Genomic DNA, 144,179 nt, shown 5'->3' on the forward strand with positions numbered 1-144,179 from the left:
ATTTGGTATGTATGATACTAGTATGGATCCCAGGAAGCCTCTTGAGTTTGAGGTCAAAAGGTCAAAGGTGAGGGTCACAGTGACATATTTTCATCTTACCCTTCTGCATTCCTTGTAAACACAATAACTTTAGTTTAACTTAACCTAGGCTCATACATGTATACCGTAATTTGGTGTGTATGATACTAGCCTGGATCCTAGCAATTCTATTAATTTTGAGGTCAGAAGGTCAAAGGTGTAGTCGCCACCTGCCACTTTTCTTGCTTGACCAATAACTCTATTTTCTGTGTTACAGACGGGTGTATCATGTACTTGCCTTAGCGATACAATTTAGAAATTAACTTCAGTTTGGAGAAAGAATGTAGTACTTTAAAAGTAGATAGCTCACCTGGGAAGAAGACTATTAATGCATTTCACTCTATAATACCTAAAGAAAAGAAAATGAAGAAAGAAAGCATAAAAAATAGAATTAAAAAAGAAAAGGAATAAAACAAAAGAAGAAAATAACGTGAAAACTAAAATGAATAAAAAGAGGAAAGTAAAGGGAAAAATAAATGAGAGAGAAAATGAGAACTGAAAAATATTAAAGAAGCTATGAAATTCTTTTTAAAGCTGCACGGCAAAATCAATTCTGACTTGTTGCCATCAAAGCCAAAGGAAGAAGAAGAAGAACATCCTTAGGGTTGTTACTTGCAAGATTTCAATGTTATGTGTATTCCAGGCATAAAATTTTTGATATTTTTAGGGTACATTGTAAGTCAATTTTTCAAAAGGGCAATTTAAAAAAAAACAGTTTAAATTAGGAAAGAAAAAATATAAGCCAACATTAATATCCAAGGCCAGTGAAAGTGGCATTGAGGCCATCCAGTAGGGCATTGAATGACATTGCATGGCCTTGTTTTAATTTAAGCCCTAGTATTCAATAAATTTTAATTGTATAATCAGTGTTTGTTCATTGTTCTTGTTCCTTTCAGGTGGAGATGACAGACGTATACTCCTATGGAATGTGAACGAAGCTCTCAATGCAAAATATGAACCACGTAGCATGAAGGGAGAGCACCACTCAAACATATTCTGTTTGGCTTTTGACAATGAGAATGGAAAGATTTACTCTGGAGGGAATGATGATCAAGTTATAGTCCATGATACCAGAAGGTAGGTACATGTAGATCAGATGTGCTTCTAAACTAAAAAGTTTTTTTTTCTTAGAAGGGGGAGGATCTTCTTGGGGTTGGAAAATGTGTGTTTCTGGTCATAAGGAAAATGGCCTGTCATGGCCTATCATAGGCAAGGCTCCACACTAACTTTTTATCTTGGTGGCCCGAAAAGCAAATTTGGTGGCACTAAAACAATAGAAAATATTACAATTTATCAAAACTTTGGTAGCCTGACGGGGCCACTGATTGCAGGCTTTTAAAGAATTTTGGTGGCCCGACTCTCATTTTTGGTTGCCCCGGGCCACTGCTAATGTCAAGCCCTGGGATAGGTAATAAAAGCCTGTCCTGATAATATTATTATGTACTGAATTCTTATGTCCTTGAGCAATCTATAGAGTGAATTTAGTGCTTCAAAAGTCACATTAACATTATTTTTATTATTACCTACTATTATTATTATTATTTTTGTTGTTATTGTAATTATTATTTGATTACCTACTATTATTATCATTGTTGTTATTATCATTATCATTATTATTAAATATTGTCATTATTATTATCATCAATATTATTAAAGTTATTATTGTTGTTATTTATATCAATATTGTTTATTATTATTCTATTTATTTCTTTTGTATCCCAGAGGTGATGCGATAGATTTGTTCTTACATGAGGATGCTGTGTATGGCTTAGCAGTAGATCCCAGGAATGATAATATCTATGCCAGTGCCTGTGCAGATGGAAGGGTTCTTCTTTGGGACATCCGAGCCCCAAGTCATCAAGGTAATGTTGAGCAGTGGTCTATCAATAATTCAATATCTAGTAACTATTTTAGAAAGGGTTAGATATTTATGACATTGAATATGTATCCGTCTGGGGAGTGATTCATGGCATGGCTTGTTGGATGTTTTATAAAAAATGTTGAGGAATCATAGATGTACATGAATGTCGTAATGCAAGACTTGAAATATTGTTATTTTAAAAAATTTCATTTCATCTGATCTTTATTTGCCTAATTTAAAAGTAATAACCAATTAAACTTCATCATTGTCCTTAATATTGTTTGTTTTCTCCACCATTTTTTATTACAACAGAACCATTTGTATTAGCCAACTATGTGACAGCATTCCATGCTGTTGTATACCATCCTCAAGAACCTAGGTTTCTAGCCACTGCCAATGCTAAAGAAGGTATTGCCCTGTGGGACGTCAGAGCACCCAAAAGGTAATCTATTTCTTGAATTTTCAGTTCAAACCACATCCCCCCCGACAAAAATAGAGTTTAAAATAAATTGTCTGTTGTGCTGTTTGACTATTGAAGCGTGTGTTTGATCACTAATTAATATCTTAATTTTGTATTGATGAATTTGGCAATGGAATTTAGTTTCCAATGATATAATCGCACATACAGTATATCTTTATTCATAGGCCAATATATGTACTGTTAATAGTCAAAGCAAACTATATTTACCTTTAATGTACATTTATATTATTTGTCATAATCAATTTAAATTATATTCCACAGAATATTAGTAGTTTTTAAGAGTTTTATTTATGGTTGGATTTTACACTTCCTTATTGGAACTGGGCAAAGCTGTTTTCTTCACGCATAGACATGATAGAGTTTTTAAAACCAACATGTACCTCTTCATTTATTTCATTTATCTCAGTTGCCTTTTACGATACGGAAGTGCCTACACCCAGATGAATGCAATGAGTGTGCGTTTTAACCAGAGCGGTAGCCAGCTGCTTGCGTTGCGGAGAAGGCTACCGGCGGTGCTCTACGATATCCACAGTTCAGTGCCGTCTGTGGAGTTCAACCATGATGGCTATTATAACTCTTGTACCATGAAGAGCTGCTGCTTTGGAGGTGACAGAGATCAGGTTTGTGGTCCTTTTAAAGTCAGTAGACCTTATCTATGCACATTACATCATAATCTCATAATGACCTCCCTCAGAAGATACAGGATTTGTAAACAGAGTTGTCAGTGATGCGCCAACTGCAGATCACCATCGCATTCAAGGCATTGGCTTCAGTCTTCAAGATTGTAGCACGATGATGTCATTGAGTAAGGTCCATGTTCACTTTGAACCTTGACTACTCACACAGTTCTGGCTTCCTTACACAGGATGCAGATTTTGATCATGTTTTTTGTTTAATACCTCTAGAATATTGAATCATTTTCTATACAACATTCTTACCACAATGTTTTTACCGAGAAATAAAATATTTATACTAGTATGCTTTCAACCATATGCTTTTTTTCAATGAAAACTTATAATCATTACAATTCTTTATCTCTTGTTTTATGAATTGTTATACATGTATGTACTTTTAGAGATGTTGTGGCTTAGTGGAAAAGTCTCTGGATTTTGAATTATGAGGCACAGAGTTCGAATCCCACCACAACACCTGGGTCCTTTGGCAAGGCGTTTATCTACATTTACTACTCTCTACCCAGGTGTAATAAATGGGTGTCTAGTTGGAATAAATTTTGTGAATGCTCAAGCGCCAGCATCAGATCAGGGTTACAGTACTAAAGCCAGGGAGCGTTTCATGAAAGAAATTTTTGGACGTTTTATCCACAGTCCATTTTATCCGACAGTTACCATACTAACATTGCTCCTCAGCCAATCATGATCAAGGAATGTTGTCGGATCAAAAAACTTATCGGACGGAAATGTTGATGAAACACTCCCCAGAATAATAGTATACAGAGTGTTTTGAAACATTATATGCATGTTATCATCATCAAGACTATTCCAATGCACATGAGCCTATGAAAGGATATTCTATGTGTGCTAGAAAAGCTCCGCGGAATTTGGTATTCTTTTAAAAAGCGAAGTTTCATAGCCACATTGAATTCCACCAGCTCTTGTCCTGCAATATTCATACAGTCATACTCCCAACTCAATTCCTTACCTAGATGGCAATATTTTGATAGCACATTTTGTCTTGTTATATAGAAACAACAATAATGGTAGCAATGATGAAAACAAATTTTATTACTTTTTCCAATATCTGCAGAGCAAATATGTTACAGAACCCCCAACATACAATTAGAGTTCTTTATCAGAGGATTATAGAACTCTAAAATTAATTTTACACCAAGCTTAAAACTGAATTACAGTACAAGAGTATATTAAAGCCCCCCCCCCCCCTTGCATATTACTCCCAGGGTTTCCAGCCCATCCAGGTAATCGGGGAAAATTATTTTTCTTTTTTTCCAGTCAGGGAAAAATCAGAGTTTCATTTTTAAAAATACCTCAAATCGGGGAAAAATGCCCGAAATGAGAGAAAAATCAGGTAATTTTGATCACTCTTAAAGACAAAAGCACGGTATTCAGTCAGACTATGTTATATTTTTGTTGCATATATATCCAAACAACATCCATTACATGACTGGTTATGGTAGTTTGTTTTAGTGTAGCCGCTCTGACTGCAGTACAGTTTTTAAAATACTGAAAATACATGTGATTCACTGCAACAACTTGGAAAACATGCGAAACTTGGAATTTGTTTAAATAATTACAAGGGAATTGTTATACTTCATCAGGGAAAAAATCAGGGAATTTTGTTTTCTTGAAAACCATAGACTCCTTTGGAAAAGAGTGTAATTTATCTCCATTGTTTGTTACATCTAAATATTAGGAGATGTGTATCAGATGACAATCTTATGTTATTGATGTCAATTTTGGCATTTCTTTGTAATTTAGGTATATTGCTGATTGGTTTACGCCTGTATTATCTGCATTCCAGTTCGTCTCATCCCATATGGTCTAATCCCAGTTTGTCTACAACTAGTTGTCTATTAATCATTTGGTCTAATTGCATTTAGCTCATTTGCCATTTTGTCTAATTTCCAGTGAGACTCTCATTAATATCCACTTGGTCCAACACCACTCTGTCTATATAGTTGAAGTGGAAATTAGACCAACTGGTCTTTGGACTAACTGAGCATTAGACCAAGTGTAGTTTTTAGACCAAAATGGCAATTAGACCAAATGGTATTGTCCATGTGGTATTAGACTATCCGAGAATTCGCCCAAACACTTGTAAACAAAGTGAATATAAACTGTGTTTCATAATGCTCTTCTGTTTCTTGTTCCTTAGTTTGTCTTATCCGGTTCTGATGATTTCAACCTCTATATATGGAGAGTTCCAGATCCATGTGAAGGAAGTAAGTCATATGTACAAGATACCTAAGATGTTTTCTTTCACTTTTATCCATCTGGGTCCCATTTGAGGGGGTGTTGATAGAAAATATTGCAAAATGCAAATAAATCAAAAACTTCTCAAGCAATTTTGTTATTGATACATAAATTTTAGCTATGGGAAATTACATTACTCTCCTTGTTGCAAGAAGCAATTCAGCAAGCAATTGCAAGGCATTTGATTGGTTTAGGACCCCAAACCAATTTGCTCATTATTGTGCAGTTATCTCTTTTTGTATTATGTTAGACAATTTTTTCTGAATATTTACCTCAATTTGAACTCCAATAAATTTCAAACTGGAATAGCTTCTGCACTTGTTCTTTCATGATAATGAACAGGATGTGCCTAACTAGATTTGGAGATTGATTCATGACTTCTATGAAGACCAAATTGAGTGCTAATCCACTGGTCAGCTCTGAACAATAGTTAAAGAACAAGTGTGTATCAATAGACAAGCCAACTTTAATCCCTTGATTACCAAAAGTAATTGTAGTGAATTTCTTCTCTTTATAAATTGGAGTTGGATAATCCTATGGTAGCACATTTGGCATCATTTTAAAAGATGAGAATCTATTCTATCAGATGGGATCTTTAACTAAAAAATCATTACTGTGACCTGTTCCTGGTTATATTTGTATGATTTGAAATGGAAAAAATGGTGGGAAAGACGAGAATCTTTTCTTTTAGATGGCCTTGGATCTTGAATTGAAAATTCATTACTGATAAACTTTTGTGAATTTTGTGGTGCGTTGTTACATTTATATGATTTAAATACAAAGAAAAAAGTGGGGAAAGTGTCCAAAATAGTAATACGGATTAATGAGAAAGGTAAATTGAGAACTTTGAAAATTCTGTAGAGCAGAACAACTGTATGGCTTGATTGACCAATTTGTAGATAGTATTATGTGGAGTTTTTAGCCACCGTTTACAGTTGGTCCTAACAAGGTCAAGTTTATTAATAGGGGTCAAAACTCTTGTGGAGCTAGCAACTCTCACTTTGGATTGATAAGTAACCAGACTTGTGGGATAGATGTGCAGTTGGGACCAATGTTATCATGGGGTAAAGATTATGGAAGACGGTCAAGTGATGTCAAGTGTTCATAAGAATGATAGTGTGCAAATAGTCGAGAAATATATTATGGCTGTTACTTTGTACTGAGTTTCCACTGTTACAATTTTAACAATTTTGGTCTTTTGATTTGCTAACTTAGTTCAACAAGTGAATGAAGCATCCCATGTGTTGAAAGGACATCGTCAGATTGTCAATCAAGTCAGGTTTAGCTCAAGAAGTTTCCTCATTGCATCATCTGGTGTGGAGAAAGTCATCAAGGTAAGATTTTATCAAAACTTGATCGTAAAATATGGATATCTTCAAAAGAGTCTGTAATTTGAGTTCACAGGGTTTGAACTGGGCTTACTTTGGATCATAAAACTATGATCGCATGTGTCAGTACATGATATCCTTGCCACTGAATGAGTAAGAAAAACAACTTGACACATCAAATATTTAATAAAAAACTTGTCATGAATAAAAAACTATTATTTATCTCCTGAAAGAGTATCTTTTCCCATTTAGTTTGATAACATTCTGTGTATTACGTTTGCGCTTGGATAATAAGGAGGTATTTTTGGCTTTGATATAAAATGAATCTTGTGCCAAAGTCATGTATGACTGCAACTCTTGTAGGATACTGGTTTCATGGATACATTCCTTGCAGTCATGCCTTTCTTTGGCACAAATCAAATTTTATATCAAAATAAAAAGAAAACCTCTTGAGTATCCAAGCAGAAACATATACCACTCAGAAATGGTAACCAATTATTTAGGATAAAATACTCTTTCAGGAAATGTTTCAGTTTCAGTTTGATTTATTTCACATCTCTCATAAAAACATTCAAATAACAGATACAATATAAAAACATATTCATACATTCATACAAATAAACACAATAGAAAACAAAGAAAAAAAATACACGATAAATCAATTGTAAAAAAGTGGACAGATAGGAATGAATAATATAAAGTAGCAGTGGATGTGGGGGATCAGCAATAAGCCATTGGCCTGTCTAGGCTGATCCCTTGTATACTGCAAAAAAGAAACCAGTTATCGATTTAGTAGAAATAGAAAAGAAAGACCCTACATTAAAAAAAAAGTTGGATTTACCTATTAATGTAACAATTCAATAAAAGTATCTTATATTTTCTTTTAAAATTACTTAAGGTTGGGCATTGCTTCATATCTTACTATGTATAATAGTAATGTTAATGACAAAGATTTTCATGATTGGCAATTGTTGTGATGTAACTTTCATAACTCATTGTATAATCCATGCTCTTTAGACAACAATTGTAAATGTCCAAGGAAATGATTTGAAAATCTAGATCAGTACAATATATATAAAAAAAATGAAGTATAGCTGTGCATAGTGTGTCTATACATGTTTTAGGTTGAACATATTAATGAATTATACAGATCATTGGTCTGGTGATGAATATACATTTCCAGATGTTTTGTTTCTAATTAAGTTTGACTGTACTTATGAAAAGAGTGGTTTGCTTAATTAGTGTATGCTATATGTGGTGTTAATACCTTGTTATCTCTGAATATTGGCAGCTTTGGAGTGCAATGAAATTGCCAGGGATGTCTGATGGCAATGAATCCCCAAGGAAGATGTTCACCCGTCAGCAATACTTCAACTTGATGATAAGCTCAGGATCAGCTCTCTCCCATGACTACTCTGACAAATCCAAAGAAGAGGACCCAAGGATGCTTGCCTTCTTTGATTCATTTATCCAGCGAGAGGTTGACCACAGCTTCAGCAGCGATTCCTCAGATAATAGTGCCTTGAGCCCAGATAGCTTGTACCTCCACTTTGTACGTGATCACAGTGATGATGGAAACAGTTCTGACAGGGATGGTCCTGTCATGCCATCACTCTTGCCTCCGGAACTTGGAATGATCAGTGATAGTGACAGTAATCATGATGCTAATCCAACAAATTGTGAATTGAGTAATACTGAGGTGAAGCCGAAGGCTCGTGAAGAGAGGAATGTGAGCACCAGCAGTGATACTCCTGGATTGAGTGTTGGTGGGCCATCGTTGCAGAAGAGAGGTCAGGAAGACAGGAGTAGGACAAGTGCATCGGATGCTGTTGATAGAGGCAGCACAAGTCAGGCCAGTCATGAATCAAGTGACAGCAGGCGGAGAGGAAGACAACAGAGCAGGAGCTCTAGCGATTCCTCTAGTAGTAGTGATGAATCAGAGGACTTCTTGGTGATGAGGTATCGCAGTCGTCTATTACGCCGCATCATGCGTCAGAAGAGTAAGAAAGGGAAGGATGGGTCTGTGGTTGGAAAATCTATGGGGAATTCCCCATCACAGGTGGAAAAGGATAGACTTTCAAGCTTACAGCAGCGTTTGGCCTTCAGCCGGGTGATGAAGGAACGGATTACGACAGTGAGTGAGAGCGATTCTAGCATGTCTGATGACAATGAACAGTTTCTTGCAATTGTTGGCCAGCTCAGGCAAAGGACAGACTCTGCCCGTCAGCGAGCTGCCTCACTACGCCGCCATAGGATGCGAGCTTTAGAGGAGATATCTAGTTTAACAGGTGGATTTAGTAGATCTGCAACATCCTCATCTTTGCCTTCGTCAAGGAGTCCGCAGAGGGAGCCTCCTGCAGCTGCATTAATGAATAGACTAGCACCGTCCAACCTTTCCTCACCTTCAAACTCACCCAAAAGAGTCCCGAAACTTACTGCCACAGGTTCTGAAGCATCCTGCAGTTCCAAAAGCAGTGCTAAACCATCTACTAGTTCCAAGAAAATGAAAAGTAAGCCACCAAAATCAAAGTCAAGTCAAAGCATTTCAAATTCAAACCTGGCCAGCACATCGAAGGGAAGTAATCATGCTTGTTCAAATAATGTAGAAGGGGCTGGGTGTAGCAAGGACACTGAAGCATCAAGTCAATCCAAGGATAGCAGTAAGAATGGCTTTAAGAAGTTTAAATTGAACAGTTCAGGTAAAAAGAGACATTATCGCAGCACAAACTGTTACTCAAGACAAAAAGACAGTGACTCTGATTAGAAACTTTGCAAAGTGTTTTTGCTTTGCTGTTTATGGGACAAGATCTTTTCCAAAAACCTTTTTATTTACTTCTTTATGCTCCTGGAGTGCCAACATAGTGGATTGGCACTTTGTAAGTCACATTATTATTATTACTACCAATCGTTATTCATCAGAAAATATGGATTTAACAAATGAAACACTTGCATGTGAATCATGAATCTGCCTGAGTCAAATCTCTTTCTATCACAGAAATCTAGGTCCTTTTAAAAAAAGACTTGTTCTAATAACAATTGCACTATTTCTATAACAGGTTTATTATCGGCCAATCAAATTGGATGATTTCAGTAGCGTTAACGCTGATACTCCCGGGGGGGGGGCCATAATGGCCCCCCTCAACGATTTTCGCGATATATCTGCTGCGCGAAATTTTTTCACCTCGCAGCTCACTGACTTTTTACATTCAAGTCTCGCGCAAATTTTGAGACCAAATTTGTGACGCCCGGGTACGCGGTTACGACATTACGCAACATTATGCAAGTGCATGTCAGACCCAAAATTGCTCATAAACGTGATTTCATGTACAAATCCAATGCAAATTGTGTATTTAGCCAAAATTCATAAATGTTTCATAATTTCTACTTTTACTGATTAAACTTAATTAATTTTGCCTTGTTTATGATCAGAATATGTCTGGAACAATTTCCATTGAAAAAACAATAAAAAACAAAAAGTAAAAAAACAAAGAAATACATAAGAAATTCATAAAACAATAAAATACATAAGAAATTTATTTCCAAACCAAAGTTTTTTTGGATTACGATTGTTAAGAATGCTACAAAGAAAATTTTTACCAAAAATTAGCATTCTAGGAGCTTTATTTAGTGAATTAGAGCAAAAAGTATGATTTATGCATAAATTAGCATAATTAATTCATATAAAATAAAATCTCATTATTTTGGAAAATTTTACCATACAGCCTTGTAGATTACATCGCACACTACCAGCGTGCAAATTTTTGCGTCGCTCGCGCGATCGGCGGCCGAGATCTTAAGGGGGGCCATAATGGCCCCCCCCCCCGGGAATGACAAGAATCAAAATACCCCGGGAGATTTAGGGTTAAACTGTTACTGAAAATTTGTTATTGTTGTAAGCTTTGTGAAACTAGACCTTGTGCATTTCAAGTGATATTCACCCTTGAAGATGATTATGTAAACAGTACATGCTTTGTACGTTGTCTGAAAAATTTCGTCCACACAGCCAGTTATTTGACTTGTAGAAGGTCAACTGAGCCATACTGAACTTCACATTCCAAAATCAGTCAATGTAAATGTTGAAAAAAATTGAATACTGATCTGGAGATATTTTTTTTGACAGTTTATAGATTCCTCCCTCTTGAGTTGTCAACTATGTGATGTCAGTAGAATCCCTATTCTCCATCAGCTTTATGATTTTTTTTTGTGCTCTTCCATATTGGGAATTTTTAGGAGAGCAGTCATTCTAGATCCCTTTGAAAACATGCAAAAGAGAATCACCCTGAAGGTAATCAAGTTTATTTGAGAAATTGAAATAAAAAATTCATGTGATTTTCACTATACAAGAACTATTAGTATTATTTGTGTTGAAATAGTATATGTATTCCACAATGTCACATAGTTGACAAATCATCATTATGTCATGAAAACTTTGAAAAGGAATTCATCTTGAATAGATGTTTCATTTTGTTCAAAATTGCAATGATGTGGTCATTTTCATATTTTTTCATTAACCTTTACTCCGAGTATAAGAAGATAGATACTGATGAAGCAGTGAAGCTTCCAGGGAGGCAGTTCTTCAACATTTTTTGTCTGGCAAGTTGTCAAATCTGACAAATATACTTAGTTCATATTTAAGCGCATGTGTCTGACTGTTACTATGGTAATTGTCCGAAATATGGCAACTTGTCTGCACTGACAGCTTTCATTAAACTGTCCCCCAGGCTACCTTCTTGTCAGCTACTCTACAGGTATCTACTTTTTAGTGACTTGTGCTTAAACAAAAATGTTAAGCAGTAATCCTGATTTTCCTGGAGATTTTTTTCCAAGATGATTTTTGAAAGTCATTTTCAGAGAGCAGATGAATCTTTAGTCCATTGAATAATTTGTTTTGTTGGCGTAACCAACAAATATACATGTACATATATATTTTATCATATACAGACGATACATATTTGTAGCAGTATATAATTTCAGGCAAATTTTGAGCAATTCTGAGAATGAGTATTGAAAGTTAAGTGTTTCAGTTATCATTTTAGCAAAGCTAAAATTTGCAACTCATCATTCAAAGCCTGGGGATTCAAAGTAACATCTCATTTGCTCAGTACTGAAAAAACCACATGCCCACATAGAATGCACTACTAGTAATTCATCTTGATTTCAATCATTCATGTTCCTTACATGATTATGATATTTGAAAATGTATTTTTTACTCATACCCCATTCCTTCATGGGTTGATTTTTTAAAAACTAGAATAAGGAATATAAACTATGAAATTTTATATATAGGGTGCAGTTTGAAGGTGAACTATGTTGCCATTTTTTTTAATAATAACTTTCAAATTCATCACTTCTTTCAATGAAATCTTGTTAAAGGTAACCCGGATCGGCTATTCACTTTTTTTCTGCTTCTGTTTAAATTTAATCATTTGTGGCTTGACTTTCACTTAGATGGCATTGAATATTTCATTTATTATTTTATGGTTGGTGATTCATTGACTGCTGGTCATTCCTTTTTATTAAAGAAAAATATTCATGTGCCTTCATGTTCTTGTAATGCAAACTATTTCAATTCAATTGGACGTCTTTAAAGCTATCTTGTTACATTCATACAGAATTGAGTGAATTTAAACCCCTTCCATTTTCAATGAGGTTGTGATGGAGGGAGTGAATTTTTTTATACACCCGTCAAAGTGGACGTATTATGGTATCACGCTCGGTGTTCGTTCGTCCACTTGTTCTCTTTTCCTTGTAAACAGGATAATTTCAGTTTGATTTCACCTAGGCTCATATAATTTGGTGTGTATGATACTAGAATGGATCCCAGGGAGCTTAAAGGTGAAGTAACCACCTCCCACTTTTCTTGCTTGACCAATAACTCCATTTTCTGCGTTACAGGCGGGCGTATTATGTGCTCACCTGAGTGACACTTGTTAAATCACTGGTCATTTTCAAGCTTTGCAAAAAAAAATTGTTGAGAATTTTAATAAAAAAAAAATCAGACATCCAAAGTTCCAAACTAAATAATGTCAACGAAACTTTCTTTCTTGTTGAGGTTATCCATGACACATAACAATAGAATAAATGTAGATTAATTCCGCTGAATTGTAAAGTTTGATGATAACATGTAGAATCAATGAATAAAGAAAAGGCATCTTACCATAGTGAATTATTCCCCATTTTCTCAAGTTACTTTGATCAAGAGGGATTCATCTTTCTCATGCTGATAAACATTCTTGCTTGTAAACTTTAACCATAATTTTGTGGGAGTGTATATACACGTATATACGTTAATGCTCTCAAAGTAACATGCTTTGTATCATTATATCATTCTGAAGAATCATTTTGGGCGAAATATTGATAATAAAGTTTATTTAACACAGTTTTTGTCAAGCTTTAGTCATTGTTTTTATCTTCTTAACCTGTTGCAGTTTTTCAATCTAAGTTTGAATTTATTTTCTTATCATTATTAATGTCATTTTGTCTCGCCTGCATAGCAGAGCGAGACTATATAGGCGCCGCCTTCCCGATGGCGGCGGCGGTGGCGTCAACATCAAATCTTACCGAAGGTTAAGTTTTTGAATAGACTCAGAAAGTATATGGACCTAGTTCATGAAACTTGGACATAAGATTGATCCAAGCATTAACATCCTGTCTGAGTTCCATGTCACATAACCAAGGGGTAAGGTCATTTAGGGTCAATGAAGGGTGAATAAAGAAAATCAAGAATTGTTTACAGTTTACCACCAAGCCCTGAAAACTTGACTAATTAGGAAATCTTTTATTTAAAAAAACCCCAGCTGATTTTTCGCAGATTTAGAAGTAAAAAGGACATCCGAAGAAAAGAAAATCATGAAGAGGGTGGATATATTCACCAAACATTTTGATGCGAGCTGATTTTGTTTTTCATTTCCAACTAGAAAAGTGAAAATATGCGTACATAACAATGCATGCGAGTGCGAGCTGAAACTTGTAATTGATTGTTCTGAAAAAGGACATGTTAATTATCATTTGCCGTTACTCATAAATAGAATACATTTCTCACTAATCAAATAGAGCAAGTGCAAAGCGCGAGCCGAAAAAAAAAGATATCCGAGCTGAAACTTGGACTTAATACTTTTTGCAATAATGAACACGGTGGGTATCTAATTAAATTTAGACTTAAAATCGGACATTCCATGCAGTTTTGTTATGAAAAGGAAGGGTATCACTGAATGATGCGAGCTGAAAATTTTGGGATATTTCAACTTGAAGAAAACTGTAACATTTTTATACGTGTTTACATTTAAACAAAATTAGCTTCTGCATGTAATTGAACAAGCTGTGTGTGTATATATATATATATATATGTGTGTGTGTGTGTGTGTGTGTGTGAAGCTATACATGTACAACAGCTTTGGCAACTCTTTTATTTTATTTTATTTTAAATATTGTGTAAAGATGGATGAAGAGAACAATTAATATATATATATATATATATATATATATAAATATAAATATATATATATATATATATTAATGAGGTAAAGTGGTAATGCATATTTAGTTCCAACAGTTTATTTTGTGGTCCAAATTTTCGACGTTAAACATACGTCTTCTTCTAAAATGTTATAGTTTTTCAGTTCTTGTCATTGTGAGCATTCTATGGATCCCTGAAGAAGACTTTAATGTCGAAAATTTGGATTACAAAATAAACTGTTGGAACTAAATATGCATTACCACTTTGCCTCATTAATATCATCTATGTCCAACACGCAGAGTGTGATATCGTACTGATCCCAAAGGGAAATTTTAAGCACTGCCTGACATGCAGGAAATTGTTGAGAGAATATTGATCTCACTAAATGTAATTATGCGAGCGTGAAGCTCGAGCTGATATTTTTTTCTTTTTTTACATTAAGCCAGTACATTCTTGTAACTGTCGATACAAAAGCGCAAGCTGACAACTTATGATATTTTTACTTAAAAGCTTAACATTTTGATTTAAAAACTGAACATCATCACACGTTTTTATATAAGAAAAAAAGTGGCATGTGCAATTTAATAAACTGTGTATCTTAATGCGAAGCACGAACTGAAATTTTTTATAGGCCTATTCTGAGGGAAATTTATGAGAGGGTATGGATCTTAATAAGTATATATGATGCGAGCGCGAAGCGCTAGCTGATTTTTTTTTCTTTTGAGATTTAGAACTTAAACCAGGATCATTATCGGTGCAGAGAGCTCCCACGTTCGCATTGCGAAAAATATCACAATTTAACGATAGCAGTATGCAATTTGGCAGACATTCTAACGACAAAGATAATGGCACTGGTATAACACCAAGCAAAAACAAGGTAGCCTACATGGAACAGTTGAACAGACCTGCGCTTGTCATTTTCCCGACAGGTCCATCAATCCTGCGCTTGCGTAACAGACATTATTATTCAACATCTCAGACTCCGCATCTTTTTTCTACAACGACACACAGGTTTGTCTAATTAAAACCTTGTCTACCCCGTTCTCTTCTCTCTTTGATTTTTCTCCTTCCTTTTATTGCATGCCCTCTTTTTGTCCCTTATTTGTTCCTTCCATCCTTCCTCTCTTTTTCCCCCTTTTTCCCTTTCTCTTCTTTTCCCTTTTCTTTCCTCTTTTTCCCTTCTTTTTTCCTCTCCCCACCCGTACCCCACCCCCTCCCTTATAGACTCCCCTGGCTGGTGAGCTGATGGGCGATCTTTCTCAAGTAACTCTCTTTCCGAAGCGTGTATAGCAGCTTGACGAGGAAGTGATGTTTGTATATAATAGAAGATGGCAGTATAATTTTAGTATTAAATCAGGTTTCCCCTCAAGAAAATGCGCTCGAGTCGATACGGGTCTGTCCAAAGAGTACACATATAGTTTGTATGAAAATGCAGCCTTACGGCATGAAAAAGTGTTCGGGTGATTTGTGTCCAAGTTTATTTCTTGACCGAAAATAACAAATCAGTAAAGGGACAGCATGGCCCTGTGAAGCAGGGGTGCTGAGGGTGCTGAAGGACCCCGAAAATTTCCATAGGCAGCCACTCCAGGTATTCTGGAAGATGTGTAAAAATGTAAAAATGTAACCAAAAGGACTTTATTTTGTAATGAATCCCCCCCCCCGTTTTCCTCTTCAAGTTTATCGGGACCAATATTTTGACCCCCCCCCCTTTTTTCAAATTTACATCAGTAACCCCACTTAAAAATTTCCATGCAGACCCGGCACCATCCATCCTATCACCCCCATGAATACTCCCCGGATCCCCCCCCCCCGATTGCATTGGGAGTCGACATAGTTTAATGAATGTTATTCTAATATAGGTCTATAACTATTGAGTAGTATATTTCAAATTTCTTGGGTATAAACAACGCACGAAAGAAAAAAAAAAGAAATTTCGTAATGGGTTAATGCATGGGGACATTTCCCTTAACCCGGAAGTCGCGTCTCGCATAATTTTGTGGAAGATGACAAATATAGCGGGCGGTGAATTCAGCAAACAGTTGATGTATCAAATTACCCCCAAAGTACAAATGAAGGGATTTCCTTAATCTTTTAATACCGAACAAGAAAAGCAAAAACAAAAACAAACTAACAACGTGTTTGACATGTACTGTATTATATATAGTCAGAAAGTTTACGGAAGGACATGTTCAGGGGCCGCGAGCCCCCCCCCCCCACTTTTTTCCAAAAACATGTACAAAAACGGAAAAATTACCATACGATTGTGATTTTTTGCATGGTCATGCAGCCCCCCCCCCCCCACTTTGAAAACCGTTCCACGGCCCCTGATGCGTGCCACTGCTCCCCGCCCTCCCAAGTTCTTGCACACTCAAACTTGAGCTTGGTTTTATGGTTTTATTTTCCTTGTTCCTTGACTCCGCGGGGCTCGGGTCTAGCTGGAAGGGCGCATATCGTCGGCCCCGCAGTCGGTGCAAAATCGTGATTCACGGGGGCTTTTTTCTGATTTTTTGGGTGCATGTTTTGTATTCATGTTCCCCGTCGAGGTCTACAACCAACGAAAAACACCCCCTTTTCCGCGTTTTCACCTCATTCGAACTCCCGTACCATCACGCTCTTGCCTATTATTATTCTATTCGCTATTTATAAAGAGCGTCATTCATTGAGCATTCGGGATTTTGATTGGCTTTCCTGACACGAGCAGGGGTGCGGTTAATAATGATTTTGTACTCCGCCGTGCCATAATTAGCGCATACCACCACCATTGCATCCGTGACCACCTGTTGACTTTACGATACTGCAACTGCAACTACCGTACATTCGAATGCAAAGAGAACCGCCGTTTGCGCGCGCGCAATCCGTGCATAATCAAATCGAGTGGGAGTTTTCTACCGTACTATACTGTGTATGTTATCTGTGAATTCTGGAATTATTTGCTCGCCTGGAATTTATATAAATTGTTATACGTTTTGGATTAACCAGTCAACATCCTCGAACTTTGTCATTTTGTTTGGAAATAATAACTCAGAAGTCATTTAGGGCGAAATGGCGGATGAATATATGAAGCAAGAAGAAGAATGGGATCATAAAGGTCTTTTGGATCCGGATTGGGAAAGACAGCAAAAAAAGGTACGGTAGGCGTTTTCTTATTTAGCCATGTTATCGGGCAGAGCCTCGCTGACAAAGTGAGACGGTCGGCGCCAGCTCGAGATCAAGGACACCTAACGTTAAACGTTGTTTATACCGGCTTTTCTACTTCCCGGTGAATCCATCACTCAGGTGGTTAACAATTAAGAGTCGGTCCATATGCATGTAATGATGTACAAATTTCTTGATTGAGGAAAAAGGACAGTCTCGTCATTAAACCTGATAATCATGATGGCTTCTCACTCACAGTTCACAATTATTTTTACTAATCGCTTAACCATGCGAAGTAACTACATGTACGGTAGGCTGGTAGCAGGACTAGACTCTATATCCTACATGATCTAGACTAGATCTAGAGCCTAGTACTAGATGGCCCTTGCCCTGCTGGGGACCTCGACACATGTTTAGACAGTGTCCACTGTGTTCGGGCTGCCGCAGTAAAGATGGCCCATGATTATTTGACTTTGAGGTAGTCTACTCTTACTGACAGTGCCATTAAAAAGGAAAAATAACTTGGCCAGCATTTATAGATCTACCTGTCAGTCTCACTTTACTACCGACTAACCTACATTGTAATGATGCTGGGTGCTTTATAAATACGCATCATCCTTCCAAGTCAAAATTAACTAGAAAGATGATGAAAAGGGGTACCGGATGTCCGGATCTACTGCCAGTACTGGAAAAAAGCAATTAATTATGCAGTCAAGTTTTCAGGTCTGTCACTGTTATCTCCATCTAAAATAATTTTTGCCAGTGTGCCAATTTTCTGTCATTTACTAATTTTCCCTAAATATGGTAAATATAGCAGCTATGTTATTTTAATTTTCCAACTTGTCTCACAGAAGACGCATGTTTGGTATAATCTGGTACAATTCTCAAACTTGTGACCAAAACATTTCACATACAAAGAGTGGTACATTTGGAAGCCGATATCTCAGTTTTGATCCTCCGCTCTTAGGAGCGATAGTCTCACTGTCAATAGCATTGATGTGTTGATCATGTATTGGGATGAAATCTAATTATAATAACTAAGTATCCTTAAGTATAGATCTAGTTAAAGAAAATTGTTTTAGGCAAAAAAATCCGTCTTTATATTTTGTTTATTGTGTTTGAATGATGTGATTGAAAATTCATGAAATGTGTTTGGTAATATGATCCACTACTATGTACAAGAAATGAATATACAGTAGTCCTTTTCTAGCGATTTATTTAAAAAATTGTTTATTTTACTACTGAATTACAAAGTGATTATTCATGCCCAGGCCCATCCATCATCAAATCTTTATTTTTTTTAGTTTTAGTTAATCCCTCATAAAGTGAATGGCACTGTTCCAGTTCATTACTACATTGTATGCACTAGGTTATGGAGTGAAAATGTGTTGGATGAATTTGCAATTTGGCATGAAAATTTGTAAAAAATTGTTATTTTTTTCTTATCAAGTGCCTGATCAAATATTTCTTTTCTATTTTTACATAATTCCTCTTTTCAAACTTGAATTGGGTTGAAAATGTCAAATTGTACATGTAGGCCTTATCTGTTTTTGTATTAAAAAATCATTGAAAAACTTATAATGAGATACATTAAATGCTCAAAAGGTAATTTTTTAAGAAAAAAAACTTAACCAAGAATGGGCACTAGATATGTATATCAAATTCCAAACTTTCACATGTGTTTTTACTTTTTATGGCTTAATCAGGAATCCCAAATCCCTGGTTTAATGTATATTTCATCTATTCTGCTATTTTTTCAATACTAATCATTCTTATATCCTGATCCTTTAGAAATTCATTTTTTGTTGAATTTGATATGTCTTAGCTTGTTTTGCTGGTAGTATCAATTATAAAGAGATGTATGTCTATGTAGAAAGGCTCTTTGTGAAAAGGGTTTAGGAATGAAGATGCCGGATATGTTAGGAACTCAGTATTTGTTGTACATGTAGCTTGCAGTGTGTGTGACTTGGCAGACTAGACAATTTTGTTTTCTTATAGGACTAATTGTTTCCAATAATTTACAGCATGCACTACATCTAAGGACGGTGTATCATTATTATCAATATTAACACTCTGATCACTTTGAGGCTCTCTCTTCCATAATCCTAATCTCATGGGAGACAGAAATTTTTATCTATTATCTATATATGACATGAATGTGGTCTAGACAAAGGAAGATAAAGCACATGTATTCAAGCATAGTTGCATACTGCAATTTCGTTAAATTCATTGCATGAGTTTTTTTTATCATTATGCTATGTAGATGTAAAGAGTTGCCAATGTCCATTTGTTTGACTAAAGTACAGGTTTTATGATTTTATCCTTGCTTATCAAATCATAAAGACATTGCATTGTTGTTCGAACAAATGTACTGTAATACACAAAGATTGTGATGATAAAAGGCAGTTTGATTGGAATTCTACTTTTATTTACACACAACATACATGTGTTACATTGAGGAGATAGAAATAGTTTTTATAGCAAGATCATAAACAAACCAGCATACAACATACTAAGGAATGGGCGATGATCAGACAATCCACTGTTTGCACACTACTGGTATGTTGACACATCAAGCTTGTGTTCACTACCGTACAATAGTCCACTGATAACCCCAAGATGCAAATGGGGAGGTTACAGAATGTGAACTTTAATAGATCGAAGCTATTCATTTCTGTGAATTCTTGTATTGTTGGTTCATTGTATTACATGTACCTTTGTAGACTATCATTGAAATGATTACTGGCAATGCAAAACTATTAGGAAACAGACCAAGTCAAATTAGTTCCATGTCTTTAATCTGTGTTTAGTTGCATGTGGTCCCACAATTCATGTTAGACTTTGAAGCATATTCCCTTTCCCAGTATGGAAAGATCTAAACATTTTCTTATTGTGGAAACTACAGGTAATTGTATAAGTATACATGTACTATTGTAGACAGATTGACTGACAGCACACTGATGGTGTTACTACACGGTTACTACACAGTCTACATACATGTAGGCTCACTTGAAAAGTGATCTTTGTATGAATTTCCATTTCAAAGTGACAGACAATGTACATGTACATGTACAGTACAACAGGGTAGGCCTAAATAATAAAAAAATACCCCCATAAACAAGAAGTAAAATGTAATTGTTTTGAAAATTTTTGGTAAAAAAAAAAGATTTAATTCATTGAATTGGTACTATTGAGACTGCTCTAATGAGAAGTCAAAGTACTTGAAGTTTCACATACATTTGCAAAGGATATCATGGAAATAAAATTAATTGATATGGTGTTTATTTCTATATCTACACGCTGGTTATTATTCACATTATCTTGCATGGAAAATAAATGTATGAGTGCTTTTCTCTTTGAATGGGGATCAATTGTTCACTGTTAATGGTTTTATTTCCATTTGCAATAATCAACACCTCCTGTAGCAATGGATCTAGTCCTTTCCTTGGTCATATCATCCAACATGTGGGTATTATTGTGCAAGACTTAGTATCTTTTAAAAAATGTACATAAGTAAGTTTATCCAAAAGAATACCTTAAAACTGTAAAGTTTAAGGGTTAGTTTCATGGAGACTAGTACAAAAATGGAACTTCAGATTACTTGATGAATTTCTAAATTGCCTTTTCTGTATTGTGAAGGAACCAATATAAAGTGTACTCCCTTTTTATATGAAATCCTGCAGTGTGATCAAGTTTTGTATTTTATCATGGTTCTGCTCTGCTTCATAAATACCGTTATATTTTGCTCCTTGTCTTCCTTCTTCATATGAGATGCATTTGATCAATTTAGCTGCAAACTTGTATGCTTAAATTTTTATTCAATGATTCTCCATAAGAAATGGAAGTATATTTTTCAGGGTTGTGTGTATACAAATCCTAGCAAATCCCACCAAATGTTCAAATTTATTCAAATATATACATGTATATATGAATGGACATCATGTATAGCATGACATTTGCTCCGGCGGCAATTGCTCCGATGGAAAATCTGCTCATTTTTACATTACTCTGAACCAAAAACTCTATGACAATCCTAACCCTAAGCATTCTGAGATATTAAGATCGGAGCAAATGTCACAGGAGTAAATGTCGTGTCACCCATATGCCCTAAATCAGTTATTGAAATGAAATTATGTTTTCAAGTGTAAAATTTTGAGTCGTGTGAAAGTTGAAGAATATGATGTGTGTTTCTATCTTTTTGATATCCAATAAAAAATAGCTTGTAAGATTAATGCTAAGATGGCCATTCGAAAAATAAAATCATTACCAATTCTGGGATGGTGTGATAGACCCCCCATAATAAATCAAATTTTCACAAAGTGATAACAGTTCAAAAGAGGCCATTATGCTGTATATTGTGCTAAACCCCCTGTCACCTGTGTACCTTGAGGCTAATGGACGTAAAGATGGAAATATAATATGTTGATCTCTGTCATTACTCATGTCCATTATTTTGTTAAAATAAAAATGTAAGAATAATGTATACATGTACATAATGTTGAGGAAATTTGCATGTGGGATACAGAAGAGAAAATAAGTGTAAGCAAGGAGATTTAACTAATATTGTTGAAAACCTTATTTTGTAAAACACTTTTGATCAGTATATAAACCTCCCAAGAGGTTTATTTGTCAATAGTGTCCTACCACCAGAAAAGGAACTATGGTCGTTGAACAGGCAAACGTGCCGATAGCATCGTGGATTTAAAGTAAACAGAAAAAATAATTATTCTTTCTATACAGTGCGCAGGCCTGCAGTGCGTCCCAAATAAAACGAAACCGAGAATTATCGATGGTTTTATTGGTTTATCATAAATTTATCACAAAACAATAGACAAATGACCTATTCTTGTACAGCTTAGAGTCTTGTCTTTCATCTGGTATAACATCCAAATCAGCTACATATATGAGTTTCCTTCTTCACGTACACGTATGAGTCGGAGTAAACACGATTTGAAAAAGGATACAAAAAAGTCACTTGATTAAAACTTTCAATATCTGGTCTTTAATCTGGTACTTCAATTACAGAAAAATGGTATAAAAATTATGTTTCTTTGAATTGATGCTAATTGTATTTCCATAATTTCATTATAACCTAACGTGTAAATTACGGATTCCCCATCGGAGTCATGTCTTATGGTTAACAATAAACTTCATGCATGACTGACTTATATCAACAAAACGCAGGGTAAATCTGACGGCTATATAATAGCTTGTAAAACCTCTTCATTTCATAAAATACACTGTAACTGGAATTCAAGCGTATTTGAAATAAACTGAACTTTGTTATTTTATAACAATGTCTGTGATTGAGGTATTAATTTAAAGAACAGCTTTGAAACATAGGCGTGCTTTTCTTTTTGAAACTCGAAAACTGTCCGCCAAAAAGGCCCCAAGTTATTTTTTGTATCCTTTCTTCAACTTGTTTCTTCTCACCTACATGTATGCGTGAATTGGGAATCATTATGAATTATATCAGGCGAACGATGAAACTTTACAAATTTCCCATAATCAATCATGCGATTCGGATTGATTTGACAACAATGTGTAGGCTTTGAACTTTAGCTGGCGCTGTAAAGACCAGTCAGAACGAATCGAGAGAACGGTACGCACATTAGCGCGCGATAGGTCGAAGCCACACACCAGTACCAACTTCCGGCAACGAAACTTCAACTCTACAGTGCATGTATATGAGCTCTATTGACTGAGCTGAAGCCATGTGGAGTGACGACCCCGCCCACTTTTCCAGACTTGGGCTCTGTTCAGTATATTGTCTTACAATGGCAACAGTTCCATCATAGAGCTATATGGTTCCATGGTATTCAAATGAACATACGTTAATTGAATAGGTATGCAATGTGTCAAATCGTTAATTTTCCAATGAAATCAAGACACCCGTGAATTGTGATTTTCTCCTGGAGAAATGAAGTGAACTTCCTTATGTTTCTGTATCTGGTTTATGTCACTACTGACTGTAAAGTGTAAACAAATATCAATTCAACCCCAAAGCCTAAAGACTTTAAAGTATATGAGATAAAGATTTATCAGTTTCTCTAGAATAATAGTTTGTGAAATATGTATATTTCTAATTGAACTGTTCGTGTTTTACTGTACTTTCGCGCTGGAAGTTAAATATTTTATGATTCAAAGGATCCGGTACATATACTTGACTGAACTGGGTATACACACGGCCGGCGAGGCAATCGCTGTACCTATAGCCTAACGTGCTATTCGCATTCCTCCCGGGGTGTACTATGAAAGGTTCGGAATGCGAAGCCAGTGCAGTTCTAATACACACACTTGGCTAACGCGATAGAGCGGGCTTGCCAAATATGGCTCTTGAATTACATATTACGGAGTTCGGAGAGGTTGGGAGAATATATTTGAGTATCGGTTTGTTTACATGGCTCGGAGTTCGAGTCTGACCTGCAATTCGGGCGCGGGGCTTTCGATTTTTTTTTACCGTAGATTTTGCTATTTAATCCCGCAGTGTGTAGGCTAATACGGGGAAGAAAATCAATTCTTTACTCGTAATACCCTCGTTAATCGGGTGAATGGCTTTAGGTATTATGATACGATTGACTCGTTCAATAACAAAAGATTCTATAGGAATTTGAGCTCTTTTTGTTACCGCATCCGCCTAGTTCTTTTTCTTTTTACAACCGACAATTTTGGGGTTCGAGCGTGATTTTTTTTTGTTATTTAATAGAGTAAACTAGTTGATCATTAAAAAAAAAAACAATATCAGGTGTTTAAAATCAAACAAAGTTCATAGCTGGATTTGAATTCTTTTTGTGCCTGATGGTCGTTGGTTCAAATTTATTTCTTCATTTAGACATCAATCATGTCACCCGACGTCAATATTTTGGAGATGTTGTTTTTCCCCCTTCCGATTTATGTTCAAGAACACTAAACGTGATCATTTCTAAATTCTCCATACTCACTTCCGGGTCACATGGTACATGTAGTGGGGCCGGGTCGAGTTGAATACTTATTGTGTGACCTTTGAAAGTCGGAATCGACGATCGTCGACCGCCGGGGTCCGCGCTCGTAGACGTCGGACGATCACCGATTTTTGTATAAACTTTTAGTTCTGTAGAGGGAAAATCTTGTAACCAACGGCAAAATGGCGTACTATGGCAACCAAGACCATTATGCCTACGATGACGACGAAGATGATTATATGAAACAGGAGGAAGAATGGGATCGTGAAGAAGTTTTGGATCCAGCTTGGGAAAAACAACAGCGAAAGGTAGGTGTACACCCCGGGGACCTGTCCCCGTGCATGTACCGTCATCAGCCCGCTAGTTTTACGTTCCTCAACCTTACCACAAAAAATACGTTAAGAGGTTTGTCATTAAAAGTCGTGTCTTCGCTTGCCTGACATGGTAGCCCATTGAAATATGTGCATCCAGATCTCTCCTTTTCTCATCTTAATTAAGTCTATATAGGAATAGGGTCTACACTACAGTGTGTATCAATTATAAAAAGTTTACAATACACTTTGATGAAAAAGACCCCCAAATTGAAAAATAAATGACAATGGGATATTTATTTTCATATATATTCTTTGGCTTTGATCTCATCTACAGTATCAGATGAAAGTATAATTTTTGACAGTGTTTGAATGAGCACTGTCTATTTCTGTTCTTGCAAAAATAAAGTACTCGTAACTGTGCTGTAAATTTCTCTCGTCCCTACCTGAATAAATGCTTTACCCAGGGCCAAGGGCCATGCTTCAAGGTAAACATTATTGCGTTTACGTTGTTTGTGTCAGCTGGATCTGGGGACATAAAAAAAAAATACATGTAGGCCAAATTTTATACAAAAGTTCATTTCAGACATCTCCAGCATTTGTCTTTAGTTACATGTAAGTTTGTTATTAAAAGGTGTTAACATTCATTTTTTTGTTGTCCATACTTACATGTACACAAGGTATAATAAGGAATATATGGAATAACAAGAACAATCAAGCATATTATTTCATATAGATCAGTGCTACATGTACACATATCAGTATATTTTTAAAAAGTAAATTGTGCTCACTATAGTGGAAAGATTTGTTGAATTCCTATCATATGTACAGTATATATAAACCTGGAAAAAGCTTCAGGATATTAGAAACATTTAATATTTCAAAGTGTAAACTTTTTTATATGCACTGTAGTATACCCTGCACAAAGTACATACACATACATGTAAATGTTGTCCAAGATGGAGGCCTTACATCATGTACAATGTACATTGTATATCCTCACAACAGAAAGTTATTGGTAATGTGCAATCTTCTTGAACTTTTGGGGTATAATAGAGATTATACATGTATATGAGGTTAACTTACAATTTCATAAATTCTTGATGGGTCCAGCAAAATGTAAACAAATAGTTTAAATGACTGTGAATGTGTTTGGTTCATAAAGTTCTTGTACACAATGTGCACTCGAAGTTGTCTTTGATGATGATGTTGAATAACTATATGCCTATTGATTAACTTAGAAGATTCAATTAAATGATGCACAAATGTCCGGAGTATGACCAATGACATTGCTGATAAACAGATTTTCCTGTGTCCTCGATGTTCTCCAAAATATGAGGAAAACTCTAGTGAGAGAATTATACACAAAGTTAACTAGCTTGCCTAGATTTTTTATGAAATTATGATGAATGATCCAAAAATAAATGTTGCATCCATCAATCCTGGCATCTAGATTCTGGCAGCACTTTGGTCTTTTTTTCGAAAATCCAAGTTCATTTACCAAACAAAAAGGCCTACTGTGTCTCATGAAGTCCAGATTAACCAAATGGGCCTTCTCCAAATGTCTTTAAAGTGTACTCTCTTCACAAGCCAATTGACATACTGGACATTACATGTACATAATCCTGTTACTGTCAGGTTCTGGCTCAGTGCTGAATTTAAGGTCGAGTATGAATGGAGATGTAGTTTCATTCAAAAATATAAAAAAAGCACACTAAAAAATTGTTTGTAGCTGTCATCTCATTTATTGGTAACAAAATTGCTCAGTGAATCTATAGGCAAATTTGGTTTGATGCTGTTTTTGTCTTGCCTGAATAGCACAGCTATACTATAGATATTACTAAGTATTACTGATCATCCTGCCTTAGTCACTTTCAGGTCACATGAAAAAGGTCAAAGGTCATTTAGGGTCAATGAACTTTGGCCATGTTGGGGGCATTTGTTGAATTGCCATCATAACTTTAAAAGTTTATGGATCTTCTTCATGAAACTTAGACATACAGTAAGAGCAATCACTTATCACTGAACATCCTGTACAAGTTTCAGGACATATGAACAAGGTCAAAGGTCATTTAAGTTCAACAAACTTTGGTCATGTTAGGGATACATTGCTGAATTGGCATCATAACATTGAAAGTTTATTGATCTAGTTCATTAAACGTGGGCATGAGAGTACTCAAGTAGCACTGATCATTTTGCACAAGTATTAATTCACATGATCAAGGTCAAAGGTCATTTAGGCCTTTTATGGTCAATGAACTGTATTTTATTATCATGCATGTGTGTTTTTTGTGAATAATTGATTTCAAAATCAGCAAATTGTTATATTAAATTGTGTAATGCAGGCGAGATTGCCAGAGGCCTTCCACTTGTTAATGGTTATGTTCACCTGGGGGCTTCAAGTATGCCTAACAGAAGTTAGTTCATTCACTGACATAGAAACACACCCTGGATGATTGCATGAGCCATTAAAAATGCTTTTATTCTTCTAAGGAAGCCCCCAATTATTGCTGCCATGAGTTATACATTTAGTGCTCTAAAGACATTTTAAAGTTTTTTGTCTAGAGCTACATGTACACTGGGTTAGAAATATGTCTCTAATATCTTTCAAATTGCATCTTGCCTCCTTCTGAGCACAACATATGTCATGGGAAAATATAATTCACACCACATATGTCAAGGTCAGGAGGAGATAATGTGAAATAGGTAAAATAAAGGGGAAAATCAGAAAAATTGTGTACAAAACAAATGGAGAGTTTTCCACAATATCAGCCATTTTGAAGCATGTTTGCCAATTTTAGGATCCCCATAGAAAATACAATAAGACTTTTTAAACACATAACTTGCTTATATTTTAACCAATTTTGATGAAACTTTTTAAAAATTGTTCCTCTAATTTTACCCTTTCCAATAATGTGTTTTGGTTTCCTGTAAGTTTTTGTAATGTCATCATAAAGTATATGGATCTAGTTCATGAAACCTGGACACAAGGGAAATCAAGTATTACTGCACATCCTGTCTGAGTTTCAGGTCACATTACCAAGGTCAAAGGTCATTCAGGGTCAATGAACTTTTTTGACCATGTTGGGGGAATCATTATCAAAATCTTAACCAAGGTTATGTTTTTGAAATGTCATAACTTCGAAAGTACAAGCACCTAGTTCTTGAAACTTAAGAGACATTACGGTGATAGTGTATCGCTGGAGATCCTACCAGGTCACATGACCAAGGTCAAAGGTAACTTGGGGTCAACAAACTTAGACCATGTTGGGGGTATTTGTGGAATTGTCATAACTTTGAATTTTTTTGGATCTATTTCATGAAACATAGACATATGAGCAATGTCATCATAACTTTAAAAGTATCCCTCAACATCCTGTGCAAGCTTCAGGTCACATGATCAAGGTCAAAGGTCATTTAGGGTCAGCAAACTTTGATAATGTTTTGGGGTATTTATGGAAATGTTATAACTTTAAAAGTTTATAGATCTAGTTCATGAACCATCTATCCCTGAATATCTTGTGGTGTTTCAGGTCACATGACCAAAATCAAAGGTCATTTACTTGTATGGTCATATGGTCAATGAACTTTGGCCATTTTGGGGGTATTTGTTGAGTTGGCATCATAACTTAGTGTATGGATCTAGTACATGTATCTACACATGTAGTTCATGAAACATAGACATAGGGTAATCGAGTATGAATGATTCTTTTGCACATGTCTTAGGTCACTTGATTATGGTCAAAGGTCATATTGGGTCAATGGACATACATGTATTTTATTATCATATGAGAGTTTTCTTCTCTGAATGCTGCAATATAGAATCGTGTAATGCAGGTGAGATTGCCAGAGGCGTTCCACGTGTAAAATAACTAGATTTTACTCCAAAGCAATTTGATACATGTACATTAAATTCAATCTTGTGAATTTGTCTACTACTATAGTCATTTGTGGAAAGGTCACAGAGGTCATTTTGAAGATGATCTTGCTCTTTGAAAAAATCTTTGGAACCTCGTGCATGTATCTATTTTTCTGTAGGGCCTACATACGTGTACTACAGACATACAGGAATTCAATTTTTTCTCATCTTTTTAGGTAGCTTATCACTTTCAAGGACAATATACAATAGTTTTCAATAACCAGTATTTTTTAGAGTGATATTGAATTCTTCAATAAATTTGTAATCCATGTTTCTTATTGTAAACAAAAAGTTTGTATTAAAGCAATATCAGATCTGACATTGTAGGAGGCTTTGTACAAGTTTTGAATGTAGGCCTTCAGTATGTGGTTGAGAATTCATCTTGCCAATTTTGAGACATTGATGTCGTCTCTAATGAATTACATGTAGATCGAAAACTTCAAGTTGGGCAGACGCCTTCTACAAGTTTGCTTCCCCTCATGGATTGACTGATGGTTCAGATAAATATGAGAGCTGTTGCATGCTCGAGCTTTACCAAGATATACATTCTTAACCTGCAGATAAGGATCTTCCTCAAACTACATGTACATGCAGTGGATAGATTTTAGGAGCTGGTAGATTCCCTTGATACATGTATGTGCCTTGGGTGTGTTAATCTAAAAAATGCACTAATATCAGAATACAAACACCAAGTTGTTATGCCAACAAATGTAATAAAGAATAGTTCATATCCCTCTTAAAATGGCCTACATGCATCATGGAAAGTCAAGGACTAGAATAGTCTGGACTATAACACTGCTATACATGTAAGGAGGAATCGGTCCACACAGTACTACTGTATTTCATTCATGAACAGGATTATCAAGTAGTGTACTTGGCTGTCAATTATCCACGTGGTGTGACAAAACAGCAACATGAATAGTTGTACACATACATGTAAGCGATTTGTAGTCTTACACTTTGACAAAAGCTCTGTTTTATGGCAATATTTTGCTATTTAACTTTTTGATCAATTAGCCCACATGTGTACTAATTTTCTGCCCAAGTCACTTGGGTGTGTATGTACATCCATTCATCAGTTTGTTTGATTCTCATAGAAATTCATAACCATAAATCATGTAGGCCTAAATGGCCATGATATTTCACTCATTCATTAATTTCTGCCATTTGTTTCTACATACATGTAATATGTATATTTAAAAAAATATATATAATTACAAGCAAAGCAATGAACAAAATAGTATTTTCTACATATGTGTAAAAAATGTTTCAGGGGTTGTCACTAAAAACTTAGTTTGACTGCATTGAAAGGCAACCCTGGGCAACTATTCAAAAATTATATCATATTATCAACTGCTTTGATGAAATGCTCTTGATAAAATTTTAAGATGGGGGCATTTATTAGGGGAATTTTGCGGAAATTTTTGCCCATTGTTCTCATTTTGTACATGTATATATAGGGCCTATACTGTGAGAGTCAATGCCACTGTGTACAATGTATATCTATTTCCATGATGTTCCCTAACAGATGGGAGTGATATCACTGTGCTTTAGCAATGGTAAAACTGTCAAAGGACCTCCGGGCTAAGGCTTGGAAATGCATTCATCCAGCTATAAGGAAAAATCACAAATTAATGAATCATATTGGCCATTTGGGAACAGAGACAGAGAGCACGGTAAATGCATTAGTCGCAGGGATCCTGCACAGATTACTGCAGGCCTTGAGCATTGTCTGTGACTCTATACAGTGTATGTTCTTGTTTCAAGATCCAATTTTTTGTTAAGTTCTAGTCTTATTAAATGCTGCAATCAAATTCCCAATGTGAAATTGGATGAAGTCTCCAATTGACTGTAGGGTCCATCTCTTTCTTTGTGTGCAATCCTAGAAAAAAAAGCCATTTACTTGTATATGTAGGTTTCAGAGTATTTTTTTAAATTTTTCTCTAAATCAGAATTGACTTGAAATTGTGGTTTGATTCATACAGGCCCTGGCCTTTGTTTACTTTAAGCCAGGGGGGGGGGCACTCACATATATTGGTGTTATGGGGATGTGCCGCCTTGGTGACCCCCTTTTTCAGAGCTAATTTTCAAATTTTCAGTTCTGTGGATACTCCCAATCAGCGACAAAAGTTAGGTTCAGAAGCCGCCCTGCTTGCAAGACCCTGTTACGAAATGTCTCCGTTCCCAAGCCCCTGCCAAATTTGTCCAGCGCGAGCTGCGCATGCGAGAAGTGCACGCACAGCTTCACAACTCTTGGCTAACACAGCTCCATGCACAGCCAGCACCCACATAATATGCACAGTGTAAGCATACTGTACCACGATCCCGTTCTTTAGACCCTGTTTTTCACAGCGCCCAGTATATTTTAGTTCCCAAGACCCCATATTTTGCCCATCTGGTCAATTCCTTAGACCCCCATTTCAGGGTTTCTTGAGGCACACCCCCATCAAAGTCTGGTCCAAAAGTCCATGTACAATGTATGTAGGCCTAAATATCTTATAGGGTTATACTGTCCAGGAATCAAATTTATGAATGGATGGCTGATTATGAATGAAAGTAGGCCATAGTGTCATGCATATTTGTATGATTCAGTATACTAATGTGCATGTGTGTTTGGACAGGAGAACTTTATATTGGTGAAGTCATACTACACAGGTCATGACCCCAGACAGGAATCTGAGGAAGTGAAATGTCATAAGGGCATTGCAGCCGCCACCCCCCCCCCCTCTAACCACACCACACTTCCCCCTGTTCCCCTGGCTGGATGGCTTGAGCTTATGCCATCCTATTCTTCAAGATGTTTCAGTTTCCTTCTTCCTTTCTGATATGCAGCCTGTATTCGTGTTTAAATAAAATCACGGTTGAAATAAATGAAATACAAATAGAGTGAACAAGCTGCCCATCAGAAAGGAAGAGGGCTATTAAAACTGTTAGTATGAGCATGTAGGTCCATGGTATGAGGTTTGCATTATTACAAATCTACACATACAAATGACTGGAAATTGGCAACTCAAATGTGTGTCATTAATCACATACATGTAAGGTCAAGTTGAATGAATTTTTTAACCACCTATAAATTAAGATTTGATTATGATTAATTATTACGTTATCAATGAAACATGTTTTCAGGGCAACATATTTGAATTAAATTGTGTGAAAACTGACCGATTTTTTTAATAAGAGTATTTCAAACACTTTTTTAGCACAAATTTTGGTACCGTGCTTCAATGTTTTGCAAAGTCAGCTTTGATATGAAGAACTACATGTAGACCTACATGTACATGTAAAGTTGAAATAACCCGACTTTGGGTTGTACCATTTCCTGTGTACAAGTGGTAATTTTCACTAATTGATAAAAGAATAAAGGACTGCAGAATGGTGGTCACTGACCTAAAAAGGTATCCGCTCAGTTGGTCGTCGAGGCATCTCAGATATTTTGTCTCGACTGGGCCCGTGTATATGCACTTGGCATGTTCTTTTGATGTACTTGTGTGTTGTTGGATGGGGCAACCAGAGAAGGCTTCTGGAATGCCCCTGCTGAGCTAGCTAGTAGAAACTCGGCATGAGGAGGTATGGGATAGAATAATATGAGAATGGGTTTGTGTGGGCCCATATGGATCTAATTTTAAAGGTACTTGTCAAGTTCACTTTACAATTTTGTAAGCTTAAAGTTTAAAGAGCATATATGAAGTGCAGCTGTAAATTAGCCCTACATGTACATGTACCTCACGTCATCAACTATACATGAAAATTATGCAACATTCTAAGCAGTGTAGGCTTATACATACAGGAGGCCCCTGGAATGATAACACACTAATTGGGTGCAACGTGGTCAGATTCTGACTCTTGCTCTTCAAACAGAGGGTCGTGGGTTCGAATCCTAGCCATGGCATGTTTTCATTCAGCAAGAAATTTATCCACACTGTGCTGCACTTGACCCAGGTGAGGTAAATGGGTACCGGCAGGAAGTAATTCCTCAAAAAGCTGTGTGCACCAGAATCGGTAGACTAGCTTAGCCGGGGTAATATAGCAGCGCCTTGAGCACCTACAAATGTAGCTAGGTGGATACTGACGCTATACAAATCCTATATTATTTGTTTTTATTTTATGCATTATTGGCAATAACTACATACATGTACATGTATGTTACGCAGGGTGTGTTCAATGTTGGTTTCCAAATTTAAACGGCAACATGGATCATGATTGAAAACGTGATTACAAAACGCAGATTTAATGAGAAACAAAGGGTGTGTTCAATGTCCACTATTCCTGGTCGTAAAAGTAAACGTCTTGCAAATCATGATTCGGAGGAAAATTTAAATGTTCAGAACGTGATCGGCTCCAATTTACAACCTTGAGCATCGCAAATGCGACATTGAACACAATTGCGTTATGAAACGTCTCGCTTTCACAGTGGAAGCCTACACAAGCAGGTCCCAGAACTGACCTTTGTGCTAACGAAAGTAGGAAATTTAAAGATGATCAACCTATGAATGGCTTTATATTTTCAACATTGAACGGTGCACCGCTGTTGTGTTCAGTGTTTTGGAATTGAGTTTTCAATCATGATTCATAATCATATAGCTGTTTAAAGAGAAATGCCAGTAGTTGCAGTAAACACTGATTTCATGAGAAAGTCTGTAAAACCAGGCTTAATTGTCAGTATATCATCAAGGATCTAGATCTGGTATAGTTACATAAACTGAACTTTGTGCAATCTTGAAATCTACATGTACGCTGAAACATGTTCACACTGAAGATCACCAACACAGATAGGCACGTGTGGGACAGTGTATTATTATTGCTGGAATAAAGACCCGACGGAAGTGATAGAATCCGTGCTTATTTTGCTTATTTCTCAGCAATTACACAATTTCTTCCAGAATCCTTTGGCACATATTTTTTATTCATAAAAACAGACACTTGGGTTGTCATTTTATTAGATTCTGTAAAAAGTCATTTTGAGATCGTTACCAGAACTGGAATTTATCTTTAAATTTGAAATTCGACATTGAACACACCCCAAGCAGGAACACATGTACTTTCCTTTAACACAGATAAAATTATAGTTTATAATTTAGTCTCTGCATTACTAATAGTTATCTCAAAAGGTATACTCATATACATAGGCCTATAATCAATGAGATAGGCCTACTTGTGTTGGTCAGTACGTTCTCCTTTGATAGTGTTTGAGCACTTTGATTTGTACATTGTAGGCCTACACTGTAGCACATGATCCAGTTTTCAGGCAAAATCTAGAATTTAGGACATTTAATTGAAAACTTAATTAACTTGCAAAATCATACGCAAGTCCCAACTACATGTATGCACATATTTTATTGGCCGGATATAAAGTTGAGTCTGATTTCTTTTAAAGATGTGGTAAAGGTAGTATGTAACGGTGTAAACCTGCATGTAGATCAAGCTATCATTTCCTCATTAGATAAGTGTTGGGATCCTACATTTCCATGATGTAATTGCAAGAGAGTTATTTGTAGAAACAGCAAGGTAAAACACCCGAAACAGGTGCTTATTGCCTGCTATTCAGTACTAATCAACAATCAAATCATGGATTTCCTACACCTGCCTTTAGGGTTGCCATGACAACTGCAATTACTGCGATGGCAGAAGAGGGCATTGGTATTGCAGTGCAGTCGTGCAAACTATTCAAAAGTTGTTTTTCATCAATCATTTGTGACTCAATCCAACAAACCTCAGTATAATAACAGTTTACACTATAATACCAGTCTGTATAATGCAGTCTCTTTTGTGTCTCAACTCTTACACAAAACATTCAAGGCTTATAGTTTCACCAACTGTTTACAGTTTACACTATTTGTATAGTGGGTAAAATAGGACATATACCTGTAAGACCCTTACGCAAATCAAGTTTGCATAACATTTTTTTAAAATAGGGATTGAGCAAGATTTCATATTCCTGCTGTACATTTACAATTACACATTTAAACTTGTGTAAAATGGTTCATGCATTAAAGAGCACAGACAGATCGGAACAGAATTGTCACATTTAGAAATTCTCAAGTCATCTTGGAATTTGTTTTCGCAAATTCTTTTTTCTGGTGTATTTTCAAGTTTTGTTGTCTATTATTAATTGCCCATTCAAGTTGTACAGTATGTTGTGTGATGTCTATCCCAACATTTATCAAGCTTTAAATACTACATGTATGAGCAAAGTTTCAGGGAAAATTTGCGCTATTCAACCTAACTCTGTTTTAATAATTACACGATTTGAAATACATTCAGATTATTGCAAAATCTGTGTTAATTTCAGACAGAAACTCTGGGTCAAATGAACAAGTTTCCTAAAATCTATTTGTTAGAAGGCTCTGCAATTCTTCAATAATAGAGTGAACTTACATTTTGTTTTATTTTTTTCACTTTGATTTATGCTCGTGCTACACACGTACAAAGTACAGACACAGCATCATGTACATTGTAGTTTGGACTTTGGAGGGATGATAATCTGTACACGTAGCCTACAATACACAATTGTGCATCATTGCAAAAGCTCTTTAGAATTGCAAGTTATTAAGTTTTGAACATGCCTTACTTCAGTACAAAAACAAAAAAATCTGCCTCACTAGAACTTCATGTTAACTGTAAGGAAATCAAAAGCTTGAAAATTTTTTGTAATTTTGTGATGAGCTCATCTTTAAGGAAACGTTCATCGATTACTTCCTGACTCATACACGTTTTATTAGGGAATCTCAAGTGAGTCACTGTGTATGTTATGAACCTAAGATTGTCTTAATGTACATGCACTAGCATACTGATATCAGATGTGAATCATACAAGAAGATGTAATACATGTATATCATGTTTTATTTATTATTTTTTGTATTTGGTTATTTTGTTATTAATTGGTTATCAGAGGAAGACCATGGCAGATAGTATGATCTTCATCGTGCATGTATTCTCTCATACCCCTTTTATAAACCCAATTATGCGGCTAATAGCAGCATAATTTGGTCGTAAAATCGGAGGAGGACCAGAGTTATCCGCATTATTTTGATGCTGCTATTATCCGCATAATAGCAGCATTGGGACCAGATTTTGACTTTATGAACGCATTTCCAAATAATACGGATAATTGCCATGGTGCGGTCACAAGGTCACCCTTTTCCAACACCACGGCATCGGAGGGGGCGTGTCCAGTTGTCATAACGATTATCTGCCTTTTTCATGACGGGCGCTCGTAAAAATAGTGCGGATTATTTTCGGAGTTTGTGAACGCAATTTTTATTGAATTATCCGCATTACTCTTAGGCGGCTAATTAGAGGATGGGTTTATGAAAAGGGTATCATACAGGTACATGTAGGAACCTGATGAATCAGTCACCATGACCCTGGATTAAATCATGTATTTTCTTTGTGTACATGTTGGTTGATTCGAGGTTCATATAATGTAATTATCTTAGACCCTGTTCTCACTGCAATGTACTTTCCTATAACTAGTTTATAACTAGTTCCAAACTGGTTTCCTGAATCGGTTTCCAGTAAACGAGTTGTAGAAAGCGTAATGAGAACGTCATTATCATGCTTTCTAACCTGTTCTCATTATGCTTTCTAAAACTAGTTTACAGGAAACCGGTTCAGAAAATTGCTTTGCTAGCTTTCCCATTGATCACCCGAAAGTGGTTTTCAAAATCACTTCACGTAAAGCAATCTTCCTGCTTTGGGAATGCTCTCAGTGGGGTGCCACCTTTTCCGCGAAATTCTAATCATAGGCATTCTGCACAGAGTTTGTAGAGTAGTGCACTCAAAATGTGCAAAGATCGCTTCCCGAAGAAATCTCGCACCATTGCACTCATGCCTATTCGCTATTTGTATACTGTATATAACATGCTCTTCTTTGAAAGATGGCCAATGGAAAAGTTGCTTTATAAAATAATGGCAAATTCTGTATGCACTTTTGAAACTAAAGCAAAATTTGATAGGTCTCCTCAAATCATCTGGCATCCACCAGAATTTAGAAAACCGATCTACTTCTAAATTAATATATTTGTTTATATTTTGATGATGATCAACTCTAAGTACAAAAGAAAAATCAATAAAAGCTCTGTTTATGTTTTAATTGTAATGTGATTTAAGTGATAACTCACAAAATTATAATGAGAGTAGATTATAGTTTTGGTTTCTGTTTGAATGTATACTCTGCACGTACTCAAGGTTCAAAGAAAGATACAACTAGCAAATCAAAAAATATTCTGTATGTACATGTATCTCTGTATAAAGGATGGACGCAAGCATACTCTACAATTTAGTTTTATTTTAAAATTGATTTTTGATGATACAGTATGTGTAGTGAAGGCCTGTTACATGCTGATCACAGTTAATATTATTTTCTGATTGGGAATTTTGCTCAAAATTATTTTGCCAGTGTGAACACAAAGCACTTGTCAATTATTTACAGGTGAGAACTTAAAATTCCCAATTAGTTCGCTTCCGTTGCTAGCTCATATCTACATCTATGGTTTCTTTTTGACCTGCGAAATGTTTTTACTCTGACCCAGTTTCAAAAATGTAATGTTAAAAGTTGTCATTGCAACTCTGGCATTTATAATTATATCGTGTAGCCTACACATGCTGTAGACCTGTCATTAGTAAAATGATAAAATCTAGATTGATTTGCTTTATGTAGTAATATGGGCAAATGACATTTGCTCTGGCAACAAATCGTTCCTTTGTAAATTCTACACACTTAAAGATGGAATGGCCAACTTCAACCTTGTATTTAACACTGATAACCTGTCCTACACCTAAACCCTAAACCTACATAATAAACATAATACCAATTTTGATAATATATACTTGTAGACCAAGAGAATGTCTAACCCAATATCATTTAGCCCAATGTATAAAATTTTTGGCCCTGGTGGGTGCTTCATAAAGCTGTTTGTAAGTTAAGAGCGATTTTAAGAACGACTGGTGATCCTTTCTTGTGGTAAATGATTTATTCATTGGCGATGGTTAAGCATGTAAGAAAGGTTCACCAGTCGGTCTAACTTACGAACAGCTTTATGAAACGGCCCACAGGGCTCCTTAGTAAAATTTTTGATTACCCAATTTAGATAAATTTCATTACCAGCTCATCAGTAATTGAAATGACCTCATTTTTAAAACAATTTAAAAAATGTCCTTCCCAACTTAGTACGCCATTCTCAAGCTCCTATGATCCATTAGCTCGGGTAAAAGCAAAATAACTCCCCCCCCCCCCTGTGGTATCACTTGCATTTGCCTGCCCCATGCCCGGAACCATTTTTTTTTGGGGGGACAGATGGGACAGACCAACCCCCTCCATATATAAATCATAAGAGCATGATTATGAACTTATACCTATGCCAATACATGTAAGGCTTAATCGGCCATTATGAATTTGTTATCATGGTCCCATTCATACTGAATGGTGTATAGGATGGGAGTGGGATTGCCCATCAGTAAACTATCCTTCATTTCAAACTCTCATTCTTTGTTTGCATTGGATTTGGAATGAAAGGAATGCAAGGCTATGATGCCAGAGCCTATTGTAAGCATAGCATGATTCAAAGGAATTATACTTCACTACAGTAGATCCCAAGGTGTGGTTTATTCATCTGTAACAAAACCACAATGGGATGACACACCTTCATCAAGCAATTGACGAACTTTTGAATATTGTGCCTTGATGCCTTCAGACCAGCAGTATTATACAAAAAAGTAGGGCCGATACACGTAGGCCTATAGTTCAATGCTTTCCAAGTATCTATTATCACAAGTTATTATCATCAAGTAAATGAGATGTGATTGAAAGATACAAATTTGATTAAATAGAAATTTTACCAGCAGTATGGACCTTTTAACGGATGAATGAGAACAAACTGAAGGAAGACAGGTAACATATAACTTTACTTTGCTCCTGTCCAGTGTTCTTTCTCATCACTTTTGCTGCAATTCCCAATGATAATGCAATTTAATTAAAATCTTTTAAATGATGACCACCATCACTCCTTCTGCCATCTGTATGTGTATGTGAATCAGATGTAGTTTGACCCAGCATACATTCCAGACAATATTTTAACAAAGGCAAAAGTTCAAATGTACACTGTCATTTCATTATAAAATCAGTAGTACTACTTTTTTTTCTTCAAAATATTGATTTCAACATCATCTATTTTCAAAGTAGCACTAGAGCTCTGTCAAGTTTGAATCTGTTGTGTGCATTTGCATTTTCTATCAATTTATTGATAAATTAATTTCCAAATGTGTCAGCTACATGTAAATGTCCACACCTTCAATTTATTTTTTTAAAACTAGACTTAAAATATGCTCTGTACATGTACATACAGCCCCTGTTTTCATCATGTAATTAGATGCCTCTGATGACCAGCACATGAACAGAACTTCTGAAACTCTGGCAGAGAATATTTTGGGAAAGATATTTAAAATTATTAGATTTTACATGATATACATGATCAGGCCATGCTAATGTGATTCAGATCAAGTTGTCACAACATTTATAATTCCCCTTTTTTTGTAAAAAGCACTATACAGAATGGATCAATCTTGTGACATGTAAGTCGTTGCTTTGTCTGACCATGGACCTACTAGTCTGACAAGCCAGAGTTGGGGTAGATGTACATGTATTCATTGACAACCTGGTGGGTGTTTCATAAAGCTGTTCGTAAAGTTACGAACAGCTTTACGCATGACTGGAACATGTTCTTAGGTCATAACTCAATTACATGTACATAGGGATAACACATAGCAAAAGAAAGGATCACCAGTCTTGCGTAAAGTCATTCGTAACTTACAAACAGCTTTATGAAACGGGCCCCAGTTTGCAAAGAGATAAAATGAAAAGTCAGTGATCTTACATGTACATGTAGATCAAAGGGCCTGTTCATGCTCAGTTCACTATTCGTAGGGTCCAACCATGGTTACATAATACATGTACATGTAGCAAGCTTTTGATTTGCACATCCATGCACTCTAGTGGACAGCAACAAAGTTTGCCATTTTTGAAGCAGGGTTGACATTTGACAAGTCAGAGTTGTTTGGTTACACTCATAGAAAATATGCAATTGCCTAAAGTCTGCATGTAAATGAAACATAAGACCTACAGTAACAAAAATCATTGAAGTATTGTGGATTAAATTTGCTCTTTGTAAAATCTTTTACTGCACATAGACAGTTACAGTATTATAGGCTGCTTATAGTTTTATAGACTTTTGTGCATGGGCTTTAGGCCTAAACAAGGCCTATAGGTAAATACTAGATTTCCTACTAAACAGTGATGAATAAAGGTCTTATCTTGCCATCTTGTTTATTTTGTACACCTGGGCTGGTGACAAAATTCAAGCAGATAGCAATCATGTTTCATGTTTGAAGATAATCCTTCTAGTCTTGAACTGAATCCAGTCTGTTTTTACACGTAGGCCGATGCCCATGGAGTAGGAGGCTACATACTTTGTATTGAAGCGATAGTGCATTATCATCTGCATTTTGACAAGCAATATGATTTTCTCATCACGTAATAAGAGAGGGCGACACAGACTTGGTGCTAATTCAATAATGGGGCATCTAATAAGTGAAGTTGAAGAACATGATGAAAGCTTGGTTGAGAAACACACTGACTGTGTACAGGCCTCTGTGGAGTTGGGCCTGCACAGTAAAAAAAAAAGAGTAGGGACAACTGTCTGAAAAGCAGACTACATGTTTTACAACAAGCTGTGTTTGGCTTCAGAGAATGGTGTACCAAAGAGATATCGCTGTCTATAATATAAGGCTTTATCGAATGTTGAAAACTTGTGGAGAAAATGCAGTATTGTAATACTTGCAGTTCCTATACAAATAGAGAGTAGTATAATGACATCGACACTATCAGACAAAATGGATCATTGATGTTTGTGACAATACCCATGATACCTTGAGACAAGTGTGTGCTTTAGGTGTTTTTTTTTCAAGATTCAAAATATGATTTCAGCTGAAAAATATTTATTTCAAAAGACCTGTTGGTGAAAAACAAAGTTTCAAAATTTGTTTTTTATTACATGTACATCCCTCCCTGAAATTCACATGACACAGGTATGTATGGGTATGCTTCCAGTTTAGGAGATGGTTTTCTGAAGTAGGCTGGTATGTTTTACCCACAGTCACAGTCTCACAGAGCAATAATCAAGCTTTTGTACTTCCTTCAAAATGAACATTTTCTCTGTGTGTGGCATGGATTGAATAGTTGTTACTGAAAAGATATTAGATTGAAAATAAATACATGAAGCATGGTGGGCTTGTATTATTTTGGGGCTTTATGAGCAAAACAAAATAAACAGTTGTGGGATGCCTTGTTTACTTTAATGGCTGATATGTTCTACACTGTAGCTTGAATTCGAGGAAATATGCTCACTACAGCAAAGTGCTATAATTATAAAATGATGCGGAAGTATAATAGTGGTGTATTGTATTACCCCCCCCCCCCCTCCACATGCAGTTATGGTACTGAGAAAGGGGATTATTATAGATTATTACTTGTAATTTTGGAAAAGTTTCTTAGTTTGATGAGGGTCTTTCTGAAAATGCTAAAAAGGGAAATTTGGAGCACAAGAAAGGGTCACCGGTTGCGAGTAAATTTACGCATAAGGTTGTGCGTAACTAACTTAGAAAGCTTTATGAAACAGCTCCTCTGTACCTTCTCAGCTTTGGCAATAGTTACCTTCTTGTAAGTTATCATTAAACGGTGCTAAAAAGTTTGAGAACCCCACCAGAAAATGCACTCATTCATGCTGAGCTTTGAATGGAGACAACAACACTACAGTGTTTGGCAAGTCTATAGAGACAAACTCTATTGAATGTACATGTATATTTATTTAATTAAATATCTAAAACATTGCCGAACTTTAAAAACTTGAAATATGTTCATTTTTTGGTGGGGTTCAACTTTAAATACCACTGTAGCATGTATTTCTTTTTTTTAAATAGACCTTTTTTAATTACCAAACATGATTATAGATGTGAAAGTGGGATAGGTTTCGCACTAGTGTGTATGGTATCATGCTATAAATAAAACCATGGTGTGATTCATGTGAACAGATACATGTACACGATAGAGAAGAGATTGACTGCCATTAGAGAAGTTAACCTGTGATCACCATGCTCTCTCTCCTATTTGCTCTGCAGATAGAAGGAATTCTTTGTGATGCTCAAAGGTTATTTGCTGTGTGACATCCCTGGTATTCACCTGCCCTTCATTCACACCATCAATATTTCATAGTATATCATAGTGTACACGTTACGTGTTTGACAATATTTCATTTCTAGTGTGTGAACTCTCCATGATAAATCGTATTTAACATCATTTTTTTACGGAACAAAAATGTTCTCTAACCATGGGCATGTACAGTATTTGTAATGCGTTAATGAACAAAAAAAAAACATGAACAGCTGATTTATAGTCAGCAGTAATGATGATAATGCATACATGCATATCAAGCAATCCCTGCCTTTCATTGCAATGCTACCTAATGAACTGATGGTTAGATAAACAATTTTGTATAGTGTAAATGTTCAGGCTATTCATGCTACTTTCTCTATGTACATGACGTTTCATTTTTCAACAAACTTTTACTTGTCTGAACAGGTAGATGGATTATGATCCATCGCTTATCACCATTGCTACACACTATACCATTTGTTCATGCGCACAATTTTACCCTTGTTTAGCATGTAGGGATATTCATGGTGAAGCATTGTACATACACATGGAAACCATCACAAATATTGATTCAAAATGTATCATAATGAGAATTACTGCACCAAATGATATTTCAGATACTGGTAATACATGTAGCCGTAGGCCTACAACTACACTGTACGCATTGATGTCATTAATATCCTAAATCACACAATACTATTCTTTGGTTGATCTTCTTTATCAGAACATATTCTTGCTTTTAAAACTTTACAGGTGTAGGTTGGTTGTTAATTATTTTCCTTATTCAAATTTAGAAATAAGTTTACATCTGAATCAAATCCTTGGAAATGGGAAAAACAGAAGTACAGATGCATGTCAGGCCTACAAGTTAGAGAAAAATCAGAATAGGCTACTGTAGACTAGAGGCCCTTATTTCCAGGTCAAAATTTTGTGATCTTTGTGATCATGAATAATATGTACACAATTGCAATGCTCTACATTTGCTAGAAGTGACTGTGCATACATGTCTGAATTTGTACAGTGTATACTATAATTGAAATCGGATTAATTAACTTCAAATTATTACATGTAGGTCTAGTCATAAGACCTAGTCATTGGGCCTTCACATTAGCATAAAAATCACAATCCAATGTGTACATTACCCTTTCCTGTTCAGGCTTGTTTTATAGGTGTACATGTAGACCAAAATGATTGTGGAGTCAAATGAAGGCCTAATTGTAGAGTGTAAAATGGTTGTTTGTACATTCCAATGTCTTCACACATTCAATATTGCAATCCATATTGAATTAGCCATGGTGAGAGCTAGAAAAATTTTAAGAAAAATATCTCTTTTGTTGACAGTATAATGGAATTTCTTCCTGGAGTATTGAGCTTTTGAGGGACTGCCCCATCATGTTGTTTGATGTTCATATGTTTGCATTAATAATCTGGGTCATAATCTTTAGACTGCTATATTGATATTATGATCCTTTGATGGATATCAATTTACTTTGCTGATCAGTTGTTTCTTCAGAAGGTGTATTCAGACCACCTTGATCAGCAGAGTACATGTACCTGTTTTTGAGGTGGTCTGAATATGCCTATGAAAGAGAATGAAATATTCTCTGAATTTCAGTTTACACAGTACCAAATATATTTTGGAGATCGCTTACAAATATTTTATTTGAATGGTTTCTGGGTGTGCATATTCTTTTATGCAGGACATGCACTTTAATTTCTTTTTCATTCATTTTGAAGGAGTGGCTACATAGGCATATGAATGAATAGAAATACAGAATGTCACACAATTACATGTAGCTCTATGGAGACAGTTGTTTCAGGCATTTTTTGTTTGCATCCAGGTCCCAAAGTTTTTGGGTGGGACACAGGTTCCCAGGACTCGTCCACAGCACTACAGTATGCATTAGCCTACTTCATTATATGTAGGTCTGTAATGTGCACAGTCAAAAGAGACATGAAGTCCGTCATTGTGATCCAGTACAAGGTAGAATGTTGTCAATTCTCATCACTTGTAGACGGTGGTAGCACACTGCAGTCTAACCGAGTTATAGGATTACCCACCATCAACAGGAAGTGAAAGGTTTCCTCATCATGTGCCATCTATTTCAAGCTTGACAATGTGCAGGATGAGTCATGGAATGTCGTCAAGATCTACTGTCAGGCTATACGCACTTCTTCAAATAAAGGGAGGGGGGATATAAATCATACCTTCCCCATATGACACAGGCTACATGGACATAGGAATAGATGTAGCCTACAGGTGTATATATGAAACTTATGAAAGTGACTCCATTGTAAAATAGTTGCCCTCATTCAAACTTTGCACAATTGCTTGTAAAACTTGCTGTAAGACTTGCAAGTTGATAATCAATCATAACATTGATTGTCTCTAGTCATTTATGCTTGTTTAAAGTCAAAATATGTTTATTGTCAAAGTCGGAGAGATTTAGCATGACAAAGATACCTGTGGGCCATATCTTATTAAAGTGGTTGGTAAACAAATCCAAGAATGTGCCCCTCCCACTTTAAATGAGATGAGGATATACATATTCTCTGGATATATGGCTGCATGATAAATACCAGTGGGGACATGTGTGGACATGTGAAGACTACTATCATTACCGGTACTTGATTCTTAAATTTACTTTTTATTTGAGACTAGATTATCATTGGTAAGAGTGAGCCTTGATTTTATTGATGCAACAGGGGCCTGTAATAGGCCTGTCAATAAAGAGCACCAACTAAAGGTTGAAAAACGACATTGATTCTGTAGTCTGTACATGCACTCAAGAACAACAGCCAGCAACCTCAACTCAGACTCTCTATTCTACAGTTATGGTTTCCCACCAGACGCTGTTTTTAATTCAGGGATAATGACAATAGTTATATTCTGCTTTCAATACTGATAGAATTCAGCATTCATGCTGTCTGCTCGAGCATAGTCTGATGTACAACTCAGGGTTCCATTTTGGGACGAATGAATCAGAATGAATGAAAATATTATTCATGCCTGACTCGATTCTACAGGGTTAGATACCCTTTGGAAGTTATAGAATTATATCAATTACGTGTCTAACGTATGTTTCATTCATGCGTAAGAACTTGATTGCATCCCTCCAATAATCTTGCATTATTTTTTTTTCTTTATTTGGTCGCCTTCAAAATTCAAGGGAAGGTTGGTTGACATATCCAGATGATAATTAGTGTAGTTAACTTTGACTCAAAATCGCTGTTTCTTAAAAACATGATTATGCGATTTTAAGACAACCCAAGGGACATTATATTTTGTAAAGGAATCGGCTTGGGTTATGGAAAAATAGTAAACAATATTTATGTATTTCATGATTTCCAGTATATATATCAAGTACCTTAGGATCCGGTACCAAAGTACCATCAAGTGTGGTATTATGATAGGTGTGTCAATTTTTATGGGTCATATGTATAGTCACATAGGTGTTTACGAAACCATTCTCTTGACAAGTCCTTCACACACTGCTCATCCGTGAATGAATCCTTTGTGCCCTTATATGGTCCTGTTTAGGCAACCTCATTAGCATAATAAACAATGATTAATGACTAAGGACAAACTGAAAATTAACATACTCAACATGTCTCATTACTCTGGTAGTATCATGAGTACTTTTGAAGAGTTCATTAAGCCTTTTTTTATATTTAACTTGGGATCAGTTTCTGGCCTATTTATGGATAATTATAATCTACAAGGGATCATTGAATTAATCTCAATCAGCATTAAACTTTCGGTTTTTGTTTTTGTTTATAACATGTATATTTCATATACACAAGACAAAGAATATTTGATAAAGAATATGTGATAGTTGAATATACATGTACCATAGTGTCAAATTACAAAACTGTAATTGTCTTGAGTAGATAGGTCATGAAGATCATCTGAACTCATTCCCTGTCAATTTCAGTTAATTGTTGAAATTGGGGCAATGACCTGGGCCTTTGGGATTTTGCCCCTGGTCAATCAGTGTTAGAAATCATGATTTCATTTGTTTCAAACTCAAGAACGACACAACCATGATTGGTGACGGCCATGCGTGCAGAGTCCATGAAAATTAGGTCAAGAATTAAATGACTATTCATTTGTTTTGAGGCCCTTTTTAGGTCTAAAAGGATAAGGTTTAATCTACTCTATGTGAGTTTGAAAATTTATGGTAACTTTACCTCTAAAAATTGCCAATTTAATGGAAGACCTCATTATTAACACAACAATATTACATAATGTTCTGAAACGAACATGTACATCTTATTCCAAATGATATAATTGAATTTATTTTACTTTTTGGTATTCAGGAGGCATTCTTGCACCAATGAAAATTCGATTCATGCCAAAGTATGGTACATTCCAGATGTACATGAATTTATGATGCTATACATGTAATAGTTATAAGTTGATTAAAATTCACCACAAAATAGTACCTTTTGATAACTTTTAAATGAATACTTTAAAGCATCATTTCTTAGATTCATTCATTGAAGAGATATTTTGCTATGAAGTTTACTGCAACTCATGTTGGATTTAATTCAATAGCATCAAGATTCATTCATTGCAGTCATAGTTTACTTCAGCACAAATCTTAATTTTACGTCAAAAAAAAAAAATCCCTCCTGATTAAAGCATAATACATGTACCACATTTAAAATCATATAAAGTAATTCTGGTGAAAATGCTCTTACAGAACATGAAAAATAGTTGTGTTTATGATAAGGACCCTTTGTTAAATCAGAAAATTATGAAGTGTAAAGGTTTTTTTTAAACTCACTTGATAGTAATCAAATGAAATTTTCTTATCCTATAAGATATATTCATTATCCCATACAACCCATTTAACCCGTCTGTCAGTCCTAGTGTACATAATCAATTGGATTTTCTACTTTGCTTTATTTCCAAGTTTAAAAGCTTTTATGCCATTGAAGTATAACAGGATTTCCTTCTCTCTCTGTATGCCACAGTCACACTATCATTATTAGGAGTGTTCAGACCACCTCAAATTTTAAGAATACCAGGTATTTTGCCAGTGTGAAAGAAAACAATTTCCAAAAGAAAATACATATATGTGCAAAATAGATTGTATTTTATTGCAAGAACAACCCAGTGAGCACTATGGCCACGCCTGCTAATCAGACCATACTGCACATGCCTGTTGCTTTTAGAACTTATACCGAAATGTCTGCTTCTGCTTGGTGTGAATGCACAAAATAATTATCATATATTTCAGGGCCTGGACATATTCTCGTAATATAATTAAAGAACAAGTCCACCCCAACAAAAAGTTCGTTTGAATAAAAAGAGAAAAATCCAACAAGCATAACACTGAAAAATTCATCAAAATTGGATGTAAAATAAGAAAGTTATGGCATTTTAAAGTTTCACTTAATTTCACAAAAGTTATATGCACATCATGGTCAGTATGCAAATGAGGAGACTGATGACGCCATCCACTCACTATTTCTTTTTATTTTATTATATGAAATATTCTAGTTTTCTCCTCATTGTCAAGTGAAATAACAATGTTTTCCTCCATGAACATGTGGAATTAACATCGTTTGATACTATATGGTTCAGTCAAGTTGGTCCTTGTTTTCAAATCTGTAAAAAATGAATATTGTATAATTCAAACAATAGGAAACTAAAGAAATAGTGAGTGAGGGACATCTGCGACTGTCTCATGTGCATGTCACTGACTTGTGCAATATCACTGTTCTTTGAAAAATAAGCAAATCTTTAGAATGTCACAACTTTTTTATTTTACATCCGATTTTGATGAAAAATGTATTTATTCACATCATGGACCTACAAGGTCCATGTTCACATCAACATTTTTCTGGGGTGGACTTGACATTTAACGGATACTCTGGTGATGAGTCAGTCTGAAAATGTGTACTGATTCTGTACCAACCAAATCTTTTGCATTATTTTCAATTACTATCGATCAGTTTGGTGTTGGTCAAGTTGATGGGACTGTAGTAGCATAAACCTTGGAATGAGTGCCTGTTTATGTCTTTTCTCATTGCCCAATAAATGCGTAAATGTGTGTACAGCTTACAGTCAAATGTTTTTCTCCTAAGCTCTGGAGTATATCCAAGATGCAGAAACAGGCAGATGAAAAAACAGATAAAATCTTCAAGACTCTTCCTTTCTTTGGATGCAATATGAACATAGTGATAGTATCATCGATCCCAAAATTCAGTTACTACCTCCCCTTTAAAATATGGTATGAGAAAACAGGCAAGTTAAACTGGTTGTTGAAACCTCCTGCTGCTACAAATAGCCATATGACTCCGTTGTTTGTGGATGCACTTCAGTGATAACCTTCTAAGGCGTTTGGTTTTGGTTGCATCTCCTTGCCACTCCCCCTCCCTTCCACCCCTCTTCCCTGCCCCGCCCCTCCCATTTATGTGATGAACCAGAAAAAAATAAATTGAAATGGAAGTGTATTCATCTACATAAAACTGCCTAATATTTCATGTACATGTAGATATGCATACATTGTATGTATGTATCATTTGATATTCCTACTGTTCTGATTTGGATATTGCTATTACGGTAACCTTGTTTCCTTTGGAATTTGGCAGAAGTGGTAGAATGACATTGTGCTAAACATTTGTATTACTTTACATTGTGCCAAGGCTAAAGGGAAGGATGTTTATGGAAAAAAAGTATCTTACCAGCATATCTATTCAACAAGGCAAAATGTCAATTTACCTAGCCTTTTTTCCCCAAAAAACTACAGAATGCTTGTAAAATGCAGGCGTAGTAAACCTTTTCTCACAGGCAAAATTTTATTTAACCCTGTAGTAAAGGCAGGGCTAATTGGCAAGATAGCCCCACCTATAGTCCGGGGCTAGTATAGTCCAGGGTTTGGAAAACGTCATGAGATAAGGGTATTGAAGGCAGTGTGGACTAAATGAAAACACTCTAATATTCATAAATTGTATGATTGGTGTTTATTCAATAAGTTTTTTATGCCACAGCATAATTGAATGAGATGTGAATCATTAAAAAAAAAACTGACATGGCAGGGAGTATGAATAACAATAACCAATGCCCAGTGGTATAGGTAAAATATGTGTGAAAGAATACATCAAAGATGTTAATCATTTTGCAGTTATTTTCTTAGAATCAGAAAATCTAGGTAATGGAGAAAAAATGTAATATGATCATTTGGTGGCTTGGTGCATGCAATTCATAATTAGCCCATCCGGAATGAATTGGCAGTTGAGCTTGTTTGTTTATTGTAATCATTACAATCAAATCAATTCGAGAGAAACAAAGGCAACCTGATGTTCAAGCTTCAACCAATCATAGACACCGCTCTCATCTACTTTCTTGAACTGGTTTCGGTTTAAACCACTTTAGGAAACCCAGTTGAGAAGATCGGTTTGCTAACTAGCGTTCTCATCGCCAGCTCCTGAACTGCTTCTAGAACCACTTCATGTAAAGCGATCTTGTTGCTATGGGAACGCTCTAAGTGGGAACATGATGTTTAGTGCGAAATTTGAAACCAAAGCGTAGGCATGTTCCACACAGTGTGTACCGAGTAGCGTGTCCAACATGCACACACGCTCTAATACTTCAGTACAAAGATCGCTTCCCATATAACGTTTGTGTCCTCACCTACAATTTCAATTGTCTTGAAAACCATATCCTGAGGTGGTTTTCCAAACTGGTTTGGAAAACCACATAAGATTGATTCCAAGAATGCCTCGAGTGTTCCCATTACACATTAAAATGGTTTCCAATAAGCTTTTTTCCACTAAACTAGTTTAAGCAAGTAGATGGGAACACAAATGCTGTACATGTATGTTTGCATTTGGGACTTGCAAATGATTTTATAAAGTTGCATTTGCAAAAGCAATTATTTCTGTAGGGTTTCCAGATTGCAGTAGCCTGTCTGTGTTTGCTTCTAATCAAAGCGGGCTGTGAATGATTGGTATCACTTTAATGACCATTAATCACAGATGGCAGTAGTAGATCAGTGTTTAAGCTGCTTACAAAATTCAATATTAATAGGAACACATTTGCATAGTATACATACTGTATAGGCCTACTATTGAAGGCTGATGATTAGGTATTCATTTATTCAGCTAATATCCTTTCCAGTCTTGATTGAATAATGAATGAGATTTTTGGAAAGAGGAATTAGTTGATTTCCCAGCCATATTGTATTATTGATTTTTATTAAATACATGTAGAGGCCTATTACTAGTAGGCATAAATGTAGCATATACCTAGGCCTATATTTTATCTTTAGAAAAGCTAAACACAAACATTATAGTAATGCGATGATGCACTTTGTTCATGTACAATGTATGTGTCTCAAAAATGCTATTGAATCTTTCTCTTATGCCCCTGATGAGCACGCGTCGTTGAGTGTGAAGCCGGCTCCATTACGATGCTGGCTTTGAAGCTGCCTCAAGATCATTACACAGGTCCTAGACCTACAATTGTGTGTCTACACTCGCCTATTCACGTGACACAAGTCACCTGACTTTGTAAACATTTTTATTGTTCCTGCACAGTTCGTTAGCTATACTATATATAGTTGGCTAATTCTAGGTCAGTGGTCAAGCTGGCCAGAGTTTACTTGGGGGTTTTAATTGCAGGACTGAAGTCTGCATCATGCGGGCTTCAAACCACATCCAGAAGTGGTCTCAGTCTTAGCCAGTGTTCAACTGACCTTAATCTGTTGATTACTAATAGAGTTTTCACAGGGATCACCCGGTTCCAGTAGGCAATGGGTTAATAAAGGGGGTGTTACACATAAGTGGAGCCGCTTCCGACACTGGCCTTAGTACGTGTATCACCACCAAGAGAAAGCTAAATATGTCCAATCCTTCAATCAAGACAGAAGAATTTTTGAACCAACCTTGTGTAAAAATTCTTGGAGAAGACAATGAATGACATTCCTCACCCTTGTGTTGTGTGGTATCAAAGAACAATACTTGCTAACAATGCATGAAGTCACTATATTGTGACCGGATGTCAGTGACAGTGAAGCTAAGCCAATACTTTCTGCACTTTGTAAGTCAGAAGAGAAGACAGTGAAGTGTGCCATGATAATGATTATCAGGATCGATAACCTTGTCATTGACCAGGAGTGACATAGATTATCATTTGGCTTTCTTACAGTGATGTCAGGTGTGTTCATCCTCTAATAGAGGGGGAGGGGGGGGGGGGCGGATACGTGTTTTGAATCACATTCATCACGAAATGCTAGCATTCATTACGTGTTTGTATAAACATTGACTGTAAGCGGAAAGGTGTGTTATTTAAAAAAAAAAGAAAGCTTTCATGATTGTGGAGCCAAAATTTGAATCGAATGTGGTAGAAAGACATTAAAGTATGTAAGATAATATTCAGAACAGGATGGCTCACATACATGTACTACACATGTATTGTGCATAGTACATATATTTGATATCCAATAGTTTACTTTTAGCCTTGAGTTTCATTATGGAAATGAATATATATGGAAAATAAGTAGGAAAGAAGATCCTTGATTATTATAATGTTTAATTTCATTTAAAAGAACAAACAATTCATTTGTTTCCGCATTCTCTTTTTCTGGGGGGGGGGGTTAGAGCATGAATCACTACCTCTTTGTTTTTTTCCAGTTCAATTTCAGAAACTGCTGAGGGTTAAAAGCCATTTCTATATTTGTAAAGTATGGAATGTCAAGGTCTGACACTGTTGGGTGATACACAGTGTGAAATGGGAGTGAAATATGAAAAGCGAGTGAAGTGTACATGTACATATGCTTCTATTGGCTTCATGCAGGAAGAGATCATTCCATGTCAGTGTATTAAGCCCATAGTGAAAGCAGTAGCATACATGTAAATCAGTGGTCTTAACGGTGTATAACTAAATGAGATGCATATAATATGTACATGTGACTGTAAAAAATAGATGTACAATTTATCATATTGGTACTAGAACAATTAAAACTATTTGAAGTGATGAAACCGGATGGCCCGGAATTAAAAAAAAAGTGGTTTTAAAACTGGTTTTAAACCATGGTTTCTGTAGATTTTGTGTATCTTGAGCAAGTATACTGAGAAAATGTCCAATGATGAATGTGCACTTTCATAAGTAATGGCACTAAATTCATACCTGTAATTGAGGTTACTATAATAATGAGCCAGCTGTTTAGGGCCTATGTTAATTAAATAACATTAACAGTATAGACTCATAAATTCAAAATGGTCAGCCAATGCAACTAAGTAGACTCACTTAATTGGCAGTTGTGTAGCTTGTATTAATATAAAATATATGATTAAATGTAAATGTTCAACTTTTGATCATCGTGATCATATTCAATCTGATGTGATATCTAACAGGGCATTTCTTATATCTCTTTGAATACAGACATTTACAGCATGGTGCAACTCCCACTTGAGGAAGGCCAACGCCGAGATCAAAGAGATCTCGGAAGACTTTTGCAATGGTCTCAAACTTCTGACCCTCCTTGAAGTGATTTCAAGTGAAAAACTTCCAAAACCAGACCGCGGAAAGATGCGCGTCCACAAGATTGCAAACGTGAACAAGGCTCTTGACTTCATCAGTTCAAAAGGAGTGAAGCTTGTATCCATTGGTGCAGAAGGTATGATTCTTAACTTTGATATATCTTCCAGTATTAGTATAGAATAACAGAAAGTTACAAAGATTTATTTACAGAAATATTCAGTTCATTCTATGCTGGAGAAGTGGTTTTACTTAAAAAAAGACAACAATATGCAGTCATTATATTTTGATTGAGGCATTGGGCACCCAATCATATTTGATTTTTGTATTAAATCACCAAATTTATCAAGTAAAACAATTTTTAGATTTTATATCCTTCGCATCATCTAAAGCGTGTATATTCATCTATTAATGAATTGGAACAATGACATACAGGTATTGGGGAATTTATGAAAACTAAAGTGAAGCTTTGATGACCCATTACCAAAGCTTTGGATGAATGAAGCAGATAATGAAAAATTATAACAGTATGAATGATAGAGGGCGCTATACCACATACTCTTTATAACTGACTCATTTCTAAACTTAGCATCATCAGTCCAATAATTGATTAAATTATCAATTAATAACCAAAATATACATTTGCAAAGTTGTAAGCTCAGGTTTCGGGGTATGTTTATTTGATTTGGAATAAATAAATGGCATCTTAAGCACCTGGGATCAGAGAAGCAATTCACCCCCGAGGTAAAATACAAAGATAAAGATTTAGGCCTGTACATTTATCTATGCTATGGAGACGGAAATGGTAATGTTGTGGTACTTTTTTTTCTATTCAGAGAAATTATAGACCGTTCACACCCTTATAAATGCCATTTTATGCTGTATTATTGTGCTAGTTTGTAAATCTTTGTGTGTATATCAAATATTTTTTTTTTCTTCCCACTACCAGAAATTGTGGATCAGAATCTAAAGATGATCTTGGGTATGATCTGGACCATCATCCTACGATTTGCTATCCAGGACATCTCAATAGAAGGTGGGGGAGTTGCATCTATGTATGCACATTAAACATTGGGGTCAAAGGTCAAAGAAGCTTATAGATAGCAAACAATGGTTTTTATGAAATATCACAGGGTGGCAACAATATGTGACATTCATTACATGCCAATTCCAAATCAGGGCCACATTGCATCAAAATTACTGTTGTGGTAACTTTGTCTTCCAGTGGTAACTTATTTGAAATCCTTGCTTCTGATTGGCTGCTTGGCATTGTTACCATGGTAGTTTAATAGCAAAGTTCCCATAAAAGTTACTTAGTTCCGTGCAATTGGGGCCCAGTATGGATGGAAGCATCCGTTTCATAACCATGAGATTGGGAATCAGTCAAAGAAGTTTATTATGATGAAGAAAATTTTTCTACTGACAATATTTAGTACCTTTACCTGGATTGCAGGGTCGTGAACATGAATTTATTTAAATTAAATGTTTGTATTGTACTCACCCTGCTTGGAAGTGCTGTATTTCCATTACTTTGATAATGGAAATAAGCTCTATCCTCGCACAGTGTTCAATTTATCCCAAAGACCCAATTTAATCATTGGGAAGAAAAGTTGGATCATTTATATTTGACTTTAACTATTGCTTAAAAAAATTGTCTCTTAACTACCCTTTGGTTTTATGAGATGAAGGAGAAATCAATTTGTCTTAATGCATGTCATTGCATGGTTTCTTCCAAATTAAGCATGATTTATGTACTGCAAAATTGCTTGCATGTCATAAATTATACAATTAATAACAAATTGAAACTTTTTGAAGATGACAATGAGTTTCAGTTTCCATTAAACATTATCTTATGTAAAAAACAAGGCTTGAAAAATACATACAATGATTGCATACTTAAAACCACAGATTATTTCAGAACACGTTTTCAAAAGGAAGTTCATATTGTAGCTCCTCTATGACATACATTACCTTTTAGTTTCATTGAAGCAACATAAAGGAAACTCTTTTGTCAGCCGTCTGAGCTGAACTTGGTTTCACAATATAAAAGAAAAGAAAAATTTTCTTTGATTTTTTTTATTTTGCACTTTCATGTCTTTAACCGGTAATTAGAAAGAATAAAGATATGTCAATCAGTTGCATGGTGATTGTCATAACGCTGTGATGTATATTTTTAATGTATTTTCGTGATTGTGTTAATAATTTACTCTTGCTCCTTTCCTTGCTTTGTAGAAATATCTGAAAGGTCAATCAACTTCGAGAAGCACTAATTGACCTTTGACCTTGATATCTTCCTTTTCAAAAGCCAAAACCATTATCAAATGAACGAGACTGACACCCAACCGCCTTTCACAAAAGTGACAAAACCTTATACATGCCATTGATAACCCATGCATTTCAATATGAGTTCAAGGATAATTCTTAACCCCCCTCACCCTCCAGAGAATGCCCGTCGAGTTCCATGACATTTCCTTTGGGGGACAATTGCTCTGTTATAAATTCCACATACTATTCAAATTATTAACTTCAAAACTTAGACTAAATGCTACCCTGCCTTAAAGGGCAAGTTCACCCCCACAAAAACTTGATTTGAATAAAAAGAGAAAAATTCAACAAGCATAACACTGAAAATTTCATCAAAATCGGATGTAAGATAAGAAAGTTATGGCATTTTAAAGTTTCACTTCAGTTCACAAAACAGTTATATGCACATCTCGGTCGATATGCAAATGAGGAACTGATGACATCACTCACTATTTCTTTTGTATCTTATTATATGACGTATGAAATATTGTTATTTTCTCGTCATTGTCATGTGAAATGAAGTTTCATTCCTCCCTGAACATGTGGAATTCCATTATTTTAAAATTTTGTGCTTCAGGCAAGGAGGTCCTAATCGTCAAATTCGTAAAAATTGAAATATTGTATAATTCAAACAATAAAAAACTAAAGAAATAGTGAGTGAGTGACATCATCGACTCTCTCATTGGGATGTAACTGGCTCGTTCATATAAATATTTTGTTAAAAATAAGCGAAACTTTGAAATGTCATAACTTTCTTATTTTACATCCGATTTTGATGAAATTTTCAGCATTGTGCTTGTCTGATTTTTCTCTATTGATTGAAATCAACAATTTTCTGAGGTGGACTTGACCTTTAAACGTAACCCTTAGCCTAACTTAACCTATTGCAACCCAACCCTAACCCTACAGCTTAGACAAAATGAAGCCTGGAGCAATCGTCATGCCCCCACCCCCTGGTGACTTACAGTTTGTCTTCAGATGATTTGCATTTTTGGGTGAGGTAATCTCTGAGGATGTGTGATATGTCAGGATGTGGGGCCCATTGTCCTGGAGGAGTTGCCCTGTTACAATCACAATGACTTTGTGACTCCTATTAGTTTCACATAACAAAGGATAGACCAACAGAAAAGTTTTTAGCCAAGTATGAAATGGCACATTTTTTCAATTCTATGTTGTTTTTTTTGCAGTTTTGTTGTTATTTGGACTGTATGAAAGGAAGAACTTACATGGATCAACACATTTTGAAATTTAAAATACAGCTACTTGAATATTTCAGGTCGTTTAGGAGTTTATTTGGATTTTATATGAATTGCAGCTAGGGTGTCACTCTTGTCGGGGGCGGTGTGGGTAATTTGTCAGTTATTGTTTTTGCATTCTTCTCATTATCTGTCTTATGTGTATTGATTTCATTTTGTATCATTTTATGTCATTTTCACCATTATCTGTAGCCCACGTCCTATAATTATTTAATGTTTTACATGAAACATTGAGGAGAGCTAATAATTGAAAGAACCACATGATTGGGTTGATTTTTTTCATAATATGATTGTGCAATACTGTACATATTGTAGATATGAGTATGTATGCAAAGAATGTACACAAAGCATACAACATGGAAATACAATGCGGAGATTTTAGATTTCAACCCTATATCAAATTACCAGTAAAACTGATGAGGAATTGTGTGATACTAATCTCTATGTTCTCACTTTTTTTGACTAACCTATGTAGTGACTAATGCCTCAGTCACATTTGCTCTACGGCGGCCGTACAGCGAGTCGAAAACGGACATTTTAACATTTTTTTGCAATAGCTACATATAGGCCGCCGTAGAGCAAATGTGACTGAGGTATAACCTGTAAAGTCACTCCTTGATAACCTGTCTATGTCTCTTAATGTCAGCCTAACACAAGTTGATTTCTCCTACAAATGGTCACCTTCCATCTTTGATTATAGTGGCTTGTGTAACCATTTTTCTCGAGGATACATTTCACCTGTCAAGACCTTCTATCTGACCAACTTTCTACTTTTCTTATTTAGTCACTTTGTTCAGATTCTTTTTCTGCCAAAAAGCAGATGATTTTGAGAGTGTCAATGCCTCTCCGTTTAAAAAACCCCTGTAATTTCAGTGAACAAAGCCTGTAAGATATGAGGTGTCAAAAATGTGAGAGAGGCAGGAAAACTTGGTATTGTCAGTTTGCCATACTACTTCATACTCGCTGCCAACAAATCATATATTTTTATCAAAAGATATTAGTGAAAAATAAATTTTGTACAGAGTTGCACTCATCAACTCATGACCTAACAATGAAGTCATTATGATATCATTATTTGTCTTCATACTTTTGACATTCTTTTTAGACTTAAAGCACAATGCTTTGTATCCATAAGCCCTGATGAGAAGAAGAAGAACTGTTTTGCAAAACTACCTGAACTTAGCGAAGTTTTGTTGTACATTGTGTAAAGGATACAGATTATTTTTTTTTATTCTTAGGTTAATATCAAGGTAAGCAAGTGTTTTTAACTTACCTTCTAAACTCATCTCAATCGGGATAATCTTCCATTGATCCGACTAGTCTATCTTAGTCGGATCACCTTTTCTTGACCACTTGTCTCTTCTCTATCACACACACACCACCCTTGCTCACTCTTAACCCTGTATGCCGCTCCTGCAATGTAGATCACTCTGCCAAGGATGGCCTTTTGCTGTGGTGTCAGCGCAAGACTGCCCCCTACAGAAACGTCAACATCCAGAACTTCCACAATAGGTAAACAAATTGTTGTTGTAAACAACAATGAAACATTCGCGTGAGGTAAACGATACTGCTGTGTCACTAACCTAAACATTTTTTCCCCCAGGTTACTTCCATTTGAACATACAATACACAGTAAAAATGCTATTTGCTATATGAACATTACAGTAGTGGTTTAAACAGATTAAACAAGTGTTTAAAATCTTAAGCAAAAAAATATTAAATTTGATATTCAATTCTCGATTAATCAAGCATGGTTGTTTAAACTTTAAACAACTTCTGTGAGGTTCATAGAGTAATTGTATAAATGTTTAAACAGCGTTTTTACTGTGTATACATCACACTGGGTCATCGTCTCGTCTGCATGTTTTCTTTCCTTATACATCTTTGCAATTACGATGTATGTCTAACTCGTCATCTAACCCCAAACCTATTTTTCATGCAGCATTTTCCTACCTTTTAGTATGCAGATTCAAACAAGAAAGTGCTAGATTTAACGCATGGCATGGCTCGTTTGTGTGTTCCCCTCATGTTGGATTTTCAAGTTTGTGTTATCTCATGCAGATACTACCGCCAGAGACGGTCTCTTACTATGGTGTCAGCGTAAAACCGCGCCCTACAAGAACGTATCCATCAAGGACTTTCATATGAGGTGACTGAAACAAAATCTTAAAAGACTCCCACAAAATTCTTCTTTCTCAACCTTTTTCCAGCAATTCAGGGTTTAAAAGAAAACAAAATTTGAGTTTTTAGAAATTCTTTCTTTCAACCTCTCAATCTTCTCTTGAGTAATTCAACCTTAAAAAAAATTTAAGAAGAATTTGCAAAATTATGCTGTTAAGACAACTTTTAAACAAATTTCGATCAGAAAATAGTGAAATTATATGCAGGACTTGTACTCTCATGCTTTCCACATTTCATTTCTACCTCCATGCCTATTTGCATAAGGTGCCACAAAAGTGTCCAGAGTTAAACACTTAACGAAGATGCAGATACAAGCAAAAGGCTTTTGTCATATTTGATTTGTCATGTACATGTACAGCACATCATGTGTATTAAACGATAGTTGGAGCTGGTAGAATTATTAAGATTAGAATATAAACTAATATACATGTAGACCACAGTAGTCAAATAGGGACCGCAGAAACATGTATCGTGATTCCTGTATGTCATATGTTGTACCTGTAATAGGAATCTTGTATTATGTGAGGAGTATGAGTCTTGTAAAAGGCTAGTTTGGATGTCCAAGGGTATTGCTACATATCTTTCACAGAATAATACCTTAGTCACATTTGCTCTAAGGTGAGACAAAAACAGCCGCTTTATTCATTTTTATTCAAACCACCTATATTTAGTTATTGCTAAAAAATGTCAAAACGGCTGTTTTCGACTTGCCTTACGGCTGCCGTAGAGCAAATATGACTGAGGTATAAGTTTGTAGGAACATAATTTATATTTTCTCGAATTACTTCAATATCTTGAAAGGTCTTTTTAGAAAGGACATGTGTGTGTTTGTTTGTTGATACCTTTCTTCCAGCAGTGTGCATTAATTCTGTAATGCATGATGAAGTGAAAGGTGGTTTGGAGTTTCCTTGAATGCATGGGGCTCGTGGTGGTCCAGGCACACACACCACACATTCATTATGCAATCAATATCAGAATGACTAACAGAATGATCTCTATGTGTATTAAAGATGTCAAATATGCTGTCATTTGTACTCATTTAAATTTCATGGCATGACTGTTTGTCAATAGAAAGTATTTCTAAACAAAATTCTGCTGAAAATTCATCAAATTATGCATATTTATGGGTACCTGTATCTTGCATGAATTGTGAATTTCACGTTTCTCAGAGTAAATCAGTAAATCATATTTTTCATGCTTAACCCGTAACAATCAAAGAGTACTTCAGGGTGTTGCCATAAAATATTGTACGTGAACTCTGATAGCCGGACCATCCTGAAATAATTCATCTAATTCATTGTGTCGTGGGAGGATGCGATGCCCTCAAGTTACCCCGACTTGTTGAAAATAAGCAGGTGAAATGGGAAAAAATTGGTTGGATGAACACAAAGGAATTCGCTTTCAGGCGGAATTTTTATACCAGGATGATCAGGAAGATGTTTTTACTAAATTGACTGAAAATTAAGTCTTCACTGGTGAAGTGGTCTGGAGACTAGTTTGGGAGTGGTTGAAGACTGGAACCCTGTTTAAAAAGGGAAAAAGCTGCTGCCAATTCAATTTATGTAATAAAAAAAAATTGCTGTTCAATTGGCCCACCTCTGAAGGCAAGTGTCGGCCGCAGCCAAAGAAAAGCTTGGTTTTTCCTCTCCTCACTGTAGACACAAGTGCGGCGGAGCTTTGCATCTAAAAAGCACAATGCTCTGTTTCGGTGCACAGCGTATCCCCCCCCCCCAAAAAAAAAAAATAGAATAAAATAAAATAAAATAAATGATAATGATAATAATAACAATAAAATAAATAACAATTAAAAAATAAATAATAAGAAATAAAAAAAAGAAAATAAAAAATAAAGAAAATTAAATAAGGATATATGAAAAAAAAATTAAATAAAATAAAAGGAAAATAATAATAATGAATGAAAAATAAAAATAATTGTTTACATGCAGAACCCCTTTCCCACAAAATATTTAAGCTTGAAATTAATTCTGAGCTGTGAACCTGTTCCTGTAAGTCATAAATCTTTGTATGGTTAAGTACCACAATATATCCGGGCCAGGTCTCCACTAGTCTACTTTTCTCCCAGATACTAGCCAGAAAAATTATGGCATCATAAGAAAAGAAAATAGTCGTTGATAAAGACATGAGAATTGTCTTTCTGATTACTATCAAGTTTATATGCTATTTTATGTGCTAACAGCCAGTCATTAATCAACAACTATTTATGGAAGTCAGATTATCTGTTTAAGTACACCTTTAAGCCATTGATTATTTCTTGTTAAGTTAAAGGAAACATTACTAAAATACTCTTATTTTCATTTTTATCACAAACTATAATGGAAATGGGACTAAATACTTAAATGCAAAAAATGCTAAAATCTGATATTCTTCGGCTCTTTTGCATATTATTCACTGTATACATTTTTATTGTTTCTATCAATGTGTACTACCATTGAAACTTTTGTTGGCTTTGTTGATATGGTAGTGATAAGTGTCCATTGGCCTGAAAGGTTAGCATTACTGGTGGGTGTGTCATAAAGTTGTTCATAAGTTACGAGCAACTGGTGATCCATTCTTATGCGCTAAACCATCGTTAATGAACAAGAAAGGATCACCAGTCGTTCTTAAAGTCGCTCTTAACTTACGAGCAGCTTTATGGAACGGCCCCCAGGTGCATTATGATGTAGCAGGTTTCAGTTGTACAACATTCCTTGCAAATTTATGTTTGAGATGAATCAACAAAACACTTAGCATGATGTAATGTTAGCAGTACATTAAACTGTTCATTACTTTGATAAGGCTTTGTTTTTAATGAAAAATTTTGAAAGTAAAATTTGATGATAAACCTGCAAATGAACTGATCAGCCAAAATATATATAATACTTGACAAATCGATGAATTCAGTAATTTATATGAATTATCAGTAAACTCGAACAATATCAGTTGGCAGATGATTCTTGAATTAATTAATGACAAGAAAACAACGCCGTGTACTGGTGAGAAAGAAAATGCGAAGAATATGCTGCCTTTCCCTATGAACTTTTAGAGGGTCTTAACAAGCCTGAATAATTGATCATTCTTTAAGCAGGATTCCTTTAAGTACCCATAAATAAGTTAACGATCATGCAAATTGGATGTAATTGGGGGAATAAAAGCTAGGTTTAATAGTCTGGAGGCATTTCAAGCCAGTCTGAAGAAGGCAGTAATCCCTTCAGAACTAAAAAAAATATATCATTACCTTCTGAGTACTGAAGAGGAAATACCTGTAAAACAAAAAGGAATTATTGCAATCTGCTATCATATGGGCATGAAAAGGAAGTATATCTGAAGTAAAATACATGAATGCCCCAGATGAAAATTTTACATTTATATTATCCACCAAATCTTAAATACCTCAGAAGTTTCTCTCATGCACTCCTACATGTGTATCCACTTTATGTAAACACATTTAGTATGCAGAAGACGAGTAAAAGGTAAAATTCTTGTCAGAAGCTCAGACAAGGCATAACATATGAAAGATTGATTTCTTTGGTAATTTATAATGCATTGTTCAGGAAAGTTATTACTTCCATCACATGAAAGCTGAGTGTTTGTAGGGTGTCACTCCAAGTTCATATACCTCAGAAAGTTGTCTTTATGTGACACTGAGGTACATCTATATGGTGTACAAGCCCTCAGCAAAATGAATGCCTCAATATTTTTAGTCAGGTTGGTAAACTTTTACCGCTAAGTATATTTTATGCCACAATCCAAGTTGAATGGTCCTTTTCATTTCATTTCATGCAATAGTACAAACCTTGTAATGGGATTTAGATTCACATTTTCAGGAGTTCATATATTTGTTGTTACGTTAACCTATGCCCCTGTAACTTTACCAACAAACTTATGAACAGATTATTTGTAAGTGAAGGGACTGTCTCAGTATTGAAACTAGAAGGAAGTGTACAAAAATAAAAAGTTGGCACAGAGTTTGAGCGAAAGGATATTTATTAAATTGAAAAAAAAAGACCATTCTATAAAGAAGTGTGTGAAGAGAGCAGGGCCTTGTAATATAAATCTAAGGAATCGATCACAGGGCTGACTTTTACAAATGATCACACACAATAATCACTGCTATCAATCAATGAAACATCCACATGATCAAAAGCTATGTTTCATGGTACAGGACCCAGGTGGATGTTTCATAAAGCTGCTCGTAAAGTTACGCACAACTTTACAAACGACGTGAGCATGTTCTTGTGTCCTAAATGAATCACATAGGGATGTATCATCTAGCACATGAAGGGGTCACCAGTCGTGCGTAAAGTCATTCGTATTTTACGAACAGCTTTATGAAACACCCTCCTGATGTTGATTGAAGTTGTCACTTTGTTTGATTTATTGGAATGTGGAAGCACTTCAAACTTCCTTATTTGAATTCTCAAATTGTCTTTAAGATTAACTCAAACTTTATTGTAAATTTTACCATTGTAAGCAAATTTATATTTAGGTAGATATTCCTTTGATTGAATTCTCGGTTGAAGGGATAACAATTCATTGCTCAGGAGATATGATGATTCAAAAGTAAACCTTCCTTAGTATATTGTGTAAAACAAAGTCAAGATGTTAGAACTGTAGTACTGTATTTGAATTGAGATTAGGAAATGAAAACCATACCATAAAGTTCATATCATATTTTGAGGGTTAATTGGAGAGGTTACTATCTTACTAAGAGCAGGAACTATATACAGGGGAGGAAAGTTTATACCCAGGTACTGGTATATAAAGAATCCTGTATCCATCAGTCATATTTAGCTATCACACACAGGAGTAGGTAGATCTGGGTCCTGTCTTACAAAGAGTTGTGATTGATCCAATCAACAAGAACTATGGAAAGCCAGCGACATTTACATATAAAATGCATGTTTGTTCAAAATCTTTTTTTTTAAATATATTCCTACATTCATTGGTTTTTTTTTTTTTTCTTTTTTGAAAATTCATTGTATCTCTGTATGATTTCAAGAGGACATTGTGCAATTTTCCTGTAAGAAAAATTATGACATTGATGGACTTCCATATAGCTGAGGTTGAACGGATCAGTCGTAATTCTTTTTAAGACTGGGCCCTGGGATGTATTAGAAGAGAGGGCTCAGAAATCAAATAATAAAGAAACAATGTATCTATCAGACAGTAGGAACCCAATTAATTAATATGCAAGTCTGCATCATAGAACTATTATTCTTCAAATGACTTTGTGTATTGTCAAACAGTCGCAAAAATTTAAGCTCTACTGGGAGTGCCAGAGAAACAGACTCTGCACCAAGAAAAGTTTCGTCCCCGTTAACTGTTTGCTAAGCCCTGAAACTTTGGGCAAGGCATGTGGAGATCAACCTGGCTTCTTTGCGAAACTGCCTTTTTTTAGAGTTTGCCAATAAGTTGGGCGGTCTCCTAAATGGATATGTGATGCAGACAGGCTTTAACTTGAGGTGCTATCCTTCTTGGCTCGAACTTATGTGTGTCTGCAGATAAGTGTTGTTAGTGTAGCTGCTATGGTATCAGATTGCTCCCTTTATCTAGGTGTTAGTAGCATCAAAACTTCAAACAATGTTTGAGATAATTCTCCACGTGGTCTTCATACATGTACAGTAGATGTCTCAATTAGAAATTCAAATTATGCTCACTGCTCAGCTACTGCTGGACCGAAAGGAAATTTTAAACTTATTCAAAATATACTGGCCACTAGATAATAGTTGTTTCTGAAAATTTTAAATCATCTTATTCTTAGAATTATGTACTTGTTTGAATTCTCTGTAATGTCTTTCTAGTCATCTGCTATATTAGGTAATTATTGAAATGTAGTATGTTGGATTAGATTTCACTTGTGGTCAAAAAGTGGAACTTATCCTGATTTTCAAGTAATAATGTTGTTTGAAAAATTTGTATCATTGGAATTTTTCTGCAAATACAGAACCAAGTTTTAACAGCAGACTGCTATTCATCTAAAATTGAAATAAAGTAAGTCACTTATACAAACAACTGAACAAAATTGAAAGTCTGTCACATTGAAGTGTTTTCAGTGTACTAATTATCTTTTTTATCTTTTCTCTCCATTTATCCCCTTTGTGTGGATTTTATCCATATCTCAATTGTCCATTCCCATCTTTACCACTCACATTCTTTCACTTTCAAACTCTAATTTCTTTGTTCTTTAATTTTTCTTCCATTTTTGGAATAATCCTGATATCCATCTCCTTTCCTTTTACTATTCACTTGTTTTTCATTTTTGAACCGTTGCGGATCATCACAATTACCTCTGCCTTTTCCCTTTCCTCATTTAATTTCTTACCTTTACCTTTCACTTCTCATACCCTTCCCTGCACCCTTCCCCACCCTTTGCCTCACCCTTACCCCCTTTTGCTTCTTGATATCCACCACCTCCCCTCAATGAATGCCCACTGCACCCCTTTCCATTGCCGTATCCTCCTTTCTTACCCCCCTCCCTCCCCCTTCCCCTCTCCGCCCACCTTGCCACACCGTTGACTGCACACCCTGATTGACCATCTACAGCTGGAAGGATGGCCTTGGGTTCTGCGCCCTGATCCACAGGCATCGCCCAGATCTCCTGGACTACAGCAAACTAAAGAAGGTATGTAGGATATCTGTACCTCATTGGCTGGTCTCTTCCTGCAGCTTTCCTCTCCTGGAAGCCCTAAGTCCTGCAACACTTCCACAGTCTTTCCTGGGGGGTGCTTCATGAACCATCTTGTCAGTGCATTTCATGGGTACTTTTACAATCTGCCTATTAGATTCAAGGATTATGTTACCTTATGCAGATTTTCGTGAAAGTCGCTGACAAATGTTTTCATGAAACGTGAACCTGGATGTTGCCAATTTGGAGCATATCATGAGAAGTGTTGTTTGACTTGGGTTGATGGGGAGGAGGGCTCAAATTTGGCTGATCCGCATCCTATCTCTACCACACTATTGTTTGTATTGCGTTGGAATGACAGAGTGCAACATCATATTTTTACTAGACAGGTGGGACACCAATGTGAGGAGATCAAGACCTTTCCTTCGCACATGTAATCTCCATGGGCGGGAAGTGGTTTCTTGCTCCATTGGCATCGCTGTCTCTTGCTTCTTGACTGATTTTCTTTATCATCGAGGATTAATTGGATACCAACACATTAATTAACAAAGCTTAAAATACTTTGACGGATCATTTTTATTGAAACAAAAAGTTATGCTTTCCAATTATTCAAAATTTCATTGTGGCAATAAAAAAAAGGAAAACACTTATGAAATACTGGGTGATATTAGGGGAATTCCCTTGTTGCACTCTGTCTAGACCACTAACTTGTAAATCTCATTTTGGTATCTCGGTTCTCACTATTACACACATTCATGCTTGCATCATTTCCATCATTTTTCATTTTCCAGCTTTAGAGGTTGAAGTTAGGTACACTAATGGCATTACACAAATTATGTCAAACTATTGGTCTTTTGTTTTAAATGTCAATTTTTACTAGAAATCTTCACAATAGTATGGTGAACAACATTTTCTGTTGGAACTGTATTTTCACCTTGCTACCTGGGACATTCATAATGCATAATACACCTCATTTTATAAGATAAATTTCATCTTTTTCTTTCCATTTACTTCACCAAAGTTCATTGCACACATATAGTACCTTTTCAAATCTTCCTTTTACATGAACGTGCAGGAATGCTTGTAGCCATTTGTCACTTAACTTTTGTACAAAATATTGGGATTAGCTTTATGATCAGTTGTTTCATTTTTATCTGGAAATAAATGAATATCGTGCGCTGCTTACTTTATGGTTTGCCTCATTTTCGATTAGATTCTGACCCATTTACTGCACACTTGATAATCCTTCCAAAATGTTTATGATGATAATTTTTCTAAGCCAGAATGTTTCATTGAATTTTTATTGAAACCTGTAGAAAAAAAGGTTGAATAAATACACATCCTCAGAAAATTTTTTGAAAAAGTTAATTGAGAAATTATAAGAAAAATAAACCATCCACATTTTACAATGTACACAATTGTCAAAGAAGAATTCCAACAGGAACATCTTTGCATGAGAATGCATGGTAATTGTATCATGAATGTATGCCATAGCCTATATTTATATATATATATACTTTCAGCTTCTATTTTAAGTTGCCTGAATTAAAATATGATTACGATAATGTATTGTTTACCTGCCCGTGCTTGAAAAGAGTCTGTTGGTTTCTTACTTTTAGCAAAAGTCATTAAAGTGCATGGTTACAGCAACATCAATACACAAACATAAAAAACATTCATTTCCATTTTCATTATCACTTCCGGGATACCACTGAGTTTGCATGTACGTAAGAACAATAATGCTATAGAGATAAGGTGTGTTTATGCCTGTATTATATGAAGCATGATGAGGCATGGACATCTTACTTGGTCATCTTTAGGATGTTGAGTCTGATAACTTGGAATGAAGGTAAAGTCAAATATCTATAGGTAACATGCTCAGGGTTTTTTTTTTGTCTTTGAATATTATTTCAACTGCATGTGGGCAACGTTCACCTACTATTTATGAAATAAGAATGGGTACCTACTACCATATATTAAATTAAAGCATTACTTTTTTGTATTAGTTTAGTGTTATGTTATTGTTCAACTTATCTCATGAAAATGAGGAAGGAAATCAAAAGAAATTAGATAAATACTTTTTTTAATTATAGTTTAGATATCTATAGATCCAAGTGTTCAGTTCCTGTTCCCAATATTAAAGTCTGAATAACCTTCCTTATCCCATGTTGAACTTATGCCAGATGGGGTCATAAAGCTGTTCGAAAGTTATGCATGACTTTATGCACGAATGACGACGCTTTATTGTGCTGAATGATATATCCCTATGTAGCTGACTTTTCACCTAAGAATATGTTCCAGTCACACTTAAAGTCATGCATAACCTGTAGAATATTTTAATGAAACACCACCCAGAGCATGTTCAGATCTCCTGCTGCCTACAGTCTATGAGCCTGTTTGGTATGCCTGGAATTCAACATTGCTCAGTGCATACACCCTAGCACCCGATCGCTGCCATACCCCCACTTCTATGTGAATATTGGAACATATGTGTATAAGTGTAAGAGGTTTAGAGATTGCCATTGATATACTAAAGCTATTTTTATATCTAACCCTCCCTGTCCATTGGGAGACAGTCTATTGGCATAACAGACCCCGGTGTTAGAGAGCTTAGAATGTCAACTGTTAAAGGGTTTTAAATCTGGGGGTTCGTAATACTCTGAACTCTGGTTACATTTAAATTTCAGTCAAAAGTTGTTTAAATATGGATAGCCTTTGTGACGCAAATCTTTGACAGGAGAGCTTCAATTTATCAGCTCTTTTGGTTCTCAATTAATTCAAAGCGGTTTGGAAGCACAATATTCAAGCATGGGGAAAGAATACAGAAAAACACGAAAAACAGTGTAAACCTATTTTTTATACATTTTTTGCTTCCCACAATTCTAGCAGAGAGTAGGATCATGGCTCCGATTAAAGCATATGGGTCGAGGGGTTGAAGCTTTTTTTTTATTCCCTGTTTGGAGGGTAAAAATTTCCAGTTTTCAAAGGCTTAGAAACTCCAGTGTTATAAACTTTTTTAATCTAAAGTGTTCATGCCCCTTTTTTATCCCTGATGTGAAAGGGAAAGAATGTCAAGGGTTAAAATCTCAAGTGTTGAAAGGTTTTGAATCTAAGGTGTCAATTTCTTGAGGTGTTTGTATATTAATGTTTTTATTACAACAAATTTACAAAAGTTTGACATGATTTCATATTTTATATCTGATTTTTTAATCAAATTTTTAGTGTTGTGCTGGTTTCATTTTTCTCTTCATTAAATTGATTTTTTTTGTTGGGATGGATTTCCTCTTTATGAAGGAAAAATATTTAATGCTACATGCATCAGGTGTTATAGTTTCAAGTATGTTCTTCAAATGGGTTAAGAGCAATATAAACACTCATTGACTTTATTTGAATGATTTCAAGAAGATTGGAATTAGTTTGAGCACTGATGCTTTAGTTTCAAAGACCTTTTTAAAAAAAAATGGCTTAATGTGGAACATGATCACATGACCAAGAATAGATCATTTTTTGGTTTTAGTGAATATTTGAATAAGGAGGTTCATTGCATTTAACAGTGATTTTATGACTTTGCAAGAATACTGGCACTAGTAATCAATGAAGGGGTTATTTTATTGGAAGGGGCATTTCGAGTGAGTCACCTTATGAAGTTGAGGAAACTTTTAAAAGCTCTGATGCTAAGTTTTAAGAACATATAAAGAAGGATGTTTTAAACCACCTTGTTATGAGCACAATATCAAGAGAAAGGATGGGTAATTTCAAGCGGTGTTGATTTGCTAGGGATGGTTTTATAAATGGAAGGAATTGCAAGAATCTAATTCAGGTATTTGAGACTGTAACAAGAAATTGCTGGTTTTCACTATTTGACGACCATTGTACATGGGCATTTAGGGTTATGCACCATTACTGTTGAATAGCTTGATTGTTGATGTTTATCAGTCTTTGCAGCCCATTGATAAAACAGGTTCATAAAAAAAAACCAGAATGGATGGAAAAACAAGTTATTTAAGACGTTTGGTCTGGTTCAGCCAGCTCAACAGAAGAAATATACAGTGTAAACAAAAGTTTTGAAACATTTGGCTGTCCGTGATGTCAGCAAAGACTTTAGACCGCGGCTTCAGTTAAGGCCACGTTCAGAATATGAGCTTTAGAACGTACGTAGGAAGAAAGTAATGCATGAACCCATGGGCAGTCCCGCCACACTTGTAACTGATCATGTAGGAGTAGAATTAAAAAGCCCTTGTCATCATTGAATTAATGGATGACATTGGTCTTTGAGATGCGTGCCAGGGTTTCCCAGAATAGCCAGGGCATCGATTGAATTAAAGAGAAGGTTAAAGCAGGTATCATTCATCAGAATGGATTCAGGATGACGGCAGCTGCTTGTGTGTGAGTACACTTGGCATATTGAAGGTTGCCTTCTGATCACCGCTGTCTATATACAAAGCCAATTATGTCATTAAGAGTTAAGGGTTGTTGTGCTTGGTCAGATTTTGCAGGGGAAGGGTGAATAGCCCAGGTAGTCCTTCTTGTCAAGTATACAAATGCATTCCCTGACAAAATTTTAAAGAAAAAAAAAGTCTTTGAAATTGCATACTTTTGGAAGCCAGAAGACAAACCAATGAATCATTACTTTGAAAAAAAATATTTCCAGTTCCTTTTCTTAATATACATGTTAATATTACCTTTATCAGCGACTTCTGATAATATCCAAATATATGAGCTGTTAAGTAATAATGGTCCAAATACACCATCCTTGTGTAACCTCTCCCCAATAACCCCCTTTTACAGACTTACCAGAATTTGTGTAGTGTGTGTAAAGCCTACAAGCATTCAAATTTAATGAACAAATCCTTGAAATATGTACATAACTTAATACATGCACACACTATTATGTACGTTGTCTACAAGTCATGACCAGGTCATTTATCGTTGTAGCTGAAATATGCTCTACACAAAGTAAGTAATCATTAGCAAATTATCAGGGCTAGGATATCTTTGGCACCAAGACCTTATGTATTTCAGAACAAACATTCATGTATTTCTGTTAATGAACATGACAGTTGATAATAGCTGAGAGTATGATGGGGTGTGGAATGTCTGAAGACCCGTGGGTTCTGTTACCATACCTTACGTTCTTCTCCCTGTATGTGTCATTGGGTTATGACGTGCAGTGAGGAGCTGCCATCTATATCTTTTCTTTTGGTTTCCTTCATGTACCTCTTTGCATTCATCCATCGGGTTTATCATTTGAGGTTCAAGTGCAGACTAAACACTATCCTTTTTTTCTGATTTGGCCACAATGCGCAATAATAAATTCAGTAATAAATAATGGATTTTACAATTATGAAAATCTATGACTCATACTGTATGTAAAGCATAGTAAAAGTATATATTGAAATTAAATACATAATGGGAGGGGGATCTAGAGGAAAGGCGTTTTTTGGACAGATGTTTGGACAGATTGATTGATTTGATATGTGGGTAAATAATTCTAAACATCTTTGTTGAAGAAATAGATGGAATAAAACTCACAAAAACAAAAATCCTACTATTAGAAACACCTCTTGAAATTGCTACCAGACTTAGGAGTCCTAAACTCCTCATGTTATGGCTATACATTCAATTTCTTTTGCAAAGAAACTCCATTTTCATGGCTCAGTTTCTTGGATCTATTGATATTATTGTAGCAAAAATAACAAATTAAAAAGAATATAACTCTCTAATTGCAAACAGTTGCAACATGTTTTTAATGATTTCTATGAGCCTTTGTGGGCTGTTTTTCATGTGGCCCTCGTTTAGCAATGTTAATGTGATGCCCTTTTGTTGGTTATGTTGTATATGGCCCTGTTTCCTTGATGAGATTCTTTTTGTAACTTTTGGGTTAAAGGTATTGTTTAACTTTGTGAGCAGCCGATTTAAAAAATTCTCAAACCAAGATGAAACATGTGTACAAGTGCATGTATTAGAACTAATAAACCCTGAAAACTACCATTATTGAGAATGAAAAGCTAAAACTAAGGGGCAAACCCCGATTTTGTAAATAGGCGTCTTATAGACACCTAAATAGTACACATAAGTGTATGGGATGAAATTAAGATGGTGTTTCCTGTCACTTTATATTTCAATTTTTGAAGCACTAAATAATTATTTTCGAACGCAATTTTTTCTGGGCTTCATTTTTGGAACAAATCACAGACACAGGTGACAAGTGTGACCTTCTAGCTCAGATTTTTTAAAAGTCAAACCAATGTTAACCAATCACTTTAATATTTTCTATTTGTCCGTTTGTTGGCTGTATTTCTGTGCCCCTTAATTTTTTTTAAAAATCAATGCTATATGTGGCCTTGGGTGAGCACTGTTATGTGGCCCGTCATGGGCAGTGTGGTGTTGACCTTGTTTTCTCCCCTCCATACAGGATGACCCCGCCCATAACTTGAATCTTGCATTCTCCGTGGCTGAGGAGCACCTGGACATCCCTAGGATGTTGGATGTAGAAGGTGAGTCCTGTCATCTCTTCCTCTTCCATTTATCATAGGATAGCCTTATAAATGGACATACTGAAGTTTTTGGACATGCACTCATCGGAGAAAAATTGCATGAATGACCAGAACGCTAGACATTATATGATAGAATCGAAAGAGACAATGGACGCATTTATGAAAGTCCTGTAAATTTGAGGAATTTTCATCAATATACGACAAAAATATAAGAAAGTTAATTTTCCATGAAAAATGGACTCTGTCTCTGCGCACGTCGATGTCCATGAGGTATTCAAAGCGTGTGTTTTTTTTCACTCCTGCTGGCCTTGAAAATGTTTAAGAAATAGTTTACTATTCTTTCTTGTACAGACTTGGTAAACACTGCAAGGCCTGATGATAAGTCTATCATGACATACGTTTCTGCATACTACCATGCCTTCTCTGGTGCACAGAAGGTGAGTTTGTTACACTCTACACACTATTTACTTTACTTTCATAATATTTTGAAATTGTGCCTCTGGAGGAGAAAGAAAATTAATATTTTCATGATCTTATCAAGTATCAAAGTGTGACATAAATTTTTCTCTTTTTGCATTTTATCATTTTGGATACCATATTCAGGTTAAGCATGATGAAATACCTAAACAACTCAATTTGGCGGGAATCGGTCCATGGGGGCTAAAGATATGACCTCATGAATGCATAACTACCGTAGCTCCATTAAAATCAAAGTATTATTGGCCTGGTTCTAAATGTTATGTTCATTGACTTAAATGGGGCTAATTATGATTTCATGAGGTCGTATCTAATTTCCCCATGGACCATTTCCAACCAGGTTTGGGTTGAGGGTGTTTTTCATCATGCCCCATGGAGGTATGGTATATATGAAAAAAAGTGATATGCAAAACGGTTTAAGATGTCATCATTTCATTACCATAGCATTTTCTGTCACCTTATATAGAATTTGAGTAAGAGAGTACTTTTGTTGGTTGAGTCACAAAATCTTGCCAAAAATAATATACAAAATCATATTTTCTTTAGTAAATTCATTCATAATTCTCAATATTTTGTTCCTGTTCATAAAAATGGGAATTGAACACGGTTTCATATAGTTTTACAGTGATGCCATGTCTCCCCGTTTAATTGTCACCTAGATGAACGTTGTGATGTTCAGCGTCCCTTATAAATATAGTGATGCTTAACAGTCCAGAAAAATTCTTTGATTAGATTTTCACACCTATATGCTCTGAGCTGCAGCTGATCACAAACTAATAAGTTCCTCTTGATCATCCTCAGTACAGTGTATAGTGATTGCTAGAGGTAGAAGTAGTTCATTCTGTCATGTACACTGCTGCTCTCCTTTGAGAAGTGGATTACCTGACATTTGAAGCTTCATTTCTGTGAAATATTCCAAAAAGATTTGGATACAACTTTCAAATATTTTCATCAAATCTCTTGACAGGGCGTATTTGCAGCTTTCAGTTGAAACTTAAATGATTGTGTGTTCATTTATTGAATTGATTTCATATTCCAAATGTAAGTATGTCAAGATTCCAAATGGTCATTTTAGTACCATATATTCAAAGAAAAGGTATCAAGCTTGGTTATTCAAGGGCAAATACTTTTTTCTACCTGTTAAAGCCCTTATTAAGTGTTGGTGAATCTGAAGATGATTTATTTGCAGAGTATATTGTACAAGTTAGTTTTCCCGTTTTTGTTGTAGGCGGAGACTGCAGCTTCACGTATCAACAAGGTCCTTAGTCTGAACATGGAGAATGAACGTCTCATGGAGGAGTACGAGAAGCTAGCAAGTGACGTAAGTACAACAGAACCAACAAACAGGTTGAAGATAGAGATTAGGTAGCCTTAGATTGTGGATTCTGATGGTGTTGGTGGTGGTGGTTATGATGATGGTTGTGATGGTGGGGGTGGTGGTGGGGGTGATGAGTAGGAGGATGATGATGGGGAGGATGGTGGTGATAATTGTAACAAAATGTTTTGCATATTGCAATAAAGGTTGTGAGGACTTGCATTTTGAAACAAGCAGAAGAAAGATATCCATAGTTCATAAGATCTTGAGAATAAGAAAAATATTTAGATCTGAATAAGATTTTACTTGCTTACCTTATCTTTAAAAAAAACCTAGCCTTTTAATCTAATCTATAACTCTATATAGATGAAACTATTCTTGTGTCTTGATTTTGTAATTTGAATTTTGATTGATTTATTTGTAATGCAGTTGCTTGACTGGATCAGGAGGAAAAAACCTTGGCTGGAGGATAGAACTCTCTCAGAAAATGCTCTCCCTGCAATGCAGGTAAGATTCTTTATACATTCTTGATATCAGAAACATTTCATGATCAGTTTATGAAACCGGGGAGCATAAAAACAAATAGTCGTTGCTTTTCACTATGATTTTCACCGACTATTTGTTATAAGCTACTGAAATCCTTTCATCTGATTGGCTCAGAGCAGACTAGTGAAAATTACTGACTTTGTTTTATGAAATGCTCATGGTCAAACAGCACCAAACATCATTTAATGTGGCATTGTGGTTGAGGTTTCGGATCGATTGCAAGGCATTTATCGTCTTTTTGACACTACTCACTCGGGGGACCGGAGGGGATAATCTCATTCTTTATTCACATCTCATGAATGAATGATCATTGATGGTATCTTAATAGTGACCCTTCCAAAAAATGTTTCTGGAATATTAGCAAGAGGATGCTGAATAGTGTTGTCACAGCAAGTAATCATCCAGGCTGGTAAAAAAAAAAAGATGGATCATTAGGTTGATTTTTGTGATGAATTGCATTAACTATTGGGTGCAAATCAATGTAAAAATCAATCAAATAATGAATTGCTTAACTTTTTGTTACAAGGGCATTTAAACTGGTTATTAACCTTTTGCCTATGAAAACCAGGATTTTTTACCTTCCCCCCCCCCACACACACTTTGCACGATATTCAAATATATTCCTTCAAATTGGCTCAATTGTCTTTTTATGAACTAGTGTATTTCGCTAAACTCCACTTTCAATATGATCCCATGTTGAGTTTTTCTGATTAAATTAATTACACTGTTGTTACGAAATGGAGCACCAGCAGAAAGGAAATAATGATGACTTCTCATTTTATTTCCATTTTCTTTTATTTTCCAAATATATCAATGGGGTATGAAAATATCTGTTTTGTTGAAATTGTTCAGTTTGAAGTTATCCTGTTATGCCATACAGTAGTAATGGAAGTAAGTGCTACCTTTGTACTCCCCTATTGTTTCCCTAGTCTATTATATTCCATGAAGAAAATTATGTGTACTTTACGATTAAAAACTAATTTGTTCATATTCCTTTTACATATAATAAATGTTATAATATAATAAACTGTCTGGGTTAGTGTTCTTTTATCATGCCAAATGTAGACTTTGACACTGAATTTTGCCTTTGAAGAATGTATAAGATTTGTAATGTACTTTTTAGTGATGTTTTTCTGAAAGGTATGCTAGAATATCATTAAAATTGTTTTTGTTGTGCATTATTTATTATTCAGTTGGGTATTATATGATGTAAAACACCTCTTAGTGGTTATGTTTTATGATTTAACAGGAACATGTTTTGGAGCTTTCTGATTAACAACCATTAAATAAATGTTAAATTAGTGTTCAAATAGTCATTTTTTAAGAAAAAAATAAATCAGTACAGAGAGAGGGGGGCTATAAAGCTAATAGGTCAAATTTAATTTTTTTAAAAGGAACCAATGGCTGAAGAATTCATTAGATAAGTGTTATAACAATCATTTGAAAAAATATATAAATCTTTACAGAGAGAGGCTGGCAAGAACGCTAAGAAGTCAAAATTGATATTTTAAAAATAAAACTATGGCTGAAAAATTCAATGATCTCTATACATTTTATATTAAATAATGAAATGTTGATTATATTCAAGTATGATTCATGTTATTTACCCATTACCATAGCTTTAGACCATGTTCATGCTTCCACTTTTCAGGCCAGAATCAGCATTTTCATACCTGATTAGTCCAAAACATGGTTGCGTCCAGGGTGAAAATTCTAAAGCTATGTCAGGTAGCTCCATTAAAAATTGTCTGAAGTTAACAATACTCAGAAAAAAAACCTTTTGAAAAAGGGTGTGCCCAATTGGACCTCACTTTCCAGCTCAACGAAATATAAGATGCGAAGCCAGCTGCAGATCGCGTTTTCGCCTCTGAAAAATTAAGCATAAACAGCACCTCCAGAACCATGTTTGCGATCGGTGTTCTGAAACGACATTCGAAAACGCTGATTCTGTCTACTCAATGGAAGCATAAACACACCCTTAGTATACTAACCAGTATTTGATTCAGTCACATGTCACATTGGTCATTGGTGGTTTGTGTTCTTATCAAGTTTTATAAAGTAAAACTTCAGGATTTAATTTGATTGTAAATTGTTATACTTTAAACAATGATTACGGTGGGTTTTTTTTCAGAGGTATTTTAAATGTTTCAAAATTATGAAGATTGAGCCTCATTCAGATATGAGACTTGTTATTATAACAAATGTGCAACTTCTGTAGCAAGTTTACTATCAGTCAAGTTGAATGATTTCAGTAGCTTAACTCTGATAGTCTGATATTGCAAATTTGTTATGACAAGTTTCTTGAAACTAGCCCATAGTGTGACAAAGCATATAAACAAAACTTGCAACATATTTGTGTACAAAATCAATGGGATATATATAGAGCGTTACAAAATGTCATATCATATGATAATCAAACAAAATATCTTCTGCCTACACTATTGTTCAAACTAATTCCTTATAGTGAGCATAAAAATAAAATGATATTCAAAAGTTGTGAAGGTTGCTGACAAACTCATGACATCATAATGAACTCATTGTGATGTCATGAGTTTGTCCACACAGCTGTGGTCTATTGGGGGACTTGAAGCATATAATGCATGTTGATAAGCATATAAAGTGAGGCAATTTGTCAGACCATGTCTGATAATTTACTCAAATGATTAAATAGTAGTTTGTCATTTTAACAAAATTTAAAAGAACTTGCAAGTTTTTCAACCTGCAATCGTGGTAGCATTTCATGAACAGTTTTTGAAATTTATTTCGACCCAGCCAATCAGATGCTAGGATTTTGGTAGCTTATAACTATAATCTGTAGAAATCACAATTTTTTCAAACGTTGCCTTTTCGCACTTCCAAATGAAAAGGTTTTGATTTTCCATTTCCAAAATGAACCTCTTCTTTTCAGCGACTATGTAAATTCTATTTCGAAGGGACTTGCTAATAGAATTTCTGTTTTTACCCATAAATCATGCTATGTCCTAATGATTGGCATACCACGTACTGAATGCTTGAAATAGGTATAACTGCATATATTGGCATTCTAATATGTCATGTAATTAAATCTAAGCCTGTATCTCTTTTCAGTGAATGAAAACAATATTTTATCTTTGTGGTACTGTTACCTTATGATTTATGGTTGATTTCCTAGTTTATTTTCCACTTTAAAATTGGTTTTGTGTCAAAATCGTTATGTGTCTCAAATGGCTGCAGGGTGTTTTTCCACACATAGCAGCTATCGCTGTTAATCATTACTCCAATATATTGCGTAGTTATAACCATGTGATAATGTTTTTGCCTATCTTGATGTGATTAACAGAAAAAGCTGAACGAGTTCCGCCAATACCGCACCACAGAAAAGCCCCCCAAGACTGAAGACAAAGCCCGCCTAGAGACAAACTTCAACACACTTCAAACCAAACTTCAGCTCTCCAACCGACCACCATATATTCCACAGGATGGAAAACTGGTTTCGGTAAGCACATTTTCATGTTATTTTGCTCCGACTGACCTTATGGTTAGTTCACCTTTATGAAATATGCAGGCAAGACAATGTGGAAAGTTTGTTCGTTCTGAACAGTCGGATGATTGTAGCACTTATTCTAGTTTATTATGTTTATGCTAACCCAAAACGCAGTCTTGTTCATAAGTTTTACAAATGTTGTACATATCACATTCACTTTACAGCACCAGTTCGAAACCAAACCTGGTGATATAGTTTCTGAATTTTTATGCCCATCATTTATTCTTGAGAATGAAGCCAACAATCTGCTACTCTTTATACCACAATATTTGCGAATAAATCAAATGTATATAGTTTGCTTCCAAGCATTCTTCTACTTATCAATAATACATAAACAACCATTATATTTCTTTAACGAACTCACAATAATGTCCGCATGTGACACACGCTACTGTGACCATTGCTATGTGCTTTATTTCATTGAAGATATAGGGTTAGGGTAAGGGTTAATGTCAATGTTCAGGTAAGGAGGTTTAGGGCAGGGTATAGTGTTAAATCCAGGGTCAAAGTTAGTCATTTGATTAGTATGTAGAATTTTGACCAATACTATTTTGATGATGGAGATTTGTTGTTGCTTTTATGAAATTATTACTAGAATTCAAGCATTATTTTTTACCTTTGTAAAATTCTTCTCAGAGGATTGCTATTTATGAGATTATTCCCATTATTATGGGAGATGGTATAATTCCTATCACCGATCATTCTTGCTCTATTTTTCCTATGAATACATGATACTGAAACTATGGAACAATTTACCTGACACATTCATGCATTATTATGATTAAGGTCAATGCTGACCACTGAAGCGAGAACACCGATTCATGAGAAAACATTTGTTTCAAGACGTATTTCAATTTTTTTTTTGTTCATATGAGTTTTCAGCTATTTTACAGTGATCAGACTTTTTTTAAAGGTTCAAATCTCGTGACTTGCCCAGTAGTGTGATTGAAGTGTGTTTTTTCATTTCAGGACATCGCCAAAGCATGGAAGGGACTGGAAATTGCAGAGAAAGGCTTCGAAGATTGGCTCCTTGCTGAGATGAGGAGGTGTGTATAACATAGATCAATCAAGGAATTTTCGAAGTGGTATTTTCTCTGCTTTTCTTCAAATTGGCAACACATCTTTTCCCCTAGTATTCTCAGATTATGTATCAGATGATAAGAAGTATGTTAAGATGATCGCCAGTTGTAAATAAAATTAGTTTGAACCAAATCCTCTAAATGACACCCAAGTGTCTGTTAGCCTGTGTATAATGTTATATTATTATTCTGGTAGAAAATGGATTTGAGTTGAGAAATTGGCAAACTAAACTAAGCATTCCAGTCGGGTGGTGGGTCTTTTTCAAGAATCTCACTGTGCTCACTTTTCAGCTTAGATTAGATGATTTCAATTTCACAAAGTTAGGTTTTCATACAGGTTTTTATACTAGGCAGAAGAACCTATTATGCAAGTCAATTGTGTGACCCAACAATGATTATAACCCATGACTTTCAGTTTATGAGGCCAACAATCTCCCACTAAGCCATGATAACCATTGATGAATTTATTTATGTTCATAGATTGGAGAGGCTGGATCATTTGCTCAAGAAGTTCAAAACCAAATGTGACATGCACGAGGCCTGGGCTGCAGGCAAAGAGGACGTCCTAAAGCAAGACTTCTCAGGATTAAGACTCAATGATTTGAAGGTAAGCAACAAATGAGAAGAGCAGTTTAAGAAAAAAGCAATTAGGCACCTAACCAACATTCAGATTAGTCTGCAAGGACAGACTGATATTTGACACTTTAAAGGAGAATGAAACCATTGGAACAAGATAGCTTGTGTGAAAACAGAAAAATCAAAGAAACAGAGCAACGAAAGTTTGAGAAAAATCGGACAAATAATGAGAAAGTTATGAGCATTTGAATATTGCGATCACTATTGCTATGGAGATCCTCTCATTGGCAATGCGACAAGGATGTGTGATGTCACTGATGAACAACTCTCCCCATTACTTTAGTATATATTTCACTTGAATTGCCTCTTTTATCACATCTATCCATAGATCATGTGTTCTTTCTACATGGGGGCATGTAATACATATTTTTTTAAAATACATCATGGATAAAGAGTTTGTATCATCATAAGAAAAAGCAAAAAGAGACATTTTGAGGGTATTTTATAGTCCACCAAAAGGAAAGTTGTTCATCAGTGACATCACACATCCTTGTCGCATTGCCAATGGGAGGATCTCCATAGCATTAGTGATTGCAATATTTAAATGCTCATTACTTTCACATTTATTGTCCGATTTTTTTTCAAACTTTCTTTATTCTTATTCTTTGATTTTTCTGTTTCTACACAAGCCTATTTGTTCCAAAGGTTTCATTCCCCTTTAACATACCATGTCTAGAGTGAAGACTAGACATCAAACTTTCTGTCTGTGTCAAATGATAGGCAGCCACAGTATGGCAAGTTCCCCCAAATCTGCGCAGTCCACCTTGTCTCCGCACATGCGTATCTGTGCGATTCTACTAAAAGAAAATATGCAACGAACACAAACTTTACACATGCAATACATAGACAGATATTCATTAAAAAAATCTGACTCAAAATGGTGGAAAAACAATGAATTTGGGGCATTTCATGTGACTGCCTCAAAATGTAGCCTTATTCATCAAAATTCTGTATCGAGTGCAAAGTGAATGGATGCGCAGACATGGGGTACCATGTTTTTTTTTTTAATCATAATAATATAAGGAACATTATTAACTGAAAGATTTTGTGAAAGAAAAAGTAATTTACTTCAATCACTCCATACATCTACTTGATTTGCTAGTTCAGCCCTCTGGACTGCCATACCCGAATAGAACTCCCAAGGATTTAAAAAGCGCGAGCGCGCCCTCTCCCGTTCAGGCTTACTACCCATGATCACCGCGCAATTAGCGTCCATCTTCCTCTTTTGCTTTCGGCAAGCCACCTGTCAAGACGTGCTCAGATAAGTCTCCTAAGAGCTCAAATCTTTTTGAGCTTTGGTATATTATTTTCGCTTATCTGTGGTGCATTCTCCCTTTTAATTTCAATCTTAAATCAATGTTAAATCTTAACTCAAATTGTTAGATGCGCAGACTTGGGGACCACCATCATACATGCCCACCTAGTCTCACTACTTCAGACTCTGTATTATGCACAACACAAATTGCGAAAACCATAGGTCTGTGCCTGCAGACTACATTCAAATTCACGTCTTTCCTGCTGGAATCCAGCAAGCGTGTTTTGATCTCTTACATTCACGTTGTTGTGGCTCAGACCTAATTTGGATGAAATTTCATTATTTTTGATGTTTATTTAAATGCTGTGATAGTTTCATGTTGGCTTGTACCTGTAATACAATTTCAAACATGGCCACAGGTCTAAGGTTTTATTCCTGATCAGGTGTGTCAGATTGCTAATTTCATATTAGATTGGTACACTTGTTTAAAAAATTCATGATAATAATGAAGCACCGTAAATGATTTGCTGTGCACTGAGCTTTTGTACAGCCAAATCAAAGGCCTGTTTTCCTATTTTGGGTGTAATTCAAACTCTGGTCGAAAGTTGTGTTGTGGTTTTATTATGGATAGCCAGTTGTTACAAAATTTCTAACAGTACAGGTTTGTTGTAAACAACATTATGATATATTTGGCTCATTGTAATTTTAGACTACAGAATATGGGCCCATTATATGATTGATATGATAGATAAGGTGATGTTTTATTCTTGACAATTTCTTTTGATAGGCTTTGGTAAGGAAACACGAAGCATTTGAAAGTGACTTAGCAGCTCACCAGGATCGAGTCGAGCAGATTGCAGCCATCGCTCAGGAAATGATGTAAGTTTTTGTCTCACCTGCATAGCAGAGTGAGACTATAGGCGCCGCTTTTCCGACGGCGGCGGCGGCGTCAACATCAAATCTTAACCTGAGGTTAAGTTTTTGAAAGGACATCATAACTTAGAAAGTATATGGACCTAGTTCATGAAACTTGGCCATAAGGTTAATCAAGTATTACTGAACATCCTATTAGAGTTTCATGTCACATGACCAAGGTCAAAGGTCATTTAGGGTCAATGAACTTAGACCATGTTGGAGGAATCAACATCAAAATCTTAACCTGAGGTTAAGTTTTTGAAATAACGTCATAACTTAGAAAGTATATGAAACTAGTTCATGAAACTTGGACATAAGGTTAATCAAGTATCACTGAACATCCTGCATGAGTTTAATGTCACATGACCAAGGTCAAAGGTCATTTAGGGTCAATGAACTTTGGCCAAATTGGGGGTATCTGTTGAATTCCCATCATAACTTTGAAAGTTTATGGATCTGATTCATGAAACTTGGACATAATAGTAATCAAGCATCACTGAACATTTTGTGCAAGTTGCAGGTCTCATGATTAAGGTCAAAGGTCATTTAGGGTCAATGAACTTTGGCCGAATTGGGGGTAACTTGAATTACCATCATAACTTTGAAAGTTTATGGATCTGATTCATGAAACTTGGACATTAGAGTAATCAAGTATCACCGAACATCCTATGCGCATTTCAGGTCACATGACCAAGGTCAAAGGTCAATGAACTTTGGCCGAATTGGATGTATCTGTTGAATTACCATCATAACTTTGAAAGTTTATGGATCTGATTCATGAAACTTGGACATAAGAGTAATCAAGTATCACTGAACATCCTGTGCGAGTTTCAGGTCACATGATCAAGGTCAAAGGTCAATGAACTTTGGCCGAATTGGATGTATCTGTTGAATTACCATCATAACTTTGAAAGTTTATGGATCTGATTCATGAAACTTGGACATAAGAGTAATCAAGTATCACTGAACATCCTGTGCGAGTTTCAGGTCACATGATCAAGGTCAAAGGTCAATGAACTTTGAGCCATGTTGGTTTTTTTTGTTAAATAACAATCATATCTCTGTAAGTTTATTGGTCTAGTTCATAAAAAGTGGACATAATAGTAACCATGTATCACTGAACATCTTGTGCGAGTTAGAGTAGTTTTCAAAGTCAGCACTGCTGCTATATTTAACTGCGTGATGCAGGTGAGACGGCCAGAGGCATTCCACTTGTTATTTATTTATTTCTGTCTCGCCTGCATAGCAGGAACCGCTTTCTCGATGGGGGTGGCAGCGCCATCAACATTTAAATCTTAACCAAGGTTAAGTTTTTTAAATGTCATTATAATTATATGTATATGGAATTATTTCATAAAACTTGGACATTAGGGCAATCAAGTATTAATGATCATCTTGCATGAGTTTTAGGTCACATGCAAAAGGTCATTTAGGGTCATTGAACTTTGATTATGTTTGGGGCATGAAATCCTAACCAAGGTTAAGTTTTTGAAATGTCATAATAACTTTGAAAGTATAGGGATCTAGATCATTCATCGTCTTGCATGAATGTCAGATCACATGATTAAGGTCAAAGGGAATTTAGAGTGAACATAGTATTATCATATGAATGGTGTTTTTGGTAAATAATTAGTCATCTTGGTTGTTTTCAAAGTCAGCACTGCTGCTATGATATGTCAATGATAAGATTGTAATAATTATGATTCTGATGGTAATAATTATTATGTTTAGAACTTTGTTGATTATGCTGATCATGACGATAACTCTGATTATGATTATAATGGTCTAACAATCATTGCGACACACAATTACGTCACATCAGCTATAAATCAATCAATGAGAAACATGATATTGTGATTTGAACCCAGCTCTTCATCACTTTGGCATTTTGGCAATTTTTTTTTCTCAGTGATTTGCAGTACCATCCAATTGAACCTATCAATGGGCGATGTCAAGCAATCTGTGACCAGTGGGATTCTCTTGGCTCTCTTGCAATGCAACGGTCAGATGCTCTCAATGTAAGTTATGCCTCCGTTGTTTCTCTGTCTCTCTTGTTATTGTTGTTCGCGATAAGTCAAGACCCGTTTGATGAATGGACTTCGTATTTGGATCATGTGTGCATATGGGAGTGACAATGAACTCAATAATTTTGGGGGTATGAAGGTCAAACATTCAAGGTCATCAAGGGCATTATACACCTCAAATGCACTGTTGCAATAACTCTTGCAAGAACCTTTTTGACCGGTCAACTTCATATTTGGATGATGTAAGTCTATGGGAGTGACTATGACCTGATTACCTTTTATTTTTAGGGTACAAAGGCCAAATATTCAAGGTTACAGAGGTTATCAGACATTTTAAAATGCAACATTCTTGAGATAACTCTAGAACACATTGGCAGATCAACTTCATGTTTGGGTGATATATGCATAGGAGTGACAATGATTTGATTATTTGGGGGAACAGAAATCAAAGGTCACAGAGGCCATGCATCTTGATTTATCATCTTTGTTATAATTCTAGAATTGTGTAGAGGTCTGACTTCAAACTTGGTTTATGTATAAAAAAATATAAGAATAAAAGTAATTTTTTAGAATCAGGAAATGGCTTTTTACCTTAATACTAATGCTAGAAGAAGAATGCTATCTGTAAAGTTTCATGGTTAAATTACTAAACATAATGAATGACAATTATCCCATTAGTTTGTGATGTGAAGATTAAACATCAAGCTGACAGCACTTGTTATATCTATGAAATGTTTATGTTAAATATACCAAAATGTATAGAATATATTGAAAATTATTTTCTTTAATGACTATGATACTTACATTGTGATTTAAATTCTGTGGCTTTTGCAATATCAGAATTAAGTATGCAATGGTGGAGGCATAAAATCCATTCAGGTTAATATCAAATTACTTTTAGCAGGAACACACACAACAATTTTACAGAGTGCAGACAAGTCAGAAGAAAAGCAATTGAATTTTTGTTGTCATTACCGCTCAAAAGCTTTATAAATATCATTGTGACCCTGTCCCTGTAACACAAAGCTTTTTTTTTAATATTTGACTAATTTGTACAAATTTATCACTTAATCAAATATAATAACCTATAGCAATCAACCATTATGTCGCCCTTTATAATTTACTGTTACTCTTTATAATTCACTGTTGCACTTTTCAATTCATGATTATCCATTGTGATTCACTGTCACCCTTATACACTGCTACCCTTATTTTTTTTTCTTTCAGAAATTGGTTAGGTATCTTGAGATGATTGATTCCAAGCAGCTTGAATTCGCCAAGAGAGCAGCACCCTTCAACAACTGGATGGACGGAGCAAGGGAAGATCTAATGGATATGTTCATTGTCCATACAGTCGATGAAATTAGGGTCAGTTCTTTATCAATAGATGTTAACCTCCCCCCCCCTCCAAAAAAAGAAAAGAAAAGAAATATTCTCCTCTCTTTCACATTGTTGGAATATCATTCTCGTGGTTTTGATTCTCTTCTTTGAAATCAATGGTCTTGGGTTCGTAATTAGAGGGGGGAAAATTGTGTATGAAATTGATTTAAAGATGAATGAAAGTTGCAGTAAGCACTGAATTCATGAGAAAGTCTGTAAAACAAAGGTTGATTGTCACTATTATATCATTCTAGATCTGGTACATTAACATAAACTGAACTTTGTGAAATCATGAAATCTAAGCTATAGAACGATCACACTGAAGATTGCCAACACAGATAAGCACACGTGGGACAGTGTATTATTATTGCTTGGAAAAAAGACCAGACTAATGGCTTGAATGTCATGCTTATTCTGCTAATTTCTCAGCAGTTACTGAATTTCTTGCAAGAACCTTTTGCACATATTTTTTATTCATACATAGAGGCAATAGGGTGGTCATTTTATTGTATTCCGTACAAACTCCTTTCAAATTCTTTACCACAATTAGCATTAATGTTCAGTACAAATTCATGAAAAGACCGGGCTCATTGTCAGAAGAAATGCAATGAGATACAAATTGCAATTTATTTCTACAATTGTTGACAAAATTTACATATTTCTAGACTATAGGGTAGTGTGATAATTGTGAAACTGATCAAAGATCACATTGGCGGGTGAAAGATTACTTTGTTCTTTGTTTCTTTTCTGTGGCATGGTTCCTAAGGAATATGAAGGGTTACTACTTAGGTTTCTTTTTGTTTTCAACCTCTTTGATTTATTTTCCTTCAACCATATACACTTGTGCTTAAAATTTTGTGAACCCCACCACAAAATGCACTTCTTCATGCTGAGTATTGAATGTAGACGACAACACTACAATGTTCAGGGGGCTCAGAGAAACAAACTTTATTAAATGAAATATTTTATCACCTGACTTCACCATTAAATATCTAAAACATATGGCAGAACTTGGACACTTTAAATATGTTCATTTTCTGATGTGGTTCACCTACTTTTTGAGTACCATGTTTGCACATGTATGTGAAAAAAATATCATGCTTTTTCATCTTTGTTTATTTCTAGGAATTGGTAGATGCTCATGACCTCTTCAAGAAGAATCTTCCAGCAGCAGAGGAGGAGTTTAACGCTTTGTATGCATTGGAGAATGAGATAAACAAAATGATACAATCCGGCCCGAATGACAACCAATACACAACCCTCACAATGCAAGTGAGTGATGTGATGATCAAAATTATGATGATGATGACAGTGATGATGATGGTGACGATGATGATGACTATGATGATCATCACCATGACAATGATTATGATGATGGACAGCTTTGTTAAGTGCCATTTATCTCTGGGAAAACATTCAAAGGCATTGCTGCTGCTGATGGTGATAGATGAAGATGATGATGGTGATGGTGATGGTGATGGTGATGAGTGTTATATTGGTGATATTAGTGTAATGGTGATAATGGTGGTGGTGGTACTTGTGTTCCTGATGTGATGATGGTGATCATTACCAGCATCATGATTATTGTGGTATTGAGGGAGAGGAGGACTATTTTTTATTTGAGAGTTGTTTACAATTGTTATAACTGACAAATATCTTATAGCACAAATTTAATTATCTTTTGTTTTTATTGTCAAACAAAACACAATTTTCTTCATCAGATTCTTGTTGAAAAGTGGAGGGATCTAAGCGATCTTGTGCCGAAGAGAGATGATGCTTTATCAGAAGAAATGAGGAGACAAATATGTATCCTTTTCTACCAATAAAATTACTAAGATGTGCGTGTGTATATCTCCATGGGAATATTTGACATTTGTTATGTTTTTCTTTAATTTCATAACTGCATACGGGGGGGGGGGGGGGGGTGCAAATTTGCAAAAGCTGCACAAGACTTGAAAGAAAAAGTCATTACATGGTGTAGTGCCAGATTTTCGGTGTTCAAGGTGTACAAGTTTATCACAAAATATGTCGGGGGAGGGGGCCCACCCCCAGTCTTAATAATAATACCAACATGCTTATTTAGCGCATATCACTGCCAAATGCATCCCTATGTGCTTAATTGGATATTGTTACCCTGGCTTTAGCCTCATAACCGTTTACAGTGCAGTGGCATTTCAAGGAATAAATTCCTGCCAGGTACCCATTTACATCACCTGGGTAGAGTGCAGCACAATGTGGATAAATTTCTTGCCAAAGGAAATTAGGCCATGGCTGGGATTCAAACCCACAACGCTCTGTTTCAAAGTCCGAAGACTAATCCACTGGGCCACAACGTTCCAGTCATATTAGGGGCAATAGTTTAGGAAAAAGGTGTTCACTAGTTAATTTAAATTATTACATAATGCATTTGTAAGAATCAACAATATACTGACTAGGCATCTCAGTGGCTTGCTAGACATAAAGAAGTTTTCCTTAACACTAGTGTTTTTTCAGCCAATGAACAGCTGCGAGTACAGTTTGCACACTTGGCCAACACAATTGGGCCATGGATCGAAAAACAGATGTCTGCAACCATGAACATCGTCATCGGACATAACGTGCCACTCGAGAGCCAACTTCAAAAGGTCCAAGACTACGACCAAACTGTGATGCAATATAAGAGTAATGTGGATGAACTTGAGGCCTGTAACAAGTCCGTGCAAGAAGCCTTGATCTTTGAGAACCCTCACACACAGTACACTATGGAGGTAATGAAGGAGAAAAAAAATGCAAAAAAAATCTATTTCAGTACATAAACAACAACTTTATTCATTCAAGACTCAAAATATCAGATAAATATAAGATACAGCTGCACATTCAATTATGATTGCAATTCCATAAGGCGACCGCACACCTTACGATTGGTCTGTGACCCGATTTCAGAATAAAACGTAGTAGAATTTGATCCTAATATTGAGACTTGGAATTTCTTACTGTGTAATGTAATAAATCATTGTACGAATACCTATGTTCAAATCTGTGACTATGCTATCATCCTTCTATAGAATAAAAGCGAATTTAATATCTAGTCGTAATGACGTCAGAGCAGTCGTACGATTGGCTATGATTTGAAACTAATTTTCTCCAAAATAAAGGCTTGCAATCTTTCAAACCGGTTATATTTGTATTCTTTCAATTGATTTTTACCTTAAATAAAGTGATATGTTCCATTCACATTTTCATTAAATAAGCAAAATGCGATTTGTTCCAAAATCGGATCGCGAACAGTCGTAAGGTGTGCGGTGGCCTTTAGACAACTTTGTAAGCCAGGTGGTCAGTTATTCAAATTCTTGTGATGGGCATGGTCTCCTTATGATATGATGCTACCCTGGACCAACCATGCTGTCTACCTGCCAGATACTCCCAGCCATGATGTTTACATAACCTTCATTTTATCTCGCCTTTTGACAGTTGATGACTTCCATTTTGTCTTCAACTGTCATGTATTTTCATTATACACCAACTAAAAGATACTAGTATATCTCTCATTGAAAACAGATTCAGTATCCCCCTCATTTCTTTATTTCGCTTTACTTGTCATATTGTGAATTTATATTTATTTTGTAACTTTTATTTGTATCAGTCTTCCATCTGTTTTTGACAATGAAATCTTTGCAATAAACCAAAATGAAATGAAATACCTTCAGAAGCAAATATTTAGCATCCCTTCTATCTGCATTTTCTATTTGCGGGATGCATAATTTTTAGTACTTTGATTAATGGTATTTTTTTCCCCAATTGATTTTTCTCTTAGACGATACGTGTAGGATGGGAGCAGCTACTTACTGCCATTAAAAGGTACATCAATGAGATTGAGAATAACATCCTTACCAGGGATTCCAAGGGAATCACGGAGGAACAACTTAAAGAATTCAGAATGTCCTTCAATCACTTTGATAAGGTAAGTCACACTTTCTGCTTGTAGTAAAAGAGCTGTGATAATAATGGTAATAATGGCATATTTAACCTGGGTAGTCACTTCAAAAACGAAAACTGTTCCTCCAGCGGGCCGAGCTATTATTATTACCACAGCTTTAAAGGAATTTCTTACTACCAGATACCCATTCACCTCACCTGGGTTGAATGTGGGTACATTCTTTGCTGAAGGAAAACATGACATGGCTTAGAACACATGTCCTTCAGATTAAAACACAAGTCATAATCACTACACCACGACGCCCCCACAGATCTGCTGGCAGATCCTGTCGACTAGAAACGGAGCAGAAGTTTAGAAGTCAAACATTTTTTGTACCCATGAACGTAGCTTGTAAAACCTATAAATGTTTTATTTAGGGATGCTTTTCTATCCATTGTTAAAGTTAAGTTGAGGTAGCAGCTAACGGTTTGTCACTGTTTGGTGTTTCAGAACCACACGCAACGCTTAGAACCACAGGAATTCCGTTCATGCCTTGTGAGTTTAGGCTACGACCTGACTGACGACAAGAAGAGTGACATCGAGTTCCAGCGTATCATGGCATTGGTAGATCCTAATGCCACTGGCAAAGTAACCTTCCAATCCTACCTAGATTTCATTACTAGGGAAATGAGTGATGCAGACACAGTAGAGCAGGTTCGCGAGTCATTCAAGGTCTTGGCTAACGGCAAGGTGAGAAGCACAAGTTTAATCTATTTTCTTTGCACATTCTGCCATTTTTAATATTCAACCCCCCCCCCCCCATTTTCCTCCATTCTTACTTCATAAGTATGCATAGAAGAGTGTCAGTGATCTTATTAGTTCTGAGGTATCGCAGTCAAAGGTCACAGAGGTTATTATATTTTTGAAAGTATCTTGATCTCATATAGGCAGATGGGAGCAACAATGATCTGATTAGATTTAGGGATAATGGGATCAAAGGTGACTGAAGTAACTGTATGCCCCAAAATATCTTGTTCTCATGAGAACTGACGAACCACTCAAGGGATCACCTTTAATCTTAGTGCATTTAAGCATATTTGAGGGGCAATGATCTGATTTGATTTGGGGTCACAAGGTGGAAAATCACTGACCTTTTCAGGAATAAATTTCAAACTTGGTTCTTGTATACATATGTGAGTGAGGGTTATCTGAATAGATTTGGGGGTCACAAGTTCAAAGAGTTCATTACTGTATTTAAAAAATTTGAAGGCTATGGGTGTAGTATATTCATTGTCTGGCTATGGTAGAGGCATTCATGAAGTTGTGTGGTATGATATCACTAAATTCCCTTGGGTCTTCACTTCCTCAGAATTTTTTTTTTCAGGACTAACCTTAGATGAAATGATACCACTATATTTTCTCCCACGCAGTATATTGTCACCTGGGATCTGATATTGATACTACATCATAATCAAGTAACGTGCTAGTTAAAAAAATATACATGTATTTGCCGTTCTGTTTGTCTTTGCAGCCTTTTATTCTTCCTGATGAACTCCGCATGGAACTTCCTCCCGAGCAAGCCGAGTACTGCATTCAACGTATGAGACCATTTGTAGGTACTGGGGCCGCACCAGGGGCCTTGGACTATATGTCCTTCTCATCGTCTCTCTATGGCCAGAGTGAACTTTAAACATCAACACCACACCCCATCCACCATAGAATTTTATCTAGTGATTTTGAGATTTATGTAAGAACAGATTAGAAGAAAAAAAATATATTTCATCTACCAACAAAAAAAAAGCAAAATTTCATCATGGAATATTTGATGTGAATGGCAACAGTTTTGTTATGAGCGAGGAAAGTAGATATTTATTTTATTGTCTTTTTTTTCCATCCTTTGTTATTAGCTGTATGTTCACATGTAATCTTTTTTACATTTATGATTTTATGTTTTTCTAGATCTTGGAATTTATACATCGTCCCCTTTGGAACCAATAAGCCCTTGTCCGTTGTCAAAATGCAAAGCAATTGATACTGGCCACCACTTTATTATTAGTTCTTGGTACTTTTCTTTCTATCTCTCTCGTGTTCTCTCTCTCTCATTTTCAGCTTGTGGATTGTTTTTGCTGTGCATTTTTTCTTTGGTTTCCCAGGAAAAAGCCTGTCGTCTGTGAGGATTTATGCTGAATGCATATTCAGCTATTTCTTTCCAGATTGAATAAAGGAAAGTGAGATAAAGCATGTGTAATGATTCCAAAAATCACTCAAAATTAGTATTTCCTTTAGATAAATAGTCATGTTTTTATTCTAGTTTGTTTCGTATGTTCTGCGTACTGTTGATTGTAGAGTCGAAATGTAGAGGCTCTTACTTCCTCAGTGTTGAGGGATAGTATTGTAAATTACAAATAATGTACAATTACAAGTTATTTAATTCAATTTATTACAATTAGCTTGGAAGAGACACAAAATCAAAATGGTGTTCAATGAACATTGAAATGATAAGTTTTTGGATGGAATGATATTTGTACTGTTGATAAATTGCTTGTGATTAAGGTAAATATTGGTACATTAAAGAGCAAACACCAACCAATTCTGTGCCTTGTGATATTGTTAGGTACACTGTGACTCTAATATTTTCATAATTATTGTAAGGGTAAGAAGATATGGTTGATGATTGTTTATGTAACATACAGTTTACCTTTTGTTGTAGAAAGCAATAATTTATGAAGTGATTAAAGGTCTGTTTTCTTTATGCAAAAGAAATCCAATTAATTTTCACTATTTTAGAGCAATAGTGCTTGAATACAAATTTTTTTATAACTTTTACTTTCTTCATTATACTATAATTTCTTCTTGTTTTTATATGCGTTAAAACTTGTCAAACATTGTGCATTGTGCATTCTTCAAATATAAGCCCTGCACACTTTCACCTATTGGTTGCATTAATGACATGGGTCATGTTTATAACCATTAGTTGAGTTCTCAGAATATTTTCTTCATAATTTACCTAGTTTTTGTTTGATAACTGTCCTAGGCTTGTATTCTTACCAAGCCTATGTCATTTATAACCATATAGTATACAACAGATCTTATTAATATTGTTATGTATATTTTCATATTTTCTTATGACATGGAGAAAAAGTTATGTACAAAACATGTATCTAATCAATTCAAGAAGGTTGCCTTTGCAATCAGATCATCCAGCCTTTTAGTCAAGGAAAATGCTAAGATCCGGTTCTTTGTAACTTGAAACCTGTTTTCTTTCAATTGTTATTATTTGAACCCGAGTCATTTTTTATGGTGTGGGAGATGTCTTTAATATGCAGACCTTTAATTGTATAGTCAGAAATTGGTATACATGTATTAACAGAGAAAATTAATAATGTCTTTTTGTATTTAATGCTTCCAAGTCTTTAACATCAAATTTGTGAATGTCTTTGCTTTTTTGTTCAGACTGTATTTTGATTGTGGGTATATATATATGTATGGTTTGAACATTGTGGAATATGTGGAAGATTGTAATCGCTACAGTAATTATTGTAATACTTTGTCGTACTTGTGTTGTCATTTGATTTTAAAATACACCTCTAAATGTTAATAGCTACAAAATGTCTGGGTATACCACCCCTCTCCATTTCTTTGTTAGCTTTTGAAGATTTTTCTTTTCTTTTTGCCCAATGCTTTCATGATTTTGAGAAGCCCCAAATGATCTGAAGCACATGCTTCTCAAGAATGGGCATGATTATCTTTATTACAAAGATATGGGAAATTTATAGTCATTTTTAGTTCTAATTATGTTGAAATAATTTCATACAAAAGCTGGAATGTGAGGCGCTCATTTTTCATCAGCATAACCACATAAATTAGAGGTATAGGTAGTCTATGTATGCATTTGTGTGTGTGTTTGTATTTTTTTTAAATCAAAATACATGTAAACATTGAATCGTTTCGAGATTGTGAGTCATTATCTCTGAAAATTTATCAAAGTTAACCATCCACTGTCCTAAAATTTCAGAGAAACTAATGATCAATATTTTTCCCCTCAAGACCTCTTTATTCATTTTGTATCATTAGATAGATAACTTTGTTACCTTAACCACCTGTTTGTGTGTACATAATAATACAAATCATTATTCATGTAACAGAGTTGATGTATTTTTAGGGGTAAGCGGTAATCACCCACATAATGCACTAATCCACTATCCAAGTACTTTGCAAAGGTGGAGGTTATTACTTTGGTTTATAATGGAATTATGAGAGATAAATTGTCGCTTTTATATATTGTTTGCATTTGTACATGTATGTTAGTGTGGAGACAAAATTTTAGAAGCATAGATGCTTATAATGTTGGTAGCTAAACATTTTTCCTTTGCATTTTTTTCTGCAAATGATTGATCGAAATCTACTCCGAATGCTAGAAATTTATGAGAATTATTTAAATTATATTTTTGTGTTGGATTCATAAATATAATGAAATTAAGCACCCACAATGGGTACAATCACCCTTCAATCAAATTGTTGTGTTTATGTAAAAGAATGAATGAAAATTATATGTACTTCAAAATAGTACAATGTCTCCATAGTTAGCTTTTTTGTATGTTAAACTAAGATAACTATCAGATGAATTAGCCTCGAACCACGTCTGTGGACCATTCTGTGAAACACATCTACCTAAAGACAAGCAAGCGAACTTTTTTTTAAAGTTGCAAACATTGACATATTGGTGCATAGCTGTATTAAGTGCTATACGGGACATTCAAGAGAGAGATTGGCTTCATGAAGAATTGCCTTGGTCTGTAACCCAATGGTTTGTAATGATATCAATGACTCTTATGGGGAAAATGGATCTATGGGTGTCTCTTTTGTGGACAAGCCTCTTAGCCTATGCAATTTGGGAACAATAAAACATCTTGCAGTCCCCCTCATCTCTGTTCTTGTCATGTTTTTTCCTTCTGTATTGATTGATGGAGATGTATTCAGAGAAAATGAAGAGGCCAAAGGTCTGTAAAGAATTTCATAATTTGAAAATTGCATTGTAACATCACTATGTGATCAGTGGTTCTTTATGCAAAGAAATCCCTTAATAGAGACTTGCAAACCATAGTAAATAGGCCTTACAAAAAAAAAGAGTATCTAGAGTAAGACTGCATAAGATGAATTATCGGCAAACTTGAAATATTAATTCAAACCAGAATATGACAGACATTTTTGTCTCACCTGCGAAGCAAAGTGAGACTATAGGCGCCGCTTTTCCGGCGGCGGCGGCGTCAACATCAAATCTTAACCTGAGGTTAAGTTTTTGAAATGATGTCATAACTTAAAAAGTATATGGACCTAGTTAATAAAACTTGGCCATAAGGTTAATCAAGTATTACTGAACATCCTATTAGAGTTTCATGTCACATGACCAAGGTCAAAGGTCATTTAGGGTCAATGAACTTAGACCATGTTGGAGGATTCAACATCGAAATCTTAACCTGAGGTTAAGTTTTAGAAATGTCATCATAACTTAGAAAATATATGGACCTAGTTCATGAAACTTGGACATAAGGTTAATCAAGTATCACTGAATATCCTGCATGAGTTTCACGTCACATGACCAAGGTCAAAGGTCATTTAGGGTCAATGAACTTTGGCCGAATTGGGGATATCTGTTGAATTCCCATCATAACTTTGAAAGTTTTTAGATCTGATTCATGAAACTTTGACATAATAGTAATCAAGCATCACTGAAAATTTTGTGCAAGTTTCAGGTCTCATGATTAAGGTCAAAGGTCATTTAGGGTCAATGAACTTTGGCCGAATCGGGGGTATCTGTTGAATTACCATCATAACTTTGAAAGTTTATTGGTCTAGTTAATTAAACTTGGACATTAGAGTAATCAAGTATCACTGAACATCCTGTGCGCGTTTCAGGTCACATGACCAAGGTCAAAGGTCAATGAACTTTGGCCGAATTGGGTGTATCTGTTGAATTACCATCATAACTTTGAAAGTTTATGGATCTGATTCATGAAACTTGTACATAAGAGTAATCAAGTATCACTGAACATCCTGTTCAAGTTTCAGGTCACATGATTAAGGTCAAAGGTCATGTAAGGTCAATGAACTTTGGCCATGTTGGGGTTTTTTGTTGAATAACCATCATATCTCTGTAAGTTTATTGGTCTAGTTCATAAAAAGTGGACATAAGAGTAACCATGTATCACTGAACATCTTGTGCGAGTTAGAGTAGTATTCAAAGTCAGCACTGCTGCTATATTGAACCGCGTGATGCAGGTGAGACGGCCAGAGGCATTCCACTTGTTTAATGGTTATGTCTTCTAAATCGAACAAATTTCTGTTGTCCAAGAATTTTAAATTAAGCAGTTACCTGCAATAACAGAAAGAGCACAAATAAATTGCCATACGAGATATGTATGTATTGCAATCAGGGATGCTGTGTGGGAGTGAAACATGGTCTTCTATTGAAAGTGAGATGGGGACTTGGAGGAGGACAGAGAGAGGGAAAGGGTGAGTCTCGTGTGGTTTGTGAAGAAGCTTCAGGGGAGCATTTTATCCATATTTTATTGTTCGAAAAAGACATGACATGAAATAATTTGCTTTGCCCAATTGATCGTGGGCCCGGCAGCCGCTGCGCAGCGCCAGATCGACGAGGCTCTGTCCCTTTACTTGCTGAACACCAAACAGGGTAGCAGCAACTCCCATCTTCTAACGTCTTTTGGTCTGATGCAGCCGGGGTTTGAACTCCTCCCAACCTCCTGGTTATTAGACGGACACTACCAACTGAGCCAACACACCAGAAGTTATCAGATCTGACAACTTTCTTTGATTTTGTTTGGCTCAGAAGCACTGTTGCTTGGTAATTTATCCGAGTTCTGATAAATCAGGACTCGGATAAAAAGTCTCACAAGTTCTTTCATGAAATGCTCTCCAGGATTAGGTATGGAAGAAGTTGGATGCAAGTGGGGTATGTGATTGGGGAAGAAATGCAGATATTAGATGATGTTTGAAGGTTTGTATGTACAATCGCAAAAATGGTTTACGGTACACTATGTGTAAAGTCCTGGAAAGGGACTAAGAGAAAGTGGATAGAGAAAGAAGTAAAATGGACAGACGAGAAAGTGGAGATCAGAAAGTAGATCTCTTTAGGAACTGAGTGAAGTCCTTAAAAGGACTTTAAACCTGGAAGAGTAGAAAAGCTTGAAAAGTAGGCAAGATGAGAGGCTTGAGTAGAAGCTGGATTGAGTTGGAGGGGTGAGAGAAAGCTGGCTTGAGAATTCATGAGTTATTCATTCGAGCACAATGCATACTGGACAAGTGTAGATAAAATCATATGTAATCCTTGAAATTGAAAGCAAAAAAATGTGGGGGTGGGGGTTGAGACCCCCACCCCCCTTCCCCCCCTAAAAAAAAAAAGTACCCAGACTTAAAAAAATGAGGAAATGAAAGAAAAGGAAGGGGGAAATAATGAAATGATCTTCATTTTATAATGGACAAAATTTTCTCTGGCTTTCATCTCAGAAATTGTCACATATTCTGCATGTTGTGCCCCCCCCCCTAATTTTTTCCTTTTATTTTTTGCTCATCACGTCACTACTTGAAGTTAAATCACATACGGAAACATGTTTGCAAAAACATTTCTAACATGTTAAAAAGTCATATTGCTGTTTTTGTGAAATTATTCTCTTTAGAAACCTTTGGAAAGACAGGATTTGTGTTTTTCGATTGGATTCCATGTTTTCTCCTTTGCTGATGATTGTAGTTGTGGTCAGTCTTGTTCGCTGTACTCGTGGATCCTTTTCAGTAAATGAAAATAAACATCTACTTTAGGGGTTATTTTCCTTTTGACCGGGCATGGTGGCTCAGTGGTAGAGCGCCTGCTTTATGATCAGGAGGTCATGAGTTCAATCCCGGGACGAGTAATACGAAAGACTTACATGTATAAACATGGGACATTCTGCCTTTTTGCTAGGCGAGACGGGTAATAATGAATATATTATGTTTAGTCCATTTAGTCTACGCCCAAAATTACCCTTAATCAACATGTTAAAGTAAAAACATATCACTGAATATAATTCTGGCGCACTTTCAACTCATTCTGGCCCACTGTATGCTGGGAGAGCAGTTTTATGACTAAATTGACTACCCTTGGTAAAGAAAACATTATTATCATTTCCTTTTAATTTTTGACAAACTTCAATTTCAAGTGTAAATGAAGAGGAAGTTGAATGACAATCGTATCAGCCAAATATCACTTCTAGTAATTAGTATGGTAAATTTCTAGGGAGTGATCTTTCTGCTTGAATATTGATTTTGAGACATTCATTGAAGGATAATTATAGGTCTGGGAGTGGGGTAGACTTAAGGAGAAGGAATAACAATTCATGATTATCTTGAATAATGCAATGATGGTTTATAATAACAATTTTATTATTAAGGCTTAAGGTACAAATTATTAGGGGAGTGTTGGGAATCTACTGCTGATAGCAGACAGAGCACGGTATAACGATACCACTTTGACACTTTAATGTCTCCCTCTCAAGGTCACGATTTTATTATGTATCTTCAAACCTGGCCACCACAACCCTATCCCCTCCCTCTCTCTTTCTATCTTTTATTCTACTCTCACGCAAATACGCACGCCCGCTTTCCCTCGATGTCTCTTTCTATCTCTCTCCCTCTTCTCACTACCTCTACTATTGTTTTGAGTGATATTTGTGAGGATAATAGACACCCTCCTTATCATTTTGTCATTGTTCTTGATATCGTTGTTATGATCGACTCTCCTCTCTCTCACAATCGTCGTCGCCCTCATCACATCGGCTGCTGTTCTTATCATTTATTTGGAGCTCACTTTGTTTTCTAGTTGAAAATAATACCAGTAAACCTCAATCTGGAATAATATCTCATGAAGTGGATAGTGTTTTCTAGAGAAACATCTAGAAGATGGAAAATCCTAACTTCGATGAAATTTTCTTCTTGAATGTATGCGAAAGAATACAATGAGGGACAATGAATGTTTTTATGTGATTTTATTATCAAATGGTGCCAAAATATGAATTATAGTGGGACTACTTTCTGCGTAGATGTAGTTTCTTTGCGAACCATCGCTTGACACGCCTCCATCTACTCGGCCGTTGGAGTTTGTCGATTTGAGTTTGGATGGTATCAAGGCTTGGGCGGTGATCAGGATCATTTGCCATGCACTCAGATCCTATCTTGGTCAGTGTTCGAACCACGGGAGAGTGGAGATCTGACGTTAGGAGAAACATAAAGAGACGTAAAGGAAACGGAGATTATTATGCATTGAAACAAAATGATATTCAATGAATGGGTGAAATGAAAAGGAGAATCAAGAAAATGGTTGCGGTTTGATTATTTCATGAACAGATTTATTATAGACATCTATTATTTTTTGAACAACGAGTTTTCCATTCAATATTATGAGATGGTTATAAAGATAAGATAGTTACCTTCGAATATCTCTCCCATATCCGAAAAGATACGGCCGATCGAAAACACATCTGAAGCAACTGATGTCGGCTGTTCATCCAGGACAACCTCAGGTGCTATGTAGTCTGCCTCCCCTCCATGCACATATGCCATTTTCAGTTCTTTGGTGACCCCAACCATTTTTGCTGGTGCCGTTATTGTGCTCGCCATGCCGAAGTCGATGACGACGGCGTTGTATCTCTTACCGCGTTTTTCTAACAGCACGTTATCATTCTTCAAGTCATTATGGAGAAGTCCGTGATCATGGAACTCCTTCATTCCCTTGACGATATCTTCTGCGATCTTGACAATGTTGCTGACTGATAGCCGTGGTGGTGCGTGGAGAGGGTAGCCAGTGCCTGTCTTCTTGCATCCGATAAACTCGACGGCCTGGCAGAGTTCGTTTCCGAGGTCTAATGTACCCCAGAACTTTGGAAAGTAGGGACTTCCTGACAACATCTGTTGGATCAGTGCCTCCTTTGTAGCTCTGGTCCTTGTTGCCTTGAGTTCTTCAACCATTTCACCGGGCGACATAAAGTCGTCTGACCAAGACGGTTCTTTGACGGCAAGAGGGACGCCTGTAGAGCGATGACGTGCTAGAAGGACACGACCGTAGCTGCCCCGCCCAATCTCCACGAGCGTTACCAGGCTCTGCCAAATGAATTAAAAGATGTCCTTTAATCCAACTAGAAAGGTAACTCGTATTGATCGATGGAAGTGTGTGTCACTGTTTTGTGTTTTCATTTAGGGTTTAAATCATAAATGAAAATAATATTAATACAACAATATGGGGAACAATATGATCTACTCTCCTTTAACTTGTCTTCCCGAACATCACTAAATCAATGTCATATTTGAGATATTGTGCATGTATTAAAGATGAATTTGATCGACATTACCTTTACAGTCCATCCCATGTCAAAGGTCGAGAGGTCACTGAGTTTGAGAGTTTGACGCGTGACACTGGTTTGCAGCATTTTGATGACCTCTTCGTCAACACTCTTGTTTTCGTGGACAGATGTCTGTGGTGCAGACTGGCTGTCACAGTGGCTGTAAGGTAAGAACAAAATACATTATGCATAGTTATCACCTCTTAAAACTATACTTTTATTTACTGAAAAATGACTGCTGTGAATAGCTTTATCCGTAGTGAGTTTATAAAGTGTTTAGTAACTGACTTTTCAATGAAGCATCGATTCGCCTAATTGGCTACATTCAAAATGAATGCAATTTTAAAAGCTACATCCCCCAAGTCCTACCTTACAATAGAGGTCGATTTTTCAGAAGTGTGGGTTTCCTGATCCTTCGTCTCAAGGAAATCACCACCGGGGTAAGCTTCAGCTTCTTGCTTAGCTTTGAATAATTCAATGGCTTGAAGGATCTCATCACCGTGATCCGACACTGGTCCTTGGGCTAGTCGTCGAGGCCGATTTGCCATGCGTTGAGCTCTTCGTTTTCTCTGAGCTGACATACTGATGTCTGCCATTTTCAAAGTTTCTGAGATTGATAAAGGATAATGATACGTAAATCGTTTGTGACATAATCATGCAATGCTCTGAAACAAGATAGTTTCAGTAAGTCGTCATATGTATTTAGATTGTATTCTCAGATTTGATGTCAAGCAACATGACTAGAAAATCAGATTATTTTTGATTTCTTGTAAATTAATATTGTAAAAAGATCTTGCATAGATGTAAGAGTATTATGTCAGAAAATCAATTTCAAATAATATTACAAGACTTGATGATTTTCAGGAGCGGTTAATTGCAATTCGATTACCTGGTCAGAAATGGCCAATAAACTTGAGAACGAATCGATTGAATTGGGTAATTCAATTGAAGAAAAGTTTCGAAAGCGAGGAAGAAGCAATAGTTGCACTCCGAAAGCTAAATCAAAACTGAGACAAGGAACGTCACTGTTTGTTACTCAAAGATACCATTCAAAGGGCGCCCTTGTCAACCATTGTTTCGTCATTAGCTTAAAACTTTCAGCCAATGAAAAAGCGTACCCAACATCACATCAGTGTGCATACCCTATTGACCATTGTGTCGTCATGAGGTCAAAACTTTCAGCAAATGAGAGCGCGTATCAAACGGCACATTGCACAATATAATGTGCGCGCGGGAGAATCAGCATGCAAAGCCAATATTTTCTGGCGATTCGAAAACACAAGAGTGTCGATTGGCGTGTTTTTCCTAACTTGCCCTTTATGAGCTTTATTTGTCCAAATCATGTGTCATGTTCATGTGGTTTTCATTTGATCATTATATGCCTATTTCACGTTTTGAGGGAGAGGGAGAGGGAGAAAGAATTACAGGCGACAGAATGAAAAGACCGAATCGGGGGGGGGGGGGTGGTAAGATTCTAGTTTCTTTAATTTTCTGATGATTTATATGTTTTTGTTGAATAACTTTTAAAACACATTTTCTTCGTTAGTATTTTTTTGTATCTGGGAAGTAAAATGTGATTCTAGTATTGAATTTGTTTAGGTAAAGAGTACAATAAAGACAACTGTGAACCCTATCACTATTCGATTTGATTTTGTTTAATGGATAATTCAACAAAGTGCTTGAAGTTTATAAAGAGACCTCAGTAAGTTATTCTTTGGAAAAACATATTTGTCTTCGAAGATACCACACTCGTAATGGCACACAAACGAGTTGTTTATTCCAGTGCAGTGCATGCCGGACAGGAGTAGGTAAAATTCTAATGTTACCCTTGAAATAATTGATATTCATTATCCATTGTTGTTTACCAAAATACTTTTGAAACAATATGATTAATTGATAGTACTTTAGAAAAAAATAACCTTTCCATTTTTTTTCTTCTATGGACTTCCTTTTTGTCGTATACAAAAGAGTTCAGCTGTTTTTAGTCTGATTTCACCATTGATAATTATTTGTTCAGTACTCAATTTAGGAACTTTTTTTTTTGCTTTACAAAGGGCTCCCTCTGAGTGAATACATAAAGAAAATCTCATGGTTAATGGATGTTTTCTTTTTATTTTTTTAAACGAACTTCATAGGAGAATTTGGATATTAATCTTGTCAGCGCGGATGAGAAGTTCCTAGGGAGTGATCTTACTGCTTGAATATTGATTTTGAGACATTCATTGAAGGATAATTATAGGTCTGAGAGCGGGATAAACTTAAGGAGAGGGAATAACAATTCATGATTATCTTGAATAATGCAATGATGGTTTATAATGACAATTTTATTATTAAGGCTTAAGGTACAAATTATTAGGGGAGTGTTGGGAATCTACTGCTGATAGCAGACAGAGCACGGTATAACGATACCACTTTGACACTTGAATGTCTCCCTCTCAAGGTCACGATTTTATTATGTATCTTCAAACCTGGCCACCACAACCCTCTCCCCTCCCTCTCTCTTTCTATCTTTTATTCTACTCTCACGCAAATACGCACGCCCGCTTTCCCTCGATGTCTCTATCTCTCTCCCTCTTCTCACTACCTCTACTATTGTTTTGAGTGATATTTGTGAGGATAATAGACACCCTCCTTATCATTTTGTCATTGTTCTTGATATCGTTGTTATGATCGACTCTCCTCTCTCTCACAATCGTCGTCGCCCTCATCACATCGGCTGCTGTTCTTATTATTTATTTGGAGCTCACTTTGTTTTCTAGTTGAAAATAATACCAGTAAACCTCAATCTGGAATAATATCTCATGAAGTGGATAGTGTTTTCTAGAGAAACATCTAGAAGATGGAAAATCCTAACTTCGATGAAATTTTCTTCTTGAATGTATGCGAAAGAATACAATGAGGGACAATGAATGTTTTTATGTGATTTTATTATCAAATGGTGCCAAAATATGAATTATAGTGGGACTACTTTCTGCGTAGATGTAGTTTCTTTGCGAACCATCGCTTGACACGCCTCCATCTACTCGGCCGTTGGAGTTTGTCGATTTGAGTTTGGATGGTATCAAGGCTTGGGCGGTGATCAGGATCATTTGCCATGCACTCAGATCCTATCTTGGTCAGTGTTCGAACCACGGGAGAGTGGAGATCTGAAGTTAGGAGAAACATAAAGAGACGTAAAGGAAACGGAGATTATTATGCATTGAAACAAATGATATTCAATGAATGGGTGAAAATCAAAAGGAGAATCAAAAAAATGGTTGCGGTTTGATTATTTCATGAACAGATTTATTATAGACATCTATTATTTTTTGAACAACGAGTTTTCCATTCAATATTATGAGATGGTTATAAAGATAAGATAGTTACCTTCGAATATCTCTCCCATATCCGAAAAGATACGGCCGATCGAAAACACATCTGAAGCAACTGATGTGGGCTGTTCATCCAGGACAACCTCAGGTGCTATGTAGTCTGCCTCCCCTCCATGCACATATGCCATTTTCAGTTCTTTGGTGACCCCAACCATTTTTGCTGGTGCCGTCATTGTGCTCGCCATGCCGAAGTCGATGACGACGGCGTTGTATCGCTTACCGCGTTTTTCTAACAGCACGTTATCATTCTTCAAGTCATTATGGAGAAGTCCGTGATCATGGAACTCCTTCATTCCCTTGACGATATCCTCTGCGATCTTGACAACGTTGCTGACTGATAGCCGTGGTGGTGCGTGGAGAGGGTAGCCAGTGCCTGTCTTCTTGCATCCGATAAACTCGACGGCCTGGCAGAGTTCGTTTCCGAGGTCTAGTGTACCCCAGAACTTTGGAAAGTAGGGACTTCCTGACAACAACTGTTGGATCAGTGCCTCCTTTGTAGCTCTGGTCCTTGTTGCCTTGAGTTCTTCAACCATTTCACCGGGCGACATAAAGTCGTCTGACCAAGACGGTTCTTTGACGGCAAGAGGGACGCCTGTAGAGCGATGACGTGCTAGAAGGACACGACCGTAGCTGCCCCGCCCAATCTCCACGAGCGTTACCAGGCTCTGCCAAATGAATTAAAAGATGTCCTTTAATCCAACTAGAAAGGTAATTCGTATTAATCGATGGAAGTGTGTGTCACTGTTTCGTGTTTTCACTTACGGTTTAAACCCTAAATGAAAATAATATTAATACAACAATATGGGGGAACAATATGATCTACTCTCCTTTAACTTGTCTTCCCGAACATCACTAAATCAATGTCATATTTGAGATATTGTGCATGCATTAAAGATGAATTTGATCGACGTTACCTTTACAGTCCATCCCATGTCAAAGGTCGAGAGGTCACTGAGTTTGAGAGTTTGACACGTGACACTGGTTTGCAGCATTTTGATGACCTCTTCGTCAACACTCTTGTTTTCGTGGACAGATGTCTGTGGTGCAGACTGGCTGTCACAGTGGCTATAAGGTAAGAACAAAATACATTATGCATAGTTATCACCTCTTAAAACTATACTTTTATTTACTGAAAAATGACTGCTGTGAATAGCTTTATCCGTAGTGATTTTATAAAGTGTTTAGTAACTGACTTTTCAATGAAGCATCGATTCGCCTAATTGGCTACATTCAAAATGAATGCAATTTTAGAAGCTACATCCCCCAAGTCCTACCTTACAATAGAGGTCGATTTTTCAGAAGTGTGGGTTTCCTGATCCTTCGTCTCAAGGAAATCACCACCGGGGTAAGCTTCAGCTTCTTGCTTAGCTTTGACTAATTCAATGGCTTGAAGGATCTCATCACCGTGATCCGACACTGGTCCTTGGGCTAGTCGTCGAGGCCGATTTGCCATGCGTTGAGCTCTTCGTTTTCTCTGAGCTGACATACTGATGTCTGCCATTTTCAAAGTTTCTGAGATTGATAAAGGATAATGATACGTAAATCGTTTGTGACATAATCATGCAATGCTCTGAAACAAGATTAGTTTCAGTAAGTCGTCATATGTATTTAGATTGTATTCTAAGATTTGATGTCAAGCAACATGACTAGAAATCAGACTATTTTTGATTTCTTGTAAATTAATATTGTAAAAAGATCTTGCATAAGTGTAAGACTATTATGTCAGAAAATCAATTTAAAATAATATTACAAGACTTGATGATTTTCAGGAGCGGTTAATTGCAATTCGATTACCTGGTCAGAAATGGCCAATAAACTTGAGAACGAATCGATTGAATTGGGTAATTCAATTGAAGAAAAGTTTCGAAAGCGAGGAAGAAGCAATAGTTGCACTCCGAAAGCTAAATCAAAACTGAGACAAGGAACGTCACTGTTTGTTACTCAAAGATACCATTCAAAGGGCGCCCTTGTCAACCATTGTTTCGTCATTAGCTTAAAACTTTCAGCCAATGAAAAAGCGTACCCAACATCACATCAGTGTGCATACCCTATTGACCATTGTGTCGTCATGAGGTCAAAACTTTCAGCAAATGAGAGCGCGTATCAAACGGCACATTGCACAATATAATGTGCGCGCGGGAGAATCAGCATGCAAAGCCAATATTTTCTGGCGATTCGAAAACACAAGAGTGTCGATTCGCGTGTTTTTCCTAACTTGCCCTTTATGAGCTTTATTTGTCCAAATCATGTGTTATGTTCATGTGGTTTTCATTTGATCATTATATGCCTATTTCACGTTTTGAGGGAGAGGGAGAGGGAGAAAGAATTACAGGCGACAGAATGAAAAGACCGAATCGGGGGGGGGGGGGGTAAGATTCTAGTTTCTTTAATTTTCTGATGATTTATATGTTTTTGTTGAATAACTTTTAAAACACATTTTCTTCGTTAGTATTTTTTTGTATCTGGGAAGTAAAATGTGATTCTAGTATTGAATTTGTTTAGGTAAAGAGTACAATAAAGACAACTGTGAACCCTATCACTATTCGATTTGATTTTGTTTAATGGATAATTCAACAAAGTGCTTGAAGTTTATAAAGAGACCTCAGTAAGTTATTCTTTGGAAAAACATATTTGTCTTCGAAGATACCACACTCGTAATGGCACACAAACGAGTTGTTTATTCCAGTGCAGTGCATGCCGGACAGGTGTAGGTAAAATTCTAATGTTACCCTTGAAATAATTGATATTCATTATCCATTGTTGTTTACCAAAATACTTTTGAAACAATATGATTAATTGATAGTACTTTAAAAAAAAATAACCTTTCCATTTTTTTTTCTTCTATGGACTTCCTTTTTGTCGTATACAAAAGAGTTCAGCTGTTTTTAGTCTGATTTCACCATTGATAATTATTTGTTCAGTACTCAATTTAGGAACTTTTTTTTGCTTTACAGAGGGCTCCCTCTGAGTGAATACATAAAGAAAATCTCATGGTTAATGGATGTTTTCTTTTTATTTTTTTAAACGAACTTCATAGGAGAATTTGGATATTAATCTTGTCAGCGCGGATGAGAAGTTCCTAGGGAGTGATCTTACTGCTTGAATATTGATTTTGAGACATTCATTGAAGGATAATTATAGGTCTGAGAGCGGGATAAACTTAAGGAGAGGGAATAACAATTCATGATTATCTTGAATAATGCAATGATGGTTTATAATGACAATTTTATTATTAAGGCTTAAGGTACAAATTATTAGGGGAGTGTTGGGAATCTACTGCTGATAGCAGACAGAGCACGGTATAACGATACCACTTTGACACTTGAATGTCTCCCTCTCAAGGTCACGATTTTATTATGTATCTTCAAACCTGGCCACCACAACCCTCTCCCCTCCCTCTCTCTTTCTATCTTTTATTCTACTCTCACGCAAATACGCACGCCCGCTTTCCCTCGATGTCTCTATCTCTCTCCCTCTTCTCACTACCTCTACTATTGTTTTGAGTGATATTTGTGAGGATAATAGACACCCTCCTTATCATTTTGTCATTGTTCTTGATATCGTTGTTATGATCGACTCTCCTCTCTCTCACAATCGTCGTCGCCCTCATCACATCGGCTGCTGTTCTTATTATTTATTTGGAGCTCACTTTGTTTTCTAGTTGAAAATAATACCAGTAAACCTCAATCTGGAATAATATCTCATGAAGTGGATAGTGTTTTCTAGAGAAACATCTAGAAGATGGAAAATCCTAACTTCGATGAAATTTTCTTCTTGAATGTATGCGAAAGAATACAATGAGGGACAATGAATGTTTTTATGTGATTTTATTATCAAATGGTGCCAAAATATGAATTATAGTGGGACTACTTTCTGCGTAGATGTAGTTTCTTTGCGAACCATCGCTTGACACGCCTCCATCTACTCGGCCGTTGGAGTTTGTCGATTTGAGTTTGGATGGTATCAAGGCTTGGGCGGTGATCAGGATCATTTGCCATGCACTCAGATCCTATCTTGGTCAGTGTTCGAACCACGGGAGAGTGGAGATCTGAAGTTAGGAGAAACATAAAGAGACGTAAAGGAAACGGAGATTATTATGCATTGAAACAAATGATATTCAATGAATGGGTGAAAATCAAAAGGAGAATCAAGAAAATGGTTGCGGTTTGATTATTTCATGAACAGATTTATTATAGACATCTATTATTTTTTGAACAACGAGTTTTCCATTCAATATTATGAGATGGTTATAAAGATAAGATAGTTACCTTCGAATATCTCTCCCATATCCGAAAAGATACGGCCGATCGAAAACACATCTGAAGCAACTGATGTCGGCTGTTCATCCAGGACAACCTCAGGTGCTATGTAGTCTGCCTCCCCTCCATGCACATATGCCATTTTCAGTTCTTTGGTGACCCCAACCATTTTTGCTGGTGCCGTCATTGTGCTCGCCATGCCGAAGTCGATGACGACGGCGTTGTATCGCTTACCGCGTTTTTCTAACAGCACGTTATCATTCTTCAAGTCATTATGGAGAAGTCCGTGATCATGGAACTCCTTCATTCCCTTGACGATATCCTCTGCGATCTTGACAACGTTGCTGACTGATAGCCGTGGTGGTGCGTGGAGAGGGTAGCCAGTGCCTGTCTTCTTGCATCCGATAAACTCGACGGCCTGGCAGAGTTCGTTTCCGAGGTCTAGTGTACCCCAGAACTTTGGAAAGTAGGGACTTCCTGACAACAACTGTTGGATCAGTGCCTCCTTTGTAGCTCTGGTCCTTGTTGCCTTGAGTTCTTCAACCATTTCACCGGGCGACATAAAGTCGTCTGACCAAGACGGTTCTTTGACGGCAAGAGGGACGCCTGTAGAGCGATGACGTGCTAGAAGGACACGACCGTAGCTGCCCCGCCCAATCTCCACGAGCGTTACCAGGCTCTGCCAAATGAATTAAAAGATGTCCTTTAATCCAACTAGAAAGGTAATTCGTATTAATCGATGGAAGTGTGTGTCACTGTTTCGTGTTTTCATTTAGGGTTTAAATCATAAATGAAAATAATATTAATACAACAATATGGGGGAACAATATGATCTACTCTCCTTTAACTTGTCTTCCCGAACATCACTAAATCAATGTCATATTTGAGATATTGTGCATGCATTAAAGATTAATTTGATCGACATTACCTTTACAGTCCATCCCATGTCAAAGGTCGAGAGGTCATTGAGTTTGAGAGTTTGACACGTGACACTGGTTTGCAGCATTTTGATGACCTCTTCGTCAACACTCTTGTTTTCGTGGACAGATGTCTGTGGTGCAGACTGGCTGTCACAGTGGCTGTAAGGTAAGAACAAAATACATTATGCATAGTTATCACCTCTTAAAACTATACTTTTATTTACTGAAAAATGACTGCTGTGAATAGCTTTATCCGTAGTGAGTTTATAAAGTGTTTAGTAACTGACTTTTCAATGAAGCATCGATTCGCCTAATTCGCTACATTCAAAATGAATGCAATTTTAGAAGCTACATCCCCCAAGTCCTACCTTACAATAGAGGTCGATTTTTCAGAAGTGTGGGTTTCCTGATCCTTCGTCTCAAGGAAATCACCACCGGGGTAAGCTTCAGCTTCTTGCTTAGCTTTGACTAATTCAATGGCTTGAAGGATCTCATCACCGTGATCCGACACTGGTCCTTGGGCTAGTCGTCGAGGCCGATTTGCCATGCGTTGAGCTCTTCGTTTTCTCTGAGCTGACATACTGATGTCTGCCATTTTCAAAGTTTCTGAGATTGATAAAGGATAATGATACGTAAATCGTTTGTGACATAATCATGCAATGCTCTGAAACAAGATTAGTTTCAGTAAGTCGTCATATGTATTTAGATTGTATTCTCAGATTTGATGTCAAGCAACATGACTAGAAAATCAGACTATTTTTGATTTCTTGTAAATTAATATTGTAAAAAGATCTTGCATAGGTGTAAGACTATTATGTCAGAAAATCAATTTAAAATAATATTACAAGACTTGATGATTTTCAGGAGCGGTTAATTGCAATTTGAGAAACCTGGTCAGAAATGGCCAATAAACTTGAGAACGAATCGATTGAATTGGGTAATTCAATTGAAGAAAAGTTTCGAAAGCGAGGAAGAAGCAATAGTTGCACTCCGAAAGCTAAATCAAAACTGAGACAAGGAACGTCACTGTTTGTTACTCAAAGTCCTAATCAACACTCTCATATCTCTCGGTGTCAATGGTAAGGCACTTCAATGGTTTAAATCATACCTTACACTTCACTCCCAGGCAGTAAGGATAAACGGTTGCCTTTCTGATTTTTTACCACTTAAATGCGGAGTGCCGCAAGGCTCTGTGGGCGGGCCCACCATGTTCATGTTATATCTAACAGGTCTTAGGAATATTTTCCTTCAGCACTCACTCTCTTATCATATCTATGCTGACGATATTCAAATATATACGTCATTCAAACCCAATCAGAGCGATGCAGCTAGCGCTATCCACAATCTTGAGCGATGCGTTGACGATGTCCATATCTGGTTGAACTCACATTCACTTAAATTAAACTTTGCAAAATGTGAATTTATCATGTATGGATCCAAACCTCAATTAGAAAAGATTTCGATCAATTCAGTCACGCTCGCCGGCATGTAGTGTCCTTATCTACTGCCTGCCGTAATCTAGGTATTTTTCTTGATTCCCAAATGACAATGTCCACACAGATTCAACGTATCTCTCAATCAGTTCGCTATCAGTTACGCAACCTAGGCTTCATCCGTAAATACCTCACCCGCAATGCCACAGAAAAAATCACCCATGCTCTAATATCATCTCGACTAGATTTCGGAAATGCCCTAATGTTTGGTTTACCTCAAAATGCTCTTGCAAAACTTCAAAAATTACAGAATGCTGCTGCGCGTATAGTGACCCTCACCAATAAGCACAGCCACATCACACCCATTCTGAAATCGCTACACTGGCTACCTGTTGAACAACGCGTTATTTTTAAGATTCTTTTATTACTCTTTCACTGTACACATGGATCCGCTCCTCTCTATAACATCTCCTTGATACACCAATATGCCCCTTCTAGATCTCTTCGTTCTCAAGACTCTGGTTTGATGGTTATCCCTAAAATCAAAACAAAGTGGGGGGAACGTACATTTGCCCATGCTGGGCCATCCGCATGGAATTCTCTTCCTCGGACCATTAAAGATAGTAGCTCTGTTGAAATGTTTAAATCTAATCTTAAAACCTATATGTTTAATTTGGCCTACAATTGATATTTATCCCTTCTATTTGTCTTCAGCACTTTTAATCTAAATACTTTTCCTTCTTTTCACCTCTACTTTGCACTAGTGCGCCTAGAGCATTTGATATTCTTATGGATTTGGCGCCATACAAATCATATATATTATTATTATTATATTAAAGATACCATTCAAAGGGCGCCCTTGTCAACCATTGTTTCGTCATTAGCTTAAAACTTTCAGCCAATGAAAAAGCGTACCCAACATCACATCAGTGTGCATACCCTATTGACCATTGTGTCGTCATGAGGTCAAAACTTTCAGCAAATGAGAGCGCGTATCAAACGGCACATTTCACAATATAATGTGCGCGCGGGAGAATCAGCATGCAAAGCCAATATTTTCTGGCGATTCGAAAACACAAGTGTCGATTCGCGTGTTTTTCCTAACTTGCCCTTTATGAGCTTTATTTGTCCAAATCATGTGTTATGTTCATGTGGTTTTCATTTGATCATTATATGCCTATTTCACGTTTTGAGGGAGAGGGAGAGGGAGAAAGAATTACAGGCGACAGAATGAAAAGACCGAATCGGGGGGGGGGGTAAGATTCTAGTTTCTTCAATTATCTGATGATTTATATGTTTTTGTTGAATAACTTTTAAAACACACTTTCTTCGTTAGTATTTTTTTGTATCTGGGAAGTAAAATGTGATTCTAGTATTGAATTTGTTTAGGTAAAGAGTACAATAAAGACAACTGTGAACCCTATCACTATTCGATTTGATTTTGTTTAATGGATAATTCAACAAAGTACTTGAAGTTTATAAAGAGACCTCAGTAAGTTATTCTTTGGAAAAACATATTTGTCTTCGAAGATACCACACTCGTTATGGCACACAAACGAGTTGTTTATTCCAGTGCAGTGCATGCCGGACAAGCGTAGGTAAAATTCTAATGTTACCCTTGAAATAATTGATATTCATTATCCATTGTTGTTTACCAAAATACTTTTGAAACAATATGATTAATTGATAGTACTTTAGAAAAAAATAACCTTTCCATTTTTTTTCTCTATGGACTTCCTTTTTGTCGTATACAAAAGAGTTCAGCTGTTTTTAGTCTGATTTCACCATTGATAATTATTTGTTCAGTACTCAATTTAGGAACTTTTTTTTTTGCTTTACAAAGGGCTCCCTCTGAGTGAATACATAAAGAAAATCTCATGGTTAATGGATGTTTTCTTTTTATTTTTTTTAACGAACTTCATAGGAGAATTTGGATATTAATTTTGTCAGCGCGGATGAGAAGTTCCTAGGGAGTGATCTTACTGCTTGAATATTGATTTTGAGACATTCATTGAAGGATAATTATATGTCTGAGAGCGAGATGAACTTAAGGAGAGGGAATAACAATTCATGATTATCTTGAATAATGCAATGATGGTTTATAATGACAATTTTATTATTAAGGCTTAAGGTACAAATTATTAGGGGAGTGTTGGGAATCTACTGCTGATAGCAGACAGAGCACGGTATAACGATACCACTTTTACACTTGACTGTCTCCCTCTCAAGGACACGATTTTATTATGTATCTTCAAACCTGGCCACCACAACCCTCTCCCCTCCCTCTCTCTTTCTATCTTTTATTCTACTCTCACGCAAATACGCACGCCCGCTTTCCCTCGATGTCTCTTTCTATCTCTCTCCCTCTTCTCACTACCTCTACTATTGTTTTGAGTGATATTTGTGAGGATAATAGACACCCTCCTTATCATTTTGTCATTGTTCTTGATATCGTTGTTATGATCGACTCTCCTCTCTCTCACAATCGTCGTCGCCCTCATCACATCGGCTGCTGTTCTTATTATTTATTTGGAGCTCACTTTGTTTTCTAGTTGAAAATAATACCAGTAAACCTCAATCTGGAATAATATCTCATGAAGTGGATAGTGTTTTCTAGAGAAACATCTAGAAGATGGAAAATCCTAACTTCGATGAAATTTTCTTCTTGAATGTATGCGAAAGAATACAATGAGGGACAATGAATGTTTTTATGTGATTTTATTATCAAATGGTGCCAAACTATGAATTATAGTGGGACTACTTTCTGCCTAGATGTAGTTTCTTTGCGAACCATCGCTTGACACGCCTCCATCTACTCGGCCGTTGGAGTTTGTCGATTTGAGTTTGGATGGTATCAAGACTTGGGCGGTGATCAGGATCATTTGCCATGCACTCAGATCCTATCTTGGTCAGTGTTCGAACCACGGGAGAGTGGAGATCTGAAGTTAGGAGAAACATAAAGAGACGTAAAGGAAACGGAGATTATTATGCATTGAAACAAAATGATATTCAATGAATGGGTGAAAATCAAAAGGAGAATCAAGAAAATGGTTGCGGTTTGATTATTTCATGAACAAATTTATTATAGACATCTATTATTTTTTGAACAACGAGTTTTCCATTCAATATTATGAGATGGTTATAAAGATAAGATAGTTACCTTCGAATATCTCTCCCATATCCGAAAAGATACGGCCGATCGAAAACACATCTGAAGCAACTGATGTCGGCTGTTCATCCAGGACAACCTCAGGTGCTATGTAGTCTGCCTCCCCTCCATGCACATATGCCATTTTCAGTTCTTTGGTGACCCCAACCAGTTTTGCTGGTGCCGTCATTGTGCTCGCTATGCCGAAGTCGATGACGACGGCGTTGTATCGCTTACCGCGTTTTTCTAACAGCACGTTATCATTCTTCAAGTCATTATGGAGAAGTCCGTGATCATGGAACTCCTTCATTCCCTTGACGATATCCTCTGCGATCTTGACAACGTTGCTGACTGATAGCCGTGGTGGTGCGTGGAGAGGGTAGCCAGTGCCTGTCTTCTTGCATCCGATAAACTCGACGGCCTGGCAGAGTTCGTTTCCGAGGTCTAGTGTACCCCAGAACTTTGGAAAGTAGGGACTTCCTGACAACAACTGTTGGATCAGTGCCTCCTTTGTAGCTCTGGTCCTTGTTGCCTTGAGTTCTTCAACCATTTCACCGGGCGACATAAAATCGTCTGACCAAGACGGTTCTTTGACGGCAAGAGGGACGCCTGTAGAGCGATGACGTGCTAGAAGGACACGACCGTAGCTGCCCCGCCCAATCTCCACGAGCGTTACCAGGCTCTGCCAAATGAATTAAAAGATGTCCTTTAATCCAACTAGAAAGGTAATTCGTATAAATCGATGGAAGTGTGTGTCACTGTTTCGTGTTTTCATTTAGGGTTTAAATCATAAGTGAAAATAATATTAATACAACAATATGGGGGTACATATTATGATCTACTTTCCTTTAACTTGTCTTCCCGAACATCACTAAATCAATGTAATATTTGAGATATTGTGCATGTATTAAAGATGAATTTGATCGACATTACCTTTACAGTCCATCCCATGTCAAAGGTCGAGAGGTCATTGAGTTTGAGAGTTTGACACGTGACACTGGTTTGCAGCATTTTGATGACCTCTTCGTCAACACTCTTGTTTTCGTGGACAGATGTCTGTGGTGCAGACTGGCTGTCACAGTGGCTGTAAGGTAAGAACAAAATACATTATGCATAGTTATCACCTCTTAAAACTATACTTTTATTTACTGAAAAATGACTGCTGTGAATAGCTTTATCCGTAGTGAGTTTATAAAGTGTTTAGTAACTGACTTTTCAATGAAGCATCGATTCGCCTAATTGGCTACATTCAAAATGAATGCAATTTTAAAAGCTACATCCCCCAAGTCCTACCTTACAATAGAGGTCGATTTTTCAGAAGTGTGGGTTTCCTGATCCTTCGTCTCAAGGAAATCACCACCGGGGTAAGCTTCAGCTTCTTGCTTAGCTTTGACTAATTCAATGGCTTGAAGGATCTCATCACCGTGATCCGACACTGGTCCTTGGGCTAGTCGTCGAGGCCGATTTGCCATGCGTTGAGCTCTTCGTTTTCTCTGAGCTGACATACTGATGTCTGCCATTTTCAAAGTTTCTGAGATTGATAAAGGATAATGATACGTAAATCGTTTGTGACATAATCATGCAATGCTCTGAAACAAGATAGTTTCAGTAAGTCGTCATATGTATTTAGATTGTATTCTCAGATTTGATGTCAAGCAACATGACTAGAAAATCAGACTATTTTTGATTTCTTGTAAATTAATATTGTAAAAAGATCTTGCATAGGTGTAAGACTATTATGTCAGAAAATCAATTTAAAATAATATTACAAGACTTGATGATTTTCAGGAGCGGTTAATTGCAATTTGAGAAACCTGGTCAGAAATGGCCAATAAACTTGAGAACGAATCGATCGAATTGGGTAATTCAATTGAAGAAAAGTTTCGAAAGCGAGGAAGAAGCAATAGTTGCACTCCGAAAGCTAAATCAAAACTGAGACAAGGAACGTCACTGTTTGTTACTCAAAGTCCTAATCAACACTCTCATATCTCTCGGTGTCAATGGTAAGGCACTTCAATGGTTTAAATCATACCTTACACTTCACTCCCAGGCAGTAAGGATAAACGGTTGCCTTTCTGATTTTTTACCACTTAAATGCGGAGTGCCGCAAGGCTCTGTGGGCGGGCCCACCATGTTCATGTTATATCTAACAGGTCTTAGGAATATTTTCCTTCAGCACTCACTCTCTTATCATATCTATGCTGACGATATTCAAATATATACGTCATTCAAACCCAATCAGAGCGATGCAGCTAGCGCTATCCACAATCTTGAGCGATGCGTTGACGATGTCCATATCTGGTTGAACTCACATTCACTTAAATTAAACTTTGCAAAATGTGAATTTATCATGTATGGATCCAAACCTCAATTAGAAAAGATTTCGATCAATTCAGTCACGCTCGCCGGGCATGTAGTGTCCTTATCTACTGCCTGCCGTAATCTAGGTATTTTTCTTGATTCCCAAATGACAATGTCCACACAGATTCAACGTATCTCTCAATCAGTTCGCTATCAGTTACGCAACCTAGGCTTCATCCGTAAATACCTCACCCGCAATGCCACAGAAAAAATCACCCATGCTCTAATATCATCTCGACTAGATTTCGGAAATGCCCTAATGTTTGGTTTACCTCAAAATGCTCTTGCAAAACTTCAAAAATTACAGAATGCTGCTGCGCGTATAGTGACCCTCACCAATAAGCACAGCCACATCACACCCATTCTGAAATCGCTACACTGGCTACCTGTTGAACAACGCGTTATTTTTAAGATTCTTTTATTACTCTTTCACTGTACACATGGATCCGCTCCTCTCTATAACATCTCCTTGATACACCAATATGCCCCTTCTAGATCTCTTCGTTCTCAAGACTCTGGTTTGATGGTTATCCCTAAAATCAAAACAAAGTGGGGGAACGTACATTTGCCCATGCTGGGCCATCCGCATGGAATTCTCTTCCTCGGACCATTAAAGATAGTAGCTCTGTTGAAATGTTTAAATCTAATCTTAAAACCTATATGTTTAATTTGGCCTACAATTGATATTTATCCCTTCTATTTGTCTTCAGCACTTTTAATCTAAATACTTTTCCTTCTTTTCACCTCTACTTTGCACTAGTGCGCCTAGAGCATTTGATATTCTTATGGATTTGGCGCCATACAAATCATATATATTATTATTATTATATTAAAGATACCATTCAAAGGGCGCCCTTGTCAACCATTGTTTCGTCATTAGCTTAAAACTTTCAGCCAATGAAAAAGCGTACCCAACATCACATCAGTGTGCATACCCTATTGACCATTGTGTCGTCATGAGGTCAAAACTTTCAGCAAATGAGAGCGCGTATCAAACGGCACATTTCACAATATAATGTGCGCGCGGGAGAATCAGCATGCAAAGCCAATATTTTCTGGCGATTCGAAAACACAACAGTGTCGATTCGCGTGTTTTTCCTAACTTGCCCTTTATGAGCTTTATTTGTCCAAATCATGTGTTATGTTCATGTGGTTTTCATTTGATCATTATATGCCTATTTCACGTTTTGAGGGAGAGGGAGAGGGAGAAAGAATTACAGGCGACAGAATGAAAAGACCGAATCGGGGGGGGGGGTAAGATTCTAGTTTCTTTAATTTTCTGATGATTTATATGTTTTTGTTGAATAACTTTTAAAACACATTTTCTTCGTTAGTATTTTTTTGTATCTGGGAAGTAAAATGTGATTCTAGTATTGAATTTGTTTAGGTAAAGAGTACAATAAAGACAACTGTGAACCCTATCACTATTCGATTTGATTTTGTTTAATGGATAATTCAACAAAGTGCTTGAAGTTTATAAAGAGACCTCAGTAAGTTATTCTTTGGAAAAACATATTTGTCTTCGAAGATACCACACTCGTAATGGCACACAAACGAGTTGTTTATTCCAGTGCAGTGCATGCCGGACAGGTGTAGGTAAAATTCTAATGTTACCCTTGAAATAATTGATATTCATTATCCATTGTTGTTTACCAAAATACTTTTGAAACAATATGATTAATTGATAGTACTTTAGAAAAAAAAAACCTTTCCATTTTTTTTTCTTCTATGGACTTCCTTTTTGTCGTATACAAAAGAGTTCAGTTGTTTTTAGTCTTATTTCACCATTGATAATTATTTGTTCAGTACTCAATTTAGGAACTTTTTTTTGCTTTACAGAGGGCTCCCTCTGAGTGAATACATAAAGAAAATCTCATGGTTAATGGATGTTTTCTTTTTATTTTTTTAAACGAACTTCATAGGAGAATTTGGATATTAATCTTGTCAGCGCGGATGAGAAGTTCCTAGGGAGTGATCTTACTGCTTGAATATTGATTTTGAGACATTCATTGAAGGATAATTATAGGTCTGAGAGCGGGATAAACTTAAGGAGAGGGAATAACAATTCATGATTATCTTGAATAATGCAATGATGGTTTATAATGACAATTTTATTATTAAGGCTTAAGGTACAAATTATTAGGGGAGTGTTGGGAATCTACTGCTGATAGCAGACAGAGCACGGTATAACGATACCACTTTGACACTTGAATGTCTCCCTCTCAAGGTCACGATTTTATTATGTATCTTCAAACCTGGCCACCACAACCCTCTCCCCTCCCTCGTGGTCGACTCTCTCTATCTTTTATTCTACTCTCACGCAAATACGCACGCCTGCTTTCCCTCGATGTCTCTATCTCTCTCCCTCTTCTCACTACCTCTACTATTGTTTTGAGTGATATTTGTGAGGATAATAGACACCCTCCTTATCATTTTGTCATTGTTCTTGATATCGTTGTCATAATCGACTCTCCTCTCTCTCACAATCGTCGTCGCCCTCATCACATCGGCTGCTGTTCTTATTATTTATTTGGAGCTCACTTTGTTTTCTAGTTGAAAATAATACCAGTAAACCTCAATCTGGAATAATATCTCATGAAGTGGATAGTGTTTTCTAGAGAAACATCTAGAAGATGGAAAATCCTAACTTCGATGAAATTTTCTTCTTGAATGTATGCGAAAGAATACAATGAGGGACAATGAATGTTTTTATGTGATTTTATTATCAAATGGTGCCAAAATATGAATTATAGTGGGACTACTTTCTGCGTAGATGTAGTTTCTTTGCGAACCATCGCTTGACACGCCTCCATCTACTCGGCCGTTGGAGTTTGTCGATTTGAGTTTGGATGGTATCAAGGCTTGGGCGGTGATCAGGATCATTTGCCATGCACTCAGATCCTATCTTGGTCAGTGTTCGAACCACGGGAGAGTGGAGATCTGAAGTTAGGAGAAACATAAAGAGACGTAAAGGAAACGGAGATTATTATGCATTGAAACAAAATGATATTCAATGAATGGGTGAAAATCAAAAGGAGAATCAAGAAAATGGTTGCGGTTTGATTATTTCATGAACAGATTTATTATAGACATCTATTATTTTTTGAACAACGAGTTTTCCATTCAATATTATGAGATGGTTATAAAGATAAGATAGTTACCTTCGAATATCTCTCCCATATCCGAAAAGATACGGCCGATCGAAAACACATCTGAAGCAACTGATGTCGGCTGTTCATCCAGGACAACCTCAGGTGCTATGTAGTCTGCCTCCCCTCCATGCACATATGCCATTTTCAGTTCTTTGGTGACCCCAACCATTTTTGCTGGTGCCGTCATTGTGCTCGCTATGCCGAAGTCGATGACGACGGCGTTGTATCGCTTACCGCGTTTTTCTAACAGCACGTTATCATTCTTCAAGTCATTATGGAGAAGTCCGTGATCATGGAACTCCTTCATTCCCTTTACGATATCCTCTGCGATCTTGACAACGTTGCTGACTGATAGCCGTGGTGGTGCGTGGAGAGGGTAGCCAGTGCCTGTCTTCTTGCATCCGATAAACTCGACGGCCTGGCAGAGTTCGTTTCCGAGGTCTAGTGTACCCCAGAACTTTGGAAAGTAGGGACTTCCTGACAACAACTGTTGGATCAGTGCCTCCTTTGTAGCTCTGGTCCTTGTTGCCTTGAGTTCTTCAACCATTTCACCGGGCGACATAAAGTCGTCTGACCAAGACGGTTCTTTGACGGCAAGAGGGACGCCTGTAGAGCGATGACGTGCTAGAAGGACACGACCGTAGCTGCCCCGCCCAATCTCCACGAGCGTTACCAGGCTCTGCCAAATGAATTAAAAGATGTCCTTTAATCCAACTAGAAAGGTAATTCGTATTAATCGACGGAAGTGTGTGTCACTGTTTCGTGTTTTCATTTAGGGTTTAAATCATAAATGAAAATAATATTAATACAACAATATGGGGGAACATTATGATCTACTCTTCTTTAACTTGTCTTCCCGAACATCACTAAATCAATGTCATATTTGAGATATTGTGCATGCATTAAAGATTAATTTGATCGACATTACCTTTACAGTCCATCCCATGTCAAAGGTCGAGAGGTCATTGAGTTTGAGAGTTTGACGCGTGACACTGGTTTGCAGCATTTTGATGACCTCTTCGTCAACACTCTTGTTTTCGTGGACAGATGTCTGTGGTGCAGACTGGCTGTCACAGTGGCTGTAAGGTAAGAACAAAATACATTATGCATAGTTATCACCTCTTAAAACTATACTTTTATTTACTGAAAAATGACTGCTGTGAATAGCTTTATCCGTAGTGAGTTTATAAAGTGTTTAGTAACTGACTTTTCAATGAAGCATCGATTCGCCTAATTGGCTACATTCAAAATGAATGCAATTTTAGAAGCTACATCCCCCAAGTCCTACCTTACAATAGAGGTCGATTTTTCAGAAGTGTGGGTTTCCTGATCCTTCGTCTCAAGGAAATCACCACCGGGGTAAGCTTCAGCTTCTTGCTTAGCTTTGACTAATTCAATGGCTTGAAGGATCTCATCACCGTGATCCGACACTGGTCCTTGGGCTAGTCGTCGAGGCCGATTTGCCATGCGTTGAGCTCTTCGTTTTCTCTGAGCTGACATACTGATGTCTGCCATTTTCAAAGTTTCTGAGATTGATAAAGGATAATGATACGTAAATCGTTTGTGACATAATCATGCAATGCTCTGAAACAAGATAGTTTCAGTAAGTCGTCATATGTATTTAGATTGTATTCTCAGATTTGATGTCAAGCAACATGACTAGAAAATCAGACTATTTTTGATTTCTTGTAAATTAATATTGTAAAAAGATCTTGCATAGGTGTAAGACTATTATGTCAGAAAATCAATTTAAAATAATATTACAAGACTTGATGATTTTCAGGAGCGGTTAATTGCAATTCGATTACCTGGTCAGAAATGGCCAATAAACTTGAGAACGAATCGATTGAATTGGGTAATTCAATTGAAGAAAAGTTTCGAAAGCGAGGAAGAAGCAATAGTTGCACTCCGAAAGCTAAATCAAAACTGAGACAAGGAACGTCACTGTTTGTTACTCAAAGATACCATTCAAAGGGCGCCCTTGTCAACCATTGTTTCGTCATTAGCTTAAAACTTTCAGCCAATGAAAAAGCGTACCCAACATCACATCAGTGTGCATACCCTATTGACCATTGTGTCGTCATGAGGTCAAAACTTTCAGCAAATGAGAGCGCGTATCAAACGGCACATTTCACAATATAATGTGCGCGCGGGAGAATCAGCATGCAAAGCCAATATTTTCTGGCGATTCGAAAACACAAGAGTGTCGATTCGCGTGTTTTTCCTAACTTGCCCTTTATGAGCTTTATTTGTCCAAATCATGTGTTATGTTCATGTGGTTTTCATTTGATCATTATATGCCTATTTCACGTTTTGAGGGAGAGGGAGAGGGAGAAAGAATTACAGGCGACAGAATGAAAAGACCGAATCGGGGGGGGGGGTAAGATTCTAGTTTCTTCAATTTTCCGATGATTTATATGTTTTTGTTGAATAACTTTTAAAACACATTTTCTTCGTTAGTATTTTTTTGTATCTGGGAAGTAAAATGTGATTCTAGTATTGAATTTGTTTAGGTAAAGAGTACAATAAAGACAACTGTGAACCCTATCACTATTCGATTTGATTTTGTTTAATGGATAATTCAACAAAGTACTTGAAGTTTATAAAGAGACCTCAGTAAGTTATTCTTTGGAAAAACATATTTGTCTTCGAAGATACCACACTCGTTATGGCACACAAACGAGTTGTTTATTCCAGTGCAGTGCATGCCGGACAGGCGTAGGTAAAATTCTAATGTTACCCTTGAAATAATTGATATTCATTATCCATTGTTGTTTACCAAAATACTTTTGAAACAATATGATAAATTGATAGTACTTTAGAAAAAAATAACCTTTCCATTTTTTTTCTTCTATGGACTTCCTTTTTGTCGTATACAAAAGAGTTCAGCTGTTTTTAGTCTGATTTCACCATTGATAATTATTTGTTCAGTACTCAATTTAGGAACTTTTTTTTTTGCTTTACAAAGGGCTCCCTCTGAGTGAATACATAAAGAAAATCTCATGGTTAATGGATGTTTTCTTTTTATTTTTTTAACGAACTTCATAGGAGAATTTGGATATTAATTTTGTCAGCGCGGATGAGAAGTTCCTAGGGAGTGATCTTACTGCTTGAATATTGATTTTGAGACATTCATTGAAGGATAATTATAGGTCTGAGAGCGAGATGAACTTAAGGAGAGGGAATAACAATTCATGATTATCTTGAATAATGCAATGATGGTTTATAATGACAATTTTATTATTAAGGCTTAAGGTACAAATTATTAGGGGAGTGTTGGGAATCTACTGCTGATAGCAGACAGAGCACGGTATAACGATACCACTTTTACACTTGACTGTCTCCCTCTCAAGGACACGATTTTATTATGTATCTTCAAACCTGGCCACCACAACCCTCTCCCCTCCCTCTCTCTTTCTATCTTTTATTCTACTCTCACGCAAATACGCACGCCCGCTTTCCCTCGATGTCTCTTTCTATCTCTCTCTTCTCACTACCTCTACTATTGTTTTGAGTGATATTTGTGAGGATAATAGACACCCTCCTTATCATTTTGTCATTGTTCTTGATATCGTTGTTATGATCGACTCTCCTCTCTCTCACAATCGTCGTCGCCCTCATCACATCGGCTGCTGTTCTTATTATTTATTTGGAGCTCACTTTGTTTTCTAGTTGAAAATAATACCAGTAAACCTCAATCTGGAATAATATCTCATGAAGTGGATAGTGTTTTCTAGAGAAACATCTAGAAGATGGAAAATCCTAACTTCGATGAAATTTTCTTCTTGAATGTATGCGAAAGAATACAATGAGGGACAATGAATGTTTTTATGTGATTTTATTATCAAATGGTGCCAAACTATGAATTATAGTGGGACTACTTTCTGCCTAGATGTAGTTTCTTTGCGAACCATCGCTTGACACGCCTCCATCTACTCGGCCGTTGGAGTTTGTCGATTTGAGTTTGGATGGTATCAAGGCTTGGGCGGTGATCAGGATCATTTGCCATGCACTCAGATCCTATCTTGGTCAGTGTTCGAACCACGGGAGAGTGGAGATCTGAAGTTAGGAGAAACATAAAGAGACGTAAAGGAAACGGAGATTATTATGCATTGAAACAAAATGATATTCAATGAATGGGTGAAAATCAAAAGGAGAATCAAGAAAATGGTTGCGGTTTGATTATTTCATGAACAGATTTATTATAGACATCTATTATTTTTTGAACAACGAGTTTTCCATTCAATATTATGAGATGGTTATAAAGATAAGATAGTTACCTTCGAATATCTCTCCCATATCCGAAAAGATACGGCCGATCGAAAACACATCTGAAGCAACTGATGTGGGCTGTTCATCCAGGACAACCTCAGGTGCTATGTAGTCTGCCTCCCCTCCATGCACATATGCCATTTTCAGTTCTTTGGTGACCCCAACCATTTTTGCTGGTGCCGTCATTGTGCTCGCCATGCCGAAGTCGATGACGACGGCGTTGTATCGCTTACCGCGTTTTTCTAACAGCACGTTATCATTCTTCAAGTCATTATGGAGAAGTCCGTGATCATGGAACTCCTTCATTCCCTTGACGATATCCTCTGCGATCTTGACAACGTTGCTGACTGATAGCCGTGGTGGTGCGTGGAGAGGGTAGCCAGTGCCTGTCTTCTTGCATCCGATAAACTCGACGGCCTGGCAGAGTTCGTTTCCGAGGTCTAGTGTACCCCAGAACTTTGGAAAGTGGGGACTTCCTGACAACAACTGTTGGATCAGTGCCTCCTTTGTAGCTCTGGTCCTTGTTGCCTTGAGTTCTTCAACCATTTCACCGGGCGACATAAAGTCGTCTGACCAAGACGGTTCTTTGACGGCAAGAGGGACGCCTGTAGAGCGATGACGTGCTAGAAGGACACGACCGTAGCTGCCCCGCCCAATCTCCACGAGCGTTACCAGGCTCTGCCAAATGAATTAAAAGATGTCCTTTAATCCAACTAGAAAGGTAATTCGTATTAATCGATGGAAGTGTGTGTCACTGTTTCGTGTTTTCATTAGGGTTTAAATCATAAGTGAAAATAATATTAATACAACAATATGGGGGTACATATTATGATCTACTCTCCTTTAACTTGTCTTCCCGAACAACACTAAATCAATGTCATATTTGAGATATTGTGCATGTATTAAAGATGAATTTGATCGACATTACCTTTACAGTCCATCCCATGTCAAAGGTCGAGAGGTCATTGAGTTTGAGAGTTTGACACGTGACACTGGTTTGCAGCATTTTGATGACCTCTTCGTCAACACTCTTGTTTTCGTGGACAGATGTCTGTGGTGCAGACTGGCTGTCACAGTGGCTATAAGGTAAGAACAAAATACATTATGCATAGTTATCACCTCTTAAAACTATACTTTTATTTACTGAAAAATGACTGCTGTGAATAGCTTTATCCGTAGTGATTTTATAAAGTGTTTAGTAACTGACTTTTCAATGAAGCATCGATTCGCCTAATTGGCTACATTCAAAATGAATGCAATTTTAAAGCTACATCCCCCAAGTCCTACCTTACAATAGAGGTCGATTTTTCAGAAGTGTGGGTTTCCTGATCCTTCGTCTCAAGGAAATCACCACCGGGGTAAGCTTCAGCTTCTTGCTTAGCTTTGACTAATTCAATGGCTTGAAGGATCTCATCACCGTGATCCGACACTGGTCCTTGGGCTAGTCGTCGAGGCCGATTTGCCATGCGTTGAGCTCTTCGTTTTCTCTGAGCTGACATACTGATGTCTGCCATTTTCAAAGTTTCTGAGATTGATAAAGGATAATGATACGTAAATCGTTTGTGACATAATCATGCAATGCTCTGAAACAAGATAGTTTCAGTAAGTCGTCATATGTATTTAGATTGTATTCTCAGATTTGATGTCAAGCAACATGACTAGAAAATCAGATTATTTTGGATTTCTTGTAAATTAATATTGTAAAAAGATCTTGCATAGGTGTAAGACTATTATGTCAGAAAATCAATTTAAAATAATATTACAAGACTTGATGATTTTCAGGAGCGGTTAATTGCAATTCGATTACCTGGTCAGAAATGGCCAATAAACTTGAGAACGAATCGATTGAATTGGGTAATTCAATTGAAGAAAAGTTTCGAAAGCGAGGAAGAAGCAATAGTTGCACTCCGAAAGCTAAATCAAAACTGAGACAAGGAACGTCACTGTTTGTTACTCAAAGATACCATTCAAAGGGCGCCCTTGTCAACCATTGTTTCGTCATTAGCTTAAAACTTTCAGCCAATGAAAAAGCGTACCCAACATCACATCAGTGTGCATACCCTATTGACCATTGTGTCGTCATGAGGTCAAAACTTTCAGCAAATGAGAGCGCGTATCAAACGGCACATTTCCCAATATAATGTGCGCGCGGGAGAATCAGCATGCAAAGCCAATATTTTCTGGCGATTCGAAAACACAAGAGTGTCGATTCGCGTGTTTTTCCTAACTTGCCCTTTATGAGCTTTATTTGTCCAAATCATGTGTTATGTTCATGTGGTTTTCATTTGATCATTATATGCCTATTTCACGTTTTGAGGGAGAGGAGAGGAGAAAGAATTACAGGCGACAGAATGAAAAGACCGAATCGGGGGGGGGGGGTAAGATTCTAGTTTCTTCAATTATCTGATGATTTATATGTTTTTGTTGAATAACTTTTAAAACACATTTTCTTCGTTAGTATTTTTTTTGTATCTGGGAAGTAAAATGTGATTCTAGTATTGAATTTGTTTAGGTAAAGAGTACAATAATGACAACTGTGAACCCTATCACTATTCGATTTGATTTTGTTTAATGGATAATTCAACAAAGTGCTTGAAGTTTATAAAGAGACCTCAGTAAGTTATTCTTTGGAAAAACATATTTGTCTTCGAAGATACCACACTCGTAATGGCACACAACGAGTTGTTTATTCCAGTGCAGTGCATGCCGGACAGGCGTAGGTAAAATTCTAATGTTACCCTTGAAATAATTGATATTCATTATCCATTGTTGTTTACCAAAATACTTTTGAAACAATATGATTAATTGATAGTACTTAAAAAAAAAAACCTTTCCATTTTTTTCTTCTATGGACTTCCTTTTTGTCGTATACAAAAGAGTTCAGTTGTTTTTAGTCTTATTTCACCATTGATAATTATTTGTTCAGTACTCAATTTAGGAACTTTTTTTTTTGCTTTACAGAGGGCTCCCTCTGAGTGAATACATAAAGAAAATCTCATGGTTAATGGATGTTTTCTTTTTATTTTTTAAACGAACTTCATAGGAGAATTTGGATATTAATCTTGTCAGCGCGGATGAGAAGTTCCTAGGGAGTGATCTTACTGCTTGAATATTGATTTTGAGACATTCATTGAAGGATAATTATAGGTCTGAGAGCGGGATAAACTTAAGGAGAGGGAATAACAATTCATGATTATCTTGAATAATGCAATGATGGTTTATAATGACAATTTTATTATTAAGGCTTAAGGTACAAATTATTAGGGGAGTGTTGGGAATCTACTGCTGATAGCAGACAGAGCACGGTATAACGATACCACTTTGACACTTGAATGTCTCCCTCTCAAGGTCACGATTTTATTATGTATCTTCAAACCTGGCCACCACAACCCTCTCCCCTCCCTCTCTCTTTCTATCTTTTATTCTACTCTCACGCAAATACGCACGCCCGCTTTCCCTCGATGTCTCTATCTCTCTCTCCCTCTTCTCACTACCTCTACTATTGTTTTGAGTGATATTTGTGAGGATAATAGACACCCTCCTTATCATTTTGTCATTGTTCTTGATATCGTTGTTATGATCGACTCTCCTCTCTCTCACAATCGTCGTCGCCCTCATCACATCGGCTGCTGTTCTTATTATTTATTTGGAGCTCACTTTGTTTTCTAGTTGAAAATATTACCAGTAAACCTCAATCTGGAATAATATCTCATGAAGTGGATAGTGTTTTCTAGAGAAACATCTAGAAGATGGAAAATCCTAACTTCGATGAAATTTTCTTCTTGAATGTATGCGAAAGAATACAATGAGGGACAATGAATGTTTTTATGTGATTTTATTATCAAATGGTGCCAAAATATGAATTATAGTGGGACTACTTTCTGCGTAGATGTAGTTTCTTTGCGAACCATCGCTTGACACGCCTCCATCTACTCGGCCGTTGGAGTTTGTCGATTTGAGTTTGGATGGTATCAAGGCTTGGGCGGTGATCAGGATCATTTGCCATGCACTCAGATCCTATCTTGGTCAGTGTTCGAACCACGGGAGAGTGGAGATCTGAAGTTAGGAGAAACATAAAGAGACGTAAAGGAAACGGAGATTATTATGCATTGAAACAAAATGATATTCAATGAATGGGTGAAAATCAAAAGGAGAATCAAGAAAATGGTTGCGGTTTGATTATTTCATGAACAGATTTATTATAGACATCTATTATTTTTTGAACAACGAGTTTTCCATTCAATATTATGAGATGGTTATAAAGATAAGATAGTTACCTTCGAATATCTCTCCCATATCCGAAAAGATACGGCCGATCGAAAACACATCTGAAGCAACTGATGTGGGCTGTTCATCCAGGACAACCTCAGGTGCTATGTAGTCTGCCTCCCCTCCATGCACATATGCCATTTTCAGTTCTTTGGTGACCCCAACCATTTTTGCTGGTGCCGTCATTGTGCTCGCCATGCCGAAGTCGATGACGACGGCGTTGTATCGCTTACCGCGTTTTTCTAACAGCACGTTATCATTCTTCAAGTCATTATGGAGAAGTCCGTGATCATGGAACTCCTTCATTCCCTTGACGATATCCTCTGCGATCTTGACAACGTTGCTGACTGATAGCCGTGGCGGTGCGTGGAGAGGGTAGCCAGTGCCTGTCTTCTTGCATCCGATAAACTCGACGGCCTGGCAGAGTTCGTTTCCGAGGTCTAGTGTACCCCAGAACTTTGGAAAGTAGGGACTTCCTGACAACAACTGTTGGATCAGTGCCTCCTTTGTAGCTCTGGTCCTTGTTGCCTTGAGTTCTTCAACCATTTCACCGGGCGACATAAAGTCGTCTGACCAAGACGGTTCTTTGACGGCAAGAGGGACGCCTGTAGAGCGATGACGTGCTAGAAGGACACGACCGTAGCTGCCCCGCCCAATCTCCACGAGCGTTACCAGGCTCTGCCAAATGAATTAAAAGATGTCCTTTAATCCAACTAGAAAGGTAATTCGTATTAATCGATGGAAGTGTGTGTCACTGTTTCGTGTTTTCATTTAGGGTTTAAATCATAAGTGAAAATAATATTAATACAACAATATGGGGGTACATATTATGATCTACTCTCCTTTAACTTGTCTTCCCGAACAACACTAAATCAATGTCATATTTGAGATATTGTGCATGTATTAAAGATGAATTTGATCGACATTACCTTTACAGTCCATCCCATGTCAAAGGTCGAGAGGTCATTGAGTTTGAGAGTTTGACACGTGACACTGGTTTGCAGCATTTTGATGACCTCTTCGTCAACACTCTTGTTTTCGTGGACAGATGTCTGTGGTGCAGACTGGCTGTCACAGTGGCTATAAGGTAAGAACAAAATACATTATGCATAGTTATCACCTCTTAAAACTATACTTTTATTTACTGAAAAATGACTGCTGTGAATAGCTTTATCCGTAGTGATTTTATAAAGTGTTTAGTAACTGACTTTTCAATGAAGCATCGATTCGCCTAATTGGCTACATTCAAAATGAATGCAATTTTAGAAGCTACATCCCCCAAGTCCTACCTTACAATAGAGGTCGATTTTTCAGAAGTGTGGGTTTCCTGATCCTTCGTCTCAAGGAAATCACCACCGGGGTAAGCTTCAGCTTCTTGCTTAGCTTTGACTAATTCAATGGCTTGAAGGATCTCATCACCGTGATCCGACACCGGTCCTTGGGCTAGTCGTCGAGGCCGATTTGCCATGCGTTGAGCTCTTCGTTTTCTCTGAGCTGACATACTGATGTCTGCCATTTTCAAAGTTTCTGAGATCGATAAAGGATAATGATACGTAAATCGTTTGTGACATAATCATGCAATGCTCTGAAACAAGATAGTTTCAGTAAGTCGTCATATGTATTTAGATTGTATTCTCAGATTTGATGTCAAGCAACATGACTACAAAATCAGATTATTTTGGATTTCTTGTAAATTAATATTGTAAAAAGATCTTGCGTAGGTGTAAGACTATTATGTCAGAAAATCAATTTAAAATAATATTACAAGACTTGATGATTTTCAGGAGCGGTTAATTGCAATTCGATTACCTGGTCAGAAATGGCCAATAAACTTGAGAACGAATCGATTGAATTGGGTAATTCAATTGAAGAAAAGTTTCGAAAGCGAGGAAGAAGCAATAGTTGCACTCCGAAAGCTAAATCAAAACTGAGACAAGGAACGTCGCTGTTTGTTACTCAAAGATACCATTCAAAGGGCGCCCTTGTCAACCATTGTTTCGTCATTAGCTTAAAACTTTCAGCCAATGAAAAAGCGTACCCAACATCACATCAGTGTGCATACCCTATTGACCATTGTGTCGTCATGAGGTCAAAACTTTCAGCAAATGAGAGCGCGTATCAAACGGCACATTTCCCAATATAATGTGCGCGCGGGAGAATCAGCATGCAAAGCCAATATTTTCTGGCGATTCGAAAACACAAGAGTGTCGATTCGCGTGTTTTTCCTAACTTGCCCTTTATGAGCTTTATTTGTCCAAATCATGTGTTATGTTCATGTGGTTTTCATTTGATCGTTATTTGCCTATTTCACGTTTTGAGGGAGAGGGAGAAAGAATTACAGGCGACAGAATGAAAAGACCGAATCGGGGGGGGGGGGTAAGATTCTAGTTTCTTTAATTTTCTGATGATTTATATGTTTTTGTTGAATAACTTTTAAAACACATTTTCTTCGTTAGTATTTTTTTGAATCTGGGAAGTAAAATGTGATTCTAGTATTGAATTTGTTTAGGTAAAGAGTACAATAAAGACAACTGTGAACCCTATCACTATTCGAGTTGATTTTGTGTAATGGATAATTCAACAAAGTGCTTGAAGTTTATAAAGAGACCTCAGTAAGTTATTCTTTGGAAAAACATATTTCTTTTCGAAGATACCACACTCGTAATGTGCAGTGCATGCCGGACAGGCGTAGGTAAAATTCTAATGTTACCCTTGAAATAATTGATATTCATTATCCATTGTTGTTTACCAAAATACTTTTGAAACAATATGATAAATTGATAGTACTTTTTTTTTTAGAAATTAACCTTTGCAATATCTCTTTTTTTCCTATGGACTTCCTTTTTGTCGTATACAAAAGAGTTCAGTTGTTTTTAGTCTTATTTCACCATTGATAATTATTTGTTCAGTACTCAATTTAGGAACTTTTTTTTTTTGCTTTACAGAGGGCTCCCTCTGAGTGAATACATAAAGAAAATCTCATGGTTAATGGATGTTTTCTTTTTATTTTTTTAAACGAACTTCATAGGAGAATTTGGATATTAATCTTGTCAGCGCGGATGAGAAGTTCCTAGGGAGTGATCTTACTGCTTGAATATTGATTTTGAGACATTCATTGAAGGATAATTATAGGTCTGAGAGCGGGATAAACTTAAGGAGAGGGAATAACAATTCATGATTATCTTGAATAATGCAATGATGGTTTATAATGACAATTTTATTATTAAGGCTTAAGGTACAAATTATTAGGGGAGTGTTGGGAATCTACTGCTGATAGCAGACAGAGCACGGTATAACGATACCACTTTGACACTTGAATGTCTCCCTCTCAAGGTCACGATTTTATTATGTCTCTTCAAACCTGGCCACCACAACCCTATCCCCTCCCTCTCTCTTTCTATCTTTTATTCTACTCTCACGCAAATACGCACGCCCGCTTTCCCTCGATGTCTCTTTCTATCTCTCTCCCTCTTCTCACTACCTCTACTATTGTTTTGAGTGATATTTGTGAGGATAATAGACACCCTCCTTATCATTTTGTCATTGTTCTTGATATCGTTGTTATGATCGACTCTCCTCTCTTTCACAATCGTCGTCGCCCTCATCACATCGGCTGCTGTTCTTATTATCTATTTGGAGCTCACTTCGTTTTCTAGTTGAAAATAATACCAGTAAACCTCAATCTGGAATAATATCTCATGAAGTGGATAGTGTTTTCTAGAAAAACATCTAGAAGATGGAAAATCTTAACTTCGATGAAATTTTCTTCTTGAATGTATGCAAAAGAATACAATAAAGGACAATGAATGTTTTATGTGATTTTATTATCAAATGGTGCCAAAATATGAATTATAGTGGGACTACTTTCTGCGTAGATGTAGTTTCTTTGTGAACCATCGCTTGACACGCCTCCATCTACTCGGCCGTTGGAGTTTGTCGATTTGAGTTTGGATGGTATCAAGGCTTGGGCGGTGATCAGGATCATTTGCCATGCATTCAGATCCTATCTTGGTCAGTGCTCGAACCACGGGAGAGTGGAGATCTGAAGTTAGGAGAAACATAAAGAGACGTAAAGGAAACGGAGATTTTTATGCATTGAAACAAAATGATATTCAATGAATGGGTGAAAATCAAAAGGAGAATCAAGAAAATGGTTGCGGTTTGATTATTTCAAGAACAGATTTATTATAGACATCTATTATTTTTTGAACAACGAGTTTTCCATTCAATATTATGAGATGGTTATAAAGATAAGATAGTTACCTTCGAATATCTCTCCCATATCCGAAAAGATACGGCCGATCGAAAACACATCTGAAGCAACTGATGTCGGCTGTTCATCCAGGACAACCTCAGGTGCTATGTAGTCTGCCTCCCCTCCATGCACATATGCCATTTTCAGTTCTTTGGTGACCCCAACCATTTTTGCTGGTGCCGTCATTGTGCTCGCCATGCCGAAGTCGATGACGACGGCGTTGTATCGCTTACCGCGTTTTTCTAACAGCACGTTATCATTCTTCAAGTCATTATGGAGAAGTCCGTGATCATGGAACTCCTTCATTCCCTTGACGATATCCTCTGCGATCTTGACAACGTTGCTGACTGATAGCCGTGGCGGTGCGTGGAGAGGGTAGCCAGTGCCTGTCTTCTTGCATCCGATAAACTCGACGGCCTGGCAGAGTTCGTTTCCGAGGTCTAGTGTACCCCAGAACTTTGGAAAGTAGGGACTTCCTGACAACAACTGTTGGATCAGTGCCTCCTTTGTAGCTCTGGTCCTTGTTGCCTTGAGTTCTTCAACCATTTCACCGGGCGACATAAAGTCGTCTGACCAAGACGGTTCTTTGACGGCAAGAGGGACGCCTGTAGAGCGATGACGTGCTAGAAGGACACGACCGTAGCTGCCCCGCCAATCTCCACGAGCGTTACCAGGCTCTGCCAAATGAATTAAAAGATGTCCTTTAATCCAACTAGAAAGGTAATTCGTATTAATCGATGGAAGTGTGTGTCACTGTTTCGTGTTTTCATTACGGTTTAAATCATAAGTGAAAATAATATTAATACAACAATATGGGGGTACATATTATGATCTACTTTCCTTTAACTTGTCTTCCCGAACATCACTAAATCAATGTAATATTTGAGATATTGTGCATGTATTAAAGATGAATTTGATCGACATTACCTTTACAGTCCATCCCATGTCAAAGGTCGAGAGGTCATTGAGTTTGAGAGTTTGACACGTGACACTGGTTTGCAGCATTTTGATGACCTCTTCGTCAACACTCTTGTTTTCGTGGACAGATGTCTGTGGTGCAGACTGGCTGTCACAGTGGCTATAAGGTAAGAACAAAATACATTATGCATAGTTATCACCTCTTAAAACTATACTTTTATTTACTGAAAAATGACTGCTGTGAATCCGTAGTGATTTTATAAAGTGTTTAGTAACTGATTTTTCAATGAAGCATCGATTCGCCTAATTGGCTGCATTCAAAATGAATGCAATTTTAGAAGCTACATCCCCCAAGTCCTACCTTACAATAGAGGTCGATTTTTCAGAAGTGTGGGTTTCCTGATCCTTCGTCTCAAGGAAATCACCACCGGGGTAAGCTTCAGCTTCTTGCTTAGCTTTGACTAATTCAATGGCTTGAAGGATCTCATCACCGTGATCCGACACTGGTCCTTGGGCTAGTCGTCGAGGCCGATTTGCCATGCGTTGAGCTCTTCGTTTTCTCTGAGCTGACATACTGATGTCTGCCATTTTCAAAGTTTCTGAGATTGATAAAGGATAATGATACGTAAATCGTTTGTGACATAATCATGCAATGCTCTGAAACAAGAAAGTTTCAGTAAGTCGTCATATGTATTTAGATTGTATTCTCAGATTTGATGTCAAGCAACATGACTAGAAAATCAGATTATTTTGGATTTCTTGTAAATTAATATTGTAAAAAGATCTTGCATAGGTGTAAGACTATTATGTCAGAAAATCAATTTAAAATAATATTACAAGACTTGATGATTTTCAGGAGCGGTTAATTGCAATTCGATTACCTGGTCAGAAATGGCCAATAAACTTGAGAACGAATCGATTGAATTGGGTAATTCAATTGAAGAAAAGTTTCGAAAGCGAGGAAGAAGCAATAGTTGCACTCCGAAAGCTAAATCAAAACTGAGACAAGGAACGTCACTGTTTGTTACTCAAAGATACCATTCAAAGGGCGCCCTTGTCAACCATTGTTTCGTCATTAGCTTAAAACTTTCAGCCAATGAAAAAGCGTACCCAACATCACATCAGTGTGCATACCCTATTGACCATTGTGTCGTCATGAGGTCAAAACTTTCAGCAAATGAGAGCGCGTATCAAACGGCACATTTCCCAATATAATGTGCGCGCGGGAGAATCAGCATGCAAAGCCAATATTTTCTGGCGATTCGAAAACACAAGAGTGTCGATTCGCGTGTTTTTCCTAACTTGCCCTTTATGAGCTTTATTTGTCCAAATCATGTGTTATGTTCATGTGGTTTTCATTTGATCATTATATGCCTATTTCACGTTTTGAGGGAGAGGGAGAAAGAATTACAGGCGACAGAATGAAAAGACCGAATCGGGGGGGGGGGGGTAAGATTCTAGTTTCTTTAATTTTCTGATGATTTATATGTTTTTGTTGAATAACTTTTAAAACACATTTTCTTCGTTAGTATTTTTTTGTATCTGGGAAGTAAAATGTGATTCTAGTATTGAATTTGTTTAGGTAAAGAGTACAATAAAGACAACTGTGAACCCTATCACTATTCGATTTGATTTTGTTTAATGGATAATTCAACAAAGTGCTTGAAGTTTATAAAGAGACCTCAGTAAGTTATTCTTTGGAAAAACATATTTCTCTTCGAAGATACCACACTCGTAATGGCACACACGAGTTGTTTATTCCAGTGCAGTGCATGCCGGACAGGCGTAGGTAAAATTCTAATGTTACCCTTGAAATAATTGATATTCATTATCCATTGTTGTTTACCAAAATACTTTTGAAACAATATGATAAATTGATAGTACTTTTTTAAAAAAATTAACCTTTCCAATATCTCTTTTTCTTTTCTATGGACTTCCTTTTTGTCGTATATAAAAGAGTTCAGTTGTTTTTAGTCTTATTTCACCATTGATAATTATTTGTTCAGTACTCAATTTAGGAACTTTTTTCTTTTTTTGCTTTACAGAGGGCTCCCTCTGAGTGAATACATAAAGAAAATCTCATGGTTAATGGATGTTTTCTTTTTATTTTTTTAAACGAACTTCATAGGAGAATTTGGATATTAATCTTGTCAGCGCGGATGAGAAGTTCCTAGGGAGTGATCTTACTGCTTGAATATTGATTTTGAGACATTCATTGAAGGATAATTATAGGTCTGAGAGCGGGATAAACTTAAGGAGAGGGAATAACAATTCATGATTATCTTGAATAATGCAATGATGGTTTATAATGACAATTTTATTATTAAGGCTTAAGGTACAAATTATTAGGGGAGTGTTGGGAATCTACTGCTGATAGCAGACAGAGCACGGTATAACGATACCACTTTGACACTTGAATGTCTCCCTCTCAAGGTCACGATTTTATTATGTATCTTCAAACCTGGCCACCACAACCCTATCCCCTCCCTCTCTCTTTCTATCTTTTATTCTACTCTCACGCAAATACGCACGCCCGCTTTCCCTCGATGTCTCTTTCTATCTCTCTCCCTCTTCTCACTACCTCTACTATTGTTTTGAGTGATATTTGTGAGGATAATAGACACCCTCCTTATCATTTTGTCATTGTTCTTGATATCGTTGTTATGATCGACTCTCCTCTCTTTCACAATCGTCGTCGCCCTCATCACATCGGCTGCTGTTCTTATTATTTATTTGGAGCTCACTTTGTTTTCTAGTTGAAAATAATACCAGTAAACCTCAATCTGGAATAATATCTCATGAAGTGGATAGTGTTTTCTAGAGAAACATCTAGAAGATGGAAAATCCTAACTTCGATGAAATTTTCTTCTTGAATGTATGCGAAAGAATACAATGAGGGACAATGAATGTTTTTATGTGATTTTATTATCAAATGGTGCCAAAATATGAATTATAGTGGGACTACTTTCTGCGTAGATGTAGTTTCTTTGCGAACCATCGCTTGACACGCCTCCATCTACTCGGCCGTTGGAGTTTGTCGATTTGAGTTTGGATGGTATCAAGGCTTGGGCGGTGATCAGGATCATTTGCCATGCATCAGATCCTATCTTGGTCAGTGTTCGAACCACGGGAGAGTGGAGATCTGAAGTTAGGAGAAACATAAAGAGACGTAAAGGAAACGGAGATTATTATGCATTGAAACAAAATGATATTCAATGAATGGGTGAAAATCAAAAGGAGAATCAAGAAAATGGTTGCGGTTTGATTATTTCATGAACAGATTTATTATAGACATCTATTATTTTTTGAACAACGAGTTTTCCATTCAATATTATGAGATGGTTATAAAGATAAGATAGTTACCTTCGAATATCTCTCCCATATCCGAAAAGATACGGCCGATCGAAAACACATCTGAAGCAACTGATGTCGGCTGTTCATCCAGGACAACCTCAGGTGCTATGTAGTCTGCCTCCCTCCATGCACATATGCCATTTTCAGTTCTTTGGTGACCCCAACCATTTTTGCTGGTGCCGTCATTGTGCTCGCCATGCCGAAGTCGATGACGACGGCGTTGTATCGCTTACCGCGTTTTTCTAACAGCACGTTATCATTCTTCAAGTCATTATGGAGAAGTCCGTGATCATGGAACTCCTTCATTCCCTTGACGATATCCTCTGCGATCTTGACAACGTTGCTGACTGATAGCCGTGGTGGTGCGTGGAGAGGGTAGCCAGTGCCTGTCTTCTTGCATCCGATAAACTCGACGGCCTGGCAGAGTTCGTTTCCGAGGTCTAGTGTACCCCAGAACTTTGGAAAGTAGGGACTTCCTGACAACAACTGTTGGATCAGTGCCTCCTTTGTAGCTCTGGTCCTTGTTGCCTTGAGTTCTTCAACCATTTCACCGGGCGACATAAAATCGTCTGACCAAGACGGTTCTTTGACGGCAAGAGGACGCCTGTAGAGCGATGACGTGCTAGAAGGACACGACCGTAGCTGCCCCGCCCAATCTCCACGAGCGTTACCAGGCTCTGCCAAATGAATTAAAAGATGTCCTTTAATCCAACTAGAAAGGTAATTCGTATTAATCGATGGAAGTGTGTGTCACTGTTTCGTGTTTTCATTTAGGGTTTAAATCATAAGTGAAAATAATATTAATACAACAATATGGGGGTACATATTATGATCTACTCTCCTTTAACTTGTCTTCCCGAACAACACTAAATCAATGTCATATTTGAGATATTGTGCATGTATTAAAGATGAATTTGATCGACATTACCTTTACAGTCCATCCCATGTCAAAGGTCGAGAGGTCATTGAGTTTGAGAGTTTGACACGTGACACTGGTTTGCAGCATTTTGATGACCTCTTCGTCAACACTCTTGTTTTCGTGGACAGATGTCTGTGGTGCAGACTGGCTGTCACAGTGGCTATAAGGTAAGAACAAAATACATTATGCATAGTTATCACCTCTTAAAACTTTATACTTTTATTTACTGAAAAATGACTGCTGTGAATAGCTTTATCCGTAGTGATTTTATAAAGTGTTTAGTAACTGACTTTTCAATGAAGCATCGATTCGCCTAATTGGCTACATTCAAAATGAATGCAATTTTAGAAGCTACATCCCCCAAGCCCTACCTTACAATAGAGGTCGATTTTTCAGAAGTGTGGGTTTCCTGATCCTTCGTCTCAAGGAAATCACCACCGGGTAAGCTTCAGCTTCTTGCTTAGCTTTGACTAATTCAATGGCTTGAAGGATCTCATCACCGTGATCCGACACTGGTCCTTGGGCTAGTCGTCGAGGCCGATTTGCCATGCGTTGAGCTCTTCGTTTTCTCTGAGCTGACATACTGATGTCTGCCATTTTCAAAGTTTCTGAGATTGATAAAGGATAATGATACGTAAATCGTTTGTGACATAATCATGCAATGCTCTGAAACAAGAAGTTTCAGTAAGTCGTCATATGTATTTAGATTGTATTCTCAGATTTGATGTCAAGCAACATGACTAGAAAATCAGATTATTTTTTTTTTGGATTTCTTGTAAATTAATATTGTAAAAAGATCTTGCATAGGTGTAAGACTATTATGTCAGAAAATCAATTTAAAATAATATTACAAGACTTGATGATTTTCAGGAGCGGTTTATTTGCAATTCGATTACCTGGTCAGAAATGGCCAATAAACTTGAGAACGAATCGATTGAATAGGGTAATTCAATTGAAGAAAAGTTTCGAAAGCGAGGAAGAAGCAATAGTTGCACTCCGAAAGCTAAATCAAAACTGAGACAAGGAACGTCACTGTTTGTTACTCAAAGATACCATTCAAAGGGCGCCCTTGTCAACCATTGTTTCGTCATTAGCTTAAAACTTTCAGCCAATGAAAAAGCGTACCCAACATCACATCAGTGTGCATACCCTATTGACCATTGTGTCGTCATGAGGTCAAAACTTTCAGCAAATGAGAGCGCGTATCAAACGGCACATTTCCCAATATAATGTGCGCGCGGGAGAATCAGCATGCAAAGCCAATATTTTCTGGCGATTCGAAAACACAAGTGTCGATTCGCGTGTTTTCCTAACTTGCCCTTTATGAGCTTTATTTGTCCAAATCATGTGTTATGTTCATGTGGTTTTCATTTGATCATTATATGCCTATTTCACGTTTTGAGGGAGAGGGAGAAAGAATTACAGGCGACAGAATGAAAAGACCGAATCGGGGGGGGGGGGTAAGATTCTAGTTTCTTTAATTTTCTGATGATTTATATGTTTTTGTTGAATAACTTTTAAAACACATTTTCTTCGTTAGTATTTTTTTGTATCTGGGAAGTAAAATGTGATTCTAGTATTGAATTTGTTTAGGTAAAGAGTACAATAAAGACAACTGTGAACCCTATCACTATTCGATTTGATTTTGTTTAATGGATAATTCAACAAAGTGCTTGAAGTTTATAAAGAGACCTCAGTAAGTTATTCTTTGGAAAAACATATTTCTCTTCGAAGATACCACACTCGTAATGGCACACACGAGTTGTTTATTCCAGTGCAGTGCATGCCGGACAGGCGTAGGTAAAATTCTAATGTTACCCTTGAAATAATTGATATTCATTATCCATTGTTGTTTACCAAAATACTTTTGAAACAATATGATAAATTGATAGTACTTTTTAAAAAAATTAACCTTTCCAATATCTCTTTTTCTTTTCTATGGACTTCCTTTTTGTTTGTATACAAAAGAGTTCAGTTGTTTTAGTCTTATTTCACCATTGATAATTATTTGTTCAGTACTCAATTTAGGAACTTTTTTCTTTTTTTGCTTTACAGAGGGCTCCCTCTGAGTGAATACATAAAGAAAATCTCATGGTTAATGGATGTTTTCTTTTTATTTTTTTAAACGAACTTCATAGGAGAATTTGGATATTAATCTTGTCAGCGCGGATGAGAAGTTCCTAGGGAGTGATCTTACTACTTGAATATTGATTTTGAGACATTCATTGAAGGATAATTATAGGTCTGAGAGCGGGATAAACTTAAGGAGAGGGAATAACAATTCATGATTATCTTGAATAATGCAATGATGGTTTATAATGACAATTTTATTATTAAGGCTTAAGGTACAAATTATTAGGGGAGTGTTGGGAATCTACTGCTGATAGCAGACAGAGCACGGTATAACGATACCACTTTGACACTTGAATGTCTCCCTCTCAAGGTCACGATTTTATTATGATCTTCAAACCTGGCCACCACAACCCTATCCCCTCCCTCTCTCTTTCTATCTTTTATTCTACTCTCACGCAAATACGCACGCCCGCTTTCCCTCGATGTCTCTTTCTATCTCTCTCCCTCTTCTCACTACCTCTACTATTGTTTTGAGTGATATTTGTGAGGATAATAGAAACCCTCCTTATCATTTTGTCATTGTTCTTGATATCGTTGTTATGATCGACTCTCCTCTCTTTCACAATCGTCGTCGCCCTCATCACATCGGCTGCTGTTCTTATTATTTATTTGGAGCTCACTTCGTTTTCTAGTTGAAAATAATACCAGTAAACCTCAATCTGGAATAATATCTCATGAAGTGGATAGTGTTTTCTAGAGAAACATCTAGAAGATGGAAAATCCTAACTTCGATGAAATTTTCTTCTTGAATGTATGCGAAAGAATACAATGAGGGACAATGAATGTTTTTATGTGATTTTATTATCAAATGGTGCCAAAATATGAATTATAGTGGGACTACTTTCTGCGTAGATGTAGTTTCTTTGTGAACCATCGCTTGACACGCCTCCATCTACTCGGCCGTTGGAGTTTGTCGATTTGAGTTTGGATGGTATCAAGGCTTGGGCGGTGATCAGGATCATTTGCCATGCATCAGATCCTATCTTGGTCAGTGTTCGAACCACGGGAGAGTGGAGATCTGAAGTTAGGAGAAACATAAAGAGACGTAAAGGAAACGGAGATTTTATGCATTGAAACAAAATGATATTCAATGAATGGGTGAAAATCAAAAGGAGAATCAAGAAAATGGTTGCGGTTTGATTATTTCAAGAACAGATTTATTATAGACATCTATTATTTTTTGAACAACGAGTTTTCCATTCAATATTATGAGATGGTTATAAAGATAAGATAGTTACCTTCGAATATCTCTCCCATATCCGAAAAGATACGGCCGATCGAAAACACATCTGAAGCAACTGATGTCGGCTGTTCATCCAGGACAACCTCAGGTGCTATGTAGTCTGCCTCCCCTCCATGCACATATGCCATTTTCAGTTCTTTGGTGACCCCAACCATTTTTGCTGGTGCCGTCATTGTGCTCGCCATGCCGAAGTCGATGACGACGGCGTTGTATCGCTTACCGCGTTTTTCTAACAGCACGTTATCATTCTTCAAGTCATTATGGAGAAGTCCGTGATCATGGAACTCCTTCATTCCCTTGACGATATCCTCTGCGATCTTGACAACGTTGCTGACTGATAGCCGTGGTGGTGCGTGGAGAGGGTAGCCAGTGCCTGTCTTCTTGCATCCGATAAACTCGACGGCCTGGCAGAGTTCGTTTCCGAGGTCTAGTGTACCCCAGAACTTTGGAAAGTAGGGACTTCCTGACAACAACTGTTGGATCAGTGCCTCCTTTGTAGCTCTGGTCCTTGTTGCCTTGAGTTCTTCAACCATTTCACCGGGCGACATAAAGTCGTCTGACCAAGACGGTTCTTTGACGGCAAGAGGGACGCCTGTAGAGCGATGACGTGCTAGAAGGACACGACCGTAGCTGCCCCGCCCAATCTCCACGAGCGTTACCAGGCTCTGCCAAATGAATTAAAAGATGTCCTTTAATCCAACTAGAAAGGTAATTCGTATAAATCGATGGAAGTGTGTGTCACTGTTTCGTGTTTTCATTTAGGGTTTAAATCATAAGTGAAAATAATATTAATACAACAATATGGGGGTACATATTATGATCTACTTTCCTTTAACTTGTCTTCCCGAACATCACTAAATCAATGTAATATTTGAGATATTGTGCATGTATTAAAGATGAATTTGATCGACATTACCTTTACAGTCCATCCCATGTCAAAGGTCGAGAGGTCATTGAGTTTGAGAGTTTGACACGTGACACTGGTTTGCAGCATTTTGATGACCTCTTCGTCAACACTCTTGTTTTCGTGGACAGATGTCTGTGGTGCAGACTGGCTGTCACAGTGGCTATAAGGTAAGAACAAAATACATTATGCATAGTTATCACCTCTTAAAACTATACTTTTATTTACTGAAAAATGACTGCTGTGAATAGCTTTATCCGTAGTGATTTTATAAAGTGTTTAGTAACTGACTTTTCAATGAAGCATCGATTCGCCTAATTGGCTACATTCAAAATGAATGCAATTTTAGAAGCTACATCCCCCAAGTCCTACCTTACAATAGAGGTCGATTTTTCAGAAGTGTGGGTTTCCTGATCCTTCGTCTCAAGGAAATCACCACCGGGGTAAGCTTCAGCTTCTTGCTTAGCTTTGACTAATTCAATGGCTTGAAGGATCTCATCACCGTGATCCGACACTGGTCCTTGGGCTAGTCGTCGAGGCCGATTTGCCATGCGTTGAGCTCTTCGTTTTCTCTGAGCTGACATACTGGTGTCTGCCATTTTCAAAGTTTCTGAGATTGATAAAGGATAATGATACGTAAATCGTTTGTGACATAATCATGCAATGCTCTGAAACAAGAAAGTTTCAGTAAGTCGTCATATGTATTTAGATTGTATTCTCAGATTTGATGTCAAGCAACATGACTACAAAATCAGATTATTTTGGATTTCTTGTAAATTAATATTGTAAAAAGATCTTGCATAGGTGTAAGACTATTATGTCAGAAAATCAATTTAAAATAATATTACAAGACTTGATGATTTTCAGGAGCGGTTAATTGCAATTCGATTACCTGGTCAGAAATGGCCAATAAACTTGAGAACGAATCGATTGAATTGGGTAATTCAATTGAAGAAAAGTTTCGAAAGCGAGGAAGAAGCAATAGTTGCACTCCGAAAGCTAAATCAAAACTGAGACAAGGAACGTCACTGTTTGTTACTCAAAGATACCATTCAAAGGGCGCCCTTGTCAACCATTGTTTCGTCATTAGCTTAAAACTTTCAGGCAGTGAAAAAGCGTACCCAACATCACATCACATTGTGTGCATACCCTATTGACCATTGTGTCGTCATGAGGTCAAAACTTTCAGCAAATGAGAGCGCGTATCAAACGGCACATTTCCCAATATAATGTGCGCGCGGGAGAATCAGCATGCAAAGCCAATATTTTCTGGCGATTCGAAAACACAAGAGTGTCGATTCGCGTGTTTTTCCTAACTTGCCCTTTATGAGCTTTATTTGTCCAAATCATGTGTTATGTTCATGTGGTTTTCATTTGATCATTATATGCCTATTTCACGTTTTGAGGGAGAGGGAGAAAGAATTACAGGCGACAGAATGAAAAGACCGAATCGGGGGGGGGGGGGTAAGATTCTAGTTTCTTTAATTTTCTGATGATTTATATGTTTTTGTTGAATAACTTTTAAAACACATTTTCTTCGTTAGTATTTTTTTGTATCTGGGAAGTAAAATGTGATTCTAGTATTGAATTTGTTTAGGTAAAGAGTACAATAAAGACAACTGTGAACCCTATCACTATTCGATTTGATTTTGTTTAATGGATATTCAACAAAGTGATTGAAGTTTATAAAGAGACCTCAGTAAGTTATTCTTTGGAAAAACATATTTCTCTTCGAAGATACCACACTCGTAATGGCACGCACACACGAGTTGTTTATTCCAGTGCAGTGCATGCCGGACAGGCGTAGGTAAAATTCGAATGTTACCCTTGAAATAATTGATATTCATTATCCATTGTTGTTTACCAAAATAATTCTGAAACAATATGATAAATTGATAGTACTTTTTTTTTTTAAATTTACCTTTCAATATCTCTTTATCTTTCCTATGGACTTCCTTTTTGTTTGTATACAAAAGAGTTCAGTTGTTTTTAGTCTTATTTCACCATTTATAATTATTTGTTCAGTACTCAATTTAGGAACTTCTTTATTTTTTTGGTTTCTTTTCAGAGGGCTCCCACTGAGTGAATACATAAAGAAAATCTCATGGTTAATGGATGTTTTCTTTTTATTTTTTTAAACGAACTTCATAGGAGAATTTGGATATTAATCTTGTCAGCGCGGATGAGAAGTTCGTAGGGAGTGATCTTACTGCTTGAATATTGATTTTGAGACATTCATTGAAGGATAATTATAGGTCTGAGAGCGGGATAAACTTAAGGAGAGGGAATAACAATTCATGATTATCTTGAATAATGCAATGATGGTTTATAATGACAATTTTATTATTAAGGCTTAAGGTACAAATTATTAGGGGAGTGTTGGGAATCTACTGCTGATAGCAGACAGAGCACGGTATAACGATACCACTTTGACACTTGAATGTCTCCCTCTCAAGGTCACGATTTTATTATGACTCTTCAAACCTGGCCACCACAACCCTATCCCCTCCCTCTCTCTTTCTATCTTTTATTCTACTCTCACGCAAATACGCACGCCCGCTTTCCCTCGATGTCTCTTTCTATCTCTCTCCCTCTTCTCACTACCTCTACTATTGTTTTGAGTGATATTTGTGAGGATAATAGAAACCCTCCTTATCATTTTGTCATTGTTCTTGATATCGTTGTTATGATCGACTCTCCTCTCTTTCACAATCGTCGTCGCCCTCATCACATCGGCTGCTGTTCTTATTATCTATTTGGAGCTCACTTCGTTTTCTAGTTGAAAATAATACCAGTAAACCTCAATCTGGAATAATATCTCATGAAGTGGATAGTGTTTTCTAGAGAAACATCTAGAAGATGGAAAATCCTAACTTCGATGAAATTTTCTTCTTGAATGTATGCGAAAGAATACAATGAGGGACAATGAATGTTTTTATGTGATTTTATTATCAAATGGTGCCAAAATATGAATTATAGTGGGACTACTTTCTGCGTAGATGTAGTTTCTTTGTGAACCATCGCTTGACACGCCTCCATCTACTCGGCCTTGGAGTTTGTCGATTTGAGTTTGGATGGTATCAAGGCTTGGGCGGTGATCAGGATCATTTGCCATGCATTCAGATCCTATCTTGGTCAGTGCTCGAACCACGGGAGAGTGGAGATCTGAAGTTAGGAGAAACATAAAGAGACGTAAAGGAAACGGAGATTTTTATGCATTGAAACAAAATGATATTCAATGAATGGGTGAAAATCAAAAGGAGAATCAAGAAAATGGTTGCGGTTTGATTATTTCAAGAACAGATTTATTATAGACATCTATTATTTTTTGAACAACGAGTTTTCCATTCAATATTATGAGATGGTTATAAAGATAAGATAGTTACCTTCGAATATCTCTCCCATATCCGAAAAGATACGGCCGATCGAAAACACATCTGAAGCAACTGATGTCGGCTGTTCATCCAGGACAACCTCAGGTGCTATGTAGTCTGCCTCCCCTCCATGCACATATGCCATTTTCAGTTCTTTGGTGACCCCAACCATTTTTGCTGGTGCCGTCATTGTGCTCGCCATGCCGAAGTCGATGACGACGGCGTTGTATCGCTTACCGCGTTTTTCTAACAGCACGTTATCATTCTTCAAGTCATTATGGAGAAGTCCGTGATCATGGAACTCCTTCATTCCCTTGACGATATCCTCTGCGATCTTGACAACGTTGCTGACTGATAGCCGTGGTGGTGCGTGGAGAGGGTAGCCAGTGCCTGTCTTCTTGCATCCGATAAACTCGACGGCCTGGCAGAGTTCGTTTCCGAGGTCTAGTGTACCCCAGAACTTTGGAAAGTAGGGACTTCCTGACAACAACTGTTGGATCAGTGCCTCCTTTGTAGCTCTGGTCCTTGTTGCCTTGAGTTCTTCAACCATTTCACCGGGCGACATAAAGTCGTCTGACCAAGACGGTTCTTTGACGGCAAGAGGGACGCCTGTAGAGCGATGACGTGCTAGAAGGACACGACCGTAGCTGCCCCGCCAATCTCCACGAGCGTTACCAGGCTCTGCCAAATGAATTAAAAGATGTCCTTTAATCCAACTAGAAAGGTAATTCGTATTAATCGATGGAAGTGTGTGTCACTGTTTCGTGTTTTCATTTACGGTTTAAATCATAAGTGAAAATAATATTAATACCACAATATGGGGGTACATATTATGATCTACTCTCCTTTAACTTGTCTCCCGACACAACACTAAATCAATGTCATATTTGAGATATTGTGCATGTATTTAAGATGAATTTGATCGACATTACCTTTACAGTCCAGTCCATCCCATGTCAAAGGTCGAGAGGTCATTGATTTGAGAGTTTGACACGTGACACTGGTTTGCAGCATTTTGATGACCTCTTCGTCAACACTCTTGTTTTCGTGGACAGATGTCTGTGGTGCAGACTGGCTGTCACAGTGGCTATAAGGTAAGAACAAAATACATTATGCATAGTTATCACCTCTTAAAACTATACTTTTATTTACTGAAAAATGACTGCAGTGAATAGCTTTATCCATAGTGATTTTATAAAGTGTTTAGTAACTGACTTTTCAATGAAGCATCGATTCGCCTAATTGGCTACATTCAAAATGAATGCAATTTTAGAAGCTACATCCCCCAAGCCCTACCTTACAATAGAGGTCGATTTTTCAGAAGTGTGGGTTTCCTGATCCTTCGTCTCAAGGAAATCACCACCGGGGTAAGCTTCAGCTTCTTGCTTAGCTTTGACTAATTCAATGGCTTGAAGGATCTCATCACCGTGATCCGACACTGGTC

At 36.6% G+C, this 144,179-nt stretch overlaps 9 protein-coding genes across 10 annotated transcripts in view; 2 read left to right on the forward strand and 7 right to left on the reverse strand.

Annotated features, from left to right (window-relative positions):
* LOC121418646 (DDB1- and CUL4-associated factor 5-like) overlaps window positions 1-9,706 on the forward strand; it is a 12,064-nt gene extending 2,358 nt beyond the window's left edge. Inside the window, exons 2-8 of the mRNA XM_041612623.1 lie at window positions 975-1,155; window positions 1,801-1,940; window positions 2,252-2,381; window positions 2,827-3,040; window positions 5,271-5,337; window positions 6,584-6,702; window positions 7,988-9,706. Of these exons, the coding sequence (XP_041468557.1) occupies window positions 975-1,155; window positions 1,801-1,940; window positions 2,252-2,381; window positions 2,827-3,040; window positions 5,271-5,337; window positions 6,584-6,702; window positions 7,988-9,460 (2,324 nt within the window). The 3' untranslated portion in view covers window positions 9,461-9,706. The remainder of the gene's footprint in view (window positions 1-974; window positions 1,156-1,800; window positions 1,941-2,251; window positions 2,382-2,826; window positions 3,041-5,270; window positions 5,338-6,583; window positions 6,703-7,987) is intronic.
* Window positions 9,707-24,275: 14,569 nt separating this feature from the next.
* Window positions 24,276-92,990, forward strand: LOC121418647 (alpha-actinin-like). 2 transcript variants are annotated; one of them, XM_041612625.1, is made up of 21 exons: window positions 24,276-24,536; window positions 52,062-52,296; window positions 53,107-53,193; window positions 57,142-57,229; window positions 64,442-64,520; window positions 70,939-71,020; window positions 71,372-71,457; window positions 72,726-72,818; window positions 73,242-73,319; window positions 76,678-76,833; window positions 77,851-77,927; window positions 78,441-78,567; window positions 80,639-80,730; window positions 82,676-82,784; window positions 84,018-84,158; window positions 85,296-85,442; window positions 85,892-85,976; window positions 86,664-86,917; window positions 87,964-88,110; window positions 88,576-88,815; window positions 89,597-92,990. In XM_041612625.1, exons 1-21 carry the CDS (start codon window positions 24,411-24,413, stop codon window positions 89,753-89,755), a joined length of 2,688 nt encoding a protein of 895 aa, XP_041468559.1. In that variant the 5' UTR covers window positions 24,276-24,410; the 3' UTR covers window positions 89,756-92,990. The 2 variants fall into 2 exon arrangements, with proteins under 2 accessions (XP_041468559.1, XP_041468558.1); XM_041612624.1 differs by lacking the exon at window positions 57,142-57,229 and adding an exon at window positions 57,779-57,866 and having other exon boundaries at window positions 24,277-24,536.
* A 4,647-nt stretch (window positions 92,991-97,637) lies between these two features.
* On the reverse strand, window positions 97,638-99,046 carry LOC121418068 (dual specificity testis-specific protein kinase 2-like). Its single transcript, XM_041611772.1, has 4 exons — window positions 98,820-99,046; window positions 98,460-98,610; window positions 97,699-98,211; window positions 97,638-97,655 (listed from the first exon to the last, which is right to left on the reverse strand). Exons 1-4 carry the CDS (start codon window positions 99,044-99,046, stop codon window positions 97,638-97,640), a joined length of 909 nt encoding a protein of 302 aa, XP_041467706.1.
* A 2,368-nt stretch (window positions 99,047-101,414) lies between these two features.
* LOC121418069 (dual specificity testis-specific protein kinase 2-like) lies at window positions 101,415-103,322 on the reverse strand. Its single transcript, XM_041611774.1, has 4 exons — window positions 103,096-103,322; window positions 102,736-102,886; window positions 101,817-102,486; window positions 101,415-101,596 (listed from the first exon to the last, which is right to left on the reverse strand). Exons 1-4 carry the CDS (start codon window positions 103,320-103,322, stop codon window positions 101,415-101,417), a joined length of 1,230 nt encoding a protein of 409 aa, XP_041467708.1.
* A 2,287-nt stretch (window positions 103,323-105,609) lies between these two features.
* Window positions 105,610-107,595, reverse strand: LOC121418070 (dual specificity testis-specific protein kinase 2-like). The gene is made up of 4 exons (XM_041611775.1): window positions 107,369-107,595; window positions 107,009-107,159; window positions 106,090-106,759; window positions 105,610-105,869 (listed from the first exon to the last, which is right to left on the reverse strand). The coding sequence occupies exons 1-4, from the start codon at window positions 107,593-107,595 to the stop codon at window positions 105,688-105,690; spliced, it is 1,230 nt and encodes a 409-aa protein (XP_041467709.1). The 3' UTR covers window positions 105,610-105,687.
* A 4,094-nt stretch (window positions 107,596-111,689) lies between these two features.
* LOC121418071 (dual specificity testis-specific protein kinase 2-like) lies at window positions 111,690-113,101 on the reverse strand. The gene is made up of 4 exons (XM_041611776.1): window positions 112,875-113,101; window positions 112,515-112,665; window positions 111,751-112,263; window positions 111,690-111,707 (listed from the first exon to the last, which is right to left on the reverse strand). The coding sequence occupies exons 1-4, from the start codon at window positions 113,099-113,101 to the stop codon at window positions 111,690-111,692; spliced, it is 909 nt and encodes a 302-aa protein (XP_041467710.1).
* A 3,521-nt stretch (window positions 113,102-116,622) lies between these two features.
* On the reverse strand, window positions 116,623-117,255 carry LOC121418148. Its single transcript, XM_041611863.1, has 2 exons — window positions 117,104-117,255; window positions 116,623-116,882 (listed from the first exon to the last, which is right to left on the reverse strand). The coding sequence occupies exons 1-2, from the start codon at window positions 117,234-117,236 to the stop codon at window positions 116,701-116,703; spliced, it is 315 nt and encodes a 104-aa protein (XP_041467797.1). The 5' UTR covers window positions 117,237-117,255; the 3' UTR covers window positions 116,623-116,700.
* Window positions 117,256-120,971: 3,716 nt separating this feature from the next.
* Window positions 120,972-122,880, reverse strand: LOC121418072 (dual specificity testis-specific protein kinase 2-like). Its single transcript, XM_041611777.1, has 4 exons — window positions 122,654-122,880; window positions 122,295-122,445; window positions 121,375-122,044; window positions 120,972-121,153 (listed from the first exon to the last, which is right to left on the reverse strand). Exons 1-4 carry the CDS (start codon window positions 122,878-122,880, stop codon window positions 120,972-120,974), a joined length of 1,230 nt encoding a protein of 409 aa, XP_041467711.1.
* A 2,360-nt stretch (window positions 122,881-125,240) lies between these two features.
* On the reverse strand, window positions 125,241-127,151 carry LOC121418073 (dual specificity testis-specific protein kinase 2-like). The gene is made up of 4 exons (XM_041611778.1): window positions 126,925-127,151; window positions 126,565-126,715; window positions 125,644-126,313; window positions 125,241-125,422 (listed from the first exon to the last, which is right to left on the reverse strand). The coding sequence occupies exons 1-4, from the start codon at window positions 127,149-127,151 to the stop codon at window positions 125,241-125,243; spliced, it is 1,230 nt and encodes a 409-aa protein (XP_041467712.1).
* Between the last annotated feature and the right edge of the window lie 17,028 nt (window positions 127,152-144,179).

This window comes from Lytechinus variegatus, chromosome 7 (genome assembly GCF_018143015.1).
Source record: "Lytechinus variegatus isolate NC3 chromosome 7, Lvar_3.0, whole genome shotgun sequence".
In the NCBI taxonomy this organism is placed as follows: Eukaryota; Metazoa; Echinodermata; class Echinoidea; order Temnopleuroida; family Toxopneustidae; genus Lytechinus; species Lytechinus variegatus.

Bases quoted from the DNA above. Each gene is read 5' to 3' on its own strand.
- LOC121418070 (XM_041611775.1), bottom strand. From the start codon at position 107,595: ATGGCAGACATCAGTATGTCAGCTCAGAGAAAACGAAGAGCTCAACGC. The intron at 106,760-107,008 runs GTAATGTCGATC...TTCATTTGGCAG, and splicing joins ACATGGGATGGACTGTAAAG to AGCCTGGTAACGCTCGTGGA. The intron at 105,870-106,089 runs GTAACTATCTTA...TCCTAACTTCAG, and splicing joins TATGGGAGAGATATTCGAAG to ATCTCCACTCTCCCGTGGTT.
- LOC121418072 (XM_041611777.1), bottom strand. From the start codon at position 122,880: ATGGCAGACATCAGTATGTCAGCTCAGAGAAAACGAAGAGCTCAACGC. The intron at 122,045-122,294 runs GTAATGTCGATC...TTCATTTGGCAG, and splicing joins ACATGGGATGGACTGTAAAG to AGCCTGGTAACGCTCGTGGA. The intron at 121,154-121,374 runs GTAACTATCTTA...TCCTAACTTCAG, and splicing joins TATGGGAGAGATATTCGAAG to ATCTCCACTCTCCCGTGGTT.
- LOC121418647 (XM_041612625.1), top strand. From the start codon at position 24,411: ATGGCGTACTATGGCAACCAAGACCATTATGCCTACGATGACGACGAA. The intron at 85,443-85,891 runs GTGAGTGATGTG...TTTCTTCATCAG, and splicing joins ACACAACCCTCACAATGCAA to ATTCTTGTTGAAAAGTGGAG. The intron at 86,918-87,963 runs GTAATGAAGGAG...TTTTTCTCTTAG, and splicing joins ACACACAGTACACTATGGAG to ACGATACGTGTAGGATGGGA.
- LOC121418069 (XM_041611774.1), bottom strand. From the start codon at position 103,322: ATGGCAGACATCAGTATGTCAGCTCAGAGAAAACGAAGAGCTCAACGC. The intron at 102,487-102,735 runs GTAACGTCGATC...TTCATTTGGCAG, and splicing joins ACATGGGATGGACTGTAAAG to AGCCTGGTAACGCTCGTGGA. The intron at 101,597-101,816 runs GTAACTATCTTA...TCCTAACTTCAG, and splicing joins TATGGGAGAGATATTCGAAG to ATCTCCACTCTCCCGTGGTT.
- LOC121418148 (XM_041611863.1), bottom strand. From the start codon at position 117,236: ATGGCATATGTGCATGGAGGGGAGGCAGACTACATAGCACCTGAGGTT. The intron at 116,883-117,103 runs GTAACTATCTTA...TCCTAACTTCAG, and splicing joins TATGGGAGAGATATTCGAAG to ATCTCCACTCTCCCGTGGTT.
- LOC121418071 (XM_041611776.1), bottom strand. From the start codon at position 113,101: ATGGCAGACATCAGTATGTCAGCTCAGAGAAAACGAAGAGCTCAACGC. The intron at 112,666-112,874 runs GTAGGACTTGGG...CTTACCTTACAG, and splicing joins AAATCGACCTCTATTGTAAG to CCACTGTGACAGCCAGTCTG. The intron at 112,264-112,514 runs GTAATGTCGATC...TTCATTTGGCAG, and splicing joins ACATGGGATGGACTGTAAAG to AGCCTGGTAACGCTCGTGGA.
- LOC121418068 (XM_041611772.1), bottom strand. From the start codon at position 99,046: ATGGCAGACATCAGTATGTCAGCTCAGAGAAAACGAAGAGCTCAACGC. The intron at 98,611-98,819 runs GTAGGACTTGGG...CTTACCTTACAG, and splicing joins AAATCGACCTCTATTGTAAG to CCACTGTGACAGCCAGTCTG. The intron at 98,212-98,459 runs GTAATGTCGATC...TTCATTTGGCAG, and splicing joins ACATGGGATGGACTGTAAAG to AGCCTGGTAACGCTCGTGGA.
- LOC121418073 (XM_041611778.1), bottom strand. From the start codon at position 127,151: ATGGCAGACATCAGTATGTCAGCTCAGAGAAAACGAAGAGCTCAACGC. The intron at 126,716-126,924 runs GTAGGACTTGGG...CTTACCTTATAG, and splicing joins AAATCGACCTCTATTGTAAG to CCACTGTGACAGCCAGTCTG. The intron at 125,423-125,643 runs GTAACTATCTTA...TCCTAACTTCAG, and splicing joins TATGGGAGAGATATTCGAAG to ATCTCCACTCTCCCGTGGTT.